This window comes from Hoplias malabaricus, chromosome 1 (genome assembly GCF_029633855.1).
Source record: "Hoplias malabaricus isolate fHopMal1 chromosome 1, fHopMal1.hap1, whole genome shotgun sequence".
NCBI lineage: Eukaryota > Metazoa > Chordata > Actinopteri > Characiformes > Erythrinidae > Hoplias > Hoplias malabaricus.
Window position 1 is genome coordinate 1,260,302 of NC_089800.1, and position 144,091 is coordinate 1,404,392.

The 144,091-nt window shown below is 44.3% G+C and overlaps 4 protein-coding genes across 5 annotated transcripts; 2 read left to right on the forward strand and 2 right to left on the reverse strand.

Annotated features, from left to right (window-relative positions):
• Positions 1–6,654: 6,654 nt before the first annotated feature.
• Positions 6,655–24,082, reverse strand: nktr (natural killer cell triggering receptor). 2 transcript variants are annotated; one of them, XM_066642661.1, is made up of 17 exons: positions 24,028–24,082; positions 21,573–21,659; positions 19,537–19,611; positions 18,541–18,648; positions 18,327–18,371; positions 17,368–17,455; positions 15,688–15,717; positions 15,429–15,574; positions 13,125–13,341; positions 12,878–13,036; positions 12,652–12,739; positions 11,860–12,008; positions 9,008–11,755; positions 8,798–8,881; positions 8,561–8,617; positions 8,372–8,467; positions 6,655–7,320 (listed from the first exon to the last, which is right to left on the reverse strand). In XM_066642661.1, the coding sequence occupies exons 2-17, from the start codon at positions 21,628–21,630 to the stop codon at positions 7,257–7,259; spliced, it is 4,212 nt and encodes a 1,403-aa protein (XP_066498758.1). In that variant the 5' UTR covers positions 21,631–21,659; positions 24,028–24,082; the 3' UTR covers positions 6,655–7,256. The 2 variants fall into 2 exon arrangements, with proteins under 2 accessions (XP_066498758.1, XP_066498765.1); XM_066642668.1 differs by lacking the exons at positions 19,537–19,611; positions 21,573–21,659; positions 24,028–24,082 and adding an exon at positions 18,052–18,079 and having other exon boundaries at positions 18,541–18,604.
• A 147-nt stretch (positions 24,083–24,229) lies between these two features.
• On the forward strand, positions 24,230–32,253 carry sec22c (SEC22 homolog C, vesicle trafficking protein). The gene is made up of 7 exons (XM_066642680.1): positions 24,230–24,575; positions 25,395–25,606; positions 25,932–26,095; positions 26,386–26,565; positions 26,831–26,949; positions 27,035–27,100; positions 27,307–32,253. The coding sequence occupies exons 2-7, from the start codon at positions 25,425–25,427 to the stop codon at positions 27,505–27,507; spliced, it is 912 nt and encodes a 303-aa protein (XP_066498777.1). The 5' UTR covers positions 24,230–24,575; positions 25,395–25,424; the 3' UTR covers positions 27,508–32,253.
• A 5,464-nt stretch (positions 32,254–37,717) lies between these two features.
• LOC136703649 (octapeptide-repeat protein T2-like) lies at positions 37,718–38,254 on the forward strand. Its single transcript, XM_066678070.1, has one exon. It carries the CDS (start codon positions 37,718–37,720, stop codon positions 38,252–38,254), a length of 537 nt encoding a protein of 178 aa, XP_066534167.1.
• Positions 38,255–46,754: 8,500 nt separating this feature from the next.
• Positions 46,755–119,385, reverse strand: vipr1b (vasoactive intestinal peptide receptor 1b). Its single transcript, XM_066676004.1, has 13 exons — positions 119,060–119,385; positions 97,610–97,700; positions 96,562–96,675; positions 77,756–77,856; positions 73,753–73,850; positions 65,900–66,035; positions 61,096–61,249; positions 60,055–60,115; positions 59,472–59,544; positions 56,089–56,180; positions 53,726–53,855; positions 51,915–51,956; positions 46,755–48,338 (listed from the first exon to the last, which is right to left on the reverse strand). Exons 1-13 carry the CDS (start codon positions 119,114–119,116, stop codon positions 48,144–48,146), a joined length of 1,344 nt encoding a protein of 447 aa, XP_066532101.1. The 5' UTR covers positions 119,117–119,385; the 3' UTR covers positions 46,755–48,143.
• Between the last annotated feature and the right edge of the window lie 24,706 nt (positions 119,386–144,091).

The window sequence follows — 144,091 nt, forward strand, 5'->3', positions numbered from 1 at the left end:
GAGAACACACCACACTCCTCACAGACAGTCACCCGGAGGAAACCCCCGCAGACACAGGGAGAACACACCACACTCCTCACAGACAGTCACCCGGAGGAAACCCCCGCAGACACAGAGAGAACACACCACACTCCTCACAGACAGTCACCCGGAGGAAACCCACGCAGACACAGAGAGAACACACCACACTCCTCACAGACAGTCACCCGGAGGAAACCCACGCAGACACAGGGAGAACACACCACACTCCTCACAGACAGTCACCCGGAGGAAATCCACGCAGACACAGGGAGAACACACCACACTCCTCACAGACAGTCACCCGGAGGAAACCCACGCAGACACAGGGAGAACACACCACACTCCTCACAGACAGTCACCCGGAGGAAATCCACGCAGACACAGGGAGAACACACCACACTCCTCACAGACAGTCACCCGGAGGAAACCCACGCAGACACAGGGAGAACACACCACACTCCTCACAGACAGTCACCCGGAGGAAACCCACGCAGACACAGAGAGAACACACCACACTCCTCACAGACAGTCACCCAGAGGAAACCCACGCAGACACAGGGAGAACACACCACACTCCTCACAGACAGTCACCCGGAGGAAACCCACGCAGACACAGAGAGAACGCACCACACTCCTCACAGACAGTCACCCAGAGGAAACCCACGCAGACACAGGGAGAACACACCACACTCCTCACAGACAGTCACCCAATAAACCTTAAGGCTCACTATCTGCTGAGCACTAGGCTGTGTGTGTAGTTAAGGCCCTGGGTGACCAAGGGGTTAAAGAGTCTATTGTTTGGGTGTTTGAATACTCTGCAAAAACTGGGGAATAAAATCACAGCATATAATTAAAATTAAGATTGTATCTGTTATGTTTTGGGTCACACCGAAAAGCAGAATGTTCTTCATAAAGCTGCATTAGAACAAAAAAACCACTCATAAATAAAACATCACCAAACAGGAACTCCAGTAATTAAATTAACAGACATGCAAATGTAGGTGAGTTCAGCTTCTAATAGATGACACTGTCAGAGCGTTCAGCATCTTATTATTCAGTTATTAATCTTATGGATTATTATTCTGTAACTAATATGAATTATTCAGTAGCCACCAGGAAACCGATGTGTTAGGAACGTGTGCGAGAGAGGAATATACTCTACGTCTGAAAATCAGTCGACATATGATCACTGAGGGGGCTGCTGCCATCTCACTGCCACATAAGATACATACACCTCTCACGCCTGCCCACACACACACACACACACAGAGCAGAAGACTCCCACCCCTACACAACGTCAGACCAAACAACCTCTAATGGCCATCACATTCTTGGAAACTGATCATATAAATAAAATAAGATGGCGGCTCTAAATACTCACACACATGCAGAGACATACCAAGTAGTTTCTAAAGGCAGGCAGAAGTAGGAGTCCTGTCTATAGGGGTCAGGAGCATCCGCTGCATCACAGGGACCCTCACAGCAGAAGGAGAATATCTCAAAGCCATCCATCCACCCATTATCTGTAACCCTTATCCAATTCAGGGTCGCGGTGGGTCCAGAGCCTACCTGGAATCATTGGGTGCAAGACGGGAATACACCCTGGAGGGGGCGCCAGTCCTTCACAGGGCAACACAGACACACACACACATTCACTCACACACTCACACCTACGAACACTTTTGAGTCGCCAATCCACCTACCAACGTGTGTTTTTGGACTGTGGGAGGAAACCGGAGCACCCGGAGGAAACCCACGCAGACACAGGGAGAACACACCACACTCCTCACAGACAGTCACCCGGAGGAAACCCACGCAGACACAGAGAGAACACACCACACTCCTCACAGACAGTCACCCGGAAGAAACCCACGCAGACACAGGGAGAACACGCCACACTCCTCACAGACAGTCACCCGGAGGAAACCCACGCAGACACAGGGAGAACACGCCACACTCCTCACAGACAGTCACCCGGAGGAAACCCACGCAGACACAGAGAGAACACACCACACTCCTCACAGACAGTCACCCGGAAGAAACCCACGAAGACACAGGGAGAACACGCCACACTCCTCACAGACAGTCACCCGGAGGAAACCCACGCAGACACAGGGAGAACACGCCACACTCCTCACAGACAGTCACCCGGAGGAAACCCACAAAGACACAGGGAGAACACACCACACTCCTCACAGACGGTCACCCGGAGCGGAAATCGAACCCACAACTTCCAGGTCCCTGGAGCTGTGTGACTGTGACACTACCTCACTCCCTACAAATAGGAGGGTAATATCCATCTACATCTATCAAGTTAGTAACATCAAATAAACACGAGCTCATATTGACCTTAACTCATATGAAATGGTGAAGAAAGCTGCATCATAGTCCCTGAATGAACCATAATAAATGAGCCATGGTTTAACTCCAGGCCACTAGATGTCAGTATAATGAATGTTCCATGATATAAATCACTGGTGAAAATGGCAGATTTGACCTTTAACCTCAGAAGTATATGGGTTTAAACGTCTCGTGATAGAAGAAGAAGAAGGGCCAGTGGAAGAGAGCTTAGGTAAGAAGAGCCAAGCCGTTTTGGTGCAGTGTATAGCTGAGCTTCAAAGGCTGGAATGCTTGTGAATGAAGGTATTTTCCAATGTTTACAGCTGTGGAGAGCAATGCTTTAGGTTTTAGTTCTCAGTATCCATCAAAGACAAAGACTAGAGACTACATTTTGCATTTGTATTACATTTGTTCCACGATATACATGTCTCTGATTAAAAAGCCGAATATATAAACGATTCTCTTCCTCGTTAAAAGAGGATTCTGGGTAATATCACACTAACAGTCTGAGCCCACATAGTAATATTTACAAAGCCTTTACGTCTTTAAAAAGGACAGTTCCTTGAGAACTCCATGCTTTTTGGCCTGTCATTAAACAAGAGCTGCCAGAAAGAAAAGAAAAAACAAAACGCAATGCCTTCTTTCACTGAACAAATCTGCACTGAAAGAGGATCATGTTTGGCGTTAATTTATAGCCGGACCTTGCGCATATTTAGTCTGCGCTTATCACAGCTTATGCGCCTACATTTTTAAAAGCACCACTCCACACACAGAAAAAAACGAAAAAAACATAGACCACCAACCAGAAGCCAAGAGAGGACCATGCCCACTCCACCGGTGACCTGACCCAGATATTAACCCGAGCCTCCAGATGTGAGCTGGCCGCAGGATTACTCCACCACTGTACCAAGCTCCACATGCTTTTTTAATGAGGGATCCCAAAACGACCCTGAAACCTAAAACTCCCTCTAAAGCCTTCTGATGCTCTCTCTCTCTCTCTTTTAAGAAGGACAAACCAATGCTGACCACGTTTGGTTAGAGACTGATTTGAGAAACCAGAGGGAAATTATATATTTGGGTCTGAACATCAATAAAGTTTCTTTACTGTAACAAACATCTTTAAATGAATTATTTATTAAAGGTTCGTTAGAGAATTGGAGAAAGCTTTTGTACAGAGTTAAATTCAATTAAATAACAATTAGGGCTGGACAACAGTTCAAAATATCAACACAGAACACAATATTAAATGTTTCAAAAACAGTTCTATGATTTTTACATTCACACACTGTCTATATTTCAGTACACATTCAATACAACATCGGCCACTGACTGACGGCCTTTAGAGGGCGCTGTCATCAGTTCAGCGCTCAATTTAAAATGTAGTTTAAATATATCAGCACTGACGAAGACAGTAGGTTTATGTTTGAGGGTGATATCATGTTTCCTGATTTGTTTCTCTGAAGTTTTTTAGTGGATTTTATACAGTTCACATCGATATCGGCCCAAATTAAGAAATGTATCGTGATATAAATTCCAGCCGTATCGTCCAGCCCCAAAAACAACTTCATTTCCACTGTAGATCCTGCAACCCCTGGTTCCCATCACCACCCGTGTAAAGGAATCAGTGTCAACAAACCACTCTGAATAACACGGTTTAGGCAGAGATTTTAAAAACCGCATGGAACTCCCCTTTAAGGCAGTGGTGGACATTGGTGTGGAATTGTTCCTTTCTCCTAGAGGCAACTAGAAAAGGCACAGATCCAATTTAAAGGTCAAACTTCAGCCGAAAACAAGTCTGGCGTGGCACAAAATACAATAATACTCCGTGAAGCCAAGTAGTAGCAAGAGTATAGTTACTATTAACAACAAAAACAAGGGGGCAAGAACACTGCTGTGAGGATTTTACTGCAGTGAACCCCAGTAGCTGGTGGCAACATTAGAGGCTCAAACATGCACATCCCCATCGCAGAGGAACCTGGCAGAGCTCCATCACTTGGGATAAGTTCATACCCCTCTCACCAACACTTGGCATTGAGCAAGCTGACCTTGGTGCATTTATAAAGAGTCTGTGTGAGAAATGGCTGCACCTTGGAGGAGGGGGGGTTCACTAATTCCCAAACTTCTGGACACAGCATAATGTCCACTGTGATCATAAAAATGCAGAAAAAGCAACAACACAAAAAAGCACCAGTCACGACCTGATCCTTGCTGAAGCTCCCTGAGATGAGAGCTTTTAACTCTTTATGTAAAACAATGCAGCTATTGTAGCCATTGCATTCTTGTGAGCCGTCCAATTTGTAGAGAGAGAGAGAGAGAGAGAGAGAGCTGTTGTTTGGTGGGGGGGGGGTCTACCATGGGCTTCATGCAAGTTGCAAAAACAGAGGAAAACTTGGTTTTCCAAAGCATTTTTTGTCTGTAAAATGAGCACTCGAAGAAATAGCAATACGAGATACGAGGGTACAACAAGTTAAACAGTCTTTCTATGTGAAATGTAAGAGAGAGAGAGAGAGAGAGCTCGTCGTTACTGTACCATGTCGATGCTGCTGTTGAGGAGAGTGTAAATAACTCCTCGCCATGAACTCGTCCTCTGGATCTATTCACGTTTCTTAGGCGGGTTTTCCCTCCTCCCTCTTTCCCTCCTTCTCTCTTTTTTCGCCCTGCTAGCAGCTTTCAGACGAGCAGAAAAATGCAGAGGCTGCTTTTGCTGAAGGAATTGGTGATTGGAGCTCGGGGATCATATGGGCTTTTTTGGTCAGAGGCTTTTAAAGGGACACTACACTGGAATAGACTTGACTCTTCAGGAGAAGGTTCTGGGGAAAATATAGACTCGGGAATGATCGGACTGAGGGAACAAGACTAGGCTGAATCATGCATTTCTGTAAAGTATTTGGGGCCGTGTAAGTTATTTGTTTCTATAATCTACATAAAAAGAGACACCCAACTGCTTCCTAAGTCCCTGTTTTGATCCGAGGAGTGCCCTCCCCCCTCATGATAGCAGCCATCTTTTAAATTAAAGCAGTAATTGCTGAACCTTTCATGCCACTAGATGTCAGTATACTATTCATTCATTTTCTGTAACCGTTATCCAGTTCAGGGTCGCGGTGGGTCCAGAGCCTACCTGGAATCATTAGGCACAAGGTGGCCACCCTGGAGGGGGCGCCAGGGCAACACAGACACTCACACATACGGACACTTTTGAGTCACCAATCCACCTACCAACATGTGTTTTTGGAGCGTGGGAGGAAACAGGAGCACCCGGAGGAAACCCACGCAGACACAGAGAGAACACACCACACTCCTCACAGACAGTCACCCGGAGGAAACCCACGCAGACACAGAGAGAACACACCACACTCCTCACAGTCACCCGGAGGAAACCCACGCAGACACAAGGAGAACACACCACACTCCTCACAGACAGTCACACGGAGGAAACCCACACAGACACAGGGAGAACACACCACACTCCTCACAGAGTCACACGGAGGAAACCCACACAGACACAGGGAGAACACACCACACTCCTCACAGCCAATCTCCTGGACCGGGAATCAAACCCCCAACCTCCAGGCCCCTGGAGCTGTGTGACTGCGACACCTACCTGCTGCGCCACCGTGCCGCTCTTTGTCAGTATACTAACGGCTCCATAATTTAAAGAATCACCAGGGGAGAAAATGACTTACTGCTACTTTAAAATCAAATTCACAGTAATATCACTGAACTGGCTTCAGGGGACCCCTTACCTCCCCCAAGCCCCAGAAGAACCTCTCATGCAGCTTTCCCTCATCAGTTTATTATTGAAGATTATGCTTCAACTATGAAATGGATTTATGCCATTTTATTTGAACCTTATGAGCTTGTGTTTCCCTAAGAGGCAGATGAGACGCCAGGCTGCATCCCCCCCGAGAGCAGACCAGGGCCAAAGGGTTCTCAGAAGAACTTACAGTCCACCAGGATAAGGTCAAATAACTCCGTGTTCACTTAGGTATGAAATCAACAGCCCTGCAGCTCAGCCATGTCCCAGTTCTTAGTGTGAAAGCAGTTACTACATTGAAGGGGAATCTGCATTAGATGCATTCTGTATTAAAGATTTAAACAAGGTAATGAAGAGTTCTGACTCATTCAGAAGTGTTCACAGCGGAGGGGATCTTTACAACCAACCATTTCACATCAAACCGCTCTGACACTGTTTACGTCTCAATAACTAAAATACGCAGACGTTGACAAATCAGTGGAATGTTGCGTCATCAAATGACACACACACACACACACAGAGTCATTTGGTAACTTCATTACTTTTTAAACTTTAATTCTGTATCAATATAAGACACATTCATAAGGAGAGAGCAGGATCTGCAAAATCCATTGTAGAACTTTGTTTCATGCCAAAAAATGTAGTATTTTCCATACAAAAAAAGAAGCTTCAGTTTTAAAGATGTGTCACAAATAAAAATATCATTTGATGATTACAGTCAATTTAAACTTTTATTTACAACTTTCTAAAGACAAAATGTCACATTCATGAAAAAAAAAGAAAAAGAAAATATCAGGTCTATTGCTCGGAAACAATACTCCTTTATTATTTTAGTAAATAATAATAATTATAATACTCCTTTACTGTATCATGTCAGTGGCTTTCGAATCATGACCTCCACGTTCAGTATATAATACGAGTCACAGTACGGCCGCATAAAATACATTTTATACATTCATATACATCCTAAATGAAAACTATTTTGTTAAAAAAAACAACCATTATAATGATATACTGATATATATGCAAAGTATTTACAGGTAAAAATAGACCATAATACCTGGTTTTAAAGGAAATAAACATTTAAAAGGAGGTATAGCTTCAACAATTGCTGAACAGAAAGTTTAACAGGGCGTCTCCCTCAGCTGTATCGACTGCTCCGACTTCCGTGCCTCGACGAACTGCGACTAGAGGAGCGATATGACCTGCAGCACAGTTATAAAACGTAAAACATTTGTTCACATTTTCATTGACCTTCTAAATATGAAAAATTAAATAAAAACGATTTTGTAATTCCTTTTTTAAGAGTCGTCTGCTCTGTGAGGATATTAGCAGTATTCCTCCTATTTCGGGCCGTCCCCTAATTCCGGCCACTGCCGTATATGGTGCAATTCCGCCCTCTCTCTTCGCCAATCGCATTGGGTAAAACAATAAATCATAAGATCAAGCCTTAGTAGAGCATTTAAACATCAGTCTTGCAATAAAACACACATCTAAACAATATTTAAGTGTCTCTAACAGTGTTGTAATTCTTTGTGTGTAAAACTGCATGTGGAACACAACACATTTCCATTTCGCGACAGATATTTCCCTCAGTGTAAAAGTTAGCTTAGCGGCTAGCTTCCTTTTCTCTGAGGGGAAAATCTACCGCCACTGTAGGCCTTACGTGTAGAGTACGGATACCAACACAGGACAAACATAATCTCATTGTGAACCTCTCATAACCACTGAATGTGGTAGCAACTGTCTCGTTTGACTGTCACAAGCAGGGGAGGTGGCCTCAGTTAGGGGGCGCTAGTAATCTTAGCAGTATTGGCACCTATTTAAACAAAGGTGTTTTTATCTAAAAACATATATACTGTCAAAGTCAAACAGGTCTTGGACATAAATCTACACATATTTGACTCCTGAAAAATGTTGATTTGAGTGAGTAAAGTACTTCTATTTATTTACAGTTAGCTAAGATTTCCAATACTGTAATTAAAGTGGCCAGAAGTTGGGGTAATTACGCTAGCTCCGATAGCTTCCATAGCTTAGTCTGCTGTTAGCTTGCTATCCTCCGGGGTCTTTTTCGGTGCGGTGTTCTTGTTGGATTCCTCTCGTCTTTCTCTTGCTACCCCCTAACACACTATTATGAAATGAATTAATTGTCGGGGGTTAGCTAGACCGTCTGCGAGCTCGGAACTTATACTGGCGCTTGCTTCTCCACCACCTCCATGGAAGTCCCTTCAAATAAAAACAATGCTGCCAACTCACCGGGACCTGCGATCAGAGCTTTCACTTCTTCTGTTTCTCCGTCGTCTGCTGCTCGGGCTACGACTGCGGCTGGAGTAGCTGTTGTACGTATAGGATCTGAATTGCAAGAAAACAGAAATACATAGCACCAAGGAGCATAGACTGGTTTAACACGACTGAAAAAACTGAAGCATCCACTTCTATACGGACCTTGAACTTCGCCGACCCCTGGACCAACTTCTGGACCGACTTCTACTGTATGTTTTACTGGAGAGGAAAATAAAATCACATATACACAGTCAATCATTCCAAATCCTCCACGAATGTAAGCTATAACTTTGCTCATAGTTTGTTATAATGAAAGGGTAGTGAACACTTTAGCAGTTAAAAGCATGTAAGCGCCATAAACGCCACATCACAGTACAGGCTTAGATCATTCACACTCACCTGCGATAGCTGTGGTAGCTACTACTTCGAGAATGAGTGCGCTCTCTACTGTATCTTCTTCTGCTTCTACTTCTGCTGTAGCTCCTGTGTGCAGAGATTTGAAGTTCATAAACAACTCAAGGTCATTAAATCTTGTTGTAGCTTGTGAATCCTGTGGGACGTTCACAAACTATATAAAAGGTTATTGGCAGAACAAAAAAACATACACACCGAGAAGAATAGCTGGAGCTTCTGGACCTACTCCTGGAGCAGGTGTATGAGCGAGAACTGCCTCTACGTCGAGACCTGGCACTGGACACAGAACGGGACTTGCTCCGAGAGTGTTTATGGGAACCTGCTTGCTCTCCTGCTGCAGGAGGAGCGTCCTCCTCGCTGGAACTGTCCTGATTTCTAGGCCGCTGGTTTAATCGAGCCGTCTTCCTCACCTCGTCAAAAAGGGACCCAGGCCGGACCCTGCTTTTGCTCTTGATCTCAATTTTGAGGCCCTGAGACTTGCCCTCCACTTGCTCCAGTGGCTTATTCATCTTCGTGACCAGAGGTGCTACACCGACTGACTCCACTGCACTGACCTTCAAAGGTTTCCATTTGGTATCGACTGGCATGCCAACGTTTCCAGACAGGGCTTCTCCTGGTAGGCTGGAATAAGGCACAACAGGGAGCACGGTAACTGAGGATTTGGCATCTGTTTGAGGTGGGTTGCCATTCTTAGGTAAGGTTAAGTCAGCCACACAAGGCGCTGGAGGTTCTGTGCTGGTCTCTGGGGTGTGCTCTGGGGTACACATTTCCATGCTGTCTTGATCTTTTAATTGGCCTTGGGCTTGTTCTGCATTATTAACATTCGACTGACCTGAACTGATCTGCGGATGGTCATTTTGAGACGCTTTTTTCGCAACCTCAGTATTTATCTTCAGTTGCTGGCTTTGAGTCACGTTCCCAGACGAAGAGGATTGAGCAGCTGTGCCTCTTTCTTTAGAAGAACTGTGATTCACCTTCTCATTATCTTTATTTTTAAGATCTTGAGGTCTCTGCCATGTAATTTTTGTCGAGCTTTTTGGTTGCTTCTGGCCAGTACTTTCCTGTTTAAGGTCCGTGTTCTTCACCTGAGCTAGCGAATCATCTTCCTCCCCTTCTTCACCAAATTCTAGTGGCGGCTGCCAGTGGAATGTTTCCTTCGGCTTTGGGTGCTTCTTTTTGGACTTTTTCGTTTTGGGTTTCAGTCGATGAGATCCAGACCGGTCTGAATTTCTCCTTTTGTGCTTGTGTTTTCGCTTAGCCCTCTTGCTCTTGCGCTTCTCCGTCTTTGTATATTCATCAGAAGGTTTCTCATAACCTTTCAGTTCTTCTGACACCTTAGAGGCGTGACTGGGTTTGTTGAGCTGCCCAGCGGGTTGATCATCTTCAGATTCTGAACTTGCTTCTCCTTCCTCCTTGTCTGACACATGTTTTGTTTCACCAGCCTTAGTTTTTGAATCTAGCATTTCAGAATCACTTTCAGAATCCCAACAACGAGTCAGAATCTCCTTCCTTTTCACTTCCGACAGTACATCTTCCTCTTTAGGCTGAATTTGGGTTGCATTACGCTCACCATCACTTTCCCAGCCAGATCCAGATTTACAGTTCTGTGTATTGTTTTTATTCAGATTCTTTGCTCTCTCTGTCTTAGACGCGACATTTGTTATGGGATCACATCGATTTCCTGCCACGTCAGAGCTGTTGTGCTGTTGAACTGGGCTCAGAGTATCTGTTCTATCATCGGACTGGACAGAAGATGCATCTTTTTTGTCATGGCTGTGAATAATTTTCTTGGCTTTCTTTCTACTCCTCCTGTGAGATGGATCATGCTGCGTTCTCCTCTTTTCCGAAGACTCTTTCCTATAGGAATGATAGGAATCTGACCTGCTGGAAAAGGAGGATGAAGAGAAAGACCTGTGTTTGTACTGACCAGGTGACACAGACCGATATCTTGAGCTACTCCTGCTTCTCGAGCGACTAGACGATTGACTTCTGGATGATCCTCTTTCCAGGAGATCACTGGGTTGTCTGCTGTTAGCACTATGCTGCCTCTTTCTACTGGGATTCTCCAACTGGTCCTGAAGTGCAGATGGAGGTCTCCTCTCCGAATCCACACCTGGTGTTCGTTCGTAAGACGTCGAGTCTGTTTTTGCCTTGATCTCTTGGATACGGACATAAGAGGGTTTCCAGGGTTTCTGTCCTGGTTTCCATCGAGATGGTGGTGGGCTGTCACTCAAGGGTAGCACAGACACTCCCTCTGAAGATGATGCTGGTGGTGCTTTGTCGTCTACAGCATGAGAAGTGGTGGGTAAAGAATTATTAACCCTCTGCGTACTGCCTTCGCTCACCTTCGTTCGTCTAGGTGATCTCGACCTTCTTGTGTGACGTGGGGATTGAGACCTGAACTTGGACCTAGATCTGCTTCTGGATCTTGTCCTATATCTAGATCTAGAGTGTGAACGTGACCTGGATCTGGTAACAGACCGTCCAGATCGACTCCTCGACCTTGACCTTGAGGAGGATCTAAATCTGCTATTGGATCTTGAGTGACTTCTCGAGTAGGATCTGCCTCTTGACCGAGAATATGATCGAGAATCTCTTGATGAATGTGATGAAGAACGTCTCCTGTTTGACCCTGATTCATAAGTTTTATGTGAGTGGTGTGAAGTGGAAGGAGAACGAGAGTTGGAATGAGATCTCCTCTCAGGACCGCTGGAGAATCTTGATCTCCTACTGGATGAAACGGAGCTTTCTACTTCTGAAAGGGATGTCCCTTTGTACTTGTTCTTTTTATGTTTCCTTGAATGTTTCCGTTTCTTAGCTTTCTTCTTGCGTTTGGTTTTCTTTTCCTTCCTGTGTCGGTGGTAGTAGATAGACTGGTCCGAGCTATGACCTGAGGAACGCTCCCGGGACCTCGACCATGGGGTGTTACTTCTGTCTTCCCACCTGTTAAAAGGCAGGATCAGCAATTAGCCACCAGTTTTTTTTCCTCACTTTGACCTAGTGCAAGTTTTATCTTTTAAGTTAAACAGAAGATTCAAAAACCTTACTTTTCTCCTTTGCTCCATTTCTCTACACTCGGAGGCTGGTAATTCTTTGTTCTCTGCATTTCCTCTTTCCAGTGCGGAGGGGTTTCACTGCTCCCTCTCTCTTCCTCTGTCTCAGACTGAGATTTTGACCGTGGAGGGGTATGGTATCTCTGCAGTAAAGAATCATTTAAGTGATTCACTGACTGGGGTATGGCTCTCTAAACAAGAGTTTGGTTCCCTTTAATCTCTTACATTTTCTGTAAATTTTGCTGATTACCTTGGTTCAAGGGAGTCAACATCAAAGGTTTGTTTGTGGAAGGAAAAAAGCTCAAAATCAGTCAGAAGCAATAGAGAGAAGTGTAGAGTAAAGTGGGGAGGGAAAAAATTATATATATATATTTTTTAAATTATATTTCAATGTGTCCAGACTCTATATTTGGTAAAGTTCAATAAAAACAAAAGCTATGAGGGGTAGGGATGGGTTTACACCACACATTTTTAAGGGGCTATCTTTTTTCTGATGTCTTCAATGGGAGAATTTGTATGTTTTGTTTCATTTGTGACATTCCCATTTGAATAACATTAAAAAATAGCATTTGTTTTTAACTATCAGCATCTTTATTTTTACTTGATGGCTTTTAATAGATGACTTTCTAAATAAAGTCATGCTCTTGCTGCTTTGAAAGTGACCACCCAAGCCACGCAAAACAAGAACACTGCTGTGTGTTATGTAAAAATATACTTTGGACCTTTTTCTATTCTACTATAACCCCCCCACCCCCCTTCTCCATTACTATTGGTGTGTGGTTATACCATGGTGCCACGGCCTTTGAGCTTCCGCCCAGATTTTGTGACAGCTGGTTTGGGGTCACTAGGGCCAGTAACTGTGTCCTGTTCGGTCCTAAATAGTGAAAAAACAAAAGCAACAGAACAGGAGTTTGAGACTGAGCATGGGATAAATGTCCTCGACTTAGGTTTGAATTCTTAAATGTGTACAGAATGACAGTGTCATTATCTAGTAATATTTAAAGAGACTCACGTGACTGTGGTCTCTTCCTGCGCTGGCATGTCTCGGCGGAGAAGGAAACGATTCTCTGGCACAGGTGGGATCTCCTCTGGTCGAACCACGGGTTTCTCTCTCTTCATATTGTGCTCTTTCTCTCCAACCTCTTCCTCTGCCATCCCTCGCTCAGCGGGGCTGGGGAAGGGCCAGTAAAGCGAGTGAGAATTCTGTGCACTGAATTAGCTTCATTACTGACCAAAGAGGATGAAACGTAGAGACGAACCTCACGTGGATTGCTGGTGTTTCATATCGCGTCTCTTTCTTCTCTATGCCCTTCCTTCTTTTCTTTGAGTGTTTGCTCCTTGATCTGGTTTTCTTCTTATGGCGAGTATTCTTTCCTTCCAGTTCCTCTCCAGACTCAAATGAGGAGTTCAGAGACTCTGAAGAACTAGGTGAATCATCTTCAGAATGGAAAACCTTCCTCTTCTTGCCTTTCAGTACTTTAAAAGACACAAATGAGATGGTACCGATTTAAAATAAGACCACGTTTATAAAAGGTTTACAAATCTGTTTAGTACAAGGTTATTAATTAGGTTGTAAACACCTTAAAACTATTAATAAATCATTGGTAACAGAAATAAAAAGAGAAACAGTGACCTATTTTTCATCTAAAAGTGAACGTGTCATATGTTAGAGTCAACCACACTATCTTCAATGATTAAAAAGACATTCTATCAGTGGTTAATTGATTAAACTTGGTGAGTAAATGGTAAAATGTATTACCAAATACGTGCTGAAGCCAACAGGCTTAATATCGACTGATGGAGAAGACAAAGTAAGTTCAGTATCCAGAGATCGGAGATTTAACAGCGTAGATGGATGTGGGTTCACTATTTGGCAAAAGGTTGGTCACTGTTGCTCTTCCTACCCATGTGTTATAAATACTTATTAATGAACTTACAACTTAATTAACAGACTGTAAGCCATTTATAAACCTTTATTGGGCAGACGTGGCATGGACTGGATTAAATGCAGAGAACAAATTCCTCTGTGTGCAAGCAGTGGCCAAGAAATTGATTCTGATTCTAATTGTTTATAAGGGTAGCCTTATTCCAAAGTGGTTCCAAAGAGGTTACCATTCATTCATTGTCTGTAACCCTTATCCAGTTCAGGGTCGTGGTGGGTCCAGAGTCTATTGGGCGCAAGGCGGGAATACACCCTGGAGGGAGCGCCAGTCCTTATAAGGGCAACACAGACACACACACATTCACTCACACCTACGAACACTTTTGAGTCACCAATCCACCTTCAACCTGTGTTTTTGGACTGTGGGAGGAAACCGGAACACCCGGAGGAAACCCACGCAGACACAGGGAGAACACACCACACTCCTCACAGACAGTCACCCAGAGGAAACCCATGCAGACACACCACACTCCTCACAGACAGTCACCCGGAGGAAACCCACGCGGACACAGGGAGAACACACCACACTCCTCACAGACAGTCACCCGGAGGAAACCCACGCAGACACAGGGAGAACACACCACACTCCTCACAGACAGTCACCCGGAGGAAACCCACGCAGACACAGGGAGAACACACCACACTCCTCACAGACAGTCACCCGGAGGAAACCCATGCAGACACAGGGAGAACACACCACACTCCTCACAGACAGTCACCCGGAGGAAACCCACGCAGACACAGGGAGAACACACCACACTCCTCACAGACAGTCACCCGGAGGAAACCCACGCAGACACAGGGAGAACACACCACACTCCTCACAGACAGTCACCCGGAGGAAACCCACGCAGACACAGGGAGAACACACCACACTCCTCACAGACAGTCACCCGGAGGAAACCCACGCAGACACAGGGAGAACACACCACACTCCTCACAGACAGTCACCCGGAGGAAACCCACGCAGACACAGGGAGAACACACCACACTCCTCACAGACAGTCACCCGGAGGAAACCCACGCAGACACAGGGAGAACACACCACACTCCTCACAGACAGTCACCCGGAGGAAACCCACGCAGACACAGGGAGAACACACCACACTCCTCACAGACAGTCACCCGGAGGAAACCCACGCAGACACAGGGAGAACACACCACACTCCTCACAGACAGTCACCCGGAGGAAACCCACGCAGACACAGGGAGAACACACCACACTCCTCACAGACAGTCACCCGGAGGAAACCCACGCAGACACAGGGAGAACACACCACACTCCTCACAGACAGTCACCCGGAGGAAACCCATGCAGACACAGGGAGAACACACCACACTCCTCACAGACAGTCACCCGGAGGAAACCCACGCAGACACAGGGAGAACACACCACACTCCTCACAGACAGTCACCCGGAGCGGGAATCGAACCCACAACCTCCAGGCCCCTGGAGCTGTGTGACTGCGACACAACAGCCTCAAAAAGTTAGAAATTCATTGATTGTGGGGTTGCCTTAATAAATGCTTCTCACTCTTCAGCAGAAGTCTGCAGCCAATCCCACAGAACCAAACACAAACGGTCCAGTTCTACATAAACAATACTAAAGGCACAAGATTACCGTCTTTAGCCGATTTTGTAATCAGCTGTCCACAGTCAACCACTCGGACGTCGGCGTAGGGTCTGCTGGCAGAGTCTGTCTTCAGGCCCTCGATTCTTTTGATCACTTCAAACCCTGAGATGACCAGTCCGAAGACCACGTGAACACTATTTAAAACCGGACAAGAGAGGCTCAACATGAAACACTGACTGATAGCTTTATTCAAGTCATAATCGTGTTACAAATAAGTCACGCAAATGAGAAACTCTTTCATTCGTACCCATCTAGATGTGGTGCTGTCTTAGTTGTTCTGTTTTGTGGGCAACGGCATTAAGAAAGCCACAGCAGATCCGCCGACACATGTTAAAGAGAGAGAGAAAGAAGAGAACACTTTAAACCAGAGGAAAACACGTCTAACAGCAAGAACAGTCAGTGGAAAACAGGCTAAACACACACACACACACACACATTATAAAATCTTTATTCAGAGAGTGAAACTTTCACAGCTGTTTACACAGTATCGTGCTGTTCAAGTTTGAACATTATTAATAATATATGACGGGAGGTGTAACACCTTTGGTCTACTGCACACACTGGTTTCTTTGAAGCAGAGAGTAAACAAACATTATCCAAACAACCCTAGGAGATTAATTCTTTATTTTCTTTAGTTTCACACCGCCAATTTGAATTGTGATTTTACAAAACAAATAAAGAACTACACTGCTGTTGGACGTCTCTTAAAAACAGTCTACATCAACATTTAAGAGACCAACTTCCAGTTCCTTTAAGACTAGAAATTAAAGCTTTATTAAATAAAACATATTGAAAAAAAACATGTAAAATTCTATCTAGAATAATGAGAAATACAGTCAGGAGAGAGAAGCACAGCCTTGGAGAGAAACTTTACCTTGGTAGAGCAGGATGCTAGAGTTTCTGCAAATTTTACACAAAAACGGCAAGAGAAAAATTGTAATACATTTGTAGGTAAAATAATGAGTCTAAACTTTTTTTTTTGGTAAAATATTCTAAATACACTCAAAAAGGGAAAGAAGAGATGATCGTGTTGAGGGCATCTGCATCACACACAAATATAAATAAGCAGTGTCTCCAAAGTCAATGAGTGAAGCAAACAAAAAGAACAAAGGGATTAGACACAGGGCAGTGTTACAGTATGAAAATGTACAGTAAACGTAGATAATGCTGAAAGCACGATTGAGTAAATTGTCCACTGCAGTAGGCCTCTAATGAACTGCTTTAAGCATTAACCACTGAAAAGAATCTTAAAATTACACACGTTTCAAAATATTTATTAACGTCTACAACCCGAAAATGCCCAGCGAAGTGAGGGTGGGGTGAAAGAAAAGGGCAAAACCTGAGGCGGCCGTGGCCTGGTGGTTAGGGAACTGGAGCTGGCAGGTCATGACTGAAATGCCCTTGAGCAATGCCCCAACTGCTCCCCGAGTGCCGTGGCTAGGGCTGTCCACCGCTCCGGACGTGTGTGCTCACTGCTCTGTGTGTGAATGTGTTTCACTGCACGGATTGGGTAAAAAACAGAGAACAAATTCCTCTGTGTAGTGTGCAAGCACAGTGGCCAATCAAGTGACTCTAATTCTAAAATAATATTGAAATTGGTGTCAGAAAATTCAAGCAGCAGACAGCATTTTTGTGCAATATATTTGGGTAATTTTAAGGAACGATGCGTTTCATATCAAACCACAATGAATGCCTTTTTCTGTATATTACATTTTAAAATATACAAAGCATCTACGAGTTTAAAATCCGGTCAAATATCAGTGTGGGATAAATAATTCAAGCTTACAAAAAGAGCCATTTAATGCTAAACAGTCACATTAAATGGCAAGCAGACAATCTGGTGATGCACATTTGCATGAATGATGTTTCAACCTCATACACTCTTTCTTCTCTCTCTCTCTCCCCTCCAGACTTATCTTATACTCACATGAAAAACTGGGAGCCGTTGGTGTCTTTGCCTCGGTTGGCCATGGACAAGAGGAAGGCTCTGTCGTGTTTGAGAATAAAGTTCTCATCTGTCAGAGAGAGATACAGAAACAGAGTAGAGACTGAGTGCTGGACACCTGCTTTAAACGCTCGTGTTCTGAGGAAAAGGGATTCAAACAAAGAGCAGGTCCCTCTGACATCAGAATTAAAGAACTCTCCAGGGCTGACTAAGGTATTTCAGAAAATGGCTGAGATGGAGTGCTACAGAAACTGTATGATGATGATGAGGGTCTCTAATTACACAGAGTTGTGTAAACTACAATAAGCATGTTTGGTTTTAAAGGAATGTTCAAATATTTTCCACCTAATCCTTATCTTCTGCTAGAAGCAAGAAAAATAAAATACATATTTTTATATAAAAATCATAGCTGCACCCCATTTGGATTTAACTGGAACAGAGCAATGAACAATATATATTTAAAATAAATACAAAGGTAAACAAATCAAAAATAAAGCCAGAGCTATTTATTCCTGAGGTGGAAACCAAATAAAATCCAAATCATTCAAACTCAAGAGCTCAGGACTCGGACATACACTGCAGACACTTAAACCCTGGCTCGTGTTACGTAGGGAGGGAGGGAAGACAGTGTTTACATTGTGTTACTGCACTGTGCACATCTCTTACCTTCTCATTTTGCAAAAGACCACATTCTCTATAAATAAAAGAATATGTTGAAAAAATTTAGACAGGAAGAGTCTGGGTTTTTCAACACAGAAACATCCCTAACCTCCATGCTGAGTCAGAGAGAAACCCATTTTCACAATTACAGAAATAGAAGCCAGTAACAGGACAACCAAAACTAGCAGAAAAATGTCTGATTATCCATGTGTGAACTGCTCATGCAAACTCTTAGTCATGCAGTACTTCAAACAGGAAAAGAGAAATGAGGATGAGTTTACCTTCAAAATAACCTCCGTATATGGATTCTCCTCCTCTTCCATTGCCTGAGCAAATAAAAAAAAAAATATATATATATATATATAAACTTCAATTTTGGACCCAGAGTCACATGTGTGAGTTAGAAAAGTTAGAAAAGCATTTGTCTGTGGTTCTGAACCTGGAGTCATCTCTAGGTGTCCCTTTAGTAGAAAAAGGAATTAAACAACAACTTGCCTTCAGCAAAATCTCCCCCTTGGACCATGAAGTTCTTAACTACTCGATGGAATGTGGAGCCCTTGTAGCACAATTTCTTTCCTGTAGTTTTTCCAGTGCCTTTTTCACCTACAAACAAGATAACTTTACATTACACCAAGTTTATTATTATTATTATTAACTGATCAAAAAGTAGATATGTAAATGATTTCAGAGTCTTTGTAAATCTGACCCAGTTTTCTCCCCAATTATACATTTTCAACAATTACACACTGTGCAACACAAGGCCGAGGCACCACTTCTTTTTAAACTGCGGCTAATGCTATGCTAATGAAGGACAACACAAACTCCCCAGATCCGTCACATCTGACAGAGACCTGTGCCGGCTAGCACCATGAGCAGGGAGAGTAAAGCCAATTGTGCTCTCTAGGAATCCTGATGATAGGGCCAACGCTTAGACAGCCACCACTCGGGAGCCCTATCTACACTTGGAGGATACCTCTTTAATTTCAAAACATCACAGAGAACACATCGAAGCTCAGTAAACATGGGGTTTAGAAGCCATAATTTACAAGGATTCTCCAAACTAATAATGCAGTTCCTTCCTTCATTTGGGGAACCTCAGATCTTTGTGCTGTCGGGTAGATGCTCACTCTGCTCCTTAGGAGTCGTCCTGCTGTTATACAGTGTGAGCTTTTCTGAGAAATGTGTTGCTGTGCAAGCCCTATACACCGACTGCTTGGACTAGTGTGGATATTACATTTCACAGAAAAGCATTTCATGGTGAATTTTCATTATCAATTTAAAGCTAGCTGTCAATATCCTGCTTTTTCATTTATTTCCCACTTCTGTAAAATTGTTGTGGCTTTTTTATGTTTTGTTTTAAACACCAGAAAACATTACAACACTGGAAACTGGCTGTTCTTACAGCTTCACTTCCATATAAAGGTTTATACAGATTTTACACATAATATGATACTTTTTTGTGAGTACTTTTAAAACATAGGAGACACTTACCAGTACATAAGCAGAGGAAATTTTTGCTTGTCTTTGGACAAACATCAGAGAACAGCTGAAAGACAATACGTCCAACTAAAGAAGAAAAGAAAGAACGTTTTTACTTAAAATCAAATTTAAAAATTCTCCTTATAATTATTCCATGGAAGCATTTTATTAGTGGGGTGTGGAGCCATATGTCCTTTCAGCAGGGCACTTACAGCTGTTAAGTCTGTTTCAGCGTGGCAACAGACAGCACCCTCTATTGCCACATTGGAGTGCGTGGGGATTCAAATTACAAAGGTCATTCCATGCTAAATCACTAGGGCTCCACACCACAAACCACAGACCTTTAAACCACTTAAAAATACAGAGAGGTTAAGAGCACTAGCTGATCGCTGCTTGAAAAGCAGGTAAAGCTTGTACGGCGGGTCATTGGAGGGTGGCTTCAGCTTCAGCGCCCCAGGTGAACAGAAGCATTCGCATCGTCAAAGTCGTTATTAACAACGAAACAGCATCATGCATCTTCATGGGTTGAGGTTGAGGTCATGGTCGGTTAGAGTTAGAGGTTAAGTTCTCAGCCGTTTGCTGATGATGATCATCTACGAACCATCAGTAACTATTTAAAAGGGAAGCGATACTCACTAATTTGAAACAGAACCTACAACCAACCACGTCCAAGCTTAAAGACTCCATTTTCACTAACCACAGCTAGACCAATCAAAACATGTGAACCACGTTTATTTATTTGATTTACATTCATGCCATTGGACAGTAGCACTTTCTCAAAGTGAATCACAATTTACCCGTGTTACAGGAGGCTAACATAGCATTCAGAATCTTGCCCAAGGACTTACAGGCACAGCAGGGGGTTTCAGAGCAGAAAAACAAGCTCCAGTCTCCCACATAAGGGCAGCACGGTTACCCACTACCTTCTACCAACCACTGAGGTTTGTTAACCACATCTTTTGGAGAGCAGTGGTGGGGATTGTTTATTTTTGATATGGTGTGTTTAATAAGAGCATCTTTAATAATGCGGGTTTATTGGTGGTCGAGCAGTGTCTGCTCGCTTTTGGAGCTAAAGCAGTCAGTTCAGTGCTTTAGAACACAGAGAATACTGAAAACAACAAGATGCCAAAATGTGGTCTAGACTCAACCAGCAGGTGAACCTTATGAAGCACTAATAAGCAGCGAGCAGTGCTGGAGCCTACATGTTAAGTCAGCGCCTCTGTGGTTAAAAATGTGCTCAGCACACAATGTGGTTTTTGGACTGCAGCACACACCACAGTTATTTTAATGCTTTTCAACTTTACACTTCAAGACGATGAGCACGAAACATCACAACTTCAACACGTCAGGTTTAATTGCATCACAAAGAGAGAGGGCCTAGGTGTTTTGGCATTTAATGTGTATCACCTAACACCAAATCCCTTTTACCGTCTTATTTCAGAAGCTTTTCACAATGACTACAATTGTCCTCGGTAAACAGGATACTTCTGAGAATAACACCTTTCAACAAAAACTGGAGAGCAACAAGTGGAATGGCTGGAGAATGCAAAAGGAAACAAAACTGACTGAAGAAATTCAATTCCACCACACGGAAAGGATACGATGTAGCTACCTGGAAAATACATAATCACTGCTGGCACCTCAGTTTTACGTTATTCTAACATTGAGATAACACACATCGGTAAAGATTTGTCTATGTTATTATTTACTAGGAAATATTACTCCATCTTCAGCTGCAGATCATTTCTAAAATGATGTTTTAGGACGAATGCCTCAAATCATGAGACATTCAACTCATAACTGTCTTTAAGAATAGACTTCTGCATCCCCTTTTTACCAAAACTGTACAACTCTGGCTCTGAAAGTTACTGTAAAACAGAGCATTTCACCACAAACCCCTCCACTCCGAAATGACCTTGTTTACCGTTCTGAAACTTGGGATTCTTCTTGAAGACACTTCACGTTAGAAGTTTTTAAACTCCCTGGGAGCAGCATTCATTACGCGCACACAATATCAATAAGCCAAAGTGTAATTAATAATACCTTACCTGGCTCCCTGTTGATTTCCACATCAAAGTAGCACTGAGGGCGATCTTTCACCCCCATTTTTCGCAGTGGGATCTTCCTACAGGCTACTGCGAAAAGAGGAGAAAAACAAACATACCAAAAAATATATATTAAAGCTTTCCCTGTTGTTGAAGCTCCAAGTGTTCCGGTAAATATAATGTGCCTCTGGCTCTAGAGTGTGCAGGAGGGAGTGGCTGGAGCGATGCAAAGAGAGGAGATTGAGATCAGGGAAGTGTCTGTTTCCACCAATGAAAAGCAGATCTTCACAGCCAGAGCTCTGAGCACGGTCCCCACCCCCTCGCATGAAAAAAAAAAAAAAAAAAATCACAACATTCAGCTGGCCTTCTATCTGGAAGCTAAACAGAACCGAGGTCATTATTTTACATCCGTCTTAAAAGTCAAAAAATAAAAAAAAACAGCCTCTAAAACAGTACAAGAAAAATGCGCTTGAAAATAAAACGTCTTGTAGAAAGCCCTTTTCAAAATGGTGGTGGAAAGGGTTGTATATGGCACCAAAAAACGTACTTCTGTTGTAACAAACTTTGTTCTGTTGTAAGAACCCTTTTTAGTGCCATAGAATCCTTTTATAAAAAGGTGCTATATAGAACCATCTAAAGCACAATTTCCATCAACCTGAAGAACCCCTTCATGACGCCATGAACACTTTGATCGTGCAAAGGTTTCTTCAAATGTTCACGGTGCCTTTAAAGAACCCTGTAGAGTGTAGGGATGGGCAATATTTTTTTGTTTTTATGATAAATCACTTTCCTGAGAATATCATCAGTACTTAAAGATCACATAAGATGATTTATGTTTTCTTTTGGAGTGTTAAACTCAACAGAAAGGTACATGAAGAGATTAACTGTGCAGGCGAATCCCCGGCATGGGGCTTAATTTAGTCTAAAGTTGCCATTCAAACTAACATGGCAGGTGATTCCCTGATGTAAGAGCGTCTGATTTTCCTGCCACCTCTCAGGCCTCTGCCGGATCTATGTGAAGCGGAATGCACACCAGCTGGTTCAGCGTGTGAAAACAGGACCGACGGTCCAGCTGGGTAAACGCCAAATGTCAGAAGTAAACGTCATGGAAAAGAAAAGATGTTAGAGGCTAGGCCTGTTTCTTCACTTTATAACAGGCTTATGTGCTTTAGTGTGCAATATAAGCCGTTGCAATTAAACCAGAACTCTAATGCCTTTGCTTTCTTTCTTCCTACATTATTTTATTACATAAAAGGACAACACATTTTCGACACAATCTCCTGCGTGTTCAAAGCCTGAGACTTTTCAGAAGTTCAACAGAAATTCAACAAATTGCGTCAAGCTACAAACTCCCTAAAACACCAGCGTCTGACCTTGTTGGCGTATCCATGTGGTCTTGTTTATGCGCTAAAAGATGTATCATTAATGAAATAAACAGTCAGTGCCATGGCTGAGCATTTCCACTTTGAATCTGCAGCGTCTTAAAAGTCCAGATTCAGACAGCCAGGGATTCTTACATCACAAACCTAAGAATCCAATGCTGTCGGCTCGCTGGGTAAGGCGCCAGCAGTAGATGTGGCAGAGAAGTGTGTGAAGACAGAGATGGGGACTAATCCACTTCATTTGACTGAATGAAAGCAAAGTGCAGAGCCAAGGCACATTTAATTAAATAGTGGACTTTTTTTTTTTTCTTCTAAAGGGACTTTAGGTAGAGGACTGTCATATTAACCCTCATCAAAAATCATACAAAACACTGTCATCTACATATTTTTTAACAATCTTCTCCAGTACGTAGAGACAGTAGTTTTAGATCAAGAATGCAAAAAGAAAATCTGTGTGTGACAGTGGCAGTTAAATACTGAGGAACTATTAGGGGGAAACGACTATCCTTCAGGGAGGGGTGTCTTTCAGAATGACGATGCCCCTTCCACAGGCCTCAGGGGCTCACTGAATAAAACTATATGTAAAATAAACCTACAAAAAATACACACAAATACCCACCTATGATCAATTCGAGTACTTTATCAGCTTATAATAAATTCAGTGTTTGAAGCCTGATTCTAACATTTGATTCCTTTTGCAATTTTTCAGTTCCACCTTAAATTTTGCATCTGTTTCACTTCAAGAGTTTAAGGTGGAAAGGAACTTTCGAATAGGAAGTCTACTTCAGCTTCGTATTACTACCCTTTTTTAATATATATATATTCGGATTTCTAAACATACAAACACGTCGCTGATGTTTGAGAACATTGATTTTAGCTACAAAAAAAGAACCGATAAAAAGCAGTTTAAATTAGCCAAAGCTAAGTTAGCAGTTAGCAGAATAAATTTTACTGCAGTCAAAAGATGCAGTACCTCTGTGCTAATGCTACTCTCTGTATAAACACATTGAAACTATTCGGTTAAAAACAGCAAACACGACACTATCACGTTAAGCACCGATACAGCAAATTATTACCTGTGTGAACAACCACGGTACGGACAGCAGGACTCTGGCGTTCAACGAGTGAATGTATCGATTCTTTAAATTAGTGTGTGTTTCGGCTCAATGATGTTGAATGCAGAGACGTTAGGGAGTCGATTCTTCCTTGTGAGCTGAGTCAAATGATTTGACTCAGTGAATGTTGTCGTTATGCTGAGAGGATTTGGCTGAACTTAGCCAGAGCAGCTAAAGGTCTCCATCTGGCCGAATTTCCTTTTCAAAATAAAACATGTGAAAAATATCGATCATAACAGGTCTAATTATTATTATTTTTCCTGAGAAAGAAAAACGCACATTTACATTGTTTACCTTCTGCGTACTTTTACTTTGAAATTGGTACAGCATTCACTGTGTACAGTCGTCTTCTTCGTGTTTATCTGATGGCGTTGCACAAAAAGAGCTATGAATATGAAGATGAAGTCTTATGCCTAGGGATTTGTGACGTTGTAGCGACTCGACACATCAGTTATAGCTTCTAACACCCCTTAATTTGTTTTAACAGAGTTCTATCCGAGGAGACTGAGGTAAGAAGTGGTTATATCCGTGCACCTGCAGCTTATGACCCCTCCACACTGAAGAAGGAATGACTATTGTGTATTGAAACAAATAGGAAACCAGTGCGTTAAGAAAGGCATAACAGAGCGTTACAATTTAAAGAATGTGCGAGGTTTAATATGAAATAATCTGCCACTTTGTGTTATCAGTTGTCAAACCCTGAAAGGGGAATCCCACCAATTTTTCTAAATTTCTTTCACAATGCCGTGGAAACAGTGTAATTCATGGTGTTTTGATATGAGCTGGTTCACTTCAGGGAAACTTTTTGGCCCGGATTTTTTTTTTCTGAAAAACAACAGCATGCAGCATACACAGATCAGCCATAGCATTAATATAACCTCATTGTTCCTGCACTCATTATCCACTATATCAGCTCGTCAGGATCCCTACACAGTAATAAAATTTGGTGGTGGATCATTCTCAACGCTGTAGTGACACTGGATCTGGAACTGGATCAGACACAGCAGTGCTGCTGGAGTTTTTAAACACTGTGTCCACTCACTTTCCACTCTAACACTCTGCCTTATTGTTCCACCTTGTAAATCCTGCACAGCGTATGGTAGTCATCTTCTGTCCTTCATTACCGCAAAGAAAATACTGACTACATGCAGATAGTTGGATATTATTAGTTGGTGGATTATTCTATGCCTGTTTTAATAATGCATAGCGGGAATTGTAGTTTTCAGGACACCCGATTAGATCATTTCTTCGAAAGTGTGAATATTACTACTTCACCACTGCTCTAGTGCGGCACTGACAGCGAGTCTCTTATTTCTCTGTATTTTCAGGATGGGTCGTCCTAAAGGCCTGTGTGCAGCATGGCACTGATTCTGTTTGCCTTCGTGGTTCGGGTCAGGGATGGACTCCCTCTCTCCGCTTCCACAGACTTCCAGCACAACAGAGAGCTACAGGAGAGGAAGCAGCAGCTGAGAACTCTCTCCAAGTCTCTAAACCTGCTCCCTGAAAGAGGGACCATCAAGGGCAATGAGCTCCATATCTAGTGAGTGATTGTGAATAGCCGAGTATCCTCAAACACACCGCGAGACGTTTGCATAGTGCAGGAGAACGCTGCTGAACAGAAATAAGACACTGAATAAAATCCTGAAATTATTAAAGGTTTATGAATGATTATGTTTTTTTCATTTTGGAGGGATATTAGAAAAATGGAATTTGGGAATGCTGATTAAGGCATGAGGCTAAACTGTGTAAGTCTCATTGTGCAGTAAAACAGCTAATCTTGTTGTGAGTCTTTCCTCAGAAGGAAAAACTGCCCACATGTCCTGTGAGGTCATTTGTTTACTAAATGGCCTCTGTGTGTGTTGTAGCTTCCTGTTGTCAGAGGGAGTGGCCTATTTGACAGTGTGCGTGTGCAGCCTCCCTGCGGCTGTGGCCTTCTGCTTCCTGGAAGATCTCCGCTGGGAGTTTACAGCAAGCTTCGAAAACTCAGCAGTGGCCCTGGCAACTCGGCCGTACCCATTCCTCGAGTTCGGTGAGTGGGCGGAGGGACGTACCCATGGCCAAGTGTGTTTAATGAGTTGGGCAGGGTGACAGGCCCGTCTGATATGGTACAAATACTAGAATAGCTAGCGTGTTGCTGCATCTTGCGATTGTGAGATGTCTTGCAAACAATTAAAAATCTGTTGGTGATTCAACAAGAAGGTTACATTGTTTTATTTCTTTTTTCGGTACAAAGTAATTGTCCCAGTGATTTAAGTGAAATCGATGTCTGCAATGTCTTGGACATGTTATGTTTATAACGTGTCCCCTTCTGTGCATCAGACAGCGTCATTCAGAAACTCCAGAAGCACTACAATCAGAGTGGAGGTCCTTCTCTGGGAGTCACCCTTGCTGAGGTTCAGGAGGAGCTGAGAGTAAGCCCTCCACAGCTCCTCACCATGGAGGATGTGCAGCTCAGCAATGGAGCAGCGAATGGCCACATTGAGCAAGCAGCTGCATCAGGTGTGTGAACAGGTTCCCCCCTGAGCCCAGATGTAGGTGATCCGTCAAAGCTACCTTGGTGTTTTGTGTAACATACAGACTCTTAAACAGCACTTGTAAATCTATTTGAGGTCACGTATCTCATACAGCTGATGTCTGTATCACTTCAAATGCAGTTTCTGAACCAAGATATGTTTAATGAAGTAGTTTAACAAGTGAAAGATATTTTAAGTCAAACTGTGGCAGTCTACAAATGTTAACCACCTCTAAACATCTGGATTTGAAGGTCAGAACCAGCGCTTAGAGCCAGTCTCAGCCCCTGGAATCCTCTCGCTGGTGCTCAATATTATGTGTGCTGCCCTCAATCTCATTCGGGGCGTCCACCTCATAGAGAACACCTTCCAGGTAACTTCCTGTTACACGTGACATCAGTTATTCTGTATATATCTGTTCAAACTTTGAAATTTTGATGTTGTTCTGTTTTGTACAGGACGATTATGAAGGAATATGGAATGTTGTGGCCTTTCTTTTGGCCTTTGTGTGCTGTGTTTGTCAGGTAAGCTTCCTGTTTCCGATTTGCTGTAACGGTAGGGAAATGATATAAATGTATGTTATAAACGCATACCAGGATTTTCCCCTTGGTGTGATATTGGTGTAGCTAGGTGTGTCAAAGCATGGCATCACACCCCCCATCTGTGAGGGCAGTGACGTCAACAACTAACAGCTTTCAGTCCTGATTCTTGCGTTTGTTCGTCCACACAGTGTCACCTTTATTTATTTCACCCTTCACTGAAGAAGTTCAAGTGCTTCACCCTCCTGACCCTCATCATTCTATGCAACCTCTTCCTGTTTGGTCTGAGGAACGTGTGGCAGCTGGCCTTCCACGTGAGTGTGGCTGCCCTCTCCACACTGCTCTGCCTCAACCGTAAACTTCTGGACAGGGGCTCGGACTGCGGAGTGTGAGGTTTCTGAGTAGTCCTGAGGTAGGACGTGAGAATCAGGCTCATTTTAGTTTACCGTGAGTACGTTTCAGTGAGGTGGGATGTAATGAACAGATGTACAGAGCGGACAGCAGTTTCCAACAGGGGCCTACCTTCAAAGACTGAAAAGACAGTGACAAGAAGACAACCTGCACAAGGCCTGAATATCTAGAGGAACCTGAGGGTAATTCAGTTTTACTGAGGTGTAGCATTGTCCGTATTGATTTACAATAAGGATCTGACAGAACCACAGACCAAACAACACAAAGAACTTGAATGATAATAAACCGTCCGTAGGGTTTCAAAGTGTCAGAAAGAACGTATTAGAAAGAGATAAACACAGCATAGGAACAGTAGGTGATGACAGTTGCACATAAATAGGTTTATCCAGGCTCTTTCTTGAAAAGGAGATGTCAGTAAAAAATGTTTACTGATAGAAGGCATGATTCATTCCATGATTTTAAACCAAGTTTAGAGTTTAATAGTTGCTGCCATCCACACAGGGGTTGTGTAATGGAAGCGTTGGATTTATTCAGGGCATATTGTGAATGTAATAAGGCTTCGGGACATTGTCATAAGCGTGTGTGCAGTTGGCTTAGCCTCAGACGATCAGATTTACTAATAAGAAAACCATTCAAAAGCCTGGAAACGCTTATCATTTGATATTTTGTGCTAATTTACTCAGTAATAACTTACAATTACAGTGTCCAATTCAAACCAGAATGTATTTTTGGATCATTCTGACCATGGAGCGTTTCTTCTTTTATAAACAGCTACTTTACACGGACTTGAATCTTCTGACGTTGTAGAGTCACGATTCAAATGTTCAAATTTATAAACTGATTTTTAAAATGTTTTTTTTATTCTTGGAAATCAGTGAAAATTTACCTTTGTGTGGATGTGAAAGGTCCTTTAAACAGAGGAAAGAAAGCTGTTACCACATTAAAAATAGACTCATAGGGTTGAAAAATATTTAAAAATGATTACTTAGTAGCTTATGAACACTATCAAATAATTGATAAGCAGAGTTATAAAAGGTAAAGAAAAAAGTGCAGTGCTTGTCAGAAAGTGAGCCCAAAGTGATCTACACTCACAGTCACAGTCATAATCACTGCACCCAGCCCAAGGCATCGCCACTGTTCGTCACTCTATTTACTTTGTGTTTAGCAACTAGTTTGAAACTTACTCATAAACCCTTTATAAGGGCTGTGTTTTAATGTGGAACCAAAGCGATCAACGCTCGTGTCAAGTGCAGGTGAAAATCTATGTTAAAATGAAACTGACATTTAAAAAAAATGTTCTTATAATTTATTGGTGTGTACCGTACGTCTCAAATAAGAAAACCTCGCAGCTACAAACAGAAGAGGACCTATTCGTCTGGGATTAGCTCTTTACTGCACTAAGTTGAATTCTAACTATCGCCTTCTCAGCTCTGTAGCACTGTTTGTCTTCTGCTCAAGTTAAATATATGATGATTATATTACAGTTAATAACATATGTTTTGTTCAGACGTATGGCCTTTGTGTGAAAGTCAGGAGTTGACAGTATTCACTGCTTTACCATGAAACGTCATGTATAGTTTATTCCAGTCTTAACTTGCTCCCCCTGCACTGAAGCTTAAAAAGCTTTGAGGATGTTGTTGTGAAGAAGAACAAATGTCACTGTAGTGTTTACACTGAACAGACGATTATTAATGAAGGTTATATTCACGCGAATTCATATAATTTATATGAAAATGACTAGTTTGTCTGCAGCTGATGAATATGTTAATGATAAGTGATCTCCTCTGTACGGTTCTAAACGGGTCGTGGGAAATGTGTCGGATCTGACAGTATATCAGGGGCGCACATATGTTCTTGCCTACGCAACCTTTGCTTTTTTATTCATATTAGAAATTTCATAAAGGTTTTTGGGGGTGGTCATCTACTGCATAGAGTTGCTACTGAGACAGGATCAAATGAGTAAATTCAGTAATTAAGGAATTCATTTAAAGCTGAAAAATTAATTTAAAATGTTGCAGCCCTCAAGAAACTACTGATATATAAACAGGGTCTAAACAAGCAGCATCTTGTTATGGATTTTATTCATCTGTCACTTAAATATTTTTCCTGAGAAGATTGTACAAAGCGCACTTAAATAACACAGAACCTAAAGCTAAAATTCATTTTGGTGAGTGCCCTGTGACTTTAAAGTGTCACAGAACATTCCTGAAAGTCCTTAAAGATGATTCGCCCAAAGCCCTCCGCTGCTGAATGGTGTAGTAACATTTCCCATGTAATGCTACGTGCTACAGTGTGTGATGTTGCATGTGGTGCTATACGTAGTAAAGTGATGTGGTGATGCCTTGTGATGACGTGTGATTAGGATCTTTCATTCTGAAGTCATGGCAACACAAGCAGAGCTAATCTTTATGGGCTTGAGTTCCATGAGCAGATTAATTCATTTTAAAACAGACACTGATCAGTTCCATGAATAGTGATGTTTGTGCTGTGATCTGAATTTTACCACAAGCCCCTGAAACTGAAGCTGATGAATGCAAAATTGATCACTATTCAGTTTGGTTTTTAAATCTCAGAATACTCTGTGTTGGGAAACGAATCATATTTGTCTAATCTTACATTCATGATGTTTATAGTGTAGATTGTAGGAATATTAAAGTTTGAGTTGCACTAATGTACAGCTAGAAAATGTCCTCTCAGTTTCCCTTCAGACCCATTTTAAAGCCCCTTTTCAATGTTTTACAAATTGTTTTAATTTATAGTTCAGTGCAAAACTAAGGCAGCTTTCCTTTGTATTAAATTCCAACCAAATCTAATGGAATATCAGACACAAGTAAATTTTAGAATGAACTGTCTGACGTTTTCTCATTATTACAGCAGTTTTAGTTTTAAAGAAATCTGCAGGGATATTTTTCACGTCTCCAAAGTTCAGTTGTAGATATTGCTTGCATTTGCTCGTTATACCAGTTACAGATGAGATTGGGAACGCTTTCAGTGCTGTTTATCTGATTAGATATTAGACTTATTTTTCCTTTTACCTTCAGCTCCTTTATGCAGTGGTAATGAATTAAATGGACAGTAGTCTCTTGTCTTTTGTACTGCGCTGTGTGCTGCAGAACGTATCACTGCTTTTGGGGAAAAACTTGAATCTCTAAAACGGTAATTTAACTTTTAGATTAAAGTGATTGTAAGAAAGGATTTGTGCTCTTTTGGCATTTTCTATTGGTCACAATGCATGAGGCGGCTGGCTTTTTTGAGTGTTTTTTGTCATAAATGAGGTTTTTCGCTTTTTCAGATCATTTCAGTAAACCTGTTCAGTGTGAATGATCTGACCTGGTACTGAGCTCATTTATTTTCCCAGACACTTCCCACAGACGGCGATTCTGATTAGTTTGAAGAGTCTTGGTGAGAAGGCCACTGAGCATTTATTGAAATATTGCTTTTCTCATTGTGGCAGACAGATGCGCAGTCAAAACCCACTCCTTTGTTCCCGCAGTAAATGCTTCAATATTTTACTTCGAGTGATCTGGACAGGAGGGCGGCACAGTGGAGCAGCAGGTGGTGTCTCTGTCACAGCTCCAGGGTCCTGGAGGTTGTGGGTTCAAGTCCGGCTCCGGGTGACTGTCTGTGAGGAGTGTGGTGTGTTCTCCCTGTGTCTGCGTGGGTTTCCTCCGGGTGACTGTCTGTGAGGAGTGTGGTGTATTCTCTCTGTGTCTGCGTGGGTTTCCTCCGGGTGACTGTCTGTGAGGAGTGTGGTGTGTTCTCTCTGTGTCTGCGTGGGTTTTCCTCCCACGCTCCAAAAACACACGTTGGTAGGTGGATTGGAGACTCAAAAGTGTCCGTAGGTGTGAGTGTGTGAGTGAACGTGTGAGTGTGTGTTGCCCTGTGAAGGACTGGCGCCCCCTCCAGGGTGTGTTCCCACCTTGCGCTCAATGATTCTGGGTAAGCTCCGGACCCACTGCCGCCCTGAACTGGATAAGGGTTACAAACAATGAATGAATGAACAAGCCCTGTTCATAAATACCTTCCACTCTTATAGCTTCCTCTTTTATTATATGACTTAGTACATCATAATTATGAATTTCAACTTCATAATATTGAGATACTAACTCACTGTTAGAATAATAATGACTTGTTATGACCTCCTGTAATCACAAATGCTCAGTATACGACTTGTACAGTACCTCTGTAATGAGTTACCATGCGATAATTATATTTTAGTCTTACTCTTTCATTCAGAAACCTGCAGAAAATTAATATCAATATCTACATTTATAGTAGAATTATCTTTTGTATTACAGCTCTGATATAACATGCTCATTGTAAACTCTGCAGCTAAAACCCAGTCAGCTTCTGATCAAATCATGTACTGCTTTTAATTCCATTTAATCAGTGCTTGACAGGACAATCTTATCATATTCACTAACTCTGCTCTAAAGTAAAGTCTTTATTTGATAAGTGAATCACTCCAGTGTGTGTGTGTGTGTGTGTGTGTGTGTGAGTGGGTTTTAGAATGATTTGTACGTGATGGGGTTTTCTTACAGAAACATGGTCTTTAGGTGAGTTAATCGATGTTGACCAAATGAATGATGTTTGTGAATGCTGCCGTAACTGCAATGCAATATCCAGTTTTACTACAAGATTCTGTACAAATAGGGTGTTTACAGTGGCTTCGTACCTGACGAGATGTTTGTGGTAACAAGTGCTATTTTATCATGATTTCTAATTAAACAAACAAAACGAACAAATGCTCACTGTGTTTACTTTCTTACTTCCAAGATTCTCCATTTCACACGTGTCTCAGCCCTTCTCATCTAAGCCCACAGACCGTTACATATGAATATACATTACACAGCACCCCCACCCCACCTCAACGCCTCCTTCACTTGTGAGCAGGGCTGTGACATGGGGATGAAGAGGCAGTGCTGCGGAGCCTGAAGCTGCTTCTGCTGATCCTGGTCCTGGTCCTGGCACCGGGACTTTACAACTCCAGCTGAATAGCTACTAAAACACCCAGAGGAAACATGTGCAGACACAGGAAGAACACATTAACCTCCACACAGACAGCAACCCAGGAAATGTGTGGTCATGGTTCCACCCTAAATTGATGAGGTCCATAATCTCCAGCCCAGGGTATTCTACATGGTATTATGGTTCAACCTGAGGGCAGTCGCATGCTCTTTGACCCCTGGTGTAGGGGTGCCCCTCTATTGGATGTACTTCCTCTCTGTGGTATTTACATCTTAATTCTATTAATACATCTTAAAAATCTTATTTTTAGGACAGCAGGTGAGAATCAGAAAACACATCTTTTCTAGTTAGACATGTGCATTTATTACTGCCACGGAGAAGCATGTGGTTCTTATGTGTGTATTACTTACATCTGACCACTAGGGGGAGGCCTGAATTCATATTTCCAAACTAATAGAATTGTTGCATTTTGGTGGAAGAACACCATGCAGTAACTACTAGACCTTCTCTGAGGAGTGATAACAACTGAGTTTAAATATGGAACCTGCTAACTCTGCTAAAACGTTCTTTAAGGAACCAATAAGAGACCCTTTTCAAGACCTTCGTGGTAAACTGTAGGTTTAGATGTAGCCTTTAGGGTTTTGGCTTTTTCACAAATAAACATATGAAATGTTTTCTACGGAGCCCCTAAAGTGACATGGTGGATTTATTTAGTAAGTCGTGTCCACTATATAGAATTTTGAGGCCACGAAATAATATTTTGAGGCCACAAGATAGTATTTTGAAGCTTGGTCCAAGGGACCTGCATTTGCAACACACACAAGTTTGAACGGCACAGCCGCTGAACAACCACACAACTAACCTTTGAGATTAAGTCTAACACCGGACTGCAGTTGGTAAACGTTAATGCACACTGCCTTGAGGTTCATGGACGACATGAAAAGGATTTTTGGAACAGCACCAAAAATGGTGGAAGACAATGTAGGCTTGTACAAGTTTGTCAGGGTGAGCAGTGATTTCATGGCCTCAATTTATTATTTTGGGGCCTCAAAATACTATCTTGTGGCCCCAATATATTACTTCATGGCCTCAAAATACTATCTTGTGGCCTCAATATATTTTTTTTGTGGACTCAATATACCATCTTGTGGCCTCAATATATTATTTTGTGGACTCAATATACCATCTTGTGGCCTCAATATATTATTTCATGGCCTCAAAATACTATCTTTTGGCCCCAATATATTACTTCATGGCCTCAAAATACTATCTTGTGGCCTCAATATATTATTTTGTGTAGTCACAATACTATCTTGTGGCCTCAAAATACTATAAAGTGGCCACGACTTGCTAAATAAACCCACCACGTCACATCAGGGGCTCCGTAGTTTTCCACTGTCGGAAAAGTAAGTCGTTTTGAAGATTGCAGAACTTTGGCTGTGTAACTTTTGGAGGAGGGTAGGAAACCACCACCCCTCCCTCCCCTTCCCCACTGAATCAGTACAGTGCTGTAAAACTGAACACTAGGGGGAGCCCCAGGAGCAGGAAAGCCTAATCTTACCTACTGTTTCTTTAAATACACATTTCTGCAAATGTAAATAGTTGCTAACTTACTCAATATGTAAAGATGCACTTTTAAGGATGTAGCAGTCAGGCATCAGATTATTTTTTGAACCATTTAAGGTGGAACAGACAAAGTCCTAAGTGACTCTATATTTTTCAAAACAAAATTTTAATAAAGGAATAGAATATATTTAAAAAAAAAAAAATTTAGTGTTGGTTGAGGAGGCACGGTTGAGTAACAGGTAGTGTCTCTGTCACAGCTCCAGGGTCCTGGAGGTTGTGGGTTTAAGTCCCATTCCAGATGACTGTATTTGAGGAGTTCGGTGTGATTCCGGGTAGGCTCCGGACCCACCACCACCCTGAACTATATAAGGGCTACAGACATTCATTCATTATCTGTGACCCTTATCCAATTCAGGGTCGCGGTGGGTCCAGAGCCTACCTGGAATCATTGGGCGCAAGGCGGGAATACACCCTGGAGGGGGCGCCAGTCCTTCACAGGGCAACACAGACACACACACATTCACTCACACACTCACACCTACGGTCACTTTTGAGTCGCCAATCCACTTGCAACGTGTGTTTTTGGAGCGTGGGAGAAAACCGGAGCACCCGGAGGAAACCCACGCAGACACAGAGAGAACACACCACACTCCTCACAGACAGTCACCCGGAGGAAACCCACGCAGACACAGGGAGAACACACCACACTCCTCACAGACAGTCACCCGGAGGAAACCCACGCAGACACAGAGAGAACACACCACACTCCTCACAGACAGTCACCCGGAGGAAACCCACGCAGACACAGGGAGAACACACCACACTCCTCACAGTCACCAGGAGGAAACCCACGCAGACACAGAGAGAACACACCACACTCCTCACAGACAATGCCTCGGAGGAAACCCACGCAGACACAGGGAGAACACACCACACTCCTCACAGTCACCAGGAGGAAACCCACGCAGACACAGGGAGAACACACCACACTCCTCACAGACAGTCACCCGGAGAAAACCCACGCAGACACAGGGAGAACACACCACACTCCTCACAGACAGTCACCCGGAGGAAACCCACGCAGACACAGAGAGAACACACCACACTCCTCACAGACAGTCACCCGGAGGAAACCCACGCAGACACAGGGAGAACACACCACACTCCTCACAGACAGTCACCCGGAGGAAACCCACGCAGACACAGGGAGAACACACCACACTCCTCACAGACAGTCACCCGGAGGAAACCCACGCAGACACAGGGAGAACACACCACACTCCTCATGGCTGGAGGTGTCATGGTTGTTTTGTCAGAGGGTCCATCCATGTAATCTGTGCATTTCAAACACCCGACACACCACTTTCTCCTGGACCACTGAGGTGTGGCTGTCAGGCCATGGCTTCAACACTTAACTCAATACATTCAGTTTGAACAGTCACTTTTTGTTCTTCAGAAATTAAACATAGACTTTCCTTTCAATGCTATAGAGATGAAAGACTGCAGATCTGTAACCACAGTCCTATAAGAGGGTACACTCCAACCGGGAAGAAAAGATTCTTCCTCATGGAAATGTCTCGCAGCGTATTCCAATATCGGTAAATATTGGTTTTAATGCTTTAAATTATTCATATTATTCATGTCTCTTTCCTCAGAATAAAGCTTTGCACAGTATAAATATACACATGAACAGTGCCATGCTGGTGGACAGATTATTGGGGTTCTTCTGGGATTCCGGTCAGCAATCTGCCTGGCTCATTCCTTCCAGGAAAGATTATTCCTTCTCATAATAAATCAATCCCTTGTTGCTGCACACAGCGCCCTCCTCCCATTCTCCCTCGGCTCTTTGTGTGTAGCAGACTGGGGTAGGTCTAGTTTTGAAATGGCATGGTGTGGTTATGAATAATTCCACTCTAAATAATTCAGACTGAACCTGATTTCATAGGGTGCCTACGTCTCGGCGGGACCTCCCCTTTCTCTGAGTGGTCATTAGAGACGCTGACCACACAGGTCTCTTCACGTCAGACTCTTTATGCTTCTCCGCTGGAAATGAATGGTATCCAGGGCCACTCTTTTTTTATGTTGTAAATGTGCTTTACACTCCGTCCTCACCATGTCCTCATCTCTAATGTCCTGGATGTGTCCCACACGATCTTTAGATCTTCCCCAAGTGTATTACATCTGTTACTGCTGTATCTCATGATTCTTTCCTCTGTATGCTTTCCGTTTCTTACCAGTGGGGTCTTCCTTTTTGTTCTCCTTCTGAGGTTTTAGTCTTGGTTCCTCTCAGTGGTTCTTTCTTTTGTACAAAGTCAGATTAAAGGAAGACTAGCTAGAGGTTCTACTTTAAAAGTACAGCTTCAAAGTCACTGTGATGCAGCGCTGAGCTGAAGAAGGGATAATAGAGTAGCTTTAGGAGGATGACTAGGGCATAATGACCAGTTTTGATACAATGTGCTACCGTATTGACCTCCTGGACCCTTCTGCGCTGGTTACAACACAAGGCCGAAGGGTGATTTGAGGACATTCGGCTCCATCCTGAAGGCAGAGGTGGAGCTTCAGCCACTGAACCGTCATCATCAGTCGTCTACGTGCTGGAAATGCCCGATGGAGGACAGTGCAGTGTCCTGCGAGTTTAATGTGAGGATGTAATCGAAGAGGCTCTCTCCGGAGCTGCCGCATGCTGGTTATCCCTTTAATCTCTGAGCTCTGGTTCACAGAGATGAATTTCAAACACACTGTTTATCTTCGCAGTTCAAAGCAGAAGGAACAAGTGAAAAATGGCTGTCTCCAAAGCACCGACGTCCACCTTTGCTAGCGCTCCTGTTATCTGGCCTCCATTGTCGGGCTGTAGCGTTGTAGCCGTAGCTGGCTCTGATGGCCTGCTGAGTGAAGACAGTTGCATTGGTGTTTTTCTTCCAGTCTGACTCAGTCCTATAGCTTTGATAATCCAGAAAGCAGTGCGGGGAAACCTATGGATGAATCACTTTGCTTCCTTCCCTCGGGAAGTCCACGGCTGATAAGCTCAGGCAGTGTTTGATCTCTAAGCTTCGTTTCAGCCATGTGTGAAATCCCCCGCCCCTCGAAAAAGACGAAAAATCAAATGCGTAAACCCATTAAAAACTTTTCCACACCACAACGCTTAACTCCAGAGAAAAAGCCATTCTCTGACACGAGAGGGGAAGGGAAGAGGGAAGAAAAGAGGAAAGTAAAGGGGAGAGGGAAGAGAAGCGGGAAGGGAAGACGGAGAAGAGCGAAGCGAAGGGGAAAAGGAAGGGAAAAGAAAAGTGAAGGGCAGAGGGAAGGGAAGAGGGAAGAAAAGAGTGAAGAGAAGAGGGAAGGGAAGGGAAGAGAGAAGTGGAAAGTGAAGGGGAGAGGGAAGAGAAGAGGGAAGTGAAGAGGGAAGGGAATGGAAGAGATATGAGAGAAGGGAAGGGAAGAGGAAAGTGAAGAGGAAAGGGAAGGGAAGAGGGAAAAAAGATGGAAGGGAAGAGGAAAGAAAAGAGAGAAGAGAAGAGGAAAGTAAAGGGGAGAGGGAAGAGAAGAAGGAAGAAAAGAGTGAAGAGGGAAGGGAAGAGGAAAGCAAAGAGGAAAGGGAAGGGAAGAGAGAAGGGAAGGGAAGAGGAAAGTGAAGAGGAAAGGGAAGAGGGATAAAAGATGGAAGGGAAGGGAAGAGGGAAGAAAAGAGAAGAGAAGAGGAAAGTAAAGGGGAGAGGGAAGAGAAGAAAGAAGGAAAGAGTGAAGAGGGAAGGAAAGAGGAAAGCGAAGAGGAAAAGGAAGAGAGAAGGGAAGGGAAGAGGAAAGGGAAGGGAAGAGGGAAAAAAGATAGAAGGGAAAAGGGAAGGTAATGGAAGAGGCAAGAGAAGAGAGAAGGGAATGGAAGAGGAAAGTGAAAAGGAAAGGGATGGGAAGAGGCAAGAGAAGAGGGAAGGGAAGGGAAAAGGGAAGGTAATGGAAGAGGCAAGAGAAGAGGGAAGGGAAGGGAAAAGGGAAAGTAATGGAAGAGGCAAGAGAAGAGAGAAGGGAATGGAAGAGGAAAGTGAAGAGGAAAGGGATGGGAAGAGGCAAGAGAAGAGGGAAGGGAAGGGAAAAGGGAAGGTAATGGAAGAGGCAAGAGAAGAGGGAAGGGAAGGGAAAAGGGAAGGTAATGGAAGAGGCAAGAGAAGAGGGAAGGGAAGGGAAAAGGGAAAGTAATGGAAGAGGCAAGAGAAGAGAGAAGGGAATGGAAGAGGAAAGTGAAGAGGAAAGGGATGGGAAGAGGCAAGAGAAGAGGGAAGGGAAGGGAAAAGGGAAGGTAATGGAAGAGGCAAGAGAAGAGGGAAGGGAAGGGAAAAGGGAAGGGAAGGGAAGGGAAGAGGAAGTGAATCTCAAGGAGCCATGGGGACCTTCGGTTATTCAGCCATATTTCTTCTCTTAATCTTATTGAACTTGCTCTTTCTAATGACAGCCCTCTTTGGATTCAGCCTTGTGTCAAAGCTACAGAGATACTTCCCTGTACATTTGAGAGAAATGTACTGGAAGATTAAGCTCTTTCACTCATTAGATGAAGTTGTGTGTCATTTGAGGGGAGTCCTCAGGGTCCTGAGGTGGATGCTGGAGGTTGAAGCAACTCCCCAATTTCCCCCCAGAACAAAATACTTTTGGGGTCTAAAAAAGCAGCGCATAAGTGTGACTCAGTCATTCGTAGTGAGTCGTATTTACTGAAAGTGGGTATTCATCACTATTACTTTCTCTGTTTCTGAGAGCACTGACGATTCTTCCTTGCTCACTGTTTGCACTTTGCTCTCCTTAAACTCTTCTTTGCTCTCTCATGTTAGTTCTGTGAGTGGAGAGACTCCGATGAGAAGGACAGGACATAAGCGCTGGCACAAGGTCAGAACACGTTTAAGCCCATGTCCTCACACTTTTTTTTTTATAAATAATTTGTCCCCTTTTTAAAACCTAGCAGAGGTAGTCTTCCCTGATGCTGGACTGTATTCCTACCCTCTGTCAGATTCCTCCTTAACTGCCTCCATTCAGGATTCCCACACGGCTTCTCCTCCTCTTAATTAAAGAGAATTTTTAAGCTTTAGAGTTGCGTGAAGATGAGAAGAGTCTTGCTCGGCTCTTTGTTGTTCCCAGGGTTTTGTGGGGTGCTGGAGTCGCAGGTACACTTTCCTTTGATGAAAGTTTGTTCCTAAATGGATTGGTGCTGCGCAGGCTTCTCGTTTTTATCACGACTCTGGCCTCTGATCAAACACACAGAGGTATGGAGTGGCCGTACTGTGCTCCTGTCACTAAACGAGCAGCAGAACCAAGCCAAGGTCCAGGTCTAAGTGTAGCTTGTCGAAATCGAATGTAAATGTGCACAAACCTGACAAAAAGTCTGTCATTTTAATAACTTGTAGATGTTGGTTTTACTTGGAACTCACAGGAAACATCTCAAAAAAGTAAGAGGAGTCTAAACGTTCATGTTCATCCTTTTATTCAACACCCCATGGAAATCAAGAGCATCAATAAGCTGTTCGTCCCCTTGACTAGGTCTTTGACAATTTCTCTGAGGATTTGATGGTATTCAGCCCCAAAAATATTAGATATACACATAAGTTCTAAAGGATTTTTTGTGTACTATATAATTATAAAGGGGGCGGCACGGTGGCTCCAGGGTCCTAGAGGTTGTGGGTTCAAGTCCCGCTCCGGGTGCCTGTCTGTGAGGAGTGTGGTGTGTTCTCTCTGTGTCTGCGTGGGTTTCCTCCGGGTGACTGTCTGTGAGGAGTGTGGTGTGTTCTCCCTGTGTCTGCGTGGGTTTCCTCCGGGTGACTGTCTGTGAGGAGTGTGGTGTGTTCTCCCTGTGTCTGCGTGGGTTTCCTCCGGGTGACTGTCTGTGAGGAGTGTGGTGTGTTCTCCCTGTGTCTGCGTGGGTTTCCTCCGGGTGACTGTCTGTGAGGAGTGTGGTGTGTTCTCCCTGTGTCTGCGTGGGTTTCCTCCGGGTGACTGTCTGTGAGGAGTGTGGTGTGTTCTCCCTGTGTCTGCATGGGTTTCCTCCGGGTGCTCCGGTTTCCTTCCATGCTCCAAAAACACACATTGGTAGGTGGATTGGAGACTCAAAGGTGTCTGTAAGTGTGAGTGTGTTCCTGCCTTGAACCCAGTGATTCTGGGGAGGCTCTTTAAATAAAAATGGTAATTTTTAATATTACACATCATCAAATAAATTGACAGAGAACGGAGGGGAATGTTTATATTTTGAGTTAAATGTTACACAGAAACACATTAAACAGTTTTTGTAGACTTTGGTATAGAGCTAATATTAGTGACTACTGAAGTGAACACTGATGTTTGACCTGCTCTGACACCGATGAAGTTGCTCTTAGAAGATGAGACTTGCCACAGCATTGGAATGAAATCCTCAGGTTAGAAGTATTTAGTGATTTGTTACGGATGTTTTTTTGTCGGAGTAGCTGCACAAACCCTGGTGAAAACAGTGATTCAATCATTTGAGCAGTGATTCCAAACTCAACAAGGAGTCTATGTGTGTGTGTGTGTGTGTGTGTGTTTGTGTGTCTCCAGACTTATCCTACGATGACTCACCCCAGCATTAACCCCACCTTCCTTGAGCCTCATGCAAATATTACACCAATCACACAGAGGGCGGCAGTGTGAATAATGGATTGGGCCAAAGGGGGAGTTGAGCTCACTCTAATTGTATTAATTTTTCATAACTGTGTAGAGCTTTAACCTTGGCTCTGAAGGCCGTGAGAGCCAGACATCAAGGCTCAAATGCCACAGCGCGGGAAGACGAGCTTATCGTGATATCAACAAACACAGGCTGATGGCTGCTGAATGAAGAAGTGCGGAGGGATCTTTCGGGTTTTTGAGGCTTTTGAACCTTTGTCTTTCAGTTCCTCTCAGTCATTTCTATAGCGACGAGTGGCATTTGTGTGTTGGGGTTTGGTCGAGGTTAGCCACATTAAGGTCAGAGTGGTGAAAAGTTATGCAAATAAAATGAGCAGCCAATCAGACGGTTTCAGTCAGATGTTTGTAACTTTTGCAAAATACAGGGCACGAGGAAAAGGGAAAACATGGAGCTCTCAGAGGAATCGCCCACAACAACAAAGAAAAAAAAAACACAAGTAAAAGTAGGTGTAATAAACATCATGTAGACATCAGTAAATAAAACCAAGATGGCGTCCGACCACAGCGCGAGGCTCAGCGACTCTCCAGCTCTTAACCACATCCTTGTTCCATCTGCGCTGCTCATGTGCTGTGGCCTTTTACACTGTTACTCAGTAGCTATAACTTTGTTTAATTTCTTTACAATAGTCACTTACCACACTTTATGTAAATAACACTGTGTACTGAACTTCTGATTGGATACTATCTGCATTTCACTGGCTCTGCACCTGAACTCTGCACAATGACAGAGTTGAATCTAATCTAATGTACTGCTTCTCTTATGTTTATTCAGATGCTCGTTACTGGTGTCTATCCAGCAACAACTCTCATACAGCTCAGAAAAACCAGTGTAGACAGTTCTCTTTCTTGCCCTGAGAGAGCAGCCCGGTCCGTCAGGTGCGCTACATTCCAGTCATGTGCAGAAAACTGTCCATGTTCATTATCGACATCATCAGAGCCACTAAAGCAGCCCTGCTTCACAGGAACCGGACCCGAGCTGCTCTCGAGGTCTCTCCACTCGGGCCAATCACGGCTCTAGATGCGCGGAATGAGAGTCAGAGACAGCGGGATGAAGGGACGATTCTCGACCGACTGGACTCTTCTAAATTCTAAATGAGCTCCAGTTGGGGTGAGGAAATCATCAGCTGAAAATGGCATTAGGCTAAAAACTCCTCTTCATTTTCTGCTGTTTTCTTATGAAGCAGGTTAGGGCTTCGCACACTGTCCTCGCCGCTGTACGTGAGCTGAGATGATGAAGAGTAGAGAATATAAAAGCCTGCAGGCGTTACGTTACATCAGCTGATACGATGACCTCCGTGACCTTCACTGTGTTCTTTTTCCACCCCTTTTTTCTGGGTCATTGACCTGTTTTATCAAAATACCACAAGGATCAAATCCCACAGCAGCCTTCTCCCCCTGACTAAGCATCCCAAGTTCAGAACGGCAGGTCTCAGCTCCTGTTCCTTTAAATGATAATGACAGCAGTGAGGAGCGAGGAGCTCTGGTTTTTAGCCGTTTTCACTCTGTTCTCTTTCTTCTCCGTTTTTACTCTCTCCCTCTCACAAATGCAGATAAAGTGCTGATTGGAGAGACTCACATCAGGAGGCATGTTTTCTGATTTAAGCAGCCCGCCAAAAAATGCCTCGGTCTTGTTTCACAGTGTGTGGGTTGGTGGGCTCCAGACTCGCACATGCACTGAGCAAGCGATCTTTTCATAATCTGTCCCCTGTAAAAAGGACACATTCTGGGTGTGCTGAAAGTGTTGAACACCGGTAGCTGTTACACGGGCTCATAAATCTTTCAGAGAGCATTAATACTGCAGTGTGCTTCAAGGGCTACACCTGTTTCAGCTCCGGAGCTCCAGCAAGGAGCAACAAATGATGAGCTTAATGACGACCACGTAAAAGTTCCCTCTCATACGTCTTGTTTTGCAGAGGTATTTCTGAGGAATCTTTCGGAGCACATGGTTCTTTCTGCTGTCCACACATCTGTTGTCATTTTGCGGTTATTGTGGAAAACTGAGAAGTGACATGAACGTAGCATGGAACCCAAAGAAAACTGAAAACAGCTGGTGGGAGGCTGTTTACAGTAAAAAGTGACAAAACGGAGCACAATACGCCATCCACCAAGTTCTGACTGGATCAGGGCCCTCCCAAGGCACTGCAGCATCTTAAAAAAACAAGACTAAATGAAAGTGGAGGGGCAGACTGCTCTGAAAACACACTCAGAAACAGCAGTGGACTGTCCTTTTTACAGTGAAATGCAATGACGCAGTGCAGATTTATTCAGAGCTAAAACACACCTCCAGACTCCGGTCTGAATAAAGCACAGGAGCAAAAAAGGATAAAAGCAGAGCAGTGAAGGCACCGGGGTCCCACTGCTCTGATCGTTTGACGTTTCATTATGTGATTGTTCTAATATCGCACAAAGTAGCCAAGTTGTAACCTGAGGCCAGATTCGAGGGACACACCGTCAGCTCCGTGTCTACACAAGCCTTATCAGAAGAATTCATCAAGCCGACAATTACACTTCAGCCGAAGCAGCGAGGGGCTGAGGTGGAGGAAACCTGGCCGAACGGCAACAATACAGCATTCAGAGAGAAGAACAGAAGATAATGAGCTTTTCCTGTGGGCTACAGTTTCATCCTAAACCCATGAGGATTTTAGTTTCCCGACATAAAAGAGCAGTGCAGATCTGTGAATGTAGAGATGGGCTTCTTTATCCACACCTAGTTACTCATGAACACAAATGTAGAACTAAATTGAAGAAGGGCAGCGTGTAGGGGCCTTAATAATCGGTCTGGATTTCTCTAGAACACAGAAATACTCGTCTAGACGTTTATCATCTCCTCCCCACGCAGTAAAGGCAGTGCTATCAGCAATTTACTGCGGAGCTGAAGTGTAGAGGTGACACTAATATGATGTTAATGGTCTGGTGAAGCATGTAAGAGCTTGCTGCAGAAATTTCAGACGGAGTCTCAGCCACGTTCCTCAGGGTCAGGGACGAGGACCATTTCTAAAAGTAGTGCTCAGTTTCTGTTTATTTTATGTTGGATGATGCAAAGAAACGTTTCTCGTGCTTTTTAACCCTCAAAACTCAACAGGAGCATGTTGTAAATCAGTTTACGTTATTTCTCACACTCACTCACTGACAAAAGGGAGGAAACATTGTGGAAGACGGAGATCGGAAACGTGCAATTCCTTCCTTATTTGTGTGGTAATTTGTACGAATGTTTTCTCATGATTAATGCCTCTGACCGTCGCCCAGTGCTGTCTACGTCATTACGTTGGACTAGCATCGCGAACAAAACGAACAGATCCACGTTCAACCATCACTTCGACGCGAGGACATAATCAGGCTCATGGATTGTTACTGTACAATGTGTGCAGTAGTTTATTAGCAATGGTTTGGTGGTAAAACATCACTAAAATATGCATTTCACTTTGGATTTTACAAAAATACATATACAATACGTCAAGACGTGGGAGGATCTCTGAGCTTGAATACAAACATGATCAGTGAAGGTACTCGAGTGGAAGCATTGGCTCTATTCGTGTTCAGTGACGGTGATAGAGCCCTGGATGTTGCGTGTGCGGCATGCGTAATGCACTGAGCAGTTTTCTTCACTTTCACGATACAGAGACACAGAGACTCATTCACACAGCGTCCAGTTCTTCAGCAGCTGACCAAGTGAGAATAATATAAACAGAAAACACGTAATAGCATTTAATAAAACCTGAAGAGCACGGCTGAAAATATTAGGAACTTTGTCTATTGAAGAAGTCATATTTACAAAATTCACAAAGATACACAAGTTTAAGGAGAATGCCAACCATTTTTCAAACCTTCTGTGTAAATTAGCCGTAAAATGTAAACAGAGCCATTCGGAATGATTCCGTTTGTAAGAGATTTTTGAATTGAGGAACTACTGAAGAACCACTGGTGGTTTCTGATGTTTTTTTTGTGTTGCAGACTTTAAGAGCCTTACTCCCTGTCATCACCACTGTTTATTTACAGTGAACCATTTCACATCAAACTATTCTGAATAACTGTTTACATCTGACTGCATTAAAAAGAAAATTTGGCAAAATTTAGAATCCCCTTCAAACGAAGCAAAATTGACAAAAGCCACATTCATTACAACGTGAACTCTAACGACCATACATTCTTCACGGTGGTGAATGAGACGTCATTTGGCTCTTAACATTCACATAGTTTTAAAATGATGAACACTGTGGGACAGCGATTTGAGACGCTATAAACAGGATGTGACTTTACAACAGTTTTACACACACTACTGTATCAAGGGAACACAGACCCGGGACCTCAGACTTCGAAGAACTCCTGAAACCTGGAAAGTCAAAAGGGGGGAACCCCTGCTGAGCCTGGAGCCTGGAGGAACGCGGCAGAACCTGTATGTTCAATCAGAAGAGACAACCGTCAACTCTGTACAAACTGACACTGTGAACTAATGCTCCACACACCGTTCAGATATTTGCCTCTGGGGACTGAAGGTTTCTCGCGCTTCAGGGCAAAGCCACCCTGTTCCTCCAGGTTGGAGCTCCTCATACTAAAGGATCTGGTCTGTGTTAATGCCATCAGACCAGTGCTACCCCTGTGACTGCCATTACAAAGTACAAAGTTCAAGTTGTTATACACTGTACCTGCACCAAATGAAATTGAACATTATTTTTATTCTGAGGCGACCAGTTTGAACAATTATTTCAACTGAACTGTTTTCCTCAGCAGGAACCATATTCTGTCATTGCTTTCAGTTCTTCCTCTTTCTGTTCAGATTGCTTTCACTCCTCTTTACCCTCAGTCCCAGTTCAGCAGCAAACAGAGCAGATACAAAAGAGCATTTTCTGTTATGGCACCGTCTAAACATATTTCATTACCGTGTTCACGATGAGTTTTAGTGATGGGATAATGTACGTACTCCGGACCAGAGAGGTTTAAAAGGTTAAACACAGTGCTCTTTAGCAGGAGGGCTTCGTAGCATGTAGGTCAGCTTTATCGATCGGTCCCAGCTGTTCTCACTCAGGAGCTGTGTGTTAATAGCAGATGAGAAGAGACAGGCTTTATACAAACTTTATACAGTTCTGATACGGTACTGACATAAACCAAGTCTTTCATTAAAATCATTCCCTGTTAAAATGACTATTACATCATTTGTTTGTGTTTGTTGTTGTTTTTTGCTAAAAGCAGTATTCATATTGGTATTTTTCAAAAACCCTTCTTTTTCCCCAAAAAACATTCTTCACCAACGCTCTGTCGCTGAGAATTTGACAAACACTACAAACAGCCAAAAGACCATTTAGCTTCAGAAGGCAGATTTTGAACCACTTTGCATTCCATATTTTTTAAACAACACACAGTGTCCTTCTTGAGATGCCATCAATGTTTATGATGCATCATCCACCAGAACAGAGATCTGGACTTTTTAATCCAGATAAGAACACGATTTTTGACTAGCTATATCCGCATGGACCGGAGCCCTGGGAACCTGTGGCTGTTTGCCTTGCAGAATTTTACCAAAATTGGGTCAGACATGCAGCAGTAAAAATGTCCCATCATGGTATAGCTGCATAAAAATAAAACAAACAAAATTGATCCTAACATGATCTCACTCAATGAACACAGACACTGATCAGATGAAAAAGAATGATGCCTCCTTGGAATGATGATGGTGATAGTGCAGAGAAGGGCATTCAGCTTCCAAACCCATCACTTCATTTGACACACACACACACACACACACACACACACACTGTGGTTTAGAAAATGATCCACAAAATACCCATAAGAACAAGGTGTCTGGGAGAAATGTCACATTTTCTCTCTACAGTGTATCTCCATTTACATATATTTATATTTATATATATTTATGTTGAATATTCAACGATCCACGTTTGGTTCCTCTTTATTTTTCATTATTTTTTAATTCGTTTTTAAATTTTTTTCTTATTAATTTCATATTATTTATTTAAAAAGAACACAAGCGCAGAAAATGAACACCTTCTGTCTTTGTCTTTTCAGTCAGTTTCATTTCCTATGATTTACAGAATATTTATTTCTTCATAATGTGCTGTACACAGAGGGTCCTGAACCTTCAGCCTGAACAAGTCTTAGGTTAATAAGGATTTTTACAAAAGACAGCACTAATATGTAGTTCAGGGAGGCTGTAAGAGCAGAGCTCACACTCCCTGCTGTACAAGCTAATGTGCAGTTAGCTTAGCTTAGCTATCTGTAGTTGAGTGGGTTCCCACAAGCACAACACATTCATATTCGGGTAAAGGCAGAGATGAGCGGAACAGGAGTTACTTTACTTGATTAAAAACACTTTCTGTTAAGTATGTTTATTATTATCTGAAATTTCAGTCAAAGGCCAAAGCTACAGTTTCTCCTTTCACTGTAAATGCAGCTCTTCAGCTAAGACTGGAGTTAGCTGGGTGCTAAAAGCCTCCTGTGTTAGCACAGTGCAAGCTCTTAGCCTATGAAGGCATTCAGAAGATACTAATGCTAATCACTATGGAGGCTGCGTTCTCATTTTTCACGTATCCCGCAAGGAGGAGAAGCAACTGTGGGCTGTTTTTGAACGCTACACAGCTATTTAATTTTCTGTTTATTACGTTTATCGATTTCAAAATAATAGTCTTTTTCGTGGTCTCAAAATAATGCATGTGTTTCATCTATAAGTCGAATGTGTACACTTGCTCATAAATAAAGGCCTATTGTTTCTTTTTAAGCACAAGACATGAGGGAAATGGGGGAACGTCACTCCTTAACTTAGTAATTATTGAACCTCAACATGTGTTTTTAAAATGGTGTGCCCACTAAACTATAAAAGTAAAAAAAAATGTTTGTGGGTTTTAGTTCGAACTAAAGATAAAAACAAAAAAAAATCTCGGAAATGTAATTGTGGAAAAGGTTAGTTTTATATTAAATATTTTCTGCAGCAGTTAATTCTTTCGTTACTGTCACAGTTAGTATTATTTAAGCCGTACTTAAACATGGCAGGTTTTATTTCTATTATCTGTGATGTCAAAAACGATTCGTGATTTTAGATATAAAAGGCATAAGTGACTTATCGATATAAAAGCATGTGAGAGATGACGATCTGTGTGAACCTCTTCCATGCGTTTACCTCAGATCTCTCTGTAGCTTTAGTCTGAAGGGAATGTGTTGTGTTATGGAGCACTTGTGGAACCCTCAGGCCTTGAACCTGTCCATCTGTTTTCCAGAAGCACACACACACACACACACACACACACACGAGTGTTTGACACACGTCATGAGTGAATCTACACTAGATGATTGTCCCCGTGTCGGATGACTGGACCTCATGAACCATTTGATGCCCAATAGGACGGTGTAATTCTCCGATATGGCCTTCTATGTGCTGGTGGCCTGTGATTGGATGCCTGCGGAGCTACACAGTGATGGAGGACTCATCGTGGCAGGCGGAGGCTCTGCGGGTTTTGGGGCTGCAGCGGGTCAACATGGAGATCTGTGTGCTGAAGTTGTTGCCATTGCTGCTCATGGATGGGTGCTGGTACTTTGTGTCAGAGCCCAGGAACCTCTCCAAGTGCCACCGCCTCCACTTCCTCTTTATCTCTGCCTGGACCTGGGGACCAGCAAACAGACCAATGCAAATATTTCAAAGCTCCTTTCTAAATGTTCTAAACATATTTTTCCTCCTCCTGACTCTGTTCCTTTTGGTGAAAACACTTTAATAACATCAGCAAGAATGGCTGAGGCTATACTGCCTTACAATTAAATATAAAAGCATTGGTTTTTAAACAATATAAAAGCAGTAAATTCAAAACAAGCTGGTTTACATATATGGAATGATTTTATATTCATTCATTCATTCATTATCTGTAACCCTTATCCACTTCAGGGCGGCGGTGGGTCCAGAGCCTACCCGGAATCACTGGGTGCAAGGTGGGAACACACCCTAGAGGGGGCACCAGTCCTTCACAGGCCGACACACACTCACTCACACACACACACTCACACCTACGGACACTTTTGAGTCTAAAATCCAATATTTTTGGAGCGTGCGAGGAAACCGGAGCACCTGGAGGAAACCCACGCAGACACAGGGAGAACACACCTTACTCCTCACAGACATTCACCCGGAGGAAACCCACACAGACACAGAGAGAACACACCACACTCCTCACAGACAGTTACTTGGAGGAAACCCACGCAGACACAGGGAGAACACACCACACTCCTCACAGACAGTCACCCGGAGGAAACCCACGCAGACACAGGGAGAACACGCCACAATCCTCCCAGACAGTCACCCGGAGGAAACCCACACAGACACTGGGAGAACACACCACACTCCTCACAGACAGTCACCCGGAGGAAACCCACGCAGACACAGGGAGAACACACCACACTCCTCACAGACAGTTACTTGGAGGAAACCCACGCAGACACAGGGAGAACACACCACACTCCTCACAGACAGTTACTTGGAGGAAACCCACGCAGACACAGAGAGAACACACCACACACCACACTCCTCACAGACAGTCACCCGGAGAAAACCCACGCAGACACAGAGAGAACGCAGCACACTCCTCACAGACAGTCACCTGGAGGAAACCCACGCAGACACAGGGAGAACACACCACAATCCTCACAGACAGTCACCTGGAGGAAACCCACGCAGACACAGGGAGAACACACCACAATCCTCACAGACAGTCACCTGGAGGAAACCCACGCAGACACAGGGAGAACACACCACACTCCTCACAGACAGTCACCCGGAGAAAACCCACGCAGACACAGAGAGAACGCAGCACACTCCTCACAGACAGTCACCTGGAGGAAACCCACGCAGACACAGGGAGAACACACCACAATCCTCACAGACAGTCACCCAGAGCAGGACCCGAACCCACAACCTCCAGGACCCTGGAGCCGAGACAGACACTACCTGCTGCACCACTGCACCTTATTTCATTTTTTACAAATTTTTCATGCTATAGACCCAAATACAAGCGTGGATTTTAAGCAATTGTGCACAACTTGGCACAATTAAATAAGGTAAATAGTTCAACTGCATTTCAGTCCGTTTTGTCTAGAAAAACTTGCCACATGTTCAACAAATCCATGACATGAGAATAACACGCTCTGAGAGTTGTGTTACTCTGCTGACGCCTCAATGTCAGAGTCTATTTAGTCTCAAGTGTGGAAGCTGAAGGCTCATTAGGGACTTCATACACAAAGAGATGTGACAAGTTCGTCCACGGTTAGGACAACGTTAAAAAAAGAGCAAAGGGTGAGAAGCATGATGACGTGCAAAGAGAAATACTGAAGTCTGATGGATGAATTTTTCATTTGTTCAGTTATTCATGTTTTATTAATATTCCATAACTTTGCCCATTGGAACCATGTTTCTGAATATCTCTCGAAAGAGAAATACTAGATGAAATCAGAGCAAATTCAGCTTTACGGGGGAGGAGGGGCAATGTAGAAGTTATGGACACAAAAAGAATCCCACACAGGTCATGAGTACAGAGCACATTAGCTGTTTACAGTGACAGATACATTCTTCTCAGTCTCTGTCCCTATTCATATTCACTGCTGTGTATAAATGTTTATGAATTTAAACTGAAAAGCACGTTTGGTTCAAACAGCACAGAGAAGCAGACAGATGTGAAATTCACATTTAACCCTTACATGTGAAGATCCTCCATGTGCCTCTGTGCTGTACGAGACCTGGCTGAAGTACGTCCACACGGAGCATCACTCTGTTATTAATCATGCCTAACATCTCCTCTGGGAAACGTTCCAAATCCCCTTTAACCTTTAATAGCAGATGCTGTGTGTCTGTCCTCGCTGGTCACTGAGAAATGAGTCAGTGTGTGGAACTGGAGCTTTCTGTGTGTTATCGGCTTTTTACATCACTGTGAAAAAGAATCTAATGCTGCCTTTATTGTTACATATGCTCTCACAGTTTCTAAACAAGCATACACACACTCATGATGATAAGGAAACCTGTATAAAGTTATGTATAACCTTAGACATTTGTAGAGGGGTTTGTTACACAACCAAATTCTGTTAGATCATTCAATCATTGTCTGTAACCCTTATCCAGTTCAGGGCGGTGGTGGGTCCAGAGTCTACCAGGAATCACTGGGCGCAAGGCAGGAACACACCCTGGAGGGGGCACCAGTCCTACACAGGGCGACACACACACACACACATTCACTCACACACTCACACCTACAGACACTTTGAGTCTCCAATCCACCTACCAACGTGTGTTTTTGGAGCGTGGGAGGAAACCGGAGCACTCGGAGGAAACCCACGCAGACACAGGGAGAACACACCACACTCCTCACAGACAGTCACCCGGAGGAAACCCACTCAGACACAGAGAGAACACACCACACTCCTCACAGACAGTCACCCGGAGGAAACCCACGCAGACACAGGGAGAACACACCACACTCCTCACAAACAGTCACCCAGAGGAAACCCACGCAGACACAGAGAGAACACACCACACTCCTCACAGACAGTCACCCAGAGGAAACCCACGCAGACACAGAGAGAACACACCACACTCCTCACAGACAGTCACCCGGAGGAAACCCACGCAGACACAGAGAGAACACACCACACTCCTCACAGACAGTCACCCGGAGGAAACCCACGCAGACACAGGGAGAACACACCACACTCCTCACAGACAGTCACCCGGAGCGGGACTCGAACCCACAACCTCTAGGACCCTGGAGCTGTGACAGAGACACTACCTGCTGCTCCACCGTGCCGCCCCCTGTAAGATCATGTTTTCTCTAAATCAAAAAGAAATGCAATAACCAACGTATTAAACCATGCTATTAAAGAGGGATTAATGTCGGATAGAAGAGTGGATTAAAGCAAACCTGCTTTAGCTTTAAAGGGTTAAACAGCACAGCTGGGCTAATTCCAGGAAGGGTTTCCTGGCCACTAGAGCTACTACACTGTAACAGGAGCTAGAGTAAAAAAAGGTGAGGGAAGTGGAGCTCAGGGAGTTTGACAACACTCTCCTCTACAGACCTTCAGGACACGATTAGTGAGAGCCGCTAAACTTTATCCCTCATTGGCTCCAGAGCTGCTGCTGTCCTCTGAGTTAATGGTTAAGTTGCAGTTTATTACAGTTTATAAAACATGCAGAGTGGTCACATACCTCTCCATTCAGGAAGCAGTAGAGGACAGCCACCACAAAGCCCTGTAAGCACAGTAAAGACATCTTATGGGACAGCTTATTTACACTTATCAGGGAGGTGTGTTAAAAGCGTGGTGTGTCCTGAGGAAAGCGTTTATTAATCACACCGTACTGGGGACTGGGGACAGCTGCCAGTTCATTTGCTCAGGCGATGTGATTCTGACCCAGTGTAATTAGAATACAGAAGGCTATTCCTCCATGACTCCTGAAGCACAAAATAAGCCGATTAGGGTGAGGGGGGACAGACTCCCAGAATGCATTGCTTGCAGTGCTACTGCCAGTCTGGAGGCTTCTTTACTAGACCTAATTATACCCCTGTGCTGAGTTCTTATAACGGAAAGAGACGAGTAAAATTACGAAACAACATTTTCTAACTTCTCTGTTCACAGCATTTTTAAAGCTTTGAATTAAACACCTACTGATGTGTGGCACCAAAAGTTGTTTGGTATTAAAATCGAGATGAAAACAATTAATTTAATTCTGACAGAATGAAAATGAAAACCAAAAGTGCCGTCTTCTGCTGATTTCTTTTTCATTTTCCACTTTGCCTTTTCATTTTCAGGCTGAAAAACATGCAAATATATGCTGATTAGCAGTGGGCGGGGTGAAGGGGGTGGGCGGGCCTATCCTCCCTGCTTCTCGTGTGACCCACATGGAGCTGCTGGGCGAAGCTGCGAGGATGTGCCCCCAGCCACGGGGGTCTGCTTCACCCAGCGAGCAAACGCTTCCTTGCATTGAGAGTGCAGTGTACTGCACCAGGGACAGTCTGAAACACTACCATGGCCTGGGAGGTGAACTGGTGAACCGTTAAAAAATTAACTCATCAATATTTAGTAAATTACTATGAAACAAATTACAATGAAAATGGTAGTGAATTCAGGCATAAGATGAAATAAACTTTTAAAAATCACAGAGCTACAAACTAAAAGAGCTTTTTTTGACAGGAGCTCTTTACCCTACAACTCCACAACATCACGTCACGGTGCTGTTTCAGGACAGGTTTGTTACAGTAACACATTCAGATTCCCTCCAGCATTTTCAGCTGATAGTAGCCTGATGGTTTCGGATCAGAGCCATTTATAATTAGAGATTAACAGCTAAAGCATTATACAGGGTTATATATTTATACAGTGGAACCTCTACCTACGAACTCGATCCGTTCCGTGACCCGGTTCGTAAGTGGAAAAGTTCGTTTCTTTTAGTCACCCTTTTTGCACTGATCTATGTTTACAACACTCTCAAATTAGTAAAAAATACATGTAGCGTTACTAAAAATAAAAGAGAAATACAGTGGAAACAGTAATAAAAAAGAAATAATAAAGTTGTAAGTGGTTACACATCGCTACCTTGAAGACGTGACGACTGGCTGGAGGAGTAACACAGGCACTGGCTGTATGACGGGAGGTGGGGGGGGGTGGAATAACGGAGAGTAGGCGGTGAATGTGGGGAGACGAAGCGTAGATACGGCTTTACTTAGCACGAATTTCAGTGTCTGCTATTTACACTAATGCTAAATTGCTAAAGCTACAATGTGCTAATCTTAAAAGCTCACTCAAGTCTGGGGGGCGCTGGGAGACTCGCCTACTGGGGTCAGTGGCCATTTCCAGCCGCCGGCTCGGAGGGGGCTCGGGTTCGTTTCTAGAGTCGTGGTTCGTTGGTGGAGGTTCCACTGTATTTTGTTTCGTGGAAACATGAGATTCAAGTGTTGGAGACCAGTTTGAATCGCCACAAACCAGAGATTCAGAATAAGAAATCAGAAAAAAATGCCATACCTGGAACGACCCCAGGATGAGATCGAACACCAGCCTCAGCTCGGTTTTGATGTGCTCTGGAATGAAGGCGAATATTATGAAGTTTATCCCAAAAAGCGGAATCAACAGCAGCGTTGATTTAGCCAGCCTCCTGTGGCGCAAAAACAGGTAAAAAGGAAACAAACAATGGGCTTTAGGCAAGAAATTTCTTTCATCTGTAACCTGCAGGCATTACCGGGTCGGGGCTGACTTCCAAAGCACTGTGTGTTATTATCAGGTGTGGAGGCAGAATACGGAATATTGTAATAACAACATCAGCAGTGATGGGATAAAATTGCAGGGGCTTTAAGTAGCCAGACGCATGAGCGCTGCATCACAGAAAGCTACTTAAGGACAAAGGACATTAAATCATGTGGATAGCTGTGGCATGAGCTGCTGACATTTACAGAGAGGAGTCTGTAGTGTAGCGAGACTTTCAGCGCCAGTGGGGGCTGGGAGACAGAGAGAAATGCCTTTTCCTTTTTACGCCTTGCATTAAAATGAAATGAGCTAAAATGCTTCCTATGTATCCCTTGACGGCAGCATCCTGATCAAGGACTGTGCAAGTTCATCTTGGCTTTAGAGGTCAGGGCCTTCGGCAGGTAAAGTTACTATAAACCCAACAAAGTTATTGTTCTCCACTGAAGATGCGTTAATCCTTAAAGCTGCTTTATACTTCAGCAAATCTGTGACGATGCGTGGGTTTAGTGTGCAGACATTCAGCTCCTAACATAAGCCCCTTTATACAAGCAGTCCGGGTAACGTCTGTGTGAACGCAGGTGTGAATAAAGCCGGTCATGTTCTGAAGAATTCACGCTGCCATACAGAGCCATAATCTCAAATAGGAACTGGACTGTTCAATTTGTAATCTGCAAGGTACTCATTTAAAGAGTCACGGTGGAGCAGTGGGTAGTGTCTCTGTTACAGCTCCAGGGTCCTGGAGGTTGTGGGTTCGAGTCCCGCTCCGGGTGACTGTCTGTGAGGGGCGTGGTGTGTTCTCCCTGTGTCTGTGTGGGTTTCCTCCGGGTGACTGTCTGTGAGGAGCGTGGTGTGTTCTCCCTGTGTCTGTGTGGGTTTCCTCCGGGTGACTGTCTGTGAGGAGCGTGGTGTGTTCTCCCTGTGTCTGCGTGGGTTTCCTCCAGGTGACTGTGAGGAGTGTGGTGTGTTCTCTCTGTGTCTGTGTGGGTTTCCTCCGGGTGACTGTCTGTGAAGAGTGTGGTGTGTTCTCCTTGTGTCTGTGTGGGTTTCCTCCGGGTGACTGTCTGTGAGGAGTGTGGTGTGTTCTCTCTGTGTCTGTGTGGGTTTCCTCCGGGTGACTGTCTGTGAGGAGTGTGGTGTGTTCTCTCTGTGTCTGTGTGGGTTTCCTCCGGGTGACTGTCTGTGAGGAGTGTGTTGTGTTCTCCCTGTGTCTGCGTGGGTTTCCTCCGGGTGACTGTCTGTGAGGAGTGTGGTGTGTTCTCCCTCTGTCTGCGTGGGTTTCCTCCGGGTGACTGTCTGTCAGGAGTGTGTTGTGTTCTCCCTGTGTCTGCGTGGGTTTCCTCCGGGTGACTGTCTGTGAGGAGTGTGGTGTGTTCTCCCTGTGTCTGCGTGGGTTTCCTCCGGGTGACTGTCTGTCAGGAGTGTGGTGTGTTCTCCCTGTGTCTGCGTGGGTTTCCTCCGGGTGACTGTCTGTCAGGAGTGTGTTGTGTTCTCCCTGTGTCTGCGTGGGTTTCCTCCGGGTGACTGTCTGTCAGGAGTGTGGTGTGTTCTCCCTGTGTCTGCGTGGATTTCTTCCGGGTGCTCTGGTTTCCTCCCACAGTCCAAAAACACACGTTGGTAGGTGGATTGGAGACTCAAAAGTGTCTGTAGGTGTGAGTGTGTGAGTGAATGTGTGAGTGTGTGTCGCCCTGTGAAGGACTGGCGCCTTGCGCACAGAACTGGATAAGGATTACAGACAGTGAATGAATGTTAGGGCTAATCTTGGTAAATGAAGCCCTGGTTTCTATAGTTCTGAATGAATGTTAATCAGCAGTGGCATTGACAGATAAATGTGTGTAAAAATCTGAAAACATCGTCTTTGTCTCTAAAGTAGCAAATGTACAGGAGAAGGAAAACCCCTTCTTAACTTTCACTGAAGGTCAATGTAAAAATATTTTTATAGCAACATTTCTATTGGCTCATTCATCAGGAAATGTTCACACAAAGTGCAGGGCAGCTGCTGTGTTTAAACGGAGACGGCGACAACATATATTTACTTTTGCTGCACCCAGTAATTACAAGCCACGACACTAAAATAAATGATGTAAATATATTTAAACAGCAAAAGTACCTTCTAAAGGTTAAATTCAAAGACGTCTGTGACTCACGAATATTGGTTGGACTCGTTTCTCCCGATGTCAGGGCAGTTGATCTTCTGTCGCAGTATGCGAATGATACAAATAAACAGGATGAAGTTCATCTGTCATCAGAGGACAAAACAACAGCGTCATTTGTGAGTTCTCCAGCTCAGTGTCAGCTTCTATAAATTACAGGGACACCACTAGACTAATGGAGCACACGGAGCGTAAAGTGTTTACTCATGTTAGCTCAGCAAAAAGCTAAGGCTACTATCTATTAGCGGAGGTACAGGTGGCACTGAGACCCCCGAACAATAGCGGTGAGATCACATATAGAGAATACAGGACTAATGGCCTCTCTTTCAGCCGTGAACAAGTAACAGCTTTGTCCTTTCTCTTCTCTATGAGTAAGGGTACGAGTGGGTAGCATCTCTTCCATTCTTGCATATCCCACAAATTGCACGCTCACCAGAGAGTGCACATCGCAGACATAATAAAATGTGCATGAACATAAGGCTGATTTTCCATCCACACACCTCCACTCTTCTGTACCTCGGCCGAGAATCATGAGCATAGTTCGAGCTGCAGATTACGGGGATGTTATAAACACTGTGGCAATGTCAATCACTGAAACAACTGCAAAAAGCATTTTTCATCCACATTCAATTACTACTGTGTACTGCTACTTTTATGGTATAAGGTGAGAGTTTAAAATAGCGATAGGAACATCCTTTAGATGTTCAACGTGATGTTCTCTCTACTTTTATGAATCGTGTGTATTATCAGTAACTATTTCTGTTACAGTTGCTGAAATTCCTGTTTAGACTGTAATCCTCTCTTCATTCTCCTTCCTTTTAAAACCATTCCCTCTCTTCAGTTTTGATCAGAACTCTGCTGCTAGAGTTCTCTCTTGTTCTAAAAAGTCAGCTCATATCTCCCCCGTCCTTCATCAGCTCCACTGGCCACCGTCTCGCTCCGTACTCAGTTTGAAGTTCTCGGTCTGGCGCCAGCCGACCTTTCTGACCTTTTACACCCCCACTGTCCTACAACATCACCGAGGTCCTCTGAGGGCGGTCTATTGTCAGGATCCAAATCCAGATTAGTGACCGCTGGTGGTAGATCAGTCAGTGTTATGGCCCCAAGCTCTGGAATTCTTTACCGCAAAGTCTTCGCCTCTGCTCTTCATTTTCTGCTTTTAAATCTCAGCTAAAGACCTACCTCTGTACTTCTGTATAAGAGTCTTCCCTTTTTTACCCTTGTGTACCTTGGGTGTTAGAAAGGCGCTATATAAGTGTAACTTATTATTATTATTATTATGGCCATCGCTAGAGGTGAATGATTAGGGGCTAAGCTTTAACTGGGGGGCGTCTTGTGGTCATTGCCTCATAGCAGTAAAGGTCTTTGACGAGGTACAGATGAAGCAAAGCCACAAGGAGCTGTTAATGTCCATCTACAGGTAGAAACACTAACTGAGTCGTGAACAGCTATTAACTGATTATCTGCAGGTGTCTGTGAAATACACAGCCGTGACGTCAGGAAAGAACATAGCCCTCAGCTCAGTCTGCTCTGTGTTTAACGCAGTTTTTCAGCAGCTTTCTTTACCCTCATCGATAATCAGTGTTCCTCTGCTACATAGCGCTGTTTCAGCTAGTGCCTCAGTGGCGTTCAGTTTGGTTCATCGCAGATTGTAATGTTTTTACTTTATTTTTGTCTTGAAATGACACTTGGAGTCAGGAAACTCACTACACCTTCTCCCCGCACACACCGTGTGTGTATTCTGTCAAGAACAGACCGATAGCAGACGGCGTCAAAGGGACATGCAGTAACAGAATTGGGCCTCCCCCCAAAACACGTCTAACTTTAGAATCCCTGTTATACAGCACTTTTTTGACCTGACGAGAGTCTACAAGCTCCCAATCCTCTTTACTTCAAAACAGTTCTGTGGTGATGGTGAAAATGCTGGAGAACGACTCCTAACAGGATCATGTTTCTGAGGCCGTCACGCAGAAAAGACATGCAGCTCTGTGTCCACTTCTCTGTTAATCTGAAAACACAGCTTGTTCTCTTGTCCGTCCTGCTGCAGCGGGCAATTCCAGCAGCCACACTGGGTGAACAGAGCCGTGGTCAATATTTTTGGTCAATAGTCACAGCCCCGCTGCCATTTTGCCTTGTTTTAGAGCGCAGGAGGGAGTTGGATTGTGCTGGTGTCAGTCCAGGCTCGTTATGTGGTGATTATGTGAGCTTCAGCAGAAAGAATTCGCCAGCAATGCGCTTTAAGGACGAGTTAGCTTAGCATCTTGTAGCGCAGCCTGGCAGGAGATGAACAGTTCTTCCTTTTTTTGTTCACTCTCCCTGCGCCCTGCTGGAGGCTATGTGTGAAAGTGTTCTTCACACTTTTGTCCTTATTGATATTTCATGTATGACCTGGTCCCGTGAGAGCCAGCCACATCTGTTACAAACAAAGCTGCCTCAATCCAGCTTCGCTGAGCAAACGGGCTGAACCCATCCACTGGACCTCCACTGCCACATAAACATTCACGCTATTTTTGGAATGTCAAACAGTGTTTTTGTTTCATTTCATTGTGCTTTCAGTTTCTTAAAGAAATCTACAGGGAATTCTCCACACCTCCAGATTCAGTCTTAGAAGTTGGTTGGATTATGGAACCTGAAACTGCACTATGCAAAGAGGAAGCCATATAATAAGAACCGCCGCTGAATTCTCTGGACCAGAAGGTGTCTGAGATGGACCAGAAGACAGTGGAAACTGTGATCAGATGAGTTCAATTTCAGTTTATATATATTTATAATTAACAATTTACAGTGATTTGAAGGTTCAAGCGAATAAAAAACGGGCAAATTTCAATTTGTGTTGTGTTTTCAGAAAGTGTCCCAACGTTTCTGGAAATGGGGTTTGTAGATTAATCATCACTTTAATAAAACGTTTTTCAAATTAACCTTCGATGCACTGAAACACATTAGACCTGCTCGCACGTGAACGGGAGATCCCTTTAGCTAAGTGGATATAGAACATAATTTGAAGGCTTTGCCGTTCATTATTTGAGGCTCCCTGAGCTTTTCAAACACAATACACCCTTTCAGACCCACTTCCCCTCTGTCCATCAGCACCACCTTTACAGCTGCCCAGAAATCAATAAGCAGTTATTGCCTTTCAGGCACTTTGTTGAATGTGTTCATATTTATGCCCTATGGGAAATATGGAACTCAATTATGCGCCGTGCACCCGAGGACACCGTGACAACACGCAGAGGCTGGACTAGGCTCTAAAGTCACCTGTGAATGACAGATAATTTAGTATCAGCCGCACCGCTTTAATATTACCATGTCAAATTACAGCCTTACACTAAGTGCGGTAAATTGCTTTCTGTTCCCAGCCTGAAAGGGTGTCAGCTCACCAGTATCGAAGCTAATATGGGTGTTTTGATAATCCACCAGAATAGGTCAGAGTTCTCTATGATATCCCAGCACCTGACAAGAGAAAAATGAAACAGAGAATTCATGGATGATTTAGCATGACCTCAGAGCATTAGCACTGTCAGCTCTAATACGGGACAGCGCTCGTTTCTAGCAGCACTTAGTAAAAGTGACCAACCCTGGATAAGAGTGACTCCTGCTGAGTGAATCCTGTTAAATCAATAGGATCAATTTAAACCTGTAGGAGCTCAGGTACGGGAAAGTTAAATCTTCAAAGTAAACTTCAAAGTAAAGCGGATTTAACACTCATTTATATATAATTCTAAACATAAATTCAGGAGTCGTACATATCACATATATACAGTCAGGAAGGTTTTACGGTTTATTACTGGACAGTGGCTCAAATGACCATCTTAACTGTTTCATAACAAAAACCTTGACTGACTTTCTTTCCATCGCAGTCTCTGTGTTTTTTTTTAAAACGCTGTATGTTTTAAAAACCTTGTGGAAATCCTCGTCAATATAAAAGACAAAGTCGAGAATGTGGAGTAAGTGTGAGCTCACCCCACATCGTTGAAATAGGCTTTGGCAAAGCTCCAGGCCGTGATGAATATTAATGGTCCTCCTGTGAAGAGCATGAAGAGCGAGAGAAGGTTTCAGTCATTATTTCAGCAGGTGAGGGAGCGGTAATCATAGCTATCAGACCGCACGGCTAACAGGAACCCTGGGATTGAAATGGAGGTTTGAAGCTGCAACTGTAAGTCGATTTCATTAAGATACCGCTATGTAGTCATTAGAGAACAGCAGGCTGTGCCGTTGCTTTGGCGGTAATGTCAGACAACAAAATGCAGCCAGACAAAGTTCTTTATATCACACACATTCTACAGCAAGACGAGTCTAGAGTGTCCAGCTCAGGTTTATTAACGTAAAGTCTAGGGGAAAGTGAGGCTAATAGCTGACTAATCTGTTACTGCTGATAAACACTGGAATCCTAAAGTGTACATTTTGAGCATCGTTCTAGGGCGGTCACGATTAAATGATTAAAATATGATCACTTCATTTATGGACTTTAATCAAAGTAGTTGGCAACTCATAACAGTAACGTGTCACAAAATATTTTTTTTGGAGGAAACCCACGCAGACACAGGGAGAACACACCACACTCCTCACAGACAGTCACCCGGAGGAAACCCACACAGACACAGAGAGAACACACCACACTCCTCACAGTCACCCGGAGGAAACCCACACAGACACAGGGAGAACACACCACACTCCTCACAGACAGTCACCCAGAGGAAACCCACACAGACACAGGGAGAACACACCACACTCCTCACAGACAGTCACCTGGAGGAAACCCACACAGACACAGGGAGAACACACCACACTCCTCACAGACAGTCACCCGGAGGAAACCCACACAGACACAGGGAGAACACACCACACTCCTCACAGACAGTCACCCGGAGGAAACCCACACAGACACAGGGAGAACACACCACACTCCTCACAGACAGTCATCCGGAGCGGGAATCGAACCCACAACCTCCAATCCTACTACACATTTTCAATTTCACAAACTGTGAACAGCCGGATACACACCCCAGCCAATCAGAATGTACCACCAGAAGTATTTCCTCTCAGAGAAGAAGGAGACGGCCAATAGGGCATGGAGATAGAGGCCTTCTACCAGCAGCCAGAAGAAACTGGCCATGATGCAGTACTGGAAGAAGACGATCACAGCTTTACAGCCAACCTGTGCAAAGAATACAGAAACAGAGCCTATGATTAGAGCAGCTCTCCCACTCCAATCTGCAACCGATCGCTGGTGATTTGTTCTTCTTCAAAGATCAGAAAGGACAAAGTGAAGGTTGAAAACATAAAAACCCACAATGAAGAGACGAAGAAGGGAAGGGAATTATGTCTGTGAATTTCAAGTTTTCCTTTGGTCTTCTTCTGATTATTAAAATACGCTTTAATGACCTTCCAAAAGTGTCCAAAAACAATGTCTTTTATGTCGATATAACAGCCTTCTGCGCGCTGATTTAAGAGTTATGAATCAAGAGTAAAAGTGTGTAGAAAAAACCACATGGGTGAGATCTGTAACAAAAACTGTCGTCACTTGGAAAGTGAAAACAACGCCGTGATCAGGTCCTTGTTTTGATTTTGACACCAGACGAAACCTGAAATTGTGTTGGATCAGTGAAGTGGAGGAGGATTTAACATTCCACAGGTTTGCCACCTTTAGAAAACACAATGAGAGTTAGACATTCATTTGCATATTTAAATGTCACAACAGGAAAAACATAAACAGCAACGAAATAATCAGTCGTTTGATTTGCGACATAAAGAAATAAATGTCAAAATCCACTTTAATCACTTCACTTCTGAACAGAGACCGAGCAGAAAGGTTCCAACATTAATTCAACTTCAAAGTGAGATCTGTGCGAATAACTCGTACCAGTCAAGACCTCTTCTTTCTTATTTGTATCAAGTGGCTGAGCTTTTTAGCAAATATAACGACAACCATGCAATATTCTGCCCTTGCCCTGTCTACTGTGTTCCTGCTCCGTCTGTGTCTCCCTTGTTTCCTTGTTTGCCAAGTGCTCCTAGCTTCTAACTCCTTTATTGTTATTGTCCCTGTCTCCGCCCTAGTCTCCTCCTTAGCTCCACCCTCTCCTCAGTGTCTCCATCTGTGTCCTCTTTGTAGTCCTGCCCCCTCGTTGTCTGTCTCAGGTGTTTTTGTGTGTATTTAAGTTCCCTTGTGTGGCTACTTCGTGGTTGGACATTTCCCTTCGTGTGCCGGTTTCGTCTGTCTCTGATCACAAATCAGTCAGTCCTTGTTTGTACCTTTGTCCTACAGTTTGACCTTTTTGTCTGTATCTCTCTCATTTGTTAGTACTTCCCCTTCAAGTCTGTTTGTATCTCTAGTCAGTCTTTGTCTCTCTCTCTCTCGTCTGTTTCCCCTTCTAGTCTGTCCGTACCGTTTGGTCTGTTTAGATCTCTAGTCCGTCTGTATCCCTCTTTAGTCTTTGCCACATGGTATCTCTCGTCTGTCTGTTATCTTTCTCCAGTCTTGTTTAGTGAGTCTCTCTCTGTCTAGGTCTTTTTTTGTCTATATGTCCTGGCGGCACGGTGGCTTAGTGGTGAGCACGTTCGCCTCTCAGCGCTGGGATCTTGGGTTCAAGTCCCATCTGGGTGGAGTTTCCATGTTCTCCCTGTGTCTGCGTGGGTTTCCTCCCACAGTCCAAAAACAAGGAGGGTAATAACTGTCCTGGTGTGTGAGTGAATGAGTGTGTATGTGAATGAATGTCTGTTTGTGTGAGTGAATGAGTGTGTTCTCAGATATGGATCAGTGTTCTGTCCTGGGTTAAACCCTAGTGCCCGATGCAGTCCTCCAGGTGGACGGTCGTTCCTGGTCGAGAGTACGCTGAGAGCGTTTGGCTGCCGCTTCTCTCCAGTGTGTGTGTGGATCGAGTGTTCTGAGCAGTGTGTGGATTGTAAAGCGTCCTTGGGTGCCTAGAAAGGCGCTATATAAGTGTAAAGATAGATAGATAGATATCCTGTCTAGGTATCAGTATTGGTTTTTTTTTGTGTCTCTGTTCATTGTTTTTGTTTTTGTTATTGCACTTGGGTCCACCCCAGTCTGTCATCACAGTCACAAAGCTACGTTTCCACAGCTTCAACAATTTCCCCAACGTGAATGTCGTCTCTTGGGTCCGAGAGCACAGAGCCGGTGAAGCTTCCTGAAAGGGTTTTCTGAAACCACCTTGCTAATGTTCTGGCTTTACGTAAATGGTCTCTGCACTGGGACATTACACACTGAGAGTTCAATGGCAGACCTTTTCATTTTAATGCACATTTATTGTTTATTTGCAGAACTGCAGAGCTTAACATATTTGGGAAAAAACACACATCCATGCAGTGTGTCCTACACACCACATCCGTCTCGCTGAGGAGGAAAGAAGAACGGTGCAAAGACAGGTTTAATGTGGAAATAATCTTGAAATTCCCAAAGCGTAGACATGGATTTTCAGTGGTGTTTTAACACGATCGTTTCAACATCGTCTACGACTACGCTTCATCTACGTCTGAGAAACCCGATGATGACGAGGATGTTCGACCTCTTGCTGTAGAATACAAACATAAAGCATGTGGTTGAGATCAAGCAGTTCAAGGCAAGGGAGAAGTTAAAAGACAGATGAAGACAGTTCGCTCCACGCAGTCCAAGAAAACCTCATGAGTTTCTTTCCCGTATTCTCATCACGAACGTCCCTCACCACAACCTCAAACTTTCACAGAGGAACAGAAGAGAGTGCGGACTGACGGATGCTTTCTGCGTTGGGGGAGTGAAGTAGGACGGCGCTGGCTGAACAGACCTTGTCCGTTGTCCTAATGTGCACAAATCATGTGAAATTGCTCTGAGAGCCTCGCAGAATCATAGCCTTCTGCCGCACGTTCTCTTGCTGTAATGGATTAAAAGCTGTGGCTGAAGGCAAGGCCACAGAAGCACAGACCCGCTCCATGAAACGCCACCGGCTTCTCAATGGTCCTCTATCACGAGCTTAATATGAACCCGTGCTTTAAACCACTGCATAATGGATTGTTTTATAATGCTCCTTGTAATGACGTGAGCTCCAGGTTCAGGGAATAAAGGTCTGATAAACATCACAGAACAGAGCCACAGGTGACCTGCCACTGGCCTTGCTCTGAGTGAAACTGTATCACAGGCAGGAGGGCATAACTGTGGAACACTGTAGAAACCATTAGAAATCTAGAGCTGTCACAGCTGTTTTGCTATGCAAATGAAAACATTAGCATAATGACTTAATTACATAATTAGTTATGAAGCAAATTACATTTACATCCGTTTAGAATCAAGTTTTTGGCTGTTTTCACTGCTCTGCTCACGTTTGGTTTATTTCAAAAACACTCCCAATGCAAGTGGATTATTTAATATAAATATTTTCTAAAAAATACCACAAAGATCAAACCCCACAGCAGCGTTCTCCCCCTGTTTAGAGCGCCCGCTTTCAGCGCCTGTTCCTTTAAATGACAGTCACAGAAGCGAGGAGCTGAAGCTCTGGTTTTTTAGCTGTTTTCGCTCAGTTATCTGTCTTTTTTCTGTTTTAACTCAGTGCTCTTATTTCTTGTCGCTTGTGTCTGTTTTCCTCATTTTAATCTTGACTTGGCGTGCTCACAGACAGCGCTGTGATTGGAGAGACTCTGACGAGGAGGTGGGGCAACACTTGATGTAAGATGCAGCACAAAATCAGAACTCCCGTGACGGCAAATAACAGACTGGGTTGTTTTATCTCACAGTTAGTGGGTGGGTAGGCTCCAGATTAATCTGCACACGCACTGATCATACGTAATAACATGCCCCAGTTAATGGCCCTTTTTACTGGAAGACAGAAACAAAGGGCGATCTCTGACTGCTGTCATTTTCTTTGTGAAACTGAGCTAGTGTTGACATGGTGGAGAGGTCCATTTCAGTTTGTGTCAAGCCAGGTTCCAGTTGGGTGTTGGGTACAGCTACAAAATCCACCCAAAAGCTGCTCTTTGGTCAATGACAACTGATATCTGGGACCATTAAGATGTAATGAATTCATGACTGCAGTGAAATTAAAGACAGTCTTTAGTTCGCATTTACTCCAGTGACAATAAGAGGTTGGGTCAGTGTTAAGGCACAGCTGTGTGCACAAGACAGCGGCTTCATTCCACACAGTGATAAGGAGCCCTATCCATTTCAGACAGTTTGGCCTCCACTCTTAGGTTTGCTGTCACACAAGCAGCTGGGATTTCTTTCCGGTGTCACGTCCACTCTTCCAACAGGAAGCTCACAGACTCTGTTTACACATACGACTACAACGTTGAACCCTGCAACACAGGTCTAAACGCTGCTCAAAACTCCGCACACAGTTTTCCGGCGTTGGTGGCCTTCGTGTGACCCCTGCATGTGCTCGACTGACATCAAGCTATTTCATATTAATAGATTTCAAGTGAGAAAAAAACAAAAGGGAAGGGAAAAGAGGCCAGGGGAAATTCTTGAGCGCCCGAAACAACAATTGTGGGAGCGTCCATCGTGTGGAATTAATGGAGTAAATGTTTAGACGTGCGGCTCAAACAGAAGGGGCTGGGAGCAGAGTAGCACCTGTTATTATTGTGTAGATACGACTAAAACCAGGGAAGGCAAAAGGATTTCTATTTATCTGCAAATACTTTAAAAGGATTCGCATTAAATAGTGAATAAAGAACAATAGCACATTCAGAATTAAAGGTAGAAAGGTGGCTCTTTTAAATAAAGGTTGTAGATATTTTTTTCTGCTCAAAAAAATGACACACATGTTTTTGAACCTTGCATCACATTCTTTATATTAAACACCCCATCCACTACTGAACTCACGGAGCCGGTGGAGCAGTTGTCCGATTCCTGAATGACGTCATACAGCACCACGTCTTTGATGAAGACTGCGATGGCTTTCAGAATGAAGGACACAAACAGGTGCATGTGGATGTAATTCCGAGTGCAGTGGAGTTTCCTAAAGTAAACAAGACAATCAAAGCAAACACACACAACCTGATTAAGAAAAGCCCAGGTCCCTAATCACACTCTGCTCTTAAAATAAATGACTTTAAAATAACGGCAGATTAAATCCTAATGGTGCTTTCTGGTCCTCATTAGAGCTTTTGTGAATGGAGAAGTAACACAGTGCCCTTCTCTCAGATATAAGAAGCAATGTCATTACGGTAGGATCCACACACACACACACACACACACACATCTGGAACTGTCCGGTTGTTGTTCGGTGGTCATTAGACAGCCTTGAATCTGTCAACATCACTGCAGGATTTAACTCTTCGTGGAAAAGGTCCGCTGAGACAGAGAGCTCATTCTGAGCCTGAATTCACTTCCTTAGAAGCAGAAATCCTTAACTGTGTAAACATTCATTCATTATCTGTAACCCTTATCCAGTTCAGGGTCGCGGTGGGTCCAGAGCCTACCTGGAATCATTGGGCGCAAGGCGGGAATACACCCTGGAGGGGGTGCCATTCCTTCACAGGGCAACACACACTCACACATTCACTCACACACTCACACCTACGGACACTTCTGAGTCGCCAATCCACCTACCAACGTGTGTTTTTGGACTGTGGGAGGAAACCGGAGCACCCAGAGGAAACCCACACAGACACAGGGAGAACACACCACACTTCTCACAGACAGTCACCCGGAGGAAACCCACGCAGACACAGGGAGAACACACCACACTCCTCACAGACAGTCACCCGGAGGAAACCCACACAGACACAGAGAGAACACACCACACTCCTCACAGACAGTCACCCGGAGGAAACCCACACAGACACAGAGAGAACACACCACACTCCTCACAGACAGTCACCCGGAGGAAACCCACACAGACACAGAGAGAACACACCACACTCCTCACAGACAGTCACCCGGAGGAAACCCACGCAGACACAGGGAGAACACACCACACTCCTCACAGACAGTCACCCGGAGGAAACCCACGCAGACACAGAGAGAACACACCACACTCCTCACAGACAGTCACCCGGAGGAAACCCACACAGACACAGAGAGAACACACCACACTCCTCACAGACAGTCACCCGGAGCGGGAATCGAACCCACAACCTCCAGGCCCCTGGAGCTGTGTGACTGCGACACCTACCTGCTGCACCACCGTGCCACCCCACTGTGTAAACAATGTGAAAGAAATCACTAATAACATCAAACACAACTGAGAAATGCACTGCAAACGTGTGCAGGAGGGTGTTAGTAAAATAGCTCTAGTGTGTATTTGGAGTGAAATGTAGTAGAAGGCTTTGGGAATAAAGGGCTTATCTCATCCACTGACCAGTTCACTTCGACAGTCACTTCTAATAATGGGAAAGAGGATTCCTGGAAAAGTGTCACCAGCAATGGATCTGACTGCATTACGGGATCCAGGATCGAAATTCCATAGTGGATTACTTATTAGAAAATCTATTCCAGTGCTATTCTGAACCAAACGGACCGCGTCCACTTTACTGGGTCCAATCGTGAACCGAGTTTGAACACTGTGCTGCATTTAGAGTACAATGAAGGCTGGAAAATTTCTGCAGGAAGTGACACATGACTGTCGTCCACTTAACACCCGATGCTCTGACAGAGCTCTGGCGTTCTCACACACCCCAAACACACCGCTGAGTAAAACTGATCCAGCAGCAGTAGTTTATCATTATCTTCCCCACTGAAGAGGTTACTATTAAATAAGAGCTATTACCCAGTAAAGGTGACCCCAAACGTACACTGATCATTTAAACATGTTAAAAACTTTTTAATATTACAAGAAAAAAATAGCGAAGGGCACGGTGATGAAAGCTCCGGAGCGAATGAAGAAGCATGGGTCTTGTGATTAGATTTTATAATGTGCTAAAAAGATTAGCTTGGCTCAGATATGGATATTTTTAATGCAGGATATTACAGCGGGTTACATCTCTCTCCTTATTCCTGCTTCTACCTGCCAAGAGCATTCAGGATCCATATGTGAAAGGAAGTCTATAAGGAGCCAGTCTAATACGTTATTGTGCCAGGATCGCTAACGAAATCACGGCTAAATTTGACGACGCTTAAGGGGACAGGACTGGTCTTAAGAAAGGTTTTCACTGATTTCAGAGAGTTATAGTCAGTTATTATCACAGCTTCACCAAATGAACATCTATGTCCCTTTCCAATACTGATACGTAGCCTGAAAATCCACGACAACCTGTTCCACCTAGAATCATAAATGTATTTTCTCTATCTATCTGTCTAGCTGTTCTATGTGCTGGGAAAACACTCTCCAATCGCAATATACAACTGTGCGCAACAACATCATTGCTTTAGCAGTCAGGCAAATTTATTTTGGTCTTTTTTTGTGTGTTCATCTATTCCTGCAGTGCAGTGGAACATCTATAGGCTTTCGGCCTTCTCTGATGCTCATTACTAAAACATGCAGTGACCTTGCTGCTTATCTCTGCAGCACAAGTGTGAAGTGAACTGGCAGCTCATCTCTTGCTCACTGTGCTTGCTCTCTCCAGCAGTGAGTCCTCGGCAGATGGCCCTCAGTCTCACACAGGGAGATCAGCAGGGGGCCACTCAGCAGTGGATGACTTTTATTATTGTCAGTGCAGTGATACGGACTACTTTAGCAATTAACGACAGAGAGCCAGAGAACTAGAGCTTGTGTAAACGGCAGTGTAACTGGCTAAAAAGTGATTTAATTTGGTGCTGATTTAATGATCCGTCACATTAACAGTGAACCAAGAGGTGAGTGATGGGGTCAGTGTGTGATGCCCTGTGATGAGCTGGTACACCCAATGATTCCAGGTAGGTTCTGGAGCCACCGAGACCCTGATCAGGATGAAGCTGTTTGAGGGTCCCGGTGGGTCTGGAGCCTACCCGGAATCATTGGGCGCAAGTTGGGAACACACCCTGGAGGGGGCGCCAGTCCTTCACAGGGCGACACACACTCACACCTACTGACACTATTGAGTCTCCAATCCACCTACCAACGTGTGTTTTTGGACTGTGGGAGGTAACCGGAGCGCCAGGAGGAAACCCACACAGACACAGGGAGAACACACCACACTCCTCACAGACAGTCACCCGGAGGAAACCCACACAGACACAGGGAGAACACACCACACTCCTCACAGACAGTCACCTGGAGGAAACCCACGCGGACACAGGGAGAACACACCACACTCCTCACAGACAGTCACCCAGAGGAAACCCACACAGACACAGGGAGAGAACACACCACACTCCTCACAGACAGTCACCCGGAGGAAACCCACACAGACACAGGGAGAACACACCACACTCCTCACAGACAGTCACCCGGAGGAAACCCACACAGACACAGGGAGAAAACACACCACACTCCTCACAGACAGTCACCCGGAGAAAACCCACGCAGACACAGGGAAAACACAACACACTCCTCACAAACAGTCACCCGGAGAAAACCCACGCAGACACAGGGAGAACTCAACACACTCCTCACAGATAGTCACCCGGAGGAAACCCACACAGACACAGGGAGAACACACCACACTCCTCACAGACAGTCACCCGGAGAAAATCCACGCAGACACAGGGAGAACACACCACACGCCTCACAGACAGTCACCCGGAGGAAACCCACGCAGACACAGGGAAAACACAACACACTCCTCACAAACAGTCACCCGGAGGAAACCCACACAGACACAGAGAGAACACACTACACTCCTCACAGACAGTCACCCGGAGGAAACCCACGCAGACACAGAGAGAACACACCACACTCCTCACAGACAGTCACCCGGAGAAAACCCACGCAGACACAGGGAAAACACAACACACTCCTCACAGACAGTCACCCGGAGAAAACCCACGCAGACACAGGGAAAACACAACACACTCCTCACAGACAGTCACCCGGAGGAAACCCACACAGACACAGAGAGAACACACTACACTCCTCACAGACAGTCACCCGGAGGAAACCCACGCAGACACAGAGAGAACACACCACACTCCTCACAGACAGTCACCCGGAGCAGGACTTCAACCCACAACCTCCAGGACCCTGGAGCTGTGACAGAGACACTACCTGCTGCACCACTGTGACGCCCAATAGAAGATTAATGATTTATATAGGGCTGGGCAATTAATCGAAATCGACATTCGGAAACTAATTGACATAATCTTGTCTACATCAATTGTCCCCACTGTGTGTTCATGTACTGTCCCTTTAAAACCATGCTACCAAGCCGTAGCCACGTGATTCCTCCCCCTACCTGCCTCATGGAGGAGAACCTAAATGCCGAGGCCAACCGAGCAACTCAAGCAGTTTGTACCAAAGAAAAACACAGCCTCTGTGATTTGGACGTGTTGTGTTTTGACTATAATTAAGACGACAGTGCTCAAAAAACAAGAGAGGAACAAGCTGCCAGCGACATTACAGAAAACACTGGAGCATATTTACAGCACACGCCTCGTCACTGAACTGTGAGGGTCATAAATAAAAACACAAAATAATTGTTCATTAATCGTTATTGTTGTAAAATGCACAATTAATCGTGATATTGATTAGCGCTCATATCGCCCAGCACTACACCAATAGGTACAACCCAACACTCCTGTATTTGTGTAGTTTAATGCTTGTTGGTAGTAATCTTCCCCATGTCCTAACAGCTCTGGACAAGCCACACTATAGCAGTAAATTACTCTGCAATCGCAATGAGCATCTGGGATGAATGACAGCATGCGACAGCTGCGATCATTTTGATTTGGTTAACAAATACCCGACCTATCCTTTTAAGATTCCGCCGTGACCGACGATGAATCCCCTCCGATCTGTTAAGGCTGCTTAAGCCTGCCGCCCCAGCAGTGGCGGTGATAATAGAGAGGATTAGGATTGATTACACAGTCACAGCAGAGTTTGAGTCCAACAGAGCAGTGGGCACAGTTCCCACCAACAGCAGCTCCAGCCCAGGCCTGGTATATAGTCCACTGAACCCCGCTGCATGACAGTCGCTGACAAACACCATCAGAGCCAAGGAGTCGCTGTTATGACTTCAGAAAATGTCTGGAAAGTATTGTTGCTTTCATTATAATTCAGTCCAGTAGAGTTGTAGAGGTCACATGACGCCTGTCTGAATGCAGCATTGATGTCATAAGTGCTGTCAGTTTACTTGCAAATTGATTTTGATCTGTAATTAAAGCACTTATCCCTTCACAACCCCTGCCACTGAAGACCTGCCTTGCTCTACATCAGTGGCGGATGCTGGTCTTTCAAGGAGGGGAAGCTCAATTTCAGCCTACATCATAAAATGTGTCGGTTTATTACTCTGTTCCTTTTTAAGAAAATGATCTGTGACCCTGTCGTACCAACAAGGCGTCTTTTCCAGGGACTTGACTAGTGTCCTCTCAATGGCCAGCAGAGCTAGGCTTAAACGGCCTTGGCCCATGTGAAGTGTGTCTGCCTGTGCTCCCACGGATCTTTACACCAAAGGATCGCTGATTCGCTCATTTCGCTGTCAATCAAAAAGGGATTCAGCCTCAGACAGATCATCCAATCATCATGCAGAAGCTGAGCGTCCGGGCCAGCCGAGGCCAGCCCACTGCCCCATAGACCCCCAGAGACGCTGAGCGTCCGATGGGCGGGACAAAGCCCAGCATTTATCCAATGACTCGTCTCGTTTCGCTGCTTCGCTATTGAACACTGTTTAAAGCACTGTGAAGCTGCGGGAATGATTGAGAGGAAAGCCGTGTCTTTACCAGTGATAAGAAGCTGATTCTGAACAAAAGTTGAGCGCGTTGTAGTGTATATTTATTCAATGACATGTACACAACAGTATATATTTGATCACTTATTTTTTTTGACATTTTAGGGGAAGCTGAGCTTCCCTTGCAGTCTTAGAGCAATCGCCTCTGCTCTACATGATTGCTCAGCACAGAAACATTGAGGAGAACTTTTTTTGGAGGAAGATGAAAAGATGAGACCCACTCGTTATCTTGTTGAGGCACTAGAAACATTCACAGCATCACTGTGTATCCTGAAATGGTGGAATGTTTAAGCCATAGGCTATAAACGAGCCAGTTTTAAAGGCAGTACTAGTCACCGGTATGAAGGCTATAAACGGATGCACACTAATCATCCATTTGTCCCCTTTCACTGCTTTAATGCCTTTAAGCTTTTACTGGCCACCGTCATGTGTCCACTCCACCAAAGAAAAACAGCAATGTATTCGACTGCTGGCTGTTGACCAGAATGAGCCTTTATTGGCCCCAATAAGAAATGCATTAGCGGGTGATCTCCCAGAGACAAACGGAGCTGAATACTTTTCCACAGATTGATTTTTAAATTGGAATTGCTATAATCACTGTAATTTAGAGTAAAGTAGGTAAAGTGCGTGTCCATAAAACTGCCTTTGAACTGAAGTTGTGGTTGTACAAAGTGTCTTATGATTCCATTAAAAGAAAAATCCAAGTCATGTCTCATTGGAGCATGTGATCTTAGAGGTAGAATTATGTTAAATGAAGACATTACGCAGGGCCATCGTTAGACAGAACGCTCTCACTTATAAAACACCGCCACTGAGATTTCATCTGCTTGCACCTGACTGAACAAAAGTAAAATTCATGGACGTTCTTCATTAGTTTATTGGACAATTTGGTTAAGGGGCATTTTATAGGTTACTGAGGTAAACAGGGGGCGGCACGGTGGAGCAGCAGGTGGTGTCTCTGTCACAGCTCCAGGGTCCTGGAGGTTGTGGGTTCGAGTCCCGCTCCGGGTGACTGTCTGTGAGGAGTGTGGTGTGTTCTCCCTTGTGTCTGAGTGTGTTTCCTCCGGGTGACTGTCTGTGAGGAGTGTGGTGTGTTCTCCCTGTGTCTGCGTGGGTTTCCTCTGGGTGACTGTCTGTGAGGAGTGTGGTGTGCTTTCCTCTCACGCAAGTTTTAAAAAGTGGTTAAATTTGACAAAATCGACAATGACTAACACTGATTATAGCACTCAAACCTTTGTAAAGCCCAGAGAAAGACCAAGTTACTGAAATATTGTTTTGAACATCGGTACTGATCACACTTGATGACTCAGCCAGCATCTTTAAGAAATAAAAGATACACTGGCCTCCCTGGTGACTAAGACTGTACCTAGCCCCACTGGCACCGTTAATGCATGCTCAGGACCACCAGTTCCATGAGATCTTTATGTGCTACAACACAAACCACCACAATAGCACATCCACAGTGCATTTCCCCAAGTAATCTGTAGTCTCCTTATCCACAACCACTGACTAGACCTTTCAGTTGTTTCTGATATCTCTATCACATCTGCCCTTAGTTTCCGGCCCTTGAAGCCGAACTGCACAAACAGGGATGTGGCTGACTTGGCTACACATCTCCTAACACCCATCTCCACCGGTCTTACATGTTCCTGCCACCCGTGTTCCCTCACCTCAGCCGCCAAGTCCACGTACTTCAGCTTCTTCCTTTTGAATGCCTTGTCTACTGCATCCTCAAATTGAACTGTTACCACTGTGAAATAAACTATCCGTTTATTTAAACTGGCTAAAGGCAAAGGTTATAAAGATGGAATAAAAACAGGTTTGTAGCAGTGTTGTTTTTTTACCCTCAAATTGGAAATGAAACAAAGCAGAAAACATACAGTAGAGCATTGTTACTTTTAGAGTTAGTGTTAGTTTAGTGTTATACTTTACCTGAAGATGCACAGAATCACGATGGCAGTAGTGAGGGAGATGAGGGAAACGCTGTGTCCGATGGTGTAGCCGATTTGAACGGACCGGAAGAAGTTCCCCTACGAGAGAATGTTTAGATATTTTTCATTTGTCACCAAACAAGTGTTACATTATTAAACACTGTGTTTCTAAACCTGTGAACAAACGTGTAGCTGAAGAAATGAACACAAAGTCACCTGATTTTAAGTTCCTCAATATCTGTCAGAACGTATTAGTTTCCATTTAGTCGTAAACAAGTAAAAGATCAAACTTTAAGAGCTGGTAGGATGTTGTCTACTAAAGAATTTATTCCCCTTTAGGCAAAATGGCGTGTCCTAGATCTGCGGGTTATAAATCACTGTTGGGAAGGGACACAGATGGTCATTTGTTGTGGCAGTGACAAATTCAGTGTAGCTTTTCTCAGAAAATGTCAGGTCTTCATTGACCACTACACATCATAATCTGACAGAGAAGGAGGAGCATCAGTAAGTGTTTAGGCGACTGGATTTAACCCTACACATGGCTTCCCAAGTAGAACATTAAAGGGGAAAAAGAAGGAAGAATATCATGAATGGCATTATATAGGACTTCACAACACCTTTTTGAAATGGCCACAACAAGGGAGACAACACACGGCCAGTTTCAGCTAATTAAAAAAAATCAATGCTTTCAATTTCGTCCACGTAATAACTGACTCATCCTTTCTTTCATTTCAATTATTATGGGCCTTCAGCAAAGACCTTGAAGGCCTTGAAGATCCACCACCGCAGGGAACGACGTCATTCGGCTGAAGGTAGGAGAATGCATCCTGTATAAAATCACAAAGAGAAATCTTTTGAAAAGTGCTGTGTTTGAGCTGGAAAATTTTTTTCAGTGATTTTTAATGAACCCACCATAATCACTTCTACTGACAATGACAGGGTCAGACCACGTTCGCCTATTATACACACTGGCATGCTGCTATAATATTCATCCTTCAGTCAATGTCTGCAGGGTCCTCTGAGCAGAACCACATCAGAACAGAAATATTTCTCACTCAAGGCCCGTCTTTTCTATTTAAAGAGTATGTTCTAAACCGTTTCTCCCATTTACTGAATCAATCAGTGACTCACTGCTTCTGATTGTTTTGAGTCCAACCATGGTCAAATTCTTCAGCCATAGTTAACAATGTGAATGGAGGTCAAAAATATAAAAAAACTACTCTGTGAGGTCTTATGTATTAATGTAACTCAGTAACGTAGCGTCCCATCAATATCTTCACCCACAAAGCTCCAAGGAACCTAGATACATGGAGTATTCACTGGCTTCTCTGTAGCTCAAGTCTGAAGGCCAAATGCACTAGTACTTGGATGGGAGACTGCCTGGGAATTCTAGGTGCTGTGAGCTCGGGGCAGCCGTGGTCTAATGGTTAGAGACTGGGCTTGGTACCAGAAGGTTGCTGGTTTGATCCCCAGGACCGGCAGGAACATCCACAGCTGAAGAGCCCTAGAGCAAGGCACTGAACCCCCAAATGTGGGCGCCGGGCGTGGGCGCTGGGGATGGTGTGTGTCTTCACTACCCCTCGTGCACTAGTGTGTGTGTGTGTGTGTGTGTGTGTGTGTTCACTACCCCTCATGCACTAGTGTGTGTGTGTGTGTGTTCACTACCCCTCGTGCACTAGTGTGTGTGTGTTCACTACCCCTCATGCACTAGTGTGTGTGTGTGTGTGTGTTCACTACCCCTCGTGCACTAATGTGTGTGTGTGTGTGTGTGTGTGTGTTCACTACCCCTCATGCACTAGTGTGTGTGTGTGTGTTCACTACCCCTCGTGCACTAGTGTGTGTGTGTGTGTGTGTTCACTACCCCTCGTGCACTAGTGTGTGTGTGTGTTCACTACCCCTCGTGCACTAGTGTGTGTGTGTGTTCACTAACCCTCGTGCACTAGTGTGTGTGTGTGTGTGTGTGTGTGTGTGTGTGTGTGTGTTCACTACCCCTCGTGCACTAGTGTGTATGTGTGTGTGTTTGTGTGTGTTCACTGTCACAGACGGGTTAAATGTGGAATACACATTTCGTTATACCTTGCACAACGACAAATAATTGCACGTTATTAATTCATCAAGACATAAGAGTTTAGAAATTTTTTCAAGAATTTCAAGAATTCTTTTTAAAAACATAAACAAACTGTAAACGTCATGTGAGTAAACACACTCTTAAAAGCTACTGGACCAAGCCCTGTAAAAGACATACGGTTCTGTTAGAGAACTGTTAGAGACGACACACTGCTTTTGTGCAAAAACAGTGGTGCACTGGTAATTATTCTCTAAGCACATGATTGAATCCTAGGCCTCGGTTATTGATAAAGCTGCAGATGTGTGAGGCTAACGTATATGAGAAGGTTAACAGCTTAGAGCTTGTCACTCAGAACAGTGTATTACAGTTGGGACAGTCCTTCAACTCGAACAAGTAGCAGAAATTCACAGTCAAGATAGATAGATAGATACTCACTCACTCACTCCCTCCCTCCCTCCCCAGGGGAAAATCAAGGACTAGAAATATTGTACAAATGACCCTGGAGGGTTCATTATTCTTTGAAGCTTTGGTTTCAGTTAATTATCTTCCTTCTTCCTTCTTGCTCTTAAGAAGGAGGCTAAGTACGGCTGGCTGTAGGACCTTCGCACGGGTAAAGCCCTGAATTTATAGTTTTATTCACTGTCACTCTTTTATAAGGAAATACATTTTCTCAATGTCAGGTGTCAAAAACCCCAAGTATCAGTTCTGTTTCTTCTAAGGTTCTTCTGGTGATGGCCAGGTGGAGCACATCCTCAATATCCGCCCGACTCTGCTGCTGGTCCACATCCAGCTGCCAGCCACTAAAGCCGCCACAGCTTACAATGACGGTCAATCTTGGGACCCAATTTAATTCTGTGGCGCGGTGCTGCTCACTGGCCTCTATATGTACCCTTGGTTTCCTTTGTGTGTGTAAGCTGTTTTGTACCTTTGTGTCGGTTTGTCCTTTGATGTTATTGTCAGCGCTTTGGGTCATTGAAAAGCGCTTCGTAAGTAAAATGTATTATTATTATTATTCCTGTAGAAATACTAAATCTACAGGGTGGGCCATTTATATGAATACACTTTAATAAAACGGGAATGGTTGGTGATATTAACTTCCTGTTTGTGGTACATTAGTATATGGGAGGGGGGAAACTTTTCAAGATGGGTGGTGACCATGGCGGCCATTTTGAAGTCGGCCATTTTGGATCCAACTTTTGTTTTTTCAACCGGAAGAGGGCAGCACTTTGAACACATTTTATAAGTGTTCAGAAACTTGTAAATAACTCATGAAAGAAAAAGGTTACATTAAAACCAAGCACACCGTTGTTTTTCTTGTGAAATCCCCAATAAGTTTGATGTGTCACATGACCCTCTTCCCATTAGAAAAACAAAAGTTGGATCCAAAATGACCGACTTCAAAATGGCCGCCACGGTCACCACCCATCTTGAAAAGTTTCCCCCCTCTCATATACTAATGTGTCACAAACAGGAAGTTAATATCACCAACCATTCCCATTTTATTAAGGTGTATCCATATAAATGGCCCATCCCTGTAGATTAAACCTTTACAAAGGAACATTTTCAAGGCTTCAGCTGCATGACTCTCCCTAGCTTGGTTTATCACTGAGAAATCAACTTTATTGTGGGAGTGTTTTAATGTCAAGTGCTGAATATAAAAGGTGCGTTATGTTGGTGTCAGGCCGGTGTGTGAGCTGCGAGAGGAAGAGGCTTCACGGTGAAGGAGCAGATGACACACTGAGCTGCCGAGGTGACGGGGAAGTCAGGTGCTGTGAAAAAAAGAATATTTTCTTGCCGCGTGAGCTCCGAGCACAGCGTATCAACCTTCAGCTGAATTCAGCTGGAGCTTCTCAATGTTTTCTAACAGAAAGAAAGCCAGTTGTGTTGTGTTGCATGAACCGAGAAAAACAAAAACCCTTTTGATGTTTAGACTTACGTCGTCGCTGGTGCCGTTGGGATTATATCCACAGTTCACGGCGATGGTTATGGGGTGCACTTCCGTCCAGCCTTCCGCCGTGCAAGTCTTAGACAGGTTCCCTGGGTAAAGACACAGTGGTCATTAACGACAGCCGACACAAATGTGGAGTAAAGGCAGGTTCTTCAACTTTTCTCAGGAAAATTATAATAAAATATTTCTATGAATATCTATGAATTTGCGACTAGTCTCCGTTGTAAATGTCTGAAGACTGCAGTTTTAAAGGAACACTAGGTAAGATTGGGTCTTTTTGCTCCTGGGCTCCCCCTAGACTTGTAAAGTGTAAGTCACATATAGAGAACTGTCCTGAAATCTAGAGGGCACAGAGATGAAGGAGATTGTGGCGTCCTACCCTCCTCCAAAAGTTACACAGTGCTGTTTTTGCAGTCCTTTGCCTGGAGTGGCAATGGCAGAGGTGCTATTCTCCTTATTACAGGTCAGGGAATCAGCTCGGTGATTTAGAAGATATAATCTTATGGTAAAAATACTACCTACTGTTACTTTAAAATTCGTAAATGATATATAATGCAGCTCTAGTGAAGAAGGTCCTGTTCTGGCCAGTGCATTCTGCCAAACTCAGTGTGATAAGTCAAGTCAAGGCAAGTCTAAGTGCATAGCGCTTTTTAAAACCTGTTGGTTTCGCAAAACAGCTTCACAGACATTCAAAATTAATACAAAACTGAAATGAATAACCACAGGTATGCAGCCAAAGGTGACAGTGGCAAGGAACATCTCCCTTCGAAGCTGGAGGATGAAACCTTGGGAGGAACCAGGACTCACAAGGGGGACCCACCCTCCTCTGGTCAAATCAATTTTAAACAACAGAGTTTTAATTTCAAGCTGCAGGTAGAAGCAGTCTTTGAGTCTGTAAAAAGGCGGTGGCGGCCTTTAGTAAAGGTCTGTGCTTCAGCGCAGTGACACTGTGACCTTTTCCGAGCCGCCATCGGCAAGTTACAAAACATTCTGTGCTGGAGAAGAACTCCGGTGTAAAAGACACCAATGTATGAGAAGCAGGTTTAGCCTTCCTTCATTCTCCAGGCTGTTTATGGCCACGCAGTTCCTTAGTACATTCTCCTTAATGGCGAATCTCGTAATAGAATTCAGGTTCAATCTAAAACGCTGCGGCAGGATTCATACTAAAAAAGCCTTTTCTGTTCCGGCACTGAGCTTTTCTGGGATCGATGCCCCAACAAAAATGTACCTCACCACATATGGGCACTTTTGTTGATGCATTGATTGAACCATTTAGTTCAGTCAAGGGGAGATCAAAGAACAAAAAAAGCTTCGATAAAGGGTTTGGTGTTGATTTAAGACCTGACCACATGGGGTTTAGCAGATAGGTCAAGAAACATGTGAAATAAGCAGGAAATGTCAATAGAAGCTACATGTCCTTTATCAGATCTCTGGCATGACACCTTCAATACAGCAGAGTCAAGCTGTCCAACTGCACTTAGTCTTGCTGTGAAAGAGAGTGTTGATGAAAGACGGGGTTCACTTGTACACATCGATTTCCTTCTTATGATAGTTGTAATGTGAGGTTGGTCCCTAATATTGGTGTGTTCTCCTTGTGTCTGCGTGGGTTTCCTCTGGGTGACTGTCTGTGAGGAGTGTGGTGTGTTCTCCTTGTGTCTGCGTGGGTTTCCTCCGGGTGACTGTCTGTGAGGAGTGTGGTGTGTTCTCTCTGTGTCTGCGTGGGTTTCCTCCGGGTGACTGTCTGTGAGGAGTGTGATGTGTTCTCCTTGTGTCTGCGTGGGTTTCCTCCGGGTGACTGTCTGTGAGGAGTGTGGTGTGTTCTCCTTGTGTCTGCGTGGGTTTCCTCCGGGTGACTGTCTGTGAGGAGTGTGGTGTGTTCTCCCTGTGTCTGCGTGGGTTTCCTCCGGGTGACTGTCTGTGAGGAGTGTGGTGTGTTCTCCCTGTGTCTGCGTGGGTTTCCTTTGGGTGACTGTCTGTGAGGAGTGTGGTGTGTTCTCTCTGTGTCTGCGTGGGTTTCCTCCGGGTGACTGTTTGTGAGGAGTGTGGTGTGTTCTCCCCGTGTCTGCGTGGGTTTCCTCCGGGTGACTGTCTGTGAGGAGTGTGGTGTGTTCTCTCTGTGATTTCTGACAGATATCAGTCACTCTGGATTAAGTATAAACTGGGACAAAGTGGATTTATCAAGACTGGAATTTAATTGTCCCTCCTTGTTGAAGATGACTTGACCACTGCTGTTCTCGCTCTCCGCTCACCTACAGCGACTGTGATACTGCAAGCAGAGAGTAAGCTGAAATGAGTGCAGTGCTGCTGTTGTACCATTATCAACCACGACAAAAAGACAACAACACTCTACTTTACGCTCTTTTGTTTCTTGCACCCGCCTCTGAATAAGATGCGAAGCTTTGTCTCACTGTAATTAACAAATGAACACAGGTACTGGTTTATCACATGGTATAAGAGCCTTGATAAAGCCCTTTAAGGAAGATCAAACTCTCCCTGCTGCGGGTTTGTTTTCACTGAACGTGTTCCCTGAGTTTCCCTGAAACGGTTTAAATCAACACTGCGCTCCCCCTGGCCTCGTTATGTTTAAATCTGACAGAGATTAATATAAAATAACCACTGCTCAGGGCCCTGACAGCATGGCTTTCTTTCCTCACACTTTTATATTTATGTAAAGGACAGAACTGAAAAGTCTTATATATTGAGTATAAGCTCTAACTCCCCAGGGTCTTAAAGGAAGCTGGCTCTGACGTAAGAACTTTTCAAGGACATACAAGTAAAGAAATAATAAATAAAATCACAAATGTCCACTGGGAGAACTGAAAAGGGTTCAAAGCGCTTTTGTGTCGGTGTATTGATGTGTCCATTTAACACATGAAAACATTCATAATATTCGTTAAAGCAGTCAGCAGTGGTAAATTCGAGCTGATTCTAGAGATGACTTGTTAACAGTAAGCAATGTCAGTGACATTAAAGAGAAGAAACACCTCCCAAACACAAAGTGGAACTGAGTTCTCAAGATGTAGAGCACCTTTAAAGGGAACAAAATTAAAGCAGTGAAACACACTAGAGTTTTCTGTTAAAGTGGGACCGCAGACAGGATCTCTTTAGTATCGGAGAGCGCTATCAAAAGCACTTTTGAAAACTGTTGTCTGTAATCCCGCTGACATCCAGCTGCATCACGAGAGCTTCTCAAACTGCACACAAAACTGCCATATCCCAGCTGGGAATTCCAGCCTCGTAATCAACACTCGGACTAACCCCGGTCTGATTAAATCAGCAGTTTATACAATCAACAACTCGTTATGGTTCAGTTTAGAGATGACCTCTCCACAGTCTTGATTAAAGCAGCATCTGAAACAACGAGGCCCAGGAGAGTCTTCTCTGTTTGTGTATTGCATTAGCAGAGGTGAGTAAACCTGCTGCAGTGGACGGCCACAACCACACTTTAAAAAGTCATTCTGGAGGCCTTTAGCCAAAACGTAAAAATATATGCACTGCTTTAACATAAAAAATGGAATGGAATGAGTTTTTATATTCATTTGGTGTTTTATTGAGTTGGTGACATAAATAACCACAACTCAATATATTTCATTAAACACTAAAAAGCAAAAATCATTATCTGGCAACTCAGTTATTTTTATTGGACAGCACCATTTTCTCATTCATTTGCTTTCTCCCGCCCACTCGGACGAGATGAGTTCTACGGGAGAAGGCTGCTTCAGTTTGCTCCACACACACTTTATTGTGGATAAGGCACAAAGAAAGCTTCCAGGGTGAGGGTTATAACCACTTTCAGGACCCAAATAGGTGGTATATTTTATTGGTGTGTTTAGTTTTGCCCTGTTTTTTCTGTTGTGTTGATGGTCTGTGTTTGGTGGATATTAGCAGAATTAGCCTGTTAGCCTGCTAGGCTAGCTTCCCTTAGCTCTGTAATTTGTGTGCTTTTGTAATTTAATTATTTACTCGCTTTGACACTTTAGGCACAACACGTTAAACACAGGGAGAGGGAAACGGAGGAGAGAGGAGTTACATTTCTATTGCTGTTTTTATGAATGTTCTCATGTTCTTGGATCATTGTTTAAATTGTCTCACACTCAGTTCACTGAAATGGAGCCTTATAACTGTGACATTTATACAGTAAACATCATACATTTTTTTTACTGTTTGAAATATGTGAAAGATGTGAGATGTGATCACAGTACGGAATAAAAGTAATCACACTGTTGAAGGGGGCGGCACGGTGGCGCAGCAGGTAGTGTCACAGTTACACAGCTCCAGGGACTTGGAGGTTGTGGGTTTGATTCCCGCTCCGGTTGACTGTTGGTGTGTTCTCCCTGTGTCTGTGTGGGTTTCCTCCGGGTGACTGTCTGTGTGGAGTGTGGTGTGTTCTCCCTGTGTCTGCGTGGGTTTCCTCCGGGTGCTCCGGTTTCCTCCCACAGTCCAAAAACACACGTTGGTAGGTGGATTGGACAGTGGATTGTGTGAGTGAATGTGTCTGTGTTGCCCTGTGAAGGACTGGCGCCCCCTCCAGGGTGTATTCCCGCCTTGCGCCCAATGATTCCAGGTAGGCTCTGGACCCACCGTGACCCTGAATTGGATAAGGGTTACAGATAATGAATGAATGAATGAACACTGTTGAATATCTGTTGATAGTGACCTTTATTAAGTTCAAATTTTATATAAATGTTTTTACTATGTCTCAAAGTAACTGACTGTACTCAAAACACTTGGTTGGATCGCTGTAATTTTACCAGAAGTCAACACAACTCAAAAAGACTGTCGCAAAGCATTGTGTTGTATTTTTTTTGTTGACCCAATGCTTGATTTTTTTAGAGCGACTCGAGCGGAGAATGAAAATGTGATAATACACAGAAAAAAGGAGTGAAATCTTTGTTTCCATAATCATTTCAGACCCATAGTGGTGAACTGTCCCCTCACAGTAGAAGGACTCACACAACGGCTGTGGATCAGATTTCTGAGACAGAGACTGGAGACCGTAGTGGAGTCTGTCAGGTACAGTGTGGTTGTCAGGAGTCTCATTTTAACTTTACCTATTAACTGTGTTTGAAACACCCGCTTCGTCTCTCATCCTCCTTCCTCCTGTCTTCAGGTGGATTGTTGGATCTAGTTTCTTCAGAAATATCTCCTCACCCAAATAACTAGTACTTAATGGTCATCACTGATTACAATTTAAACAAAATCAGAGTGTTCTCGGATAGTTCTGCAGTTCTGAAACTACAAATAAACAGTGATTACAAATAAAGGCAACCTGGGCCACAAAGTTGGGCAAAGCTTAATGCTGCCTTTACAACAAAATCCTGCCACCCACCTGCGTTTCATTTGCTTATGAATGTAATTACTCCTTTTCCTACACTTCGACCTCTGTCAACAGAGGCAAATATCCCAAACAGCCTCGCATTTATGTGTCTGCACCCACCCACGCGCAATACATCTGCCTCATTGTCCTGGACCTCAGGCTCTTTCATAAGCAGCACACTGGCGTATCCTGACACTGGAGAGTGATCAGCCTTTTATTACGCTGTAAAGGGTAATCTAGGCCGTAACATGCAGTCAGAGCCAGTACATATCTCTGTGTTATGGCGGTGGATTTCCAGATTCAACAGCTGTTTCATGCTCAAATTATTATAAGAAAAGTCAAAGGGTTGAGCAAAAATCTCAAAAATAATGTGTATTCTGATCCCAAATCAGGGCTGACCCCTAACACACAGGAAGTGAGTATTCTGTATCATTTTAGAGCACTTCTAAAGGTTTAAAATGCTTTTAAATGTGTTTATTAAAGGTGATGTTCGTGATTCTAACCCTAATCCGAAGCATGTTTGTTCACCATTCATCCAAACCGTCTCAGGGGCTCTCTCTGTGCGTCGCTGGCTCAGACACAGCATCTGGACCCCCTTTGGATCCCGAATGAGGACGCTGCTCTGCTCCTGCTCCACACATGGGTAACACTGACTTGTTTAATGCTGTTTCAGACGTAGTGCTTAACAAAACAACGTACATGATTTTGGAGAGCTGATGTTCTCAGAGCAAACACCTCAGAATCAGTTCCATGTTATGATTTACGGTTGTACACAACTTAAATATCATTAATAATCAGTTACAGCGGGGCGGCACGGTGGAACAGCAGGTAGTGTCGCAGTCTTCAACGACATACAGCAAGCAGCTTTGGCTGTCTGATAACTAATAAAAGACAGATTATCTATCTTATATCTCGTATCCACAACAGAAGCAAATCCAGGGAACCAGGGACCTGGAGGTTGTGGGTTCGGTTCCCGCTCCGGGTGACTGTCTGTGAGGAGTGTGGTGTGTTCTCTCTGTGTCTCCGTGGGTTTCCTCCGGGTGACTGTCTGTGAGGAGTGTGGTGTGTTCTCCCTGTGTCTGCGTGGGTTTCCTCCGGGTGACTGTCTGTGAGGAGTGTGGTGTGTTCTCCCTGTGTCTGCGTGGGTTTCCTCCGGGTGACTGTCTGTGAGGAGTGTGGTGTGTTCTCCCTGTGTCTGCGTGGGTTTCCTCCGGGTGACTGTCTGTGAGGAGTGTGGTGTGTTCTCCCTGTGTCTGCGTGAGTTTCCTCCGGGTGACTGTCTGTGAGGAGTGTGGTGTGTTCTCCCTGTGTCTGCGTGGGTTTCCTCCGGGTGACTGTCTGTGAGAAGTGTGGTGTGTTCTCCCTGTGTCTGCGTGGGTTTCCTCCGGGTGACTGTCTGTGAGGAGTGTGGTGTGTTCTCCCTGTGTCTGCGTGGGTTTCCTCCGGGTGACTGTCTGTGAGAAGTGTGGTGTGTTCTCCCTGTGTTTGTGTGGGTTTCCTCCGGGTGACTGTCTGTGAGGAGTGTGGTGTGTTCTCCCTGTGTCTGCGTGGGTTTCCTCCGGGTGACTGTCTGTGAGGAGTGTGGTGTGTTCTCTCTGTGTCTGCGTGGGTTTCCTCCGGGTGACTGTCTGTGAGGAGTGTGGTGTGTTCTCCCTGTGTCTGCGTGGATTTTCTCCGGGTGACTGTCTGTGAGGAGTGTGGTGTGTTCTCCCTGTGTCTGCGTGGGTTTCCTCCGGGTGACTGTCTGTGAGGAGTGTGGTGTGTTCTCCCTGTGTCTGCGTGGGTTTCCTCCGGGTGACTGTCTGTGAGGAGTGTGTTGTGTTCTCCCTGTGTCTGCGTGGGTTTCCTCCGGGTGACTGTCTGTGAGGAGTGTGGTGTGTTCTCCCTGTGTCTGCGTGGGTTTCCTCCGGGTGACTGTCTGTGAGGAGTGTGGTGTGTTCTCCCTGTGTCTGCGTGGGTTTCCTCCGGGTGACTGTCTGTGAGGAGTGTGGTGTGTTCTTTCTGTGTCTGCGTGGGTTTCCTCCGGGTGACTGTCTGTGAGGAGTGTGGTGTGTTCTCCCTGTGTCTGCGTGGGTTTCCTCCGGGTGACTGTCTGTGAGGAGTGTGGTGTGTTCTCTCTGTGTCTGCGTGGGTTTCCTCCGGGTGACTGTCTGTGAGGAGTGTGGTGTGTTCTCCCTGTGTCTGCGTGGGTTTTCTCCGGGTGCTCCGGTTTCCTCCCACAGTCCAAAAACACATGTTGGTAGGTGGATTGGCGACTCAAAAGTGTCCATAGGTGTGAGTGTGTGAGTGAATGTGTGTGTGTGTGTTGCCCTGTAAAGGACTGGCGCCCCCTCCAGGGTGTATTCCCGCCTTGCGCCCAATGATTCCAGGTAGGCTCTGGACCCACCGTGACCCTGAATTGGATAAGGGTTACAGATAATGGATGGATCATTTACAGCAGAGTGGCCCGTTGTTGCCAAATAGTGAACCCACCTCCATCTACAAAGTTAAACCTCAGATACTTCATTAGGCAACATTCTTCCTGTCAGTTTCACTACATATTTGTAACCATTTAACCACTGATTGGCTTGTTTTATTTCACAGTGCGTGGGTCGGCGAGCTCCAGATTTACAACTGAATGTTCGCAGTCACTGAACAAGGGATTATTGTAAAATATGGCACCTATAAGATGACTAAACCTGGTCCAGCAGACCGCGCTCTAGCTTAACACCCGCTACTGTACTCTTTCTAATTTACCGCGCCCCGTGTCTCAAAGAGCACCAGTGAAACATTCAGGAACATTCAATTAAGCGAATATTCCTCTCAAAGAGCCCGAAGCACATGTTCTGAAGGTGTTTCATCATCCACGGGTCCTGGGGATTATCATTAACCTGTACATAGACGTGCAGCTGGAGTAATTGACCTGATACACTTTTAATTCCGTGAGGTATGAGAGTAAAAAAGTGTAGACCCACGTACGCGCAGAAATCAAAGTCCAGTTCACTTGTTTAGACTCCACGTCTAAAGCATCTTTCAGGAGATATTCCGCCGGCCTGTTTGGCATGTGTTTACTAAGGACCCTCACTCTAATTGCTTGTCAGATTGATTTATCTGTGGTGCACTAACAATTATTTCTGTAAACTAGCACTCGGCTTTAAAAGTACTTCGACTATTAAAACTGCATATCTGTTTAACAGTACACGGCACTTTCCTCTGGCTCTAAATTGGACCCTGGGTCTCCATTCTCGCTCTTGTCCTGCCATCTATTCCGCTAAGCAGCGTGTAAGTGTGATTAATGAGCTGCAGTGTGCCATTGATTTCTTTAATTCCACAGGGTGTACACAACAGCACTGTTACATATGTATCAGTCAGGAGGAGAGTCAAAGCTTTCACAGGAAGTGAAGATGGATGGTTTTCTGTACTTCCTCCTCCCAGAGAAGCTAACATTTAGCCTTTACTAACGTAGAGGGAAGGAGATGAAGGTGATGTCCTGGGATTTGGGATTTAGCATTTTCACTTTAAAATAAGAGTATCTTTAGAAGGGTTTATACATGGTTTAAAATCAGTTTTTTAAATGGGTATCAGTTTGATTGTCCATGCCTTAAAAGTCATCAATAATCATGTGTGACTTTAGAATGTGAATTTAGTCATTTCATACGTTAAGGTACACCACATTATCATTAATGTCTCAGAAGACAATCTCATGGTTCATTCATTAAAATACGATTGGCTTGTTTTATTTCAGAGTGCGTGGGTTGGTGAGGTGCTTCCTTGTCTAAGTCTTCAATCATGTTTGTGTGAGAGTGAAAAGACAAGGCTTAAGAAGTAGAAGAAGAAGAAATACCTTTATTGATCCCCTTGGGGGGGGAATCACACACACACACACACACACACACACACACACACACTAGGGGCAGTGAACACACACACAGCCGGAGCTTCCGGTACCGGAAACAGAACCAGCGACACTCTGACCTCAAGCTCGCTACTGTAACCTCAAGGCTGCAGGTGCCCCCCTTTAATAACAGTAAGCTCAAGTAAATGCTTCACTGAGAGAGAGAATAGAGCCTCCGTTTTTGCTACTCTATGCTCAGCACTGCAGAAACTGCACTATGTAACCTTTGGAGGAGGGTAGGCAACCTCCATTCCATTCCTATTCCGCACTGAAGTCGACACTGGAGACAGTCCCATCTTGTCTTTGTTTTATTGTCAAATACGTGGCAAATACACAGATATAAAGTGAAGGATACTTTTTTTTAACTCACCTTCTACTTAAAAACACAAATTTAATACGAAGTGAACAGGATGGATGCGTGGATGAGATGTGGTTATTTTTGAGAACCTGTTTATGGAGTTTGTGTTGTAGCACAGCGGTATAAGCCCACGGTCGGAAGCTTTGCTCCAAACTGACAGAAGCATAAAAGTCTGCCATCCTTCTCACCCGCTGAGGCACGGTGACTGGTGTTATCATGGATTTCCAGCCACACTCCTGCTTCACTGAGGAGTGATACCAACCACATCAGCTCTTTAATAACACGGATCCAACTGATTTCCAGTAACACAGATTTCACACAGATCTGAGTTAGTGAAGAGCAGCCAAAACCCACTCAATCCGTCTCTTGTCGTCCAAAGCCAGAGAGCTGACTGCAAAGTTGATGGATTTAAGCGTGGAGTGTATTCTCTGTCACACATACGTTTGTAAAATCCTGCATTTTGTCATGATATACATACGATACCTTTGTATGTGGGCGGCACGGGGCGCAGCAGGTAGTGTCGCAGTCACACAACTGGAGGTTGTGGGTTTGATTCCCGCTCCGGGTGACTGTCTGTGAGGAGTGTGGTGTGTTCTCTCTGTGTCTGCGTGGGTTTCCTCCGGGTGACTGTCTGTGAGGAGTGTGGTGTGTTCTCTCTGTGTCTGCGTGGGTTTCCTCCGGGTGACTGTCTGTGAGGAGTGTGGTGTGTTCTCTCTGTGTCTGCGTGGGTTTCCTCCGGGTGACTGTCTGTGAGGAGTGTGGTGTGTTCTCTCTGTGTCTGCGTGGGTTTCCTCCGGGTGCTCCAGTTTCCTCCCACGCTCCAAAAACACACATTGGTAGGTGGATTGGAGACTCAAAAGTGTCCGTAGGTGTGAGTGAATGTGTCTGTGTTGCCCTGTGAAGGACTCGCGCCCCCTCCAGGGTGTGTTCCCAGCTTGTGCCCAATGATTCCAGGTAGACTCTGGACCCACCGCGACCCTGAACTGGATAAGGGTCACAGATAATGAATGAATGAATGAATGAACCTTTGTATGTCTTTCATTTGACAGCATTTGTTTCAAATCAACATTAATCTTTCATTCAAAACCTCACTGGATTTTCATTTTCCATGATATGGCCAACTAAACATGACTTAAATATCTTTTCTTTTTTTGACCAAGTGCTTATGAGCTGCGAAAGCTAGACTTGTCCCTGATGGAGTCAACCTCCTGCCCTCTTAACCTCCACACTTCAAACCACCCTTCTTTTAACCTGGAAATGCCACTGTAGGGTTCTCAAACACATCTCAGTGTTCCTGAACATCTATAACTTCCATCATCTATCATTCAGTGCACTGGATCGGTCGTCCGTTCAGAACTCCAGTCCAGACCACCCACACTTCAAATGTGCTGAGTGCATCAGGGCGCAGATAAACAGAGCGACACACAGGAGAACAGCTTTCAAACTGAATTTCACATCATCTGTGCCATCAGTAATTAGAGTTCAACCTCAATCAAAAATGCATGAGATTCTGGACCTCCTGCCTCTCATTCGTCTGCCAGCATTACAACAGAGAGCCCTTAGAATACCATGACATCAAATCTATACCCCTGCATTATACAGAGTCTACATAAACGCCGCACTTAACCCCAGCACTCCATTATCGACATGTTATACCTTGCTTGTTTTTCGACAACTCTCAGCACTGTGGGGTGCTCTCCCCAGTTCAAACGGCTTTTGAAGATGCCTTAAACCAGCTGCTAGAAGCAGTGATCTCAATACTGATCTCATAATAACTTTACAGAACCCACTAGAAGCAAGAGCAAGCCTTTTGGGGGGATTGGGTTAAATTATCTAGACAGGAACTACAATTAAGATTCATTCATTCATTCATTGTCTGTAACATTTATTCAGTTCAGGGCAGCGGTGGGAACACACCCTGGAGGGGGCGCCAATCCTTTACAGGGCGACACACACTCATACGTTCAGAGAGTATATTGATTTTACAAATATTAATGTTGGGCGGCACGGTGGTGCAGCGGGTAGTGTCTCTGTCACAGCTCCAGGGTCCTGCAGGGTGTGGGTTCGAGTCCCGCTCTGGGTGACTGTCTGTGAGAAGTGTGGTGTGTTCTCCCTGTGTCTGCGTGGATTTCATCCGGGTGACTGTCTGTGAGGAGTGTGGTGTGTTCTCCCTGTGTCTGCGTGGGTTTCCTCCGGGTGACTGTCTGTGAGGAGTGTGGTGTGTTCTCCGTGTGTCTGTGTGGGTTTCCTCCGGGTGACTGTCTGTGAGAAGTGTGGTGTGTTCTCCCTGTGTCTGCGTGGATTTCATCCGGGTGACTGTCTGTGAGGAGTGTGGTGTGTTCTCCCTGTGTCTGTGTGGGTTTCCTCCGGGTGACTGTCTGTGAGGAGTGTGGTGTGTTCTCCCTGTGTGGGTTTCCTCCGGGTGACTGTCTGTGAGGAGTGTGGTGTGTTCTCTCTGTCTCTGCGTGGGTTTCCTCCGGATGACTGTCTGTGAGGAATGTGGTGTGTTCTCTCTGTGTCTGTGTGGGTTTCCTCCGGGTGACTGTCTGTGAGGAGTGTGGTGTGTTCTCTCTGTGTCTGCGTGGATTTCATCCGGGTGACTGTCTGTGAGGAGTGTGGTGTGTTCTCCCTGTGTCTGTGTGGGTTTCCTCCGGGTGACTGTCTGTGAGGAGTGTGGTGTGTTCTCCCTGTGTCTGTGTGGGTTTCCTCCGGGTGACTGTCTGTGAGGAGTGTGGTGTGTTCTCTCTGTGTCTGCGTGGGTTTCCTCCGGGTGACTGTCTGTGAGGAGTGTGGTGTGTTCTCTCTGTGTCTGCGTGGGTTTTCTCCGGGTGACTGTCTGTGAGGAGTGTGGTGTGTTCTCCCTGTGTCTGCTTGGGTTTCCTATCAAAATATGCAAGTGAATTTTAGGATCCTAGTTGTAGCCCCCTCCAGGTAGGCTCTGGACCCACCGCCACCCTAAACTGGATAAGGGTTACAGATAATGAATGAATGAATGAATGAATGAATATACACATTAACCATAGTCATCTACATCAGCAGCACCACCTCCCACACTGTTAGAATTAAGCAGTGAAACAAAGCTGAAACTTCGCCAGTGACATTGTCAGAAACAGCACGGTGCAGTATTTTGACGGGAAGCGTCTGCTATAAATCAGATGTGACACCACTCAGCCTCATGCAGGAATTTACGAAATGCCACCAATGCTGTGTCCTCATTGGTCTGCTTGTCTACGCTTTAAAAAATCTAAATAATTACTACCAAGCGCCAAGAACCACAACCAGCTGCGCAACAAGGGCTAATCTTAATCAGTGCAACTTTCTAGCCAACTTTGTGTGTGGGAATTCTTACAAACAATGTCAAAGACGTTGAAAGACTTCACCTCACGAGTGTGAAGGCCAAGGCCTGAGGGGTTGCATAGCGACCGAGAAGAAAAGAGCCCTGCGGCCTCTGTGTCCCAGTGAGAGGCCAATTGCACGCTTGGTGATTTCCAGCCACAAACAGCACAGCTGGGGCTCCATTCACACTGCGGCCAGTTGCCAGACGTCCAGCATCATCTGTAATTCCACATTAAATGACATCCTTTCTTAACAATTCAGAGCAAGTGCCCGTAAAAACGAAGTATCCCACAGAAAAGAAGATGTAACCTCCAAGTTCTCTGTGTACATTCCTTGATCTATTTTGTACATGTTTTGTTGTGTAGCTGGTGGTTGGCGTTGTTTTCCTAATACAATCTCTAACCACTTCCTCTCCATCGTTGCGTGAAGTTTACATTACACTGCTGCCTATGCTTCAGCATTCAGAGGATGTCATACATCTTTAGCAAACGCTGTATTTTAAATCAGCATCTCTCCACTTAAACACAGCAGAAATGCATAGCCTTGTTTTGATTTGGGAAAACAACACGTGAAGGAAGGCTGCGTTCCTTAAGTGCTGTTATGCTGTGAAATAAACAGCCGCTCAGCATTGCAATCACAGCCTCATTGCACTGGAACGCACGGTTGCGCCGTATCTTTAGACACCAGAAAAATTCCATCGGAGGGTAAGGAATGATAAATGATTTGTCCGCCACAGGCCAGGCTCAGTTTATTCTAATCAGAAGCAAGTGCCGCAGTGTGTGAGTCACACCTGAATAAGACCCTGGTATCCCAGTGGGCCTGGATGTGTCGGGCACTTGGAAGCAAATGTGTTGTGAGGCTCGTGGTGTAACAGAAAAGTGCCAGGCTTGGACAGCAGACACAGAACAGACGCCCCATATCACACCAGGCACAGTAAACTCATGAGGGTTATTACACTGGGCCTGGAATAAACCTCTCTTACACCACAGCATCATGGGAGATGGGATATGTACAGTACGTTTGGGTGAAACGGTAGAAACCTAACATTAAACTCGATGACTCTTTCGTGTACAGAGTATGGACGTTGTTAGACCTGTTTTAAAAGGGCTGTAGCCCCCACCCCGCCCCTAAACATCTCTCTCTCTCTCCATATTAACAGTGTAATGAAACTTGGGAGCACTAGGACCTGGGGGAGCTGCTGCTGTTACTGCATGTCCCTTTGACGCCGGTCTGTTCTTGACAGAATACACACGCGGTGTGTGTGCGGGGAGAAGGTGTAGTGAGTTTCCTGACGCCGAGTGTCATTTCAAGACAAAAATAAAGTAAAAACATTACAATCTGCGATGAACCAAACTGAACGCCACTGAGGCACTAGCTGAAACAGCGCTATGTAGCAGAGGAACACTGATTATCGATGAGGGTAAAGAAAGCTGCTGAAAAACTGCGTTAAACACAGAGCAGACTGAGCTGAGGGTTATGTTCTTTCCTGACGTCACGGCTGTGTATTTCACAGACACCTGCAGATAATCAGTTAATAGCTGTTCACGACTCAGTTAGTGTTTCTACCTGTAGATGGACATTAACAGCTCCTTGTGGCTTTGCTTCATCTGTACCTCGTCAAAGACGTTTACCGCTACGAGGCAATGACCCCTAGACGCCCCCCAGTTAAAGCTTAGCCCCTAATCATTCACCTCAAGTGAGTGGTACACAGTATGTTTCCTGATATTCCGTTTTTCTGAGGTTTTCCAAACAGAATGAAATGGACAAAATAGGAGAACTACGTATGTCCATCTTCTTTCGGGTCCCAGCTGTTTGACTACATTTGTGAAGAGAGGAAGACACATGTGTAAATCACATTATTGTGCCAAATGTTCCTTTGAATATAAATAGTACCAGGGACTGTCAGGAGACCTTTTCCATTAAGAACAAGCCCCCTGCAGAGAGAGGGAGAGAGGGAGACATTAGTGCAGCTTCAGTTTCTAAGCTGGAGCTGGCAGGAGGCACTGAGTGTTGTTCTTCCTCTCAGAGAGGAGTTTACAGCGCAGGCAGCGGGTAAGTGGGTAAAGTATATAAAAAATGAATTATGGTAATTACAGACGCTCAACAGTCCATGCACCTCTCGTATTATTTCCAAAGATGAGCATCAAATCTAAAGGGGTGCTACATGGGAATACAATCTCCCAGCATTGGGCTATGTTCTGGAGAGATAGAACTCCATCCGATACCGCTGGCATGAGTTGGACTGGGGTTTGTGATCCAGAACTAATCATCAGCACCGGTACCTGACCTCTCCAATGTTTACTGTGTGTAAATCCTTCACAGAAGAGTACAAGCTGGACCTGCAGTGGAGTCCTTATCGAGGTCTTTGATTACAGAAGATTATACAGTGCTTGTGGCGTCCTGATCTTTTCCTGACTCTGTGCTCAGATCAGTTTCACAGTAGCTACTGAATGCTTCATATTTCTAGATATTGAATAACAATTGAATTATTGGTGTATGGTTCAAGGGGTTAATCATAAAAACAAAATATAAATGCATTCCTCTCTGCTCTAGAAACAAGCAGAAACACCAGAGGATAACTTTTAATTTAACTTTTAAATTAAACAATTTACATGAATTATCATAAAGATAAATAAAAATGATCTCCGGATTCCACCCCACACACACACTGCTATCTCGAGCAGTAAGCATTAGTGCTAATTTCACTGTTCAGGTTTCAGTGGCAGTAGAGTGGGACGTACCTGAGCACAGCTGGTCACGGCACACTATGTGAGAAGATAGAAGTACTCGACCTGGCACTGTCAGTGTCTCCTGTCTCTCTGCCAGCTCCACATACTCATAATTCACTACATTAGATGCTTAGTCTTAAAATCCCTCACTGATGTGTATCATTGCTTCCTTAAACCAGTGAATTCTAGACCAAATAATAGTGATTAGATTTCTATACACTGTAATTCACTCATTCATCTTTGGAGTCCCACTCCGGGTGACTGTCTGTGAGGAGTGTGGTGTGTTCTCCCTGTGTCTGCGTGGGTTTCCTCTGGGTGACTGTCTTGTCAGGAGTGTGGTGTGTTCTCCCTGTGTCTGCGTGGGTTTCCTCCGGGTGACTGTCTGTGAGGAGTGTGGTGTGTTCTCTCTGTGTCTGCATGGGTTTCCGCCGGGTGACTGTCTGTGAGGAGTGTAGTGTGTTCTCTCTGTGTCTGCGTGGGTTTCCTCCGGGTGACTGTCTATGAGGAGTATAGTGTGTTCTCTCTGTGTCTGCGTGGGTTTCCTCCGGGTGACTGTCTGTGAGGAGTGTGGTGTGTTCTCCCTGTGTCTGCGTGGGTTTCCTCCGGGTGACTGTCTGTGAGGAGTGTGGTGTGTTCTCCCTGTGTCTGCGTGGGTTTCCTCTGGGTGACTGTCTGTGAGGAGTGTGGTGTGTTCTCCCTGTGTCTGCGTGGGTTTCCTCCGGGTGACTGTCTGTGAGGAGTGTGGTGTGTTCTCTCTGTGTCTGCATGGGTTTCCGCCGGGTGACTGTCTGTGAGGAGTGTAGTGTGTTCTCTCTGTGTCTGCGTGGGTTTCCTCCGGGTGACTGTCTATGAGGAGTATAGTGTGTTCTCTCTGTGTCTGCGTGGGTTTCCTCCGGGTGACTGTCTGTGAGGAGTGTGGTGTGTTCTCCCTGTGTCTGCGTGGGTTTCCTCCGGGTGACTGTCTGTGAGGAGTGTGGTGTGTTCTCCCTGTGTCTGTGTGGGTTTCCTCCAGGTGACTGTCTGTGAGGAGTGTGGTGTGTTCTCCCTGTGTCTGTGTGGGTTTCCTCCAGGTGACTGTCTGTGAGGAGTCTGGTGTGTTCTCTCTGTGTCTGCGTGGGTTTCCTCTGGGTGACTGTCTGTGAGGAGTGTGGTGTGTTCTCCCTGTGTCTGCGTGGGTTTCCTCCGGGTGACTGTCTGTGAGGAGTGTGGTGTGTTCTCTCTGTGTCTGCGTGGGTTTCCTCCGGGTGACTGTCTGTGAGGAGTGTGGTGTGTTCTCTCTGTGTCTGTGTGGGTTTCCTCCGGGTGACTGTCTGTGAGGAGTGTGGTGTGTTCTCTGTGTCTGCGTGGGTTTCCTCCGGGTGACTGTCTGTGAGGAGTGTGGTGTGTTCTCTCGCCAGTGCACAAACCTCAAGTGAATTATCGTGATCATACCACAGTTTTGTTATCGCTGTTCATTGTTAGGTTTTAACATAAAGAGGATGGAAAAAACTATTGGTTTATGAACATTCTGCAAAATACAACCCTGCTGTCTTGTAAGTGCAGGCACCACTGCTAATTTATGTGTGCATGTGGCGGAGTAATACTGGAAAAGCTTTGCTCAGAGTGCCATTATCATGCAATGTCAGCACTAGAACACCTCTCAGCCAATCGCAATATGGGTTCAAAACTAACTGTGGTATAACTTCATTTATAGAGCACTTTTTGTGCAATTGGTTTGTCCCAAAGTATTTTAATAGGATTCGGGGTCCTAACCCCAAGGGTGCACCGCTGACGCCAGAGCGGCAGGATAAATTCCCTCGGAGCATGAGGGTGAAACCCTGAGAGGAATCAAGGCTCAGAAGCGAAACTCATTCCCCTCTGGTCACAGAAACAACACAATACACTTCGTCATCACTGAGACGAGAACAGGAAGTATATCAATGATAAACATCTATTAAACAGACTGTAAGAAGTACTTGTGCATGGAAATCAATATTGTCACTGTCCCTGGACCAAGAAACACAAACGGATTTCAGATTTTGAATGTGGTTACTCTCTCTAAAGCATTACAATGTGTTTGGGGTTTTTTTCTGTAGGTTTTAATGTGATGAAATACCATCTCCTGGATCTTATGCTTTTTCTGCTCCAACAAACTGAGAGCTCCTCAACAAACCATTCAGAGCAGTGGCAGAAAAAGCCTAAAAAACTCATTCACAATGCATTCTCTGCACGTCGTACACAGGGAGTTTCCTAATGCTCCCCCCGGTTTTGCCCATTACAGAAAATAGCTGTTGCTACCTCTTTCCTTTAATGCATCATTCGCTGTACGTAGCCACAGCAAGCAACAAGAAGGAGAATTAATCACAAAGCTGTGGGTGTGCGGTATACTGCTCTAACGTGAGATTCCAGGGCTTAGTAGTGTTCTCATACTGGAGCTGATGACAGGTGTCTTCTGGGTTGACAGAGTGTATAGAAGAACTATAACACAGAATGACAGATGATCACATAAAGACTTAAATACTACAGACATGCCTGACAGCAGTGAACTCTTCTGTCCCTTATCTGACAACGAATAACTCCATCCAGAGTCCTGCTGCTCCTGTTATCATTACTGTTAAAGGGTAAAGAACTATAAGAGATCAGTTTGTCTGGAAAATGGACGTTAGCCTGAATTCAGAGCTCAGAAAGTAGTGAAAACTGTCCTTCAAAACACTTCTAAAGACCACATATATACAGTAATCTTCTCTTAGGTTCTCTCCTCGTGTCCTCTCAAATTTAGAGGCGTTATTATTTAAGGAACCACCCTAAAACTCTCTGTCTGTAAAGAAACTGTCAGTGAGAAAGGCCTCTGCCCGGGAGCCATGTGGAGACGCTAACAAGCTACTTGGCATTAACTAGAGTTCAGACGTGAGATGCTAAGAGAAGGAAAATGGTAGACATTGTTCAAACTCACTCATCGATTCTGGACTGATTGAACAGCCAGGCCTTACTTGAAACATCCCTTGCTCGTAAACCACTTGTTTTTTTATTTCTAAAAAACCTGATCACAGAACAGTGGCCTCGTAAATAGCTGTGCGTCGGCTAATCACAGGTGGAGGTAAACTGAGAAGCAACAAGGCTTTATCAGGTAATCACAATAAAACCAAATTCTCAGCATCTGATAGTCGTACACCTTTTTTTACACAGTCATTGTGTGCTTACCTTCACTGTACTGGTTACTGAAGTAGCTGAAATAGTTTGGACATGGAATCACCACCACTTCGCCGACTCCAGCTGAAGGCCAACAAGCGATGATGTCCCACATGCCTTTACAGCCTGTTAACAAAGAGGAGACTCAGTGACAGTGACAGTCTTATGCCTCTTAATGTGTCATTAACTGCAGTGTTTAATGAACACTACACGGAAATAAGATTGACACAGTTCTTCTTTTGTCTTTAATTCAAAGCCAAAGCTTCCCTTTACGTGGCTGGAAAATACCCATGAGCTAAGTTGCTATAACTACGTATCTTCGCTGTTAATTTTAATAAAGAAACCAGAGCTGAGACACCGTACTGATAATGTTTTGAGCTTATGTAATAAAGCTGGTGGCCTTGGGAATTCACAATAAGTCCAGGTATTTCCCATCAGAGCTAAGTGACTATTCTCAAGGGAGTGCGCTTTGTAGTCTCTCTTTTGGATTTGCGAATCTCAAGGCTCTCTCGGTGCGAGTGAAGGAAATGTGCGGCTTCATATCGCCGTGAGGAAGCTTACAGACAAAGCATTCCCCTGTTCTTCATTTTATTTTTCTACAACATGAACATGAATTTCACTGTTCTCTTTCACTTCAAAGATTTGTCGTTGCACCACGGACTTGTCAGTGCACCTTCTCGGTCCAAAGGATAAGTCAGAAGATGATAACCTATTACATAGTTCAAAGGAGCTTCCAGGCAACCATCTGAGTGAACATTCAGAGCCTCGAAGACTCGGCTAGCTCTGTGGAAGCTTGGAAAAAGTACAAGTCTTTTTTCTTCTATTAACGCACCTGTATAGTGTCAGAGCCTTGAAAGCAATCTATTATAACACTGTAGACAGACAGTCATCTGGAAGGATATTGGTACTGCGCCATGTAATACATTCATATAGCTATACGTCTAATAGAGCGCTGTAAAATTGATCCAGTCTCTGTAGGAATCACTCTTTCTGAGAGAAACATGATTTACTAAAGTCTGACACCTCCTGGAGTAGAGATTTAAAGTCTGGAGAATGTTACCTGACGTCACGTTTCCAGCCGTTTTGTTTTCACATCTTTTCCTCTCCAACTCAATCTCATTGACCATGTCACACATGTGAACGGAGCCGATCTGTGTGAAAGAACAAGAGCAGAGTTTTAGTCTTCTGTCTTCAACACGAGTTCCCATTAATAATGCATTTCTAAACCTTTCCATAACATTGTCCTTTTTAAAAGCACTTCTAATCGACATAATCTTGCCTATATCGATTATATCGATCATGTTTATATTGTCCCCACTGTGTGTTCATGTACTGTCCCTTTAAAATCACGCTACCAAGCTGTAGTCACATGATTCTGCCTCCTATCTGCCACATGGAGGAGAACCTAAACGCCGAGGCCGACCGAGCGACTCGAGCAACTCGCAACAAAGAAAAGCACAGCGTCTGTGGTTTGGACGAGATGTGTTGTGACTTTAATTAAGACGACACTGAACAAAAGGACGTCAAATATAAATGCTGAGAAAAAACAGTTTCATCCAAAGCACAATCACACACCAAATGTAAACAGTGCTCAGGAAACGAGAGAGAAACAAGCTCTCGGTGACATTAGAAACAACATCCCGGCTTTAACACTGCAGCATGTTTACAGCACAAGCCTCAACACTGAACTGTGAAGGTCATAAATACAAACACAAAATAATCGTTCATTAATCGCAATCGTGATAAAATTACAATTAATCGTGGTAATGATTAGCGCTCATATCGCCCAGCACTACCACATATTCATTCATTCATTCATTCATTCATTATCTGTAACCCTTATCCAGTTCAGGGTCGCGGTGGGTCCAGAGCCTACCTGGAATCATTGGGCGCAAGGCGGGAATACACCCTGGAGGGGGCGCCAGTCCTTCACAGGGCAACACAGACACACACACACACATTCACATCTACGGACACTTTTGAGTCGCCAATCCACCTACCAACGTGTGTTTTTGGACTGTGGGAGGAAACCGGAGCACCCGGAGGAAACCCACACAGACACAGGGAGAACACACCACACTCCTCACAGACAGTCACCCGGAGGAAACCCACGCAGACACAGGGAGAACACACCACACTCCTCACTACCACATATTATAATATGCTATATTCTGTATACATATCAATAAGAAATTCCACAGAGTCGTTCAGACCTCATTTAACACGTTATGTGCCTGAGGATATGATGATCACGGTATCCTCGTGCAAATCTTTAAGAAAACAATGCACATATCATCGCTGGCAGCTGGATTAATATGGGTTTGGACTTCATACACGTTGCCTGCGTATGCCTGGCCCAAACTGTGAGCACAACTGTGGTCTCAGAATTCAGATCATGGAACAGTGGTCATAACTATTCATAGCCACAGTGCCTTAAAATAGCTTTGAACGTTCAGAAACACAGCTATCTCTTTTGTAAGTAATTTTTTCAAAGCTCGGCCCTTGATTACAGACTGCTCACACAGATACGACACACACACCAAACACCTGTTAATGCAAGGTGTAAACAAGCTCGAAGCGTTAAAGGAAATTATGTTTATTGTGGCTTTCCCAAAGTTATGCTGCGAAAATGACTAATGAAGAATGGGGTTTTTTGCAGCCCTAGGCTCTAAACACTACTCTCAACCAAGCAACAACAACATTATTATCACAGAGCCTCAGCCGTCATCAGTGTGATGAAATTCTCTGCCAACTGTGTGACTGATTGTGAGCTGATGTGGAAAAAAACTGAAAATAACAGGAAACAAGCAACGCAAATGAATCCATATTGTGATCATTGTGAAAGTAAAAGCATTTTCTGTTTGTTTGCAGACTCTGGGATGAGATGATATTGTGGTGTAACCGATGAAGCTTTCACGCTGTACACACACCACATCCCAGGCAAGTTCACCTTTCTTCTACCACTCTTTCCTCAGTCAATTAATGCGTCCTCGCCGTGCTTTAACACAGTTTCTCTCATGCAGAAAAACTCCTCCGTCTTCGCTGTGAAATCAGCGTGAAATTTGGCTTCCTGGAGCTTTTTATGGAACCGTATCCACAGAGTCCTAAAAGCGCAGCGTGAAAGTGCAGCATTTTGGCTGGAAATGTAGAGCTGATACTCTGTGTGTAAATGAGGGAAGGAGAATTAAAGAAGGAGTGTCCACTTGTGTCAGCTGCCAATAACAAATGCATGCTGACAGCCACTGTCAGAGAGCCTGTGGGTCAGTGAGGATGTGTAAGACCACGAAACAACTCGAGAAGGTCAGTGTGTGTGTGTGTGTGTGCGTCTATGCAAGTGTGTAAGAGAGAGAGAGAGAGAGAGAGAGAGAGAGAGAGAGAGAGAGAGAGAGAGAGCAGCAGTTCAGTCAGCACTGCTTTGGAATTCAATACATAAAGAAAGTAATACAAAAATACAGCTGTAACAGTTGCTTGATGATGTTAATATGCTTCAAACAGAGAAAGGACTAAAAGACATCCACTCTAATATAATCGTCCTAAGCCCATTCATATTCTCACACCATTTGATTCCTTTTGCACAGCAGGGACATTTCATGGTGAAGGGAAAAATGTCTCTGAAGCCTAAAACTGTAAAGTGTAAAATGTTTTTCTTTCCTTCTACAAGGTTACAGTGACAGTATCATTCACTCATTCATTGTCTGTAACCCTTATCCAGTTCAGGGTCGCTGTGGGTCCAGAGCCTCCCTAGAATCATTGGGCGCAAGGCGGGAACACACCCTGGAGGGAGCGCCAGTCCTTCACAGGGCAACACACACACATTCACTCACACACACACACCGGACACTTTTTGAGTTGCCAATCCACCTACCAGGGCGGCACGGTGGCGCAGCAGGTAGGTGTCTCAGTCACACAGCTCCAGGAACCTGGAGGTTGTGGGTTCTAGTCCCGCTCCGGGTGACTGTCTGTGAGGAGTGTGGTGTGTTCTCTCTGTGTCTGCGTGGGTTTCCTCCAGGTGACTGTCTGTGAGGAGTGTGGTGTGTTCTCCCTGTGTCTGCGTGGGTTTCCTCCGGGTGACTGTGAGGAGTGTGGTGTGTTCTCCCTGTGTCTGCGTGGGTTTCCTCCGGGTGCTCCGGTTTCCTCCCACAGTCCAAAAACACACATTGGTAGGTGGATTGGCGACTCCAAAGTGTCCGTATGTGTGAATGTGTGTGTCTGTGTTGCAGGGTTACAGATAATGAATGAATGAATAAATGAATGAATGAATGAATCCACCTACCAACGTGTTTTTTTGGACTGTGGGAGGAAACCGGAGCACCCGGAGGAAACCCACGCAGACACAGAGAGAACACACCACACTCCTCACAGACAGTCACCCGGAGGAAACCCACGCAGACGCAGAGAGAACACACCACACTCCTCACAGACAGTCACCCGGAGGAAACCCACGCAGACACAGGGAGAACACACCACACTCCTCACAGACAGTCACCCGGAGGAAACCCACGCAGACGCAGAGAGAACACACCACACTCCTCACAGACAGTCACCCGGAGGAAACCCACGCAGACACAGGGAGAACACACCACACTCCTCACAGACAGTCACCCGGAGGAAAGTGTGAAATGTGTGTTTCACTGCACGTATTGGGCTAAATGCAGAGAACAAATTCCTCTCTGTGCAGCACAGTGGTCTGTAAAGTGATTCTGATTTATTTTCTAAGTCTAATCAGGATGAGCTGCGGTAACATTTATTATTCTGAACTAATCATTCAAACACACCACTAAGGTCTTGAATGCCATCAAACAAGCTCTCACTGAAGCAAAGTGGGACAAACCCCCCACTGACTTCCATAATGTTGAGAGAAATACTGAATGGACGTCTTGGGAAGCACGGGGTTTTTAAAAGTGTGAAGAGATAACAAAGCCATCAGTGAGAACCAAACACATTTTCAGACAGAAACACCAAGAGTTTAATTCCACTCTCAGTAAACACAATGTGGAAAACAATAACTCGGCGTGAGCACATACTGCTGCTGTATTAAGGCCTGCTTTGCATTCTCACGCGTGCTCTGAGAGTTGAGATGGCGTTTTTTCGTGGGTAATTATATTTTCCGCACGTGTACAGGGTTTGCTCTACTGTCTGGTCGTTCTGACTGCTGCCATTGTTAAAATCCATATAACAGCATGCCTTTCAGAGAGTTATAGTGCGAAGAGCTCGGAACAAACATGTGACAACCTGGGGATGGTGTGTAGTTCAACATGTTCACGGAGAGGATAATTTTGTGAGTTTTGACTTTTGAGTTTACTTTGAAATAGTGTGTAAACTCCACAGCTTTCACTCATCATTTATGAGGCTATTATACACCACACATTACGGCATACGGAGGCTGTACTGTAGCTGGGTTAGCTCTCACTGGTAACATGCTTTAACGTGTGCGATCCTAACAGGACTGTCCAGGGCTTCTTTTAAACCTTCACTAATTCAGAATGAGAGTTGTAGACACCCCAAAGTTTGTCGGTTCTCAGATCCATGAGACGCGCGTCATAAGGGAAATGATTAGTAAATGAATTATAAATGGTCTGTTTACGTAACTGGAGTTTGGCAGCTGCAGTAATTACCCAGAGAGGAGCTGCCATTCCCTCAGTGACTTACACACAAGATGCAGTGGTGAAGTGGCCTCTGGGAGTGTGACCTCTAGTTAATGTTCTGGGTGACTGGATAAGACACGTCTAGACTGAGAAAAGGGTGCAGCTCTGAGGGTCAAGGTCATATATTTGTGAGAAGGGACTAGGCTCATATCCACATTCTTTCTAAAATAACCCCTGGACTTCAATGTGCAAAACCTCTGCTTAACGTAGGTCTTAAGATATTAGAAATGCGACACTTGATCACAACATAACAACACCAACAAATGATGCACCTCAGTAGATTTCCCTATTTACACAAGCATCTACAGTCTTTGGACTTTCAGTGGAGGAGATAAGAACAAATATAACCAGCAGATTAAAGTTGCTTTTGTTTTATGGTCCTCTGGATCAGGAGAGATGTCCAGGAAGGGAGCTGTAACATGTAAATTCTACTGTGACTAATCAAACTTGTTCTTGTTTGTTGTCTCTTTAGCTAAACATACAGACACTAATCATTAACCCCTCACACAATGCTACTGTGAACACGGGGCCTAAACTGTCAGTGAAAGCCATGATTAAAACATGTCTGTTTATAGTCAATTGTTTGTATGAGGATAAATTAGTGCTAATTTCGATTCCATCTGTATATCATTCATTCATTCATTATCATTGGACACAAGTCAGGAATACACCCTGGAGGGGGTGCCAGGAGGGGGTGCCAGGGAGAACACACCAACTCCTCACAGACAGTCACCCGGAGGAAACCCACGCAGACACAGAGAGAACACACTACACTCCTCACAGACAGTCACCCGGAGGAAACCCACGCAGACACAGAGAGAACACACTACACTCCTCACAGACAGTCACCCGGAGGAAACCCACACAGACACAGAGAGAACACACCACACTCCTCACAGACAGTCACCCGGAGGAAACCCACGCAGACACAGGGAGAACACACCACACTCCTCACAGACAGTCACCCGGAGGAAACCCACACAGACACAGGGAGAACACACCACACTCCTCACAGACAGTCACCCGGAGGAAACCCACGCAGACACAGGGAGAACACACCACACTCCTCACAGACAGTCACCCGGAGGAAACCCACGCAGACACAGAGAGAACACACTACACTCCTCACAGACAGTCACCCGGAGGAAACCCACGCAGACACAGGGAGAACACACCACACTCCTGACAGACAGTCACCCGGAGGAAACCCACACAGACATTTTTTTTAGCTCCTTTCACAGTGAATTTGATTTGAAATCTCTTACTCTTTATTCCTTTTTCAAAAGGAAGGAGTATATTTTAGACTTGTGCAGGAAATTTGAGCATCACAATGGTGTTTAATGACAGGCCTGTGCAATAGTTATTATATTACAGTTTATATATTTGCTGAAATTAACTGAAATTGGCAGAATGCTTAAACGTATCGCCAGTAGAGGATGTGTTAGCTTGTTCCCAATTAGAAAATGAACTAAATGTGTCTGGGTTGAGTGTGTGTATTCAAACGTCTGTGTACAGCTGCAGTCTGTGTACGTCTGGCCTGTTTAGTATGTTACATGTTACGTGCACTTACAGAGACAAACTCCTCATATATACACTGTATATTTTGGTGAAATGGGAGTTATCCTGAAAGCCTCTCAGATGCCAGGCATACCTGACAAACCTCGCAGGCACTTCACAGGTTTGTGTTTATACTCAGATCATTTGTGAGGTTTCAGCTATGTAAATGGAGGCCGGGCGCATACAGTAAGCTGGCCCCATGATTTCGCACGGTCTAGCTCATTTCCAAAGATAGCAGTGCGAAATCCGGGACTTATTACCGCAGGAGACGGCGCGACAGACCTCCAGCCCTAAAGGCCAAGCGAGTTAGTCACTGGAAACTTAACCTGTGCCAAATGAGGAGATTTACTGCTGACATGGATTTTAAGCTTGTTACTTTATGATAGTTGGTGCAGACCGAGTGCTCTTAGTTTACACAGCCACTGTGGGATGACTCAGCGCTGCTGTTCTGCCCAAAATAATAGCCATGCGTCGGTATAGACTAACTTTTACAGGCCGAATAAGCATGGCATTAACACTGTGTATTTTTCACTCTAAAGCTTGCCCCTGGTTTTAAAGTCATTCATTAATTATGGCCCAAACCACTCCACTCAACCCTCACTCGCCCAAAACCACAGCCCCGACCGCGGATTAAGCCTGACACCCGTTAAAATGGTAGTTAAAAACGCATGTAAAAAGAGGTAGGAGATGGCACAGGGCATAGATCCCCACTGTAAATATTTCATTAGGAGCAAATAAGATCAACTTAGAAATGTCCCCCAAACCTGGACATGACTTATCTGCTCCACACAAACATCTGCTGGGACCAGGCTGTCTGTTATAGTCATTCTGAAAGGGGATATCAGCACCGTCCCCCCTCAACCCAGATGAGTGCATCGCTCACATCCCGCAGAACTCAGTGACAAACAGCCAGCTGTCAGACAGACAGTCCCCGCTGCCCGCTCCTCTGTCCGTGAGGGTTGATTTAGCCACTCGAGGAGCTCGCCTGTGATGTCAGTTTGACTTCGCCATCGACTCGAGAGACATCAGACACACACCACCCCCCGTGAGATCCATGAGGACCTGGACTCCTGAGAAATGGCTCACAGCATTGAACTTGGCCACAGGGAAGCTGCATAAACACAGCATATGTCATCCAGATGGGTGAGCTGTGCTATTTAAGGCTGATAAGACTGGGTTTATGAGCGGAGACAGCTTCACAGCATGTGATTTTATTTATCGGCAGTTTGGGATTCAATGAAGTTAATGAGGAAAACCTTTGGTGCCGAGAATGATTACGTTTATATTTGTCACTGTACAATGTACAACGAAAAACGTGTCTTCCACGTGTAACCCGTCTGTGGCAGTGAACACACACACACACTAGTGCACTAGGGGCTGTGAACACACACCCAGAATGGGGGGGGCAGTCAATTCTGGAGCAGTTGTGGGTTCGGTGCCTTGCTCAAGGGCCCCTCAGCCGTGGATTGAGGAGGAGGACAGTGCTGTTCCTTCACTCCCACCGCCCCCAGTTTTACTGTCACTCGCGGGAATCGAACCAACGACCTTTCAGCCCTAGATTAGTTTCAGTCAGATTGTTCGGTCCTATAATTTAATCAATAAAATCTCATAATTACATCAATTATATAGCAGTCACATAGTTTTAATGCATGTATCTTACATTAATTTATTATTACTTTTTGTATTTAAAGAAAGTGTTTCATACACACACCTGGCCTTCACTTACTTCAAAAATATAATAAATAAACCAATAAATCAAGGCTCAAATCCAGTGAAAGAAAGCCATCGACGTGTCAAAGATGATTAAGAAATCGTCACTAAAACGCAGAAGAGCTTAACCTCCTGTCCACTACCACTTTTGTTTTATCTGTCTTTGAACTAATGCTGAGGAAATGTGCTCAAACCTGAACACGAATCCAAATCATTTTTCATGTCCTTGTTTTTAAAAATAGTACACAATAAACATAAATTTCTATTTTTGTCTTTGACTCAATGCACAAGGGACATAGAGAAAAATGCATTCTTCAGACAACATCAGTTCCTCAATTTTACCCCCAGATAAAGAGGACAAGCTAAAACCTAGCGTTAGCATGCTACTTCATTACGTATTGGATATATCTTACCACCATTTACATGAGAGTTATGCTACTACTTGCTTGGCTTTGTATATTTTAACCTATAGCTAGTTTAGGAAAACTAATTAAATTACAATTTTAAGGTAGAAAGCTGTTTAAAGCTTCATTTGACATCATTGTAAACTATTACCTTTATTTAACAATTTTTTATAGTTTGTAATTATTTATTATTACTGTAAACAAAGACATTGATATGAAATACAAAACTTCTCCAGACCTTCCAATGACAAGAGAATGTATTTTGGGCATTTCCTTGTTTTTGACAACCCAGTCTCACAGCTGCTCGTGATATAGTCACAGATAGAGGAGACTGCAGTTCGTGACATAGTCCCATATGTCAGACATTTTATGCGACAATATCACGATCGTAAGTGTATGGGTAATTACCATAAAAACACGATGTGACAGTGACACGAAAACTCCTCCTCATTACAGAAGTCATTACCATCCGTTAATACCACCGTCTTATTTTTATTTACGGAAAATATAACCTTACTAATTCATTATTTGCTAAAATATCGAAGCAAATAATGGCTAGAGAAATGTCTGTGAGGAGTGTGGTGTGTTCTTCCTGTGTCTGCATGGGTTTCGTCCGGGTGACTGTCTGTGAGGAGTGTGGTGTGTTCTCTCTGTGTCTGTGTGGGTTTCCTCCGGGTGACTGTCTGTGAGGAGTGTGGTGTGTTCTCTCTGTGTCTGTGTGGGTTTCCTCCGGGTGACTGTCTGTGAGGAGTGTGGTGTGTTCTCCCTGTGTCTGTGTGGGTTTCGTCCGGGTGACTGTCTGTGAGGAGTGTGGTGTGTTCTCTCTGTGTCTGTGTGGGTTTCCTCCAGGTGACTGTCTGTGAGGAGTGTGGTGTGTTCTCTCTGTGTCTGTGTGGGTTTCCTCCGGGTGACTGTCTGTGAGGAGTGTGGTGTGTTCTCCGTGTGTCTGTGTGGGTTTCCTCTGGTTGACTGACTGTCTGTGAGGAGTGTGGTGTGTTCTCCCTGTGTCTGCGTGGGTGTCCTCCGGGTGCTCCGGTTTCCTCCCACAGTCCAAAAACACACGTTGGTAGGTGGATTGGCTCAAAAAGTGTCCGTAGGTGTGAATATGTGAATGTGTGTGTGTGTTGTCCTGTGAAGGACTGGCGCCCCCTCCAGGGTGTATTCCCGCCTTGCGCCCAATGATTCCAGGTAGGCTCTGGACCCACCGTGACCCTGAACTGGATAAGCGGTTACAGATGATGGATGGATGGAAATTAGTCAAAATAACGTTAAGGGAAAGAAATGTTCTCGTTGGAGTTAAAGCTAAAGTAGGACACCAATAATAATCATTGCTTAGGAGAAATATTATAATAAATGGAATAAGAACCTATGATCTGTAATTCACATTATGCCTTTTTTCTATGTTATGAAATGACTGTAATGAGGAGGAGTTTTCGTGTCACTGTCGTATAGTGTTTTTATGGTAATTACCCGTTCACTTACGATCGTGATATTGTCGCATAAAATGTCAGAACTATGGGACTATATCACGAGTAGCTGTGAGACCGGGTTGTTTTTAAAAATGCCAGAAACACCTCTGTGAAAATGGCTACATGGCTAATGATGGTCCGGCTAAACTAGGCTTGCCTAATTTCACTTTGCTCTTCTATAACTATAAATACAAACGTGTATTAACCGTGTATTGGGATGTTTCATGAACTGATTTCAAAGGTTTGTTTCCCCATATTTCAAACCCTTTACCATAGGTTTAAACATCTCAATACGGAAGGCAACAGTGAATGAGCCACAGCTGTTGAGTTCCAGTGAAATGAAAAAACTCTGCCTTATTTCATTTATTTTTGTAACATAATGGTTTTACAAGAATCTGAAGAAGGTAATATTCCTTCCACTTCAAAAACCTGACGTCCTGATGTTACGCCAGCGGCTACTGAAACCTGCTTGATCACCTTTGTAAACATTAAAAGCTTTCACACGCATTTTCACTTCAAAAGAATTAACAAAATGAAACAAGTAGCAAGACTCAGTCGGGGTCAATCCAAAGGAAATTGCTCATAAACTATTTGTGAAAATAAAAAAATTAAAAACTTCAAGGGGTATAGTAATAATTAGCATTAGCCTTTAGCACAAACGCTGCCATATTTGGAATCTCAATGTGTTTCTTTAATTTAACACCAGATCTATGAAGCTGTGAAGTAACACGTATGAAATCTTAAAGCCACCAGTGAGCATCTGCGTTCCTAAAGGACCATGCGACACTGAGCTGGCGATCTCAAACAGACTTGCTAAGGTGGTTTAGGACGTTCCTTTTATCTATAACTGACATGCTGTTATCTGACATTCAGCCATCCGAAGAAAAATGGGACACAAACTAAGGACAAACGTTCATGGAATGAAATGAGAAGCTCAATGCCCATCCTCAATGCCAGCGCCCCCTAGTGGAGCAGTGGAACTTGAGCTGGAGCTGAGTTTGTGATTTGAACCTGTATTTCAGAATCTGAATCAGACACAACACAGGGAGATGCTACCGTTTTTCCTCTGAGAAAAAAGAACCCCGTTATACATCCATTATATTTATCTCAGTGTCTGATCCCACACCAAAGTATGCTCCTGTTATTCTCTCAAAAAGACTAGTTATCAGCCTCTAATCCCTTCAGCTGAAATATCATTCGCAAATTCTTGGCATCACCTACAAGCAACTCTCATTAACATTTGTCTGCAGCCATCAATCAGGACAAAGAGCGGTACGTGTTTATTAATGGCTGTAAACAGTCTCGGCTTTATCTTGGTGCTGAGAAGTGAGGTATGCACCTGGTACACACTCACAGCGATTGCAAAACAGCAGAAGAGCAGACCTGATATTACCAGAGGAGCGATACAGCCCTGGAAGCACTGACCCGGCAACAAGAGATACAGAGTACGGCGATCTGTTTCTGTTACTGAGCAACTGCAGCTCAATGCACTCTTCACAGAACCTTCTTAGGACACAGCAGAACACAAACTGAGACACGGAACACGGGCTGTTGTTCTGTCAAACGGGTTCAAATGGCAGATTGCTGACTGTGTCCGGGTCACAGAGAGATTCACCCTCAGAAATCCCATGTTTACGTGGTCTTTAAAGTCTGTGCGCTGTGCCTTTAACGTCTTCAGTCGTGGTGTTTCCAGTCTGAGGCCGAGGGCTCCATCCACATTTAGGACAATCAGTCACAAACATGCCCTGTGTGTTATAATGAACGACTGCAGCTTGTACAAGCTTTAACTTCCTGCGCGCGAGTCTGTAAAGCGTCACGCTGAGTGCTCCGACAAGGAGCCGCTGCTCACTCGGCGGGGGGATGTCCCGAAGCTCCTGAAATCCAAGCGCTCTCAGTGACTTCAGAACAAAAACACGCCAAGTCGTGTTATTGAAAAGTGCTTGTTTACGACGGCTCCTCAGCACAGATGTTCGCGATTGCACCACACAGATGTTTAAATGCCTTTCACACTAATGGACTAATAGACACTAAACTATGTCAACACAGGAGTGCAGACGGAGCAGACGCCCAGGCTCTGAGGAGAGTAGGGGGTTGTGGTGTTGAAGAGAGATACAGCAAGAACATTTAACATGCCCCTCCCTCACCCCCCGTCCCCCAACACTGAGTTCCACTAGCGAAGGAGCTCTGAAGGACCACCTGAGTGGAATGAACCAGATGTATGTTCTCACCAGTAGACACCAGGAGCCATTCATTACTAGAAATTATTTGACTTTGTCTAATGAAAAGTATAAATAACTTTCTTTCACTCCCTCCATCTGCTGTTTGGGAAACACACATTGAAAAACAATAGAGAGGTAATATTAGAAGAGTCAATTCAAAATGCACCCTCCATCAATCACACTTTCATGTGCCATCAGTAAAAGCTGAATACCCTTTGCCTTCCAACTTTTTAATCTCAGGAATCAATGAGACACCTGAGAAGACCGTTATCAAACAGCTATTTTTGAAGAGAAGAAAAAACAATTTGCTGTAATTCCTTTATTTCAGTCTCAGTGACCTCTCCTAGAAACAGGATGGGTTCAGATCCCATTGACATTCGAATACAGTCTGAAACAGAAATGACAAACACACAGGAGACGCAGAAAGATGGGGGTGTGTGTGCGGGACTGACACCTCTGGGCTTCAAACGTGTGGGTCATTTGTATGCTGTCTTTGAAATGACTGTAGGAAATGTGTGTCTTGAACAAACAGAAGAATAGTGTGAAGATCCACCAGAAACAACCGCAGCTTTAACAAAAGAAACAGTGCCAGTTGTCGAGTAGTTTGACATTTAACAAAAACCAAGGATGCAGAATCTTTCAAACACTCCCAAAGAATTACTACAAATGTATTGTATTGGGGCAGCGCCGTGGTGCAGCAGGTAGTGCCTCTGTCACCACTCCAGGGTCCTGGAGGTTGTGGGTTCGAGTCCCGCTCCGGGTGACTGCCTGTGAGGAGTGTGGTGTGTTCTCTCTGTGTCTGCGTGGGTTTCCTCCGGGTGACTGTCTGTGAGGAGTGTGGTGTGTTCTCCGTGTCTGCGTGGGTTTCCTCCGGGTGACTGTCTGTGAGGAGTGTGGTGTGTTCTCTCTGTGTCTGCGTGGGTTTCCTCCGGGTGACAGTCTGTGAGGAGTGTGGTGTGTTCTCCCTGTGTCTGCATGGGTTTCCTCCGGGTGACTGTCTGTGAGGAGTGTGGTGTGTTCTCCCTGTGTCTGTGTGGGTTTCCTCCGGGTGACTGTCTGTGAGGAGTGTGGTGTGTTCTCCCGGAGTCTGCGTGGTTTTCCTCCGGGTGACTGTCTGTGAGGAGTGTGGTGTGTTCTCCCTGTGTCTGCGTGGGTTTCCTCCGGGTGACTGTGAGGAATGTGGTGTGTTCTCCCTGTGTCTGCCTGGGTTTCCTCCGGGTGACTGTGAGGAGTGTGGTGTGTTCTCTCTGTGTCTGCATGGGTTTCCTCCGGGTGACTGTGAGGAATGTGGCGTGTTCTCCCTGTGTCTGCGTGGCTTTCCTCCGGGTGACTGTCTGTGAGGAGTGTGGTGTGTTCTCTCTGTGTTTGCGTGGGTTTCCTCCGGGTGACTGTGAGGAATGTGGCGTGTTCTCCCTGTGTCTGCATGGGTTTCCTCCGGGTGACTGTGAGGAGTGTGGCGTGTTCTCTCTGTATCTGCGTGGGTTTCCTCCGGGTGACTGTGAGGAATGTGGCGTGTTCTCCCTGTGTCTGCATGGGTTTCCTCCGGGTGACTGTGAGGAGTGTGGCGTGTTCTCTCTGTATCTGCGTGGGTTTCCTCCGGGTGACTGTGAGGAATGTGGCGTGTTCTCCCTGTGTCTGCGTGGCTTTCCTCCGGGTGACTGTGAGGAGTGAGGTGTGTTCTCTCTGTGTCTGCGTGGCTTTCCTCCGGGTGACTGTGAGGAGTGAGGTGTGTTCTCTCTGTGTCTGCGTGGGTTTCCTCCGGGTGCTCCGGTTTCCTCCCACGCTTCAAAAACACACGTTGGTAAAACTCAAAAGTGTCCGTAGGTGTGTGTGAGTGAATGTGTGAGTGTTTGTTGCCCTGTGAAGGACTGGTGCCCCCTTCCAGGGTGTGTTCCCACCTTGTGCCCAGTGATTCCGGGTAGGCTCTGGACCCACTGCAACCCTGAACTGGATAAGGGCTACAGATAATGAGTGAATGTATTGTATTGAGAATTCCTGTCTAAAACATTGAATATTTTATTTGAATTTTAATGCTGTGTCTTTTATGATTTTCTTTTCTTTTTACAGTTATTGGAGGGGAATAAATAATATTGTGCCTATCCTATTGTAACTTCACAAGATAAGCATAGCATCGAGCAAAATGCCAGGTGCTTATCATTGCTGATTCATTTGGAGAGTACAGTATATTTGACTTTACTCACATAACAATGGCAGCCCTTTGCAGATAACGTTGATATACACCATGCTCCATGTAAAGAAACATTTGAGTGTTTTACTACTAGCTATAAAACATGTAAAGCTGCTCACTGCAGATGCGGTCTAACGATGCAGCAGGATGTTCTCTCTAAGTGAAAACACGTGTTACAAATTCTAAGGAGGTGTTTACAAGACTTTAAAGAGCTATTGACCTACCATTGAGGATCATTATGTTTCTGATCCATCTGTCACTCCAGTAGAGATGTGCCGTCAGGGGCTTCACGGCTCATTGAGCGTGGGGCGGAATGTGCTTCACCCACTTAGGAATCTAATCAAGAGGTCAGGAAGCACACGTCGGCTAAAAACAAATCGAGGGTGTCTTCACAGACGCCCAGGACAGCCCACATTTATCTCAGAATTAGAACTGGTGTTTACTAGCCAAGGATGATTTCACTTTGGCAGACGCTCACATTGACGCAAACGTAGTAACGGGAGATTAAAAAGAATAAATAGAATATGAGAGAGAAGACGTTTCACAGCCTGCTCTAGGAGTGAGAAATTAGAATCAGATGAGAGTCAGAATCAGGCCAGATTTGGTTCTGCGTCTTTAAAGGGACACTAGGTGGTATTTTTAACATTAACCCTTAGGAGTGTTGCGGTTCACAGTGATGTGATCAGAAACAGAAGGACACGCTGAGCACTGGCGCCGATTTCGGTGCGAAGTACGGGCTTCAGCACTATGTTCACTTTGGATTTATGAGGATAGACAAAGAAGAAAATATCATAATTTAAATGCGATTAAAAAGTTATGCTCCTGTGTGAGTAAAAGTGCAAAAAAAGGGACAGGTGCTGTGTTTATTCTAATGTCTTTGTCATTTTTTGGAATCTACTGACTCTACACTTCAAGCTGTATACAGTAAGAGTGTGGGGGAGGGGTGAACTTGCCTGATATGAGAGAGAGAGAGACGTTAGCATTGTTAATGTGGCATATAAAGGCAGTAATAAAGGCTACAGTTACATTGTGATGCTTCACTGACCTGTAATAGAGAGAACAGAGCCTACTCCAGGTTCACCACTGCAGAAACTACAATCAAATCCTGCCTAGTGTCCCTTTAATTAACACTGTAAGTAATGAGAACACCGTCACTGAGTGCGTATAATGGTGGTTTCATGTTGGTGTGGGGCGGCACAGTGGCGCAGCAGGTAGCGTCTCGGTCACACAGCTCCAGGGTCCTGGAGCTTGTGGGTTCGATTCCCACTCCGGGTGACTGTCTGTGAGGAGTGTGGTGTGTTCTCCCTGTGTCTGCGTGGGTTTCCTCCGGGTGACTGTCTGTGAGGAGTGTGGTGTGTTCTCCCTGTGTCTGCGTGGGTTTCCTCCGGGTGACTGTCTGTGAGGAGTGTGGTGTGTTCTCTCTGTGTCTGCGTGGGTTTCCTCCGGGTGGCTGTCTGTGAGGAGTGTGGTGTGTTCTCCCTGTGTCTGCGTGGGTTTCCTCCGGGTGACTGTCTGTGAGGAGTGTGGTGTGTTCTCCCTGTGTCTGCGTGGGTTTCCTCCGGGTGGCTGTCTGTGAGGAGTGTGGTGTGTTCTCCCTGTGTCTGCGTGGGTTTCCTCCGGGTGACTGTCTGTGAGGAGTGTGGTGTCTTCTCCCTGTGTCTGTGTGGGTTTCCTCCGGGTGCTCCGATTTCCTCCCACAGTCCAAAAACACACGTTGGTAGGTGGATTGGCGACTCAAAAGTGTCCGTAGGTGTGAGTGTGTGAGTGAATGTGTGTGTGTGTGTGTGTGTGTGTGTGTGTGTGTGTCTGTGTTGCCCTGTGAAGGACTGGCGCCCCCTCCAGGGTGTGTTCCCGCCTTGCTCCCAATGATTCCAGGTAGGCTCTGGACCCATCGCGACCCTGAACTGGATAAGGGTTACAGATAATGAATGAATGAATGTTGGTGTGGTGTAGTAGGACGTTGGGCAGCACAGCTAACTTTAACACAACAGACTAGGGTTCAATTCCCTTCCTGGGTAACCACACCACACTATACCCATAGGAAACCAAGGGCAAGACACCTAATGCTACAGGTGCCTTAGCTCTGTAAGATGAATATTAGAAGCTGCTCTAGATGAGTCTCTGTTCAATGCCATAAAAGTCTGTGTAGTCCCACGTTCCCGATTTGTACATTTGGAGCTTGTTTGCCTCAGTGTACACCTTTGTAAATGAACTACATTCACACCTGCAGCCTGTCTCCTCATCTTCGCTATTTTACAACTACACCACTACGATCACTCCTCCCAAAAGGGACCCCGAACGCCGAACAGCTTCAATTACTTTCCCCCTCTTCTTAATGTAATGGCTTTTTGCAAGGTTATACAATACAGAGTGCCCAGAACAGAGGGAAGAACAAAAGAGTAGAAGGAGTAAGAAAAGAGGAAGGAGAGGAGGTGAGAACAAAGCACTGACTCATGATCAAACGAGTCAGTCGGTAGGAGATACAAATGAGTCAGAAAATATTTTCTTAAGTTGCGGTATTACGTAGGCGCAACAGCTGTGGGCATTTCATATTCCACTTCTGAAATATCTGCCTGAACAGAAGGTAAAAGGGGAACAAACTGAGTGAAGTACAGATCTGTGATGAACACCTTACCCCCCACAACTCTGCTCCACTCCCTGTTGTGCCTCGCTGTGAGCCATGTTTCCAACAGGCCTTTTCAGATGAGACGCTGTGAGTGAACTCCCAAGTGGCCATCCTCACATCAAAAAATAAACACCTTTTACTTATTTATTTACTCATTTCACACACAGTTTATTCCTTTGCGGATTCCCGAGCGTTGGACCACAGCGTCACCAGCGTTTGCGTCGACCTGCCGCACCTCCGCACTTGGAGAAAAACGTAAATTCTCCACATTCTCCACTCAGGAAACTGTACTCGGTTTCTATTAAACCCTTCTGTGTGATACACTCAGCGTAGAGCAACAAGCAGTTTGTATAAACGTCTATTATAAAGCGCTCAAGATTCAATTTCATAATAAATTCAAGCTGATGGTGCTGACCTACCAGGTCATCACCAAATCTAATTCCAACACAAAGAATGTATCTGAAAGCAATATAGAATATAGGAGAGAATATATCACCACAGTCCTCAACGCTGTCTATTCACATGCTCTTTTTGTTCACATTAAAAGCCTCACCGATCAACTCAGAGAGGACCTGGCTGCCTCCACCGTTCACATTCGTAAAAGTGGTTGTATCTTTAACGTGAACGAATCGGTCCAGTGCCCTGTCTGGGTTAAGTGCACTATGGTGGGAGAATGGTGCTATCTGGGACTTAGCTCTAGCCATGTTCCCTTCATGAACTCCACCCTCATTTTGTTGGAGGCACCTGGGCAGGTAGGCTGACAGACAGGTGAGCCATTCAATCGCTTCATTCAGTCCAAGTTAAACGACTGGATGGAATGTTTAGTCCTGTGGCCTGTATAGAAAAAGACACTTATTTTTAATGTTGTCAGAGCATTCACTTAAAAGATTGCTTTTTTTCAAATCACTTGCTGCAGCCAAAGACATTCATTCATTCATTATCTGTAACCCTTATTCAGTTCAGGGTCGCGGTGGGTCCAGAGCCTACCTGGAATCATTGGGCGCAAGGCAGGAACACACCCTGGAGGGGGCGCCAGTCCTTCACAGGGCAACACAGACACACACTCACACATACAGACACTTTTGAGTCGCCAATCCACCTACCAACGTGTGTTTTGGATTGTGGGAGGAAACTGAAGCATCCGGAGGAAACCCATGCAGACACAGAGAGAACACACCACACTCCTCACAGACAGTCACTCGGAGGAAACCCACACAAACACAGGGAGAACACACCAACTCCTCACAGACAGTCACCCAGAGGAAACCCACGCAGACACAGGGAGAACACACCACACTCCTCACAGACAGTCACCCGGAGGAAACCCACGCAGACACAGGGAGAACACACCACACTACTCACAGACAGTCACCTGGAGGAAACCCACGCAGACAAAGAGAGAACACACCACACTCCTCACAGACAGTCACCCGGAGGAAACCCACACAGACACAGGGAGAACACACCACACTCCTCACAGACAGTCACCCAGAGGAAACCCACGCAGACAAAGAGAGAACACACCACACTCCTCACAGACAGTCACCCGGAGGAAACCCATGCGAACACAGGGAGAACACACCACACTCCTCACAGATAGTCACCCGGAGGAAACCCACGCAGACACAGAGAGAACACACCACACTCCTCACAGACAGTCACCTGGAGGAAACCCACGCAGACACAGAGAGAACACACCACACTCCTGACAGACAATCACCCGGAGGAAACCCACACAGACACAGGGAGAACACACTACACTCCTCACAGACAGTCACCCGGAGGAAACCCACGCAGACACAGGGAGAACACACCACACTCCTCACAGACAGTCACCCGAAGCGGGAATCGAACCCACAACCTCCAGGCCCCTTGAGCTGTGTGACTGCGGTTCAGTAGAGTCACTACAATCTTGTTCTAAATTAATAAAGAAACAGGTAAAAATAAAGACAACCCTTTTGAGCAGCTGCATCTAAACTGATATTTGGAAATGAATGGTAATGTCCAGCTTCAGATTGTTAAACACAAAGTGGGCATTCCAGAGGAATGACAGAAAAACGACAAGAGTGAGGCAAAGATGAATGAACAGATGGAGCGAGGGCGGAAGCGTCAGGAGAGACAGGGGAAGCAGCAGCGGATGTCAATGTGAACTAAATAAACATGTGTTTATAAGTAACTGGGCTTGTAACTGTGTTTCTGATCATTAACGGTGAGCAGGTCAGTCCTGAACAACAGCTGTGGACCAAGTAGCAAATGCATCTGTTTTAAAGAAGAGGATCTTTACAGAGAGAATAAGGTCTCGATAAACCTACTAATGATTACCATTAGCCAATTAATTCAGCTGACACCGTTCTCTTGTTTCACTGGCGTTTTATCCAACTGAACACACCGAGGCATTCAAATTCAGAGCATAAACTACTGACACATACCTTTCTCTGGCAGGAAACACAACATTCCAAGTGTCAGGATCATATCAGACCTGTCAGAGAAGTTCAAGCTTAGAAGGAACACATCGGTCCACGATAAAACCCCTCATTCAAAGATATTCCACCCCTGCTGCATTTTAAACGGCAGATACGTCGGCTATCATTCGGAACGCGGCTTGGTGAAGAGAGCGATTTGTCAAACCAGGCCTGAACCTGTCAGAACAACAAAAAACAGGATCCTTTACTGTCCAGCTGCTCCATCGACATGACTCTGATCAAACCGAGACTGGACCTTAATGGAGGGTGAGCAGTGATCCCAGCTCCTGCAGCTTTAAAACATCATTATTTTACACACCACACATTTTAAGGCCCTTATGGTCCTGGTTCAAGCACCAATCTTCCACACTGCCATGAAGATGACTCACTCCTATTCATCAGGAGCAGGACAGGTAGCCAGACAGTTCTCGGGAGTCGGGAAAAAAAAAAAAAAAGACGAAATGAAGAATGAAGCTCTTGTCTGTAATTTAAGGGGTGAAAGCTACTTGTATAAAAAGTGCCACGGTTTGTGTGTTTCTTTTTTGCCAAGATTTGAGAAGGCGAGACTCACAGAGCACTCAGCCTCACTGCTCTAATCCTACAGGCGTCTATGTACAGACTATAGCTCACCAACACGAGACAGTAGGGCTGGGCAATAATTCAATATCAATATATATCGCAATACAAAATGGTTCAATAACAATTAAAGGTTTTTTAAACACATTTCCAATATTTCAGTACACATTATTGACAGCGTCTGTCACGGACTGGCGGTCATTAGGGGGCGCTGTCATCGGTTCGGCACTCAATTTTAAAGTGAGTTTTAAAATATTAATATTGACAAAGCCAAGAGGTTGTTGTTTGGTGGCGATCAATATCATGATTATAATTGTAAAAATATATCGTGATATAAATTTTGGCCGTATCGTCCAGCTCTCTGCGACAATCCTCAAATTATGAAGCGTGTATCTTCAGATTAGAGTCTTATAGAAGCTTGCATTGAAAAGCAACAGTGCAACAACAACAGGCATCAAACTGAATCAGATTTTGAAGCAGGTTGCCAGATATTTGTCATGTAACTGTTACACGAATATAAGGCATCCATAAAATGAGTTGTAGCTCAAATTGTGCTCGGTTCCCTGCCTTGTAGATCGTCCCAAAACATACTGTATTCTTTCTAATTCGTGTATTTATAGCCTATGATCCACTGACAACAACTATTATGAGACAAGCTTGCGTTATATCATATATTAGATATTTACAAGTCATAACAACATATCCAGAAATATTTTACAGACACAGAATGATCATCTGAAACCAACCCAACTCCCCTACGTCCACAGGCACCAACAAACTAAACAAGTCCAAATCCAGGTTATGAAGCAGGTTAGCTGAGATATAAACGCCTACAACACTTCACACATTAACCATTTACACGTGGTTTAAACACCAAATATCCAGGAACGGGATGTAGAAGCACAAACCGTAACCTTGATGGAAAACAACTCGGCTTCATAGCTTTGCAGTGCACACTTTGTATTATTTAAAATAAGCTATATCATATATTAAACGCATAATTACAGTTTACAAACAACACAATCAAATTTTGAACTATCTTTCCTCTGATATTAGTCAGTAACACCGTATAAAACAATATAAACACTTCAGTGATTTAATCCCTTGAGCGTTAATGGGCTACTCTTTGAACTTGTGCTTAAAGTCGTTTTAATTAAACGCCAGTTACAGGTCATTCACAGAGTAAAATATGAAAATGTTCAATTTTACTTGGTTTATTTATTGAGCATTTTATTTCAAACTGCACATAAACTGCACCACAACATAGCATTAGATTATATAAAATCACAAGGGGAAACTGGTCAATTTCACTGTTCATATGGAGTAGTATTGTAAGGTATTTATTATTTTGGCATATTTTACGTTGGCAGTATATATTCAATAGTGAATGCTAACTCAGGCGTTTGTGGGTCACAGGTGACACCAGCACATCGTGATAAATGAAGTAAGACCACAGTGCAACAAGTATTTATTTTTCCAGCTTTAATTTAAAGTATTTTGTTAAATAAATTGGGAATTAAACTCACAAAAACACACAGAGACCAGGCTTTAAAACGGAACGCGTATCACCTCATATTTTACCGTTTATTATGTGAAATACACCACGATAACATCATTTTATGTAACTGTTTATTGTTGTGCATTCAACACTTACTTTCCGAAGAATGCAGCTCAGAGTTGAGAGAAACAGCACGGACCTGGAGGCATCCATGGACACGTCTGTGGCTGTTGGTTTTGTTGGTAAAAGGAGGACCCTGGTTCCCGTTCAAGGAAAACACACAGCAGCAATTAATAATAATAATAAAAAACTAAGCAGAAAGTTTCTCGTCGAGGTGTGTGGAGGAAGACGGTTCACGCAAAACGGGCATCAGAACGAGAGCCGTGTCCTCGGAGGAGCTTCTGAGAGAAGAGAGAAGTTACGCTGAAGGAGCATCTTTACACAACCTCCGCTTCACCGCCAGCGTTTCACTCTGCGCCATTTCCCACACCACCTCAGAGACACTTCATTTCCCACCCGTACTCCGCCAGACCACGCCCCTCTAGCCTGTGATTGGGTGAGATTCCAAGCACTGAAAATTGTCAACTACTCACCAATCCAAAAACAAGATAAAGGGCGTTAGTAGCCAATCACAGCCAAGGAGGCAGGACAGTGACCGTTGAAGCGCTGAGGGCATTTTAATACGATTCTAAACCAGAAGGTCCTAGAATGTGCAAATTACACTTATCAGCCAAAACATTATAACGGCCCCCATTGTTTCTACATTCATTATCACTGACCATTCAGGAACACTTTATATTTCTACACTTACACACTGGAGTCCATCTGTTGCTCTGCGTATGTTGTTAGCACCACTTCACCCTGGCCTTCAATGATCAGGACCACCACAGAGAAGTTATCTTTAAGCTGTTGCGCTGGAACAATTAAACATTGTTAATCACTGTCCACTAGACGCACCCACCTTATTTGTCCCCGAAAAGCAGTCAGAGACAGTATCACTATTCCTCCTATTTCCGACCGTCCCCTAATATTGTATATGGTGCAATTCCGCTCTCTCTCTCTTTGCCAATCGCATTGGGTAAAACAAAACATAAGATCAAGCCCTAATAGGGCATTTAAACATCAGTCTTTCAAGAAATCACATATCTAAACAATATTTAAGTGTCTCTAACAGTGTTGTTATTCTTTGTGTGTAAAACTGCATGTGGAACACAACACATTTCCATTTCGCGACAGATATTTCCCTCAGTGTAAAAGTTAGCTTAGCGGTTAGCTTCCTATTCTCTGAGGGGAAAATCTACCGCCACTGTAATCCTTACATGTAGAGTATGGATACCAATACAGGACAAACGTAATCTCATTGTGAACCTCTAAAAACCACTGAATGTGGTAGCAACTGTCTCGTTTGACTGTCACAAGCAGGGGAGGTGGCCGAAGTTAGGGGGCGCTAGTAATCTTAGCAGTATTGGCACCTATTTGAACAAAAACGTATTTATATAAAAACATATATACTGTCAAAGTCAAACAGGTCTTGGACATTAATCTACACATATTTAACTCCTGTAAAATGTTGATTTGAGTGAGTAAAGTACTTCTATTTATTTACAGTTAGCTAAGATTTCCAATATTGTAATTAAAGTGGCCGGAAGTTGGGGTAATTACGCTAGCTCATTTGTAGCTACAATGGTCATCAACAAATCCTCCATCAGTGGTCACAGGATAGTGCTATTAGCTGATGTTTGGTCCAACAGCAAAAACGTGGTGATTAAAAACTCACCAACACCAACCCATCAGTGTATCGTTAAAAGTGGTATCTCTCTCTCTCTCTCTCTCTCTCTCTCTCTCTCTCTCTCTCTCTCTCTCTCTCTCTCTCTAAGCATCTTGCATTTGTGTGTGTGTTTCCTCCTATTGTCTTCCCAGTTTAGCTGGACCTATACCCACTGTATCATTACCCTCTGGACGCATCAGAACCCTGATCTGGATGAAGCAGTTACAGAACATGACTGACTGAATGCAGACGTACAGGTTTTTGAAAACCAGAAAAGACCTTTCCTTTAAATTAATCCTGTATTAATTCAACAGTGGATCTGTCCAAAGATTACTGCTGTTATCCATTGTGTGCTAATAGTTTTTCTGTGTTATCTAGCTGCATCTCACTCCAGAAGAGTGCTTTCAGATACAGTGTGTAATGCCTATTCAGACGTGTGACAGCTATTTCACTATGAGTAATGTAAACCATTGCCTTGTTTGTCCATTCCCCACATTGCGGTGGGGTTTCCATGCTTAAGTTCCGTGCTGTGACTCTTTCTATCATCGGTGTATGCTTGGTTTAGGTGCACTTTACAGTTGTTTATTCGAACAAATGCAGATTTTGCTTTGCAGTGGTGGTTATGAATGCCTCTGAAGAGCTGTCCATATGGATTTGTGTAAGAGCAAGTGAAATGGAGCTTCACTGGAGGCTCTGACCTTTATAGTGCAGCCTGTAGTCTACACAGAGCATGCAAATTCCTGCAATTTGTGTGGATTTAAGGCCTTTACAAAAATATCGACTGTCTGCAAGCTTTTCTCTATTAAATTAAGCTCAGACAATAAAGATTTAGAGCGAGAGCAGGCGCTTCACTCGCACGGTGTATAAGCGAAGCCAGTCAGACGCAAATAGCCTCATTACTGTTTCTCTAAACAGAGCACATTCTGACCGCTCTCCGTTCTCATAAATCAAATCACAATTCAACAGAATCATCTCCTGCATGAGTTCTGCGCTGGCACTTTCATGGTCTCTCAGTTTCACTTGATTGACTGATATGGGTTTGTGTAAACGAAGGACACGTGGGGGTAGGGGCACTGAGATTTTTTACATCAACAAAAAGGTTCACTTCCTAGAATGAATAAACTTATTAATTTCACAAACAGTGACTTATCACAGGGATGAATAACTGAGGTCATTGAGGCCACCGCCCAGGGCACTGCGATGAACACAAGCCACGGGGAGAAACTCAGTCCAGTGACCGAGGACGTCATCAGCTGGTGAGAATTTTCATGTTTCTCTAAATTAGCATTGCTGTCTTTGGAACACAGGGGCGAGCATTTTTAAATGAACAGTGATGTAATGTAAGAAAGAAGGCAGAGATCATGAGAAAAAGATACTGTTATCTCATGGAAACAACGTTTGTAATGTTGTGATATCGACATGATTATGTTTTGATATGTTTCAAAAATCAAGTAAATTTATCGCTTGTGAAAACATAAAAAATAAATAAATACATGTGAATCCATGGTGCTTTGAGGCTTCTGTACACAAAGAATAATTTATTTAACCACCATTTCACCAGACACTCTCTGCAGTGAAGACAGTAAAGTCCACATATGTCCGGGAGGCACTGAGCTCTATATGAGTACATAATAGACTGAGACAGGTCATTGCACATCAATTGACAACTCATCAGTCAGTTTCCTCGTCCGAAGCCAAATAACACCCTGAAAGTCATTTCTGTAGATGCAGATCTTCTGGTTTGGACTGTCAGCAGCTCTTTTGGGAGAAGGGGGAAGACCCTGGGGCATACCATAAGTTGAAACAGTGAAGCACTCACTCAGACAAGAAGAAATTGATTAGCTATGTCTGACAGGAGCCGGGGGCAAAAGATAAATGTCTTAGTAGTCCAGTTCTCCCAGTGTTATCCGTCTTCCTGAGCACAGATTTTGAAACGGTCCAATAACCTGGCGATTTGTCTCTTGTTACACTGTTGACTTATTGTGGACTAAAAAAATTGTGGGGTTTTACAAGACCATTCGAGCTCCTGGATGAGGTTTCTGGACAGAAAGCGTCCGTATAAATACTGTCTTTAAATACGAAGAGAGCCAAATGAGAGGTGGACAGTTGCCTACGATTTGCCCTAAACGTGTCATTCCAAACAACCAATCAGCCTCTCCACAGGCTACTGGACTTGGCAAGTTCTTTTCTCTGCAGCCTGGTAATCAAGGAAAATGAATGCCTGTCTGCTTGAGAGGAAGGAAAAAAGCATGGCTCTCTGGAAAAGCATGACTTACTCAAGAGAGAAAGAGAGAGAGAGAGAGAGAGAGAGCGCGCAAGTCAGACTTCCTCCAGAATGTAGGAGGTTTGTTATGCTAGCTCTTGCATACATTACTGTCAAGTTCAAAATGCATGGAGGAAGCTGAAGAGAACATCCACAAGTCTGTGCCAAGAAATCGAAGCAATACTTTTTTGGGGGAAGTGTCACTTTAGCAAAGATTCATAGTTCAGACAACTCTGAAAGTGTTAGCGATGACGCAAAGTTGCTAGCATTAACATGCTACAGATCTCCATTCCCTAAAAATGTGGAACTTAATGAATGCAGACAGCAGAAATGTATAAATCCACTCTGAGAGGTGTTTTATGTTTTAGCTGAAATTAATTCATTATTAATGCTCAGAAACCTAAATCTGTAATGTACACCAAAGTAACTTTGACAGTTGATAGAGGCAGATTAAGGCTAGGAACACTGTGTGATAACATCATATATAAATTATGTACTCCTGCTTGGGTATAAAAGTAGCATTTAAGAAAGGCCCGGCCCTTTATGAGAAAGGATGACTCAAGGTTCACCAAGAATGTGTCAGTGAAAAATCCAACAGCCTTTTTAAGAACAACAAGCAGTCACAAGGGTTTTAGTTAGTTCACTGCGTCCGTAATATCGTTGGAAGGTTTAGAGAATCCAGACATACAAGGAAGGAAATATATATATCCTCAATTCTAATATATTAGCACTGTTGTACCACACATATTTAACCCACTTCTGTATCCCTGCTCTATTTATTGTTATTTCTGTATGATGTCTTCTCTTGTGCACTGTGTACAGTACTGGACGCTACAATTAATAAAGTATTACCTTATCTTATCTTAATCGACCAATATTAACTATCTAAAGGAAGGGAAAGGGAGGCTGGACAGCAGCAGAAACAGAAACCTTGGGCTTTGGGAAGGCTTACATTCTTACACAGATAGAAAGGACATGCTACAAAGCTGCTGCCTGTGCTAACATGGACCTACACCAAGTCGCACAGTAGTGTGCAGAAATATGTTAATGTGTTATTTCACTGCTGTCTGTTTCTAGTGCCTTGGTGAAACTATTTTTGTGAGTGGAGGCAAATAAATAACCAAACAAACACACAGCTCTTTGTCTGTTGAGGTTTATTACTTTTCGGCCATAAACCGAGTATGTAACTGTTCTATAAAAGCAGTATGTGACTATCTTCATGACTACTTTTGGCACTGTGCTGTGCTTTTTTTTAGTAGAAGTCTACTCCCTCTCCTCGTCTAATCATTTTCTAGCAGTTTTCCTTAATACAGGGTTTCATCTTTCCGTTTGGTCCCACTTTTTCAGAACTAGTTTGTAGTTTGGTTCACACTGACCACACTGCGGTTAAAAACAACTTGTGTTCGGGGACAATTCTTGAATTTCAGAATGTGTCTGTAGATGAAATGCTTTGAAGAAGCGGTTGTATGCTCTGGGATTTGTGGCTGGCTTTAGAAACTAGAGCCAGATTTACCCCCCAATTTTCAGTGTCTGGGAGATATGCCCCCCCCCCCCCCCCCCACCCCCCCCAATCCACCCCCAGCCCCAGGGTTCTGCTTTAAAGGGGGCCGTCAGCTGTCTACAGCACCGAGACTGTGGACAGGCAAACAAAGTGTGAGGAAAACCAAGCTGGCTGTTTTTTCGGGTCGAGTTTTGACATTGAATTAAAGAGAGAGCAAACAGATCCCATGGCACTCAAAGCATCCATCGCGCAACAACTCCGTCATTTAGACACGCCGTTTTGTCCACTGAGGAACAACTGCAGTAGACTGCAGAAGCCCCTCAAAGGACAAACGCAGTGCCTATTTCTGGCAGCCGCTTTCATTTGCAGCAGGAGCACACAGTTCCGAGCTTAGAGGCCAATCGAGTAACAATAATAAAGCAGGCTTATTTACACCAATGTGCCAGGAGTACGAGGGCCCACACAGGAGACACTATAAACCAGGCGCTGGCCAAAAGTACAACCTCACACCTTCCTTGCTCCACTGGCTGCGACAGCTCACAGGCTTGGATTCATAACCAACGTCCAGACACAGCTATGTTTGGGATGATCTGACTTATTTAAAGCTACAGTCCTACAAAGCTTCATTTGAAATAGCACTGTTTACTGTGCATCAGGAACAAGCAGCGGGTATCTCCTCCCTGTAGCTCCACTGACCACACAGGAGCTGCCTTGGGTCCATCTGTTGCTCTGCATACTTTTAAGCCCCCTCCCACCCTGCTCTTCGCTGCTCAGAACCCCAGCAGGACCACCACAGACCAGGGTTAGGGTTATTATTTGGTCGGTAGGGGTGTTTGCGTGTATTGAGCTGATGTGAGTGGATCAGACACAGCAGTGCTGCTCGAGTTTTTAAACACTGTGCTCACTCAGGACTTGACACACCTGCCCTGGAGCTCATCTACTACAGCACAGTTTGGGTCTGTCTTCCTCTCTTTCTTCGGCAGTGGTCACAGGACGCTGTTCGCTGGATATTTTGGGTTGGTGGACTATTGGTGGAGCTATCGCTAAACTGCTGCATTAAGGTTCTTACCCGATTTGGTGCTGGTACGTGTGGCGCTTTCGGGCAATTACAGAGCAGCTTTATTAGGAGCGAGTCCAACATCCATCATCATGCTCATCAACAACAGGCAGGGGTCAGCTGGGGTTGGGTAGGCAGCAGCAGAGAAGATAAATCTTCCACGTCTTAAAAACACAGCCAGGGTCAGCAGCACTGAAAATAACAGACAAAAAATAGGCACAGCTTATGACCCAGCAACAGCATGAGAACCTCCATCTACCAACAACCAGCAAAACATTCAAACAATACAGGACCACGTTGCAGTTCTACACTTTGAAACTGTAGTCGTGTTGCTCTGCATACTTGTGAGCCTGTTTCCTGGCGCGAGTGGATCAGACACAGCAGGTGCTGCTGGAGTTGTTTTAAACCCTGGGTCCACTCACTGTCCACTCCTGCCTTGTTGGTCTAACTTGTAGATGACAGTAGCTCAGCTGTTGCTACACAGTTTGTGTTGGTCATCCTCCGCCAACAGGACTCCAATGGACTACAGGAGGCCACTTTAACATTCGTATACACACACAGTATGTTGTGCAGGCTCTCCAAAGGGCATTACAAAGTCAACGTGGTTGTCATAAACCTCGTGTTATTAAAATACCAGTTGTATCTTTACCTTTCAGTACTGGTCTTCTGTCGTTCATGAAAACCCTGACTGAAGAGATGTGAGCCGACTTTGCTCTGTATCCCCCCCCCCCCCACCTCAGGGCAACCGGGGGCTGCATATGGCCGAGCCGGCGGGGAAGAGAGAGTGCTGTGGCTGGAGGGCGGAGGCTGAGGAGATTTGTGAGGACGCAGGGACAGCAGGAGTGTTGGTCACAGTCTGTACATTTTAAACAACCTATTTTTACAGCTCTAATTAGGCCCTGAAGCCCCAGACGGCAGACCGCTCCATCACTCTGCAAAGCTTGCACGTTTCCCTTCTGCCGCATCAATTACGGCAGAGCGCTTAAAAGACGCTATGTTAAATTTTCTACATTAATAACCCACCACCTGCTGCCGAGCTCCCACAGCACCTTAAGAGACTCAGCTTCTCTCCGCCGCTTCATTAAGGTCCTGATATGGGTTTGCTTCCATTTTAATCACTGCTACTGGTTACTGATAAGAGGAATGTAGACACGAGGTCAAAAGGGTCAGGTGTTCTCTTTAGCGGCTGCGGTAATTCCTCAACACAAAGGCACCAGGGTTTGGAGACATTTGGCAGAAGAAGCTCTTAAGATTTCCCTAAAGAACAGTGTTAATTCTTTATATGAACCTTTGTTGATAGTGTGAAGGTTAAACCTCAAAGAATATCCAAATTAAGTAGATGTTCATTTGCAGTGAGTATTGGCGAATCAGAGATGGCACAGTTTAAATGTTTGCAGACGAGGAGAAGACGAGGCTTGTGGCAGCCCGCGATGCCTTCTACGAGTCCGTCACCACTCCAGCTCCTTCGTCGTGGCGGCTCACAGGGACGGCCATCTTTACTCCTTCACATAGGGCCTGCAGTCATCTACCTTTGGCCATTTAAATCTCCCAAAGCAATAGGGATGCTGTGGCCGTTTATAATTCGATCAGCAACAAACTACACCTAACACCGAAGCCGAATTATTGGGACCGGACCATGTGTGTCAAAGATGCAGGAGCTCAAAACACATCCACTTTAGTTGTGCTCTCCTGGACTCCAAACTGAAATGTATAAAAGAAGCTCTGTGCTGCCTTTATTGTAGGACGCACTGTGATAGTTTCATGCGGAAGTGAGCATTTCGGATTTGCTTCATCATTCCTAATTTTAGACAAAGTAACTAAAAGACAAATCTCCTATTACCTCTTTATTCAGTGCTGCAGTGGGTCTGAAACCTACCTGCCGTCACTGGTCACAAGGCAAGAATACACACTAGAAAGCAGAGCAGCACATGCTCACACAGTCACACACACACACACACACCTGTGGACAGATTCTCACTACCTACCCATATGTGTTTAGACTGTGGGACGAAACCACAGCACCCGGAGGAAACCCATGCAGACACAGGGAGAACACATTCCTAGAGTAGGTCACTTTTTTTTTTTTTTTGATGCCTGCTTCCTGCAGTGTCACCATGCCTTACACGTCAACTCCAGGTGACTGTCTGTGAGGAGTGTGGTGTGTTCTCCCTGTGCCTGCGTGGGTTTCCTCCGGGTGACTGTCTGTGAGGAGTGTGATGTGTTCCCCCTGTGTCTGTGTGGGTTTCCTCCGGGTGACTGTCTGTGAGGAGTGTGATGTGTTCCCCCTGTGTCTGTGTGGGTTTCCTCCGGGTGACTGTCTGTGAGGAGTGTGATGTGTTCCCCCTGTGTCTGTGTGGGTTTCCTCCGGGTGACTGTCTGTAAGGAGTGTGATGTGTTCTCCCTGTGCCTGCGTGGGTTTCCTCCGGGTGACTGTCTGTAAGGAGTGTGATGTGTTCCCCCTGTGTCTGTGTGGGTTTCCTCCGGGTGACTGTCTGTGAGGAGTGTGGTGTGTTCTCCCTGTGCCTGCGTGGGTTTCCTCCGGGTGACTGTCTGTGAGGAGTGTGATGTGTTCCCCCTGTGTCTGCGTGGGTTTCCTCCGGGTGACTGTCTGTAAGGAGTGTGATGTGTTCCCCCTGTGTCTGTGTGGGTTTCCTCCGGGTGACTGTCTGTGAGGAGTGTGGTGTGTTCTCCCTGTGCCTGCGTGGGTTTCCTCCGGGTGACTGTCTGTGAGGAGTGTGATGTGTTCCCCCTGTGCCTGCGTGGGTTTCCTCCGGGTGACTGTCTGTGAGGAGTGTGATGTGTTCCCCCTGTGTCTGTGTGGGTTTCCTCCGGGTGACTGTCTGTGAGGAGTGTGATGTGTTCCCCCTGTGTCTGTGTGGGTTTCCTCCGGGTGACTGTCTGTAAGGAGTGTGATGTGTTCTCCCTGTGTCTGTGTGGGTTTCCTCCGGGTGACTGTCTGTGAGGAGTGTGATGTGTTCCCCCTGTGTCTGTGTGGGTTTCCTCCGGGTGACTGTCTGTGAGGAGTGTGATGTGTTCTCCCTGTGTCTGTGTGGGTTTCCTCCGGGTGACTGTATGTGAGGAGTGTGATGTGTTCCCCCTGTGTCTGTGTGGGTTTCCTCCGGGTGACTGTCTATGAGGAGTGTGGTGTGTTCTCCCTGTGCCTGCGTGGGTTTCCTCCGGGTGCTCCGGTTACCTCCCTCGCTCCAAAAACACACGTTGGTAGGTGGACTGGAGACACAAAAGTGTCCGTAGGTGTGAGTGAGTGTGTGAGTGTGTGTCGCCCTGTGAAGGACTGGCGCCCCCTCCAGGGTTTGTTGCCGCCTTGCGCCCAGTGATTCTGGGTAGGCTCCAGACCCACCGCCGGCCTGAACTTGATAAGGGTTGCAGACAATGAATGAATGAATGAAGACACTTCAAAGTGTTTAAAAAAATCTGAAATTTGACTCAGTTTTCAGCCTCTGAGATCAGCACGTATGTCAGAAATGAGGCTGACATCTTTGGAAACTTGCTGCTAAAGCAGATTTGTTCCTGAAAGCTCTGGGATCGTATTCAGTTACAGAGAGGTGCAGATACTGGAGCAGTTCGTTTTAATGACTCCAGCTCATTCCAGGTTCATGAATCAGTAATATCTTGACAAGCGCAGGGCCAGTTCACCGAATGGAACCATGAAACAACTTAGTGCTATTTTTAGTCAAGAAGGAGGGTGAACTTAAAAAACACTAGCTGTGCAAAAATAACCTCACAACACTGCACTACTTTCTCCACCTCATTAGTTTCATTCCTTATACACTTCCACAATTTATTACAAAAACAAAAAACACAGTGTAAACTACAAATGGACAAGGTAAAGCTTATATACCACCTTAGTTATGAAATCTGAATTCATAGTTGCTTAACATCCGTAGCCTACTGTTATTGTTTTACACAACGCTGGCTGTAGAAATGACTGCAAGTCGTAATAAATGAAGAAACACGAGAAGGAAAAACACAGTGGTGCAATGGGTTGTTTTGCTTCTGCATACCTCTAGGTTCCTCTGGTTCTCCAGATGAGGGGCTGTGCTTTAATCTAATGACGTCTGGAGAACTGATAGAGAAAACTGGAGCCATTTGCTGAATAATAGAAAGATGAAAAGATTCACTTTCCTCAATGAGCTTTCTTTGAATAAATAGCTTTCAATTAGATGGAGGGGTCTTTCTGAGCTCAGCAGCATCGCTGACATGTGACTCATCTGCTGCAGCAGGGATCTGTCGTTTACAGAAATAAAGCTGAAACATCCAAGAGCACGGCAGGCCATGCTCCACTTCTGAAAACGTCAAATAAGACATCACTTCATTGAGACACTGCCTCATATATTAGTTACAGGCTGCTGAGTGAGGGACTGTGTGAAGCATTTCTGCAAAGAATGTGAACAACGAAACAAAGTAATCAACTTTCTGGGGCTGTTCTTACCTTGAGGGACCACTCATTAAGTTCTGTAACTTTTAGTCACATGGGCAACTAAGTACACAACATTGACAACAAACATGCAAAAAAACGTATGCACATGCAAATAACGTAGGAAAGTAAAGATGACTTCAAAAATAATGGAATTATTAATTAATCAAAAGACAACAATTAATTAAAGACAAAAATGTGCAGTAAACATTAACAAATGAAAGAAAGTCAGTGTTGTATGTGACGACCAGGTCGTTAGGTACAGTTTATAAAGTTGAATAAAGAAAGTAGATGGTAGTTTCACTGAGCGTCTTGAAGAATCTGCTACAGTTCCTTTAAGAAGTTTGATTGTGACATTGTTTTTGTTGAACGTAACCTATTTTTTAATAAGTTGCTTTCTTTAGAGACACACAATTATTATTTATTTATAACATGATTATTATTATTATTGGTAAAATCTAAAATTTGTACTGACTCAATAACGCAGAATTCATAAAATAAATATCCATAACAGAATTTGTACTAAAATATATATATATTTACCTTTAGTACTTTCTAGTGTTCTACAGTGTTCTTGTAACCTGCTGTTTTTGTGTTCTGTTCTGTATTGTTTCTGTTCTGTGCTCCCCGTGTCATGTGACTGTTTCCCCGTCTTGTGTCAGCTTCCTGCTTGTTCCCTGGTCATGTGATTCCCTTCCCTTGTGTTTCTAGTGTCATGTGTCTTAATTAGTGCCCAGGTGGTTCTTGTTGGTGTTGTCTTTATATAGTTTGTTTGCTTTCTTGGATTGATGTCTCTGTTCCTTAGCCTTGCTTTAGTTCTGTATAGTCCTTGTTTAAGGTTTCAATTCCTTGTTTAGTGTTTAGCCGTGTTTATAGTTTAGCCCTTGTGTTTAGTGTCCCTCTGTCTAGTTTCCTTTAAGTTATTGTAATAAAGCCTCCTGCATTTACCCAGCTGTGGATGACAGAACTGGAATTCCATCGAAACCAAACATGTGCTCCGAGCGCTCAGTAATGGCTGGCATTTGGATGGACCTTGGCTCTACTGCAGGCCACACTTCAGCTCAACCTCCACGGATAATGGAGTTTAGGAGCACCGAGGACACAGGTATACACTCCCCCCCCCAAGGTGTATACAAATCTACCTGCTCCATTCCCTGACCCCTGGACCCACTGCTGGTCTTTAGGGACTCATAAAATGTTTCACTTCCCGTCGAGCTGAAGTTTAAGACTCAGACAAGTCACGGTCCAACACAGTATTTCAATGAATCTCAGAAAATCAATACACTGTGAATAACACCAGCAGTTTCCAGAAGATTGTGTTGAACTATGAGGCGTGTTAATATGTTAAAAACATACTGTGTATATCAGGATTTTTAGATTTATTTAGGAGTTATGTTTACAGATGAAATACAACACTACAATAAAAATATATCTCATTCATTCATTCATTATCTGTAACCCTTATCCAGTTCAGGGTCGCAGTGGGTCCAGAGCCTACCTGGAATCATTGGGCGCAAGGCGGGAATACACCCTGGAGGGGGCTCCAGTCCTTCACAGGGCAACACATCTTTAATTATATAAGCCATATATAAATATATACTTCTGTCTTAGTGTTGTTCCTGCACTGGAACAGGGTCCATTCAGATACACCTCTTCCCCCACTTCTCCCAATGGAAGCTCATGTTCTATGGTAAAACCTATAGACAAGGCTCTGCACGACCTGGCTTTGGACGTGCCTTTCATATCTATCTCTGTGATCAGCGCTACTCCCAACCCCTTGGCATGTTTGCGTCCCAGTGACTAAGGATTGGTAGCAAGTACTCGGAGTGGGCCAACTCTCCAGCTTGTATAGTGTGACTGACCGGACCCCAGACTTGTACGTCTTTGGCTTGAGATGAACTGGCATTGAACATCTTGACTTATCGCTGTTGTAATCATCACATTGCCCAGGTACAGTATTGTCCAAGCGTGCGCTTGCCTTTTGTTTCAGTGTCCACACATGGGATTAAGAACTAAGGGGAGAGAAGGTACATCCATGATGCACTCAGACCACATTTGCAGGAATGTGGCGTCCTCTAGACATAGGCTTCTGGGACACCACGGGACATAGGAGATGAGTTTAGATGAGCACAGGTCTGACCTGAACGATGCGAAGAGGATGGCCTTGTTCTCGTCTTGGCGCTTCCTCAGAAGTGAACAGTATGGCAAGCCGTTTAAGCTTAAATTGACAGCAGAAATACAAATGCCAACTCAGTTTTTACTGGATAATTATTCGTCTTTCATTTCATTTCATCTGCATCTGAAGATCTAATTGAACAGGGAGTGCTATTGTAAACAAGCACTGTCTGTAAAGAGAGAGAGAAAACACCATAAGCGTCTTCATTAAAGCTGTGGCTTCAACAAAGCTTTTTCCATTCTAGTATTTGTCAGGTTTTAAAGTTCTGCCTAAACCAGTCGTCAAAGTCATTTTTGAAATAATTACGAATAATTAAGATTTGAAAAAGCACTCTGCATTCGTCCTGGACAGTGCTGTGATACCCGTTCTTTCGAGAGTGACATCAGGCAGTGACTAAGTGAACAGTGGTCCCACATGAGCACTGCGGAAAAAAAAGAACTCTTTGAATCTCATTCGTACTTTGCTCAAAGGCTATAAATCTATTTTTATCACAGACTCGGCAGACACACCTGGAGAGCAATTTGAATCTAATTTCAATTTTGTTAAGGACAGGAATCAGCATATAAATTGAAAACCAAAACCCACTCCCTCCTCCAAGAGCTGGAACATCAACAAAGTAAACATGGCATAAGTTGCATGAAATGGAGAGATACCGAGAACTCAGGGCACATGTCCAGAACCGGCTTTTCCGACTTCACAAACCTCGTGATTCCCAGGCATGTATTTCAGGGATGGTTAAAGCGGTAGCTGCAGCCGCTCACTAATCTCCTGCTCTAAAAGAGTAAGCCGTGATTAGAACTGTCCCAGGCTGAGGTTCCCAGGCATTAATATGGACAGTATCAGTAGAACAGAGTAGAGTCATGGAATGGAATCCAGCCTCTTGTTTGAAAAGGGGAAATCAGTCATTTTCTCAAAGCCAATCAGCTAAACACAGAGGTATGATCAGCTTGGATTTATGACCTATCCCATCATGCTTTGTGGGCAAACCCAATCACAGTAGCTCTCTTCAATCCTTGTCCAGTTATTAAGAGTGAGCAATATGACTGAAATCGCATTTGAATATGAATACATTTTCAGAAAACACAGTACGCATCTGAGTATTTCCTTTTGATGGAAGAGGCCATATTCATTCATTCATTCATTCATTCATTCCCCTTCCATAATCCTATCATCCTCAGAAGGTTCACAGTGGGTCCAGAGCCTATGTTGAATCCCTGGGCACAGTGCACGGGAAACATTTCACATTCAACCTGTTTTTCCTGTGACTTCCAGTTGCTCACTAGCAGCTCAACACAATTTCAAACATTTCGCCTAAATCTTAATGAGTCTAAGGTGAGCCATACAGCTCCATATTGTTATCCATGATACTCAAAATACACCTCTGTAATGTGTTTTATCAAAACAACAATAACATCATCCTTTGGCCCAATCCTTTTGCAAAACTCACAGCAACGAGACTTTGACTTTCTGAGAAGTTTGGACCGTTCTGGCTGACTAGGCTTTATGACATGAGGTCTGGCAAAGCTTTTAAAGAGATTGTTTTGGTTTTTCTGGGGGACAGTAAATGCCATCAACCTGTCACAAGCTACGATTCCCAGACTCTGGAATATTATTATTTGGGCAGATGTGGGATAAATTGACAGGAAGGGACCCACATGCGCATACCAATCTACCTTCGGCCCACAGTGTTCAGCGGAGCACTTTAATCATCCGTCCAGTACCCAGAGTAACATCTGCCCTTATGACTCTCATAGCATTGTGTGGTCAGTATTCAATGCCAGAGCTCTCACATTACTGCCCTCTGGACCTACTATCACTCATTCTGACAAAAACCAGCCATTAAGTGTCTGTGGTATGTCTTCAAGTAAATGTTGTACTCGTAGCACTCAGCGACTCTGCAGGGATTAGAATGGGGTGATGAATGTAGGGGTCTGGACTCTAGTGCCTTGGAGCAATCAAATTAACCCCAACATAGAGGCCAATGTCAAACCTTAGATTCAATTCTGAAGTGTGAGGCATGATCTCTGTCAGTTTATGAACAAAAAACGTTAAAATTGCAATAACAAACTGCTTTCCAGCACCCTTTAATCTCTGGGTATTTGTGTGTTCCAGTGTAACTTCACTGTGAAGGGGCGGGGACTAAACTGCTGTAGGCTGAATAGGTAAAGATAGGGGGAAATGTTGAATTTCTGAAGCTTCAACACAAACTGTGTAATTGAAAGTCACGCTTAAGCAGCCTGTAAGGCTGGGACTATATCTTACAGTAGTTAATGGGCAACCGTGGCCTGGTGGTTAGGGAACTGGTGCTGACAGGTCATAACTGAAGTGCCCTTGAGCAAGGCACCTAACCCCCAACCGCTCCCCAGGTTCCGTGGCTAGGGATGCCCACCGCTCTGGTCTTGTGTTCTCACTGCCCTCTAGTGTTCACTAGTGTGTGTGTGTGAACGTGTGTTTCACTGCACGGATTGGGAGAACAAATTCCTCTTTGTGCAAGCACAGTGGCCAATAAAATGTTTGGTATTTTTTGATGCTTTGTATTTTACTCAGAATTCGTGAAAAATGTTCTGGAAAAATATTTGCGTTTCTCAATTATTCATTCATTCATTATCTGTGACCCTTATCCAATTCAGGGTCGCGGTGGGTCCAGAGCCTACCTGGAACACACCCTGGAGGGGGGCGCCAGTCCTTCACAGGGCAACACACACACACACATTCACTCACACACTCACACCTACGGACACTTTTGAGTCGCCAATCCACCTACCAACGTGTGTTTTTGGACTTTGGGAGGAAACCGGAGCACCCGGAGGAAACCCACGCAGACACAGAGAGAACACACCACACTCCTCACAGACAGTCACCCGGAGGAAACCCACGCAGACACAGGGAGAACACACCACACTCCTCACAGACAGTCACCCGGAGGAAACCCACACAAACACAGGGGAGAACACACCACACTCCTCACAGACAGTCACCCGGAGGAAACCCACGTAGACACAGAGAGAACACACCACACTCCTCACAGACAGTCACCCGGAGGAAACCCACGCAGACACAGGGAGAACACACCACACTCCTCACAGACAGTCACCCGGAGGAAACCCACGCAGACACAGAGAGAACACACCACACTCCTCACAGACAGTCACCCGGAGGAAACCCACGCAGACACAGGGAGAACACACCACGCTCCTCACAGACAGTCACCCGGAGGAAACCCACGCAGACACGGGGAGAACACACCACGCTCCTCACAGACAGTCACCCGGAGGAAACCCACGCAGACACAGAGAGAACACACCACACTCCTCACAGACAGTCACCCGGAGGAAACCCACGCAGACACAGGGAGAACACACCACACTCCTCACAGACAGTCACCCGGAGGAAACCCACGCAGACACAGGGAGAACACACCACACTCCTCACAGACAGTCACCCGGAGCGGGAATCGAACCCACCTCAATTATTCAGTTACTAATAATTAAATAAAACAGTCTTAATAAAACACTTAAAATAAATAGTTTATATTTAAACACATGACAGTATCCCACTGAACACTGTGTTGAGAAGAGCTTGTGTAAAAAGAGCTTGAACTGCATGTTTTTTTTATATCATCAGCATTCATTTGCCGACCTTATATGTGTGTGAGCATCCAGTTGGTCGACGAAACCTGGAGGCAAGGCGATCGCAGGGGCTCGCTGTCAGAAAGCCTAGGATCTAGAGAAATGCGCACTTGCATTTATAGTGCTGTGTGTCTCTGTCAGATGGCAGGGGTCAGAGCCTGTGCTGCACAATGGAGACAGTCATACATAACTGGACTGGAGTCAGTGTACTGGTACAAAATTAGTCATCTGCTGTCATGTGAGGGTGGCCATTTTGGTCATTATACACATATAATACTCTGCTCAAACATGATCAGGTAAGAATTATTTTCTATATCGTCGCTGTCCAATTAAAAGCATGATCAGATTTCCTCAAGTTGCTCTTGTTCCTGAAACTACATCTATCAAGCAGATCCAGGACCAACAGCCATCGTATCCAATCAGATTTAACATCTCTCTGTGACGTCATTACAATTGTGTCCATGTTAAAGAACCTCGAAGATTCAAATGAGAGTTAATCTCATTCCCAGCCTCAATAAGGACGAGCAAGAATGTATATTTTCTGTAATTTGCTGTAATACTTCTGTAAGTGAAATTAAAATGTGGTTTTAGGCTTTTAAATCTGTGGATGGACGCATTATTTGGAAGAGATTATACACACCATAGCCATGTTATGGGATTAAAAATGTGGAATAACATCTTTTTTATCAATTATATATTAAATAAAAACATACTGCCAAACCTAAACCTCATTTCTCTGAAGTAGAACATAGTTCAATTGTTAGCATCACGCCCACAATCACTGCTACTCCTCCATGTCCGACGACAAAAAAGATACTGACAATACAGACATGCATGCCCACTCCAGTGCTACAATGCCTAGCCTGCGCTAAAGTGGTATTATATCACACTCAGGAAAGAGAAAAAAGCTTACTAATATTACCTTTTGTTTCACAAAATATACTTGGAATCTAGCTTAAACTACATAGGTCCAACCATAGGTTAATTTCAGTATCACCATTAGCAACATGCTACAAACCGTAAACAGTAAATAGCTGAGACAAAATAATCCTGGCCACACGTATTTTCCTCCCTGTCCTTTCTGCTTCAAGAGAGTGTTTATCTCTCATCTCTTCCCTCCGACAAAACCTGATAACATCACCTCGGCTGATTTATAGCAAGAAATATGCTGATACACAGAGGATATCGCTGCAGTGCTAAATTTAGTCCACCTCTCTGTTAATGACAGTGCTGGGATATTTATAGACCTGCTTTCCGTTAGCCTCAGTGCTAGCTCTTTCATTAGTGCTGAAGGTGATGAAACCTTCCACACAACAGTATGCTATTTGGGTTATGAGAAACGTGTTTGATTCATACTGGGTCATTTACAGGTACAGCATTAGCTGCAACAGCTTGAAGATGTTTTATCACTGTGACAAAAATGCACAAGTTCTTGTACCCACCTGTGAAACCATGCCCCTGTGTGCACTTAGCAACAAAGTTCAGGTTCTTCTTTAACTTTTTCAGAACTACATTTCCAGGGCCAAGGGTTTTATATTTGTAATGCTGGAAATACTTCGATGTTCTCCTAGCCTTATGGTTTAGGAAGTGAGACAATATAAATGTACATTTAAAGAGCAGAATTTAGCCTTTGCAACATCTCGTAAACTACGTGGTAACGTGCTAAGTAAAAATTACAACATTTAGTTTCCCAGTAAACAAGGAACGTCCCTGGACATTCAAAATAGGTCTAAAAGTAGTCTGTCCGTCAAGGACATATTTTAAACGTCGATGGACGTCCAAAATCCATCTTAATAAGTTAGTTAAGTGGTGACCATTCGATAACGTCAGTGGACGTCCAAAACGCGTTTTATACAAGTAATTTATTTCGGGACCATTTAATAACGTCAATGGACGTCCAAAATACGTCTAATAGTCGTCTTTTCAATGTCTGTGTTTGGACGTGTTTTCAACTTTCATTTTCAACCTTAAGAGAACGTTGATTAGATGGCAGTGATTATGTTATTTCAACATTGAATCAACGGCTAATTGTTTACTGGGCTGCTACATTCAAAATGTAAAACAAAGGAAACATACAGCCATGAGATGAAGGTTGTATTTGTTGGGCCATCCCAGTAAACAATTAGCCGTTGATTCAACGTTGAAATAACATAATCACTGCCATCTAATCAACGTTGTCTTAAGGTTGAAAATGAAAGTTGAAAACACGTCCAAACACAGACATTGAAAAGACGACTATTAGACGTATTTTGGACGTCCATTGACGTTATTAATTGGTCCCGAAATAAATGACTCGTATAAAACGCATTTTGGACGTCCACTGACGTTATCGATTGGTCACCACTTAACTAACTTATTACGATGGATTTTGGACGTCCATCGACGTTTAAAATATGTCCTTGACGGACAGACTACTTTTAGACCTATTTTGAATGTCCAGGGACGTTCCTTGTTTAATGGGATAGGACAGGGGTAAATAGAACTTCTGGACCCTTTTTTTTCCAGAGCTAATGTTGCTAACACTAAATGAAAGTGAACAGTGAATGTATTTGCGCTGCAGAAGGATTCGTAGCACTATTCTTGATAACTGAGCCACCAGAGTAATGACAAAGCTGTAGTAAATATTAAGTCAGCTTAATCATAGGGAACTGCTCAGTAAGAAAAGGCTGCTGCTAATAATGAAATAGGGCTCTCAGCCATAAACATATTTCAACATGTTAAACCAGCGCTATTCAATTAATAATTAGTGACGACCAATTGCTACAACTTACTTCCAGCAACGGTCCAACCCTAAAGATGTGTGCTACTTCACATAGCTGCATTTGATTAATGTCACGCTTTGGGAACATTTAAAACACACTGCTTTAGAACTGGCTGCAGGGGATAATGACCATATTCTCCTCTGTCCATTCATCTTTAAAAGATCACTTTTCTGTATCAGTTTAGCTTATTTTCGAGCAAGAAATGCTCTCGTCACACTCACCTCTCTCTCAGCTGGCCATTAACTGCTTGGTTCAGTTGAGTTTAACTGGATTAGCTGCGTCTGTCGTCTTTTTTTGTCCACGACTGTCTGAAAAATATAAAAAATAAATGAACATAATGTGTGTTTTTATTAATTTATAAGAAAATGGTCTTGTATCTGGATAGAAATGTCACTTTGTGCAGGTCTGGACTATGACTAAGGTCTGCCATTTTGTGATGCTCAGGTTAAACAGTTCTTTTAAGTTCCGCACTGGGAATATTCACTGTACTGTGAGGGCTAGGGGTAAATGAGTACACACTTGGGAAGGAGAACACTCCTTGCAGCTACAGTAGCTGCTAATGTTGAATCCTGTACAGAGGCTCTACAGATAAAAGGAACTGTGTCCAGAACTTAGCACCTAGCCAAGCTAGTGGCTTCTCTTTTCAGACACACACACACACACACACACATCCCAAACTGCAGGGGCACCACCTGAGGCCCAGCCACCTTACAGACACCACTTTTTTATCACTTTCAGTCAACTCACCTTTAAAAGCCTCTGGCTCTGGTTCAGCACAATAATGGGCCCTGTTCCACACAGCAGCTGAAAATGTCCCCATCGCTGCAGAGGGAAGTTCCCAAAAGCTTTTACGTTAATTGGCTAGTTTATGATTACAAAGAGCTGGGGATATTGGACATGCAGTTCAAGGTCTGAACAACTCCTGGATCGAACGCTAAATGCATTAGCAAGGTGGCACCCAGCCAACCATCCAAATATAGCAGCTTTAACAATGAAAGTCAACCTCCTGCTTAAGCTTAGGACGGCTGTCTGAGAAGTGTGGCAAAGTGTGTTTGGAAAAAAAAATCCATATTACATCAAAATCTGGCTTTTCAAATGAAATCTTAAACAACAAAGTCACTGAGCAGAGTAGGGTTTTTTGAGCTGCTAAATGTACTTCTACTTTTTGGTAACCGTTCCTAAGAATGCATTAGATTTCATGGGACAAATGCTACAAATGGGGCGGCACGGTGTCGCAGTCACACAGATCCAGGGACCTGGAGGTTGTGGGTTCGATTCCTGCTCCGGGTGACTGTCTGTGAGGAGTGTGGTGTGTTCTCCCTGTGTCTGCGTGGGTTTCCTCCGGGTGACTGTCTGTGAGGAGTGTGGTGTGTTCTCTCTGTGTCTGCGTGGGTTTCCTCCGGGTGACTGTCTGTGAGGAGTGTGGTGTGTTCTCCCTGTGTCTGTTTGGGTTTCCTCCGGGTGACTGTCTTTGAGGAGTGTGGTGTGTTCTCTCTGTGTCCGCGTGGGTTTCCTCCGGGTGACTGTCTGTGAGGAGTGTGGTGTGTTCTCTCTGTGTCTGCGTGGGTTTCCTCCGGGTGACTGTCTGTGAGGAGTGTGGTGTGTTCTCCCTGTGTCTGCGTGGGTTTCCTCCAGGTGCTCCAGTTTCCTCCCACGCTCCAAAAACACACGTTGGTAGGTGGATTGAAGACTCAAAAGTGTCCGTAGGTGTGAGTGTGTGAGTGAATGTGTGTGTGTGTGTTGCCCGTTGAAGGACTGGCGCCCCCTCCAGGGTGTATTCCCGCCTTGCGCCCAATGATTCCAGGTAGACTCTTGACCCACCGCGACCCTGAACTGGATAAGGGTTACAGATAATAAATGAATGAAAATAAGTTCAGTGCTTGTGAACTTTAATTCTTGGATTTGGAGTTCATACCATTTCAGTCAGAAAACAGGATAAAATGAGCTGTTTTGATTTTGGGCTTTGTTCCAAATGTACAGTGCAGACACTTAAGAAACGTACGGCCTCCTTGGGAGTGTTGCCACATGTCCAGGTTTTCCCGGGATAGTTCTCTTTTATTACTGTCTGTCCTGGAAAATTCATCACCCTTCTCAGGACGCCTATTGTCCTGTTTTTTTTTTTTTTTTTTTGTAAAAGCTCACTTCCATTCACATATTCATTCACATTTAAATAAACATATATTCTGCTGTTGCATCAGTGTTCTCTTCCCTGCACCCATAGGCGAGTTGCTGTAGGGGACGGATGCTTTTATTTGATTGCTTGTTATTCAGGCTGTGTCCGAAAGCGCAGTGAAAAGTCGCTCCCTAGACACCTAGGGTTAGTCTCCAACGGCTTCCCCATCGCCTCCAACACCCCCACATTGGGGCATCCTGGTTTTTTTCACTACTCAGATGTGGCAACCCTACTTCTTATGTGTTCTTCTCTCCAGTTACACAGAATCTTCAGGGATCTGTGTTAACTTGTGGATTAAGTATAATATATGTGTGGGTTTAATGTGTCCACTTGAGTCATGGATGTGAATAACGTGTGTGAACAGGGCCTTAACAGTTTCCTTACCATGTGCTGCCCTCCAGGCTGTTTGTGTGCGTGAAGCTGGTCTAATGTGTTTACGAAGCCCTAGTGTCTTCAAATGGTTAAAAAAACAAATAAAAGCGTGTCTTTCTGGTATGCTAGGCTTCCTCTCTAGTTTTTACAGAATGAACAGACCTCCAAACGTTGAAAAGCATAAACCGAGATGAGGATTTTGCTCTATTCCTGTTCCGTAGGTGGTTAATGTTTTCTGTGGTAAATCAACGAATCAATGAATAAAAACAAGTTAAAACTACAAACAACAGGGTTTTTTTTCTCAAATCAAAGAACAGCGATTCTCACAACCATCGACGTTGCTTTTAATCTGCGTGGACCGCTGGTCATATATGTGATCATAACCTGCTCTTCTTTCTCCTTCATACTCCTCTGTTAATTTGACTCCATGATTAAAGAGACTCAACCTGTGGAAAGGCTTGACGTCAACAATAAGACAGCCTTCGAGCACTTGTGATGAAAAGCAGACTTCTGACTCCTGAACTGTTGACTCATCTTCAAGTATGAGCTGTGCTTGGTGAAGCTCTGACGTGAATATTAATATCGGAGAGGAACAATAGCCAGTGTTTGGGTCAGTCAGGGCAGCCACTGCCCATAGCTTCTCAGATCTCACATACACAATGGAAATGAACATCTTTTCACAACCACAGGGTCATTCACAATTAATTGTTTTTGTATTTCATGCTAATCAGTTCACCTCCTGTTAGCTGAATATTCTGGGATCTTAAACTACTGTAGCTATGAAGCAGGTGCATATGTCAATATAGTGTAAATAATGCAATAAATCAATGGATAAATAATGCAAATAATTAATGCCCAAATTTTCTGAAATCAAGCCAAGACGTTAGCTACTGTGGGGACCAGAGGATTTAAGTAAACAACTTAAATCTGGAGAATATGCTCAGGTAAATTAAAACAAATGCCCCTAAATCTGACTACACCGCAAGCCCAAATATTACCTTGTTCCCTTGTGCCCTTTTTAGTGCACTCAATATAAGAGCACTTCAAATCAATCATTCATTCATTCATTGTCTGTAACCTTTATCCAGTTCAGGGTCGCAGTGGGTCCAGAGCCTACCTGGAATCATTGGGCGCAAGGCGGAAATACACCCTGGAGGGGGCACCAGTCCTTCACAGGGCGACATACACATTCACTCACACACTCACACCTACCGACACTTTTTTGAGTCGCCAATCCACCTACCAACGTGTTTTTTTGGACTGTGGGAGGAAACAGGAGCACCCGGAGGAAACCCACGCAGACACAGGGAGAACACACCACACTCCTCACAGATAGTCACCCGGAGGAAACCCACGCAGACACAGGGAGAACACACCACACTCCTCACAGACAGTCACCCGGAGGAAACCCACGCAGACACAGGGAGAACACACCACACTCCTCACAGACACTCACCCGGGGCGGGAATTGAACCCACACCCTCTGGGTCCCTGGAGCTGTGTGACTGCGACACTAACCTGCTGCGCCACCGTGCCACCCCTGGTGAAGAACAGCAAAAAACATAAAGCTCAAACAATGGCAGTGAAGGACATTTCACTTTTTATTGCACATTTATGACAATTATGAAAATTATGAATTATTTTCTGAAAGCATTTCTGTTCCAGGATCTTAAAGCATTACTTGGCAAAAGTACACAGCACACTCTCCAGGTTTAAATCAACACCATTAGTGTTAACGTAACACTGAGGGTGTTAAATTATTACATGAACCGTGTTGATTTAACGCTGGTGAATGTGCTGTAGAACTGGGTCACTGTCTGTGGGTTGGGGGTATTCTCCTTGTGTCTGTGTGGGTTTCCTCTGGGCATTTCTGATTTCTTCCCACAGTTCACAGTTGGGTGAATGTCAGCACATACCCAGATGAATTGTGGGTGTGTAGCAAAAAGGGTGTCTGATGTAAAATGTCAGCCCAAAAAGGCAGAGAAACTAAATGTAGCTATTAATATCCTTGATGTCTTTAACATGGGTTCGGTTTTGGTTTTGCAGATAATACTGTTATGTTTCTAAGTTATACTTAGGGTACACGTTATGTTTATTACACGCTGTTTCTTGTCACTTAATAAATAAAGAATTGGAATTATGAAAATCGAGACATTTAGCTCTGTCTTTACGGAGCAAAGTCTAGTGAATGTAAAAGGCCTCCTGTGTCCCAAGGCACCGCAGCCCATTAAACTTTCAAACTGCAGTGAGTGTGGGTGAAAATCCCTTGGGATATTTGGTCTGGATGTTTTTTTTTTTTTCTTAGCACTTCAATGAGATATTTCAGGAGGAGCAGGTCTACTCATTAACCCATGAACTGCTGCAAAGCTCTCAAATTCAGCATTACCTCCACACGAAATCACAACAAAGTAACTTGTTCAATAAGCACTTGACATTTGCGCACGGTGCTGATGATCTGATGTTGATGAACAAAGCTGGCTCTGCACTGATTCCTTAATAATGTCGCAGTGGAAGTGATGCTCCTTAAAGAAAATGATTTCTCTGCTTATCTGTATTTTCCTCAGGCTCTGGCTACGATTGATTTCCTATTGCTTCGAACCAGAAGCTGCCGCTCCGAAGCAGCATGAGTATGACCCTTGGTCGTTTAAAGGAAAACACAAAAGCTTTTCCGTTCAGAATCTTTCACGTGTTTACAATCCAATTTTCCCCTCATCAAGCTTTTCCCCTGTGTTCTGTAACCTGTCCGATTGGATCTGGAGCCTGATTGTTTCTAAAGATACAGTGCTGAGAGGTAACTGCTTTAATATGAGGTCAGTGGACAGATTCAGAATTAAAGCATTGCCTTCATTTTGCAGCCAACAGAAAACTGTTTTGTGAAACTAATCTAAAATCCCGATTTCCAGAAACGTTGGGACATTTGTAAAATAAAAATAAACCTCTGTGATTAGTTACTTCTCTTAAAGCTTAAGAAAAGCACGTAGATACGATTGAGTCAGGCCCAGGTTTAGAGGCTTTGAATAAATAGCGATGAGTGAATGTTGGGTTCGTATTT

Excerpts from the sequence above, each read along its gene's own strand:
- nktr (XM_066642661.1), bottom strand. The coding sequence starts at position 21,630 with ATGGGGGTGAAAGATCGCCCTCAGTGCTACTTTGATGTGGAAATCAAC. Across the intron at positions 13,342-15,428 it reads TACAAAATCGGCTAAAGACG|TACTGAAAGGCAAGAAGAGG; the intron begins GTAATCTTGTGC and ends TGTCTTTTAAAG. Across the intron at positions 13,037-13,124 it reads ACACCAGCAATCCACGTGAG|CCCCGCTGAGCGAGGGATGG; the intron begins GTTCGTCTCTAC and ends GCCCTTCCCCAG.
- sec22c (XM_066642680.1), top strand. The coding sequence starts at position 25,425 with ATGGCACTGATTCTGTTTGCCTTCGTGGTTCGGGTCAGGGATGGACTC. Across the intron at positions 26,950-27,034 it reads TCATAGAGAACACCTTCCAG|GACGATTATGAAGGAATATG; the intron begins GTAACTTCCTGT and ends TGTTTTGTACAG. Across the intron at positions 27,101-27,306 it reads TTGTGTGCTGTGTTTGTCAG|TGTCACCTTTATTTATTTCA; the intron begins GTAAGCTTCCTG and ends TCGTCCACACAG.
- LOC136703649 (XM_066678070.1), top strand. The coding sequence starts at position 37,718 with ATGGAAGGGAAGGGAAGAGGGAAGAAAAGAGAAGAGAAGAGGAAAGTA.
- vipr1b (XM_066676004.1), bottom strand. The coding sequence starts at position 119,116 with ATGGATGCCTCCAGGTCCGTGCTGTTTCTCTCAACTCTGAGCTGCATT. Across the intron at positions 77,857-96,561 it reads CAGTAACCAGTACAGTGAAG|GGAACCTGTCTAAGACTTGC; the intron begins GTAAGCACACAA and ends GTCTTTACCCAG. Across the intron at positions 53,856-56,088 it reads AACGAGTCCAACCAATATTC|GAGGCTGGCTAAATCAACGC; the intron begins GTGAGTCACAGA and ends TTTGCGCCACAG.